Source organism: Ambystoma mexicanum, chromosome 1p (genome assembly GCF_040938575.1).
Source record: "Ambystoma mexicanum isolate Mex_15411 chromosome 1p, UKY_AmexF1_1, whole genome shotgun sequence".
Classification (NCBI taxonomy): domain Eukaryota; kingdom Metazoa; phylum Chordata; class Amphibia; order Caudata; family Ambystomatidae; genus Ambystoma; species Ambystoma mexicanum.
In genome coordinates, this window is record NC_090921.1 from 206,495,598 (window position 1) to 206,639,776 (window position 144,179).

General features: G+C 44.3%; 1 protein-coding gene and 2 long non-coding RNA genes across 3 annotated transcripts; 2 read left to right on the top strand and 1 right to left on the bottom strand.

The window, feature by feature from the left end:
* Positions 1-1,714: 1,714 nt before the first annotated feature.
* LOC138567831 (vomeronasal type-2 receptor 26-like) lies at positions 1,715-110,911 on the bottom strand. The gene is made up of 4 exons (XM_069646329.1): positions 110,852-110,911; positions 108,928-109,155; positions 75,383-75,506; positions 1,715-3,236 (listed from the first exon to the last, which is right to left on the bottom strand). Exons 1-4 carry the CDS (start codon positions 110,876-110,878, stop codon positions 2,323-2,325), a joined length of 1,293 nt encoding a protein of 430 aa, XP_069502430.1. The 5' UTR covers positions 110,879-110,911; the 3' UTR covers positions 1,715-2,322.
* An 18,864-nt stretch (positions 110,912-129,775) lies between these two features.
* LOC138567836 (uncharacterized) lies at positions 129,776-130,776 on the top strand. The gene is made up of 3 exons (XR_011302280.1): positions 129,776-129,881; positions 129,975-130,085; positions 130,566-130,776. It is a non-coding gene; the product is annotated as an uncharacterized lncRNA (long non-coding RNA).
* A 3,696-nt stretch (positions 130,777-134,472) lies between these two features.
* Positions 134,473-135,840, top strand: LOC138567834 (uncharacterized). Its single transcript, XR_011302279.1, has 3 exons — positions 134,473-134,945; positions 135,039-135,149; positions 135,630-135,840. It is a non-coding gene; the product is annotated as an uncharacterized lncRNA (long non-coding RNA).
* Positions 135,841-144,179: the final 8,339 nt, after the last annotated feature.

Consider the following 144,179-nt stretch of genomic DNA (forward strand, 5'->3'; position numbering starts at 1 on the left):
TACCGCCCCATTCCAAGGTGAGTGGGGCGGTAATTCCCCATTCACCATTTGCCCTTCCCCATTCCCATTTTTGCCCCCATAGGGCATAATGGGAATGGGGAAGGCGCTAATTACGGCACCGTAAATTACGGTGCCGTAATTACCTCCAAAGTCCCTTTGTGGGTTAAACACCAACCCGCAAAGGGACACTTGTAATCAGGCGTTAAGGGTTAACGGCGCCGACGGCGCAGTTAAACCCTTAACGCCTGAGTTGTAATGAGGGCCAAAATATCCCTCCGTATTCTATTCAATCATCACTCAGACATACACTTCCCATGCTCACATAGATTCTAACAATGGGGTCAAATAATGTTTCCAATTCAGAATATAACCAAGTAAATGTCACTTTAACACTCTACTAATAAACAATGCGACCCTCCTTACATCTCCAGGGGTTGGAAAAATATCATAGACACATGTTTCGGTTGCGTTTCCAAACAGGGGTAGGGCCTCCTTGCCCAGTTATTACAATCAACCTTCCTCAGGAAGGCGTGCAAACGTCAAGTGCACGTTGCCTCTTCATAAACAAAAAAGGGGGGGTGTATCAGGAGAGCCTCAGTTCTCCTCTTGACTACCATGGGCCGGTGACTCAGCAGTGTGGAGAAAATCCTAGCTTGTGTTCTGTCAAACATGTGTAATCTACATCAAGTTAGTTCCTCACTCCGATAAAAGGGGGTCCTAGGTGCGGGTCCAGTCAATCCAGCTTGGCATTTTCCTTATTCAGGGCGCCACGTAAGTAGATAGTAGTGGACCCAGTTGTCCAAAGAGTATAAGCCCTTTGGGCGTCTATGCGTGGGACCAATAATGGCAGCTCTTGCAGAGGTTCGGTCTCTTACAGCCCGAGACGTGATTCGCTGATGCGGACTACAGCCACACCATTCAGTTTTGCCAAGCCCCATTGATTCGAGCTCACGAACCACAGCATCACAGAGACCGAACCTTTGCAAGAGCTGCTATTACTGGGCCCACGCACAGACGCCCGAAGGGCTTATACTGTTTGGACAACTAAGTCCACTGCTATCGACTTACCTGGCACCCTGAATAAGGAAAATGCTGAGCTGGATTGACTGATCCCCCACCTAGGACCCCCTTTTATCGGAGTGAGGAACTAACTTGATGTAGATTCCACACGTTTGGCAGAACACACACTAGGATTTTCTCCACACTGCCGAGTCACCGGCCCCTGGTAGTCCGGAGGAGAACTGAGGCTCTCCTGATATACCCTCCAATTTTTGTTTATGAAGAGGCAACGTGCACTTGACGTTTGCACTCTGTCCTGAGGAGGGGTGATTGTTATAACTGAGCAAGGAGACCCTACCCCTGCTTGGAAACCCAACCAAAACATGTGTCGACAATATTTTTCCAACCCCTGGAGATGTACAGAGGGTAACATTGTTTATTGTTAAAGTGTTAAAGTGACATTTACTTGATTATATTTTGAATTGGGAACATTATTTTACCCCATTGTTACCATCTATGTGAGCATGAGAAGTGTATTTATGAGTGATGATTGAATAGAATACGGAGGGATATTTTGTGTACATTGAGCCTAGTGTATTAAATTTTGTGAAACCATTTTCCGTAAATGTAAAATAAATATGTTATTTTACTAAGAATGGGTAAACAGTATTCTGTCATCTTCGGTCTAGCTGGTCCAATCCCATTTTTTCTTACTGCATATTTGCCTGGTGGACCATAGACATAGCACCAGGCGTCCCTTACCTTTATCATATGTTAAAGGGCTACACCTGGTATTTAATCACCCTCAGAACAGGTATGGGCTAGGAATCTTTAAGGGCAGAAGAGTAATCAAATGTATTCAGTACTTTTGAGGGTAATGAAGAATGATCATGCTTGAATGTCTTAGTCATGTGGGGTCACTCTTGTACTCCATCAATGATGCATGTGTGACAGTGAAGGTTTGAGAGTAATAAGGTATTGGGAAAAGAGGCTGATGTAAATAAAGGCAATGCTAGAAGATTTGTTCCCAAGGAAAATGTGGAAGTGGAGGCCTCAAGAGGCTATAAACAGGCAGGTATTCAGAGTTACATGCAGGTAAGAGAAATATTGTATAGTTATGGTTTGCCTGGGTAGTTAATTGGGCTTATCTACAGTTGGTGTCTCAAGCCCCTTTATTCTAGTATTTCATAAATGTAATGCAGCATTCCCAATGAAGAATTTGATAGACATGTTTGTCCTTCTATACTCTGATGATATTACAATAATATTATAGGGTCTATAGTGAATTACTCAGCAGTTCAAAGTTTTCCAATGAAAAGATTTTTATTTGTTTTTTACCAATCTTTTCCCTAACAAATGTTCTCTTTTATTTTTTTCAGGTCTCAGTAAAATGATGTAGCATTTTGGCATAAAAATGCAAGTAAGCAGCCCTGCACTGGAAGAGATTATTGCAAAAACCTCCACAGCAATCATATATTTTCCTTGTGTGCTCAGATATCCTGGGATGAAGGACAGCCACACACTCAGGAACACTAGCATGCTGAAGGTGATCCATTTTGCCTCGTTGAAGCTGTCTGGCAATTTGCGTGCCAAGAAGGCCACCAGAAAGCTGACACAAGCCAATAGTCCCATATATCCCAGCATGCACCAGAGGGCGGCATCTGAACATTCATTGCACTGAAGGATGATGATCCCGGTCTTGGTTTTCGTGTTCCGCTCAGGGAAAGGAGGGCAGAGCAGCAGCCATAAGACACAGATGACAACCTGACCAAGTGTGCCAGCAGATACTGTAATTACTGGAACCTGAGGGCCCAGCCACCTCCTGCTGTTACTACCAGGCTTTGTGGCATTGAAGGCGATGACCACCATGATAGTTTTGGCCAAAACACAAGAAACACATAACACAAATGTGATCCCAAAAGCAGATTGGCGTATTAAGCAAGTGATTTGCAGAGGAACTCCAATAAAGAGAAAGGAACAGAGAAAGCTGAACACAAGGGTACCCAAGAGGAGGTAAGTTAGTTCTCGGTTATTAGCTTTCACTATGGCAGTCTCTCTGAACTTAAGGAAAACAAACAAAATGGCAGCTGTAGACAATGAGGAAAACGAAGCAACGCTGGTGAGGGTAGCCCCCAGTGGCTCTTTGAAAGAAAGGAATTCCATTCTCTTTGGTACACATTGAGTACTGTTCCCATTGGGCCAAAGGTCACTGGGACACACCCAGCAACTGGTAGAATCTGCAAGAGAAAACCATTAAGGCAGATAACATTAAAAAAATTAACAATGTTTTAGTCCTAAAATAGGGTTACATTTTCAATGAAATTATTATGAGCAACCTTGTGTTATCTTTGGAGAGGGCTATTCATGAAACAAGAAAGCTGCTATAAGTATCTCTGACATATTCTTAACTTACTCATAGTATATCAGCCAGGAGTCGAGTTGATTGCAGTAACATCTTTGTGAACTGAATAGTCCCCAGACGCTTTAAGTTGGGAGTTTGTCATAGTTAATCATTGCAACATCTTTCCCCTGTGGGTCATATTGATACCATACACACCATTACATTAATCAACCCAATTGTAAATATTCTGAAGTAGTCAGGAATTGCTGCACCTCCCACAATAGAGGCAAGGGGTTATTTGCAAAGTTCTTTAAGACATACACTACTGACTAAACCTAAATGTGAAGGATGCATGTGATTTTAGAATGGTCAATGCCTCCTAAGTTATGGCATCGCAAGAGAAAAAAGTCAATGAGAGCATACGTGATTGCCTTAAGGGCTACAGGCAGGATCCATTTAGATACATGGCATACCTTATCAGACTATACATCTGGTATGCTTGGCCTGTTGATAAAATAGCTCGCACAAGTGGCACACAACCATGTTTGTGTAAATAAAGCAGACTTCACGGTTTCTCTATCTCGAGTTATAAACCAAGGGGCAGATTCCCCAAACTGAGCTGTGACGAATCTGAGGATCTTGTCCCTTCTCCCCTAGTGGGAGACCTTCCCCATGGGACCATGGTGGTGTGTCCACAGTACAATAGTTCCCCTGTTGGTGGTGCACTGAGGTGGGATCACATGGGGAGGGAATCCCCCTATGGGATTGGGGGCGACCATCAATAGGAAATGCGGTATCACCCCTCGTTAACATATTCAATCCCTTCTCCAACTCTAAATCCTCCTAACCCTTTCCTGGGTAGAGCCAATATATTTTGTTGACAGGTTAAGTAAAAAAATATGACATATGTAGCTTTAATGCTGGTACTGTGATGAAGATGGCCGTGAGTTTAAAGATCACTCTTAAGAAGCAGAATGAGTGGTCTAGTTTGCAAAGGCCAGCGATTGTGCTAAAGCAATAGATCAATCCCATGTGGGAGTTTGCGGGCAGTTACATTTCAAGCCGAAGCACAGGAGAGATGTGAGAGGGGGAGAGAAGTCCCCCGCAAAGGAATATCGGGAGTCATGCAGGGCTAGGCGAGGCGTGGGAGAGACAGAACAACCACACAGAGAAAGGCATCAGACAGCAGAGGTGCGGCAGATGCCACTGAATGACTGAAGGCTACTGTAACCTCCTGAAGGGACACAGCCGCCCGCAAACCGCTGGTGTCTCGGAGAAGGAAACAAACATATGCCGTTGCCTGGGAGCTGTTAGAGGGCCGGGGGAGCACAGGAACTCAAAAGAGAGGCAAATGAGAGACAGTTGTGCATTTGGAAGGAGAGTGAACCAAGCAGATACAGCACAACAGTGCTTGCACCCAAAAGTAAGAGGGTCTGGGATCCTGATGAAAGCGAGGGTCTAGTACCCTGAAGCACATGAGAGACAGTTGTATACTTGACAGGAGAGTGAACCAAGAAGATACAATGCAACAGTGTGAGTTTGGGACCCCATCCAAATGTTGGAGGGTCTGGGACCCTGAAGCAAGGTTAAGACAGTTGTATACATGGCAGGAGAGTGAACTAAGTGGATACAATGCAACAATGCAAGTCTGGGACCCGCACCAAAAAGTAAGAGTGTCTGGGGCCCTGATGAAATAGAGGGTCTATGACCCTGAAGCAAATGAGAGACACTTGTATACTTGGCAGGAGAGTGAACCAAGCGGATATAACACAACAGTGTGAGTCTACGACCCGCACTCGAGTAAGTGGGTCTGGGACCCTGATGAAAGAGAGGGTCTGGGACCCTGAAAAACATGAGAGAGAGAGCTGTATATTTGGGACCAGAGTGAACCAAGTGGATACAATGCAAGTGTGGGTGGCCGCACAAATATGAAAAAACAATGTTGAAAACAAAAAGGGTCTGCTGCTGCCTGAAAACCTGCGTTCACTTTGTTAAAAACGAACGTTTATTTATTCTGCATTCTACAGAAACTGCGAGCCATCCAGGTGCTTTTGCTTGCGTGAGGTCGCTTCCTGGAGGAGGCGGGACCCGGGCAGCACACGTGACTCATCACGTGACCTTACCAGCTACAAAGCACAGAGTCAACCAGCCGAGCGGCGAATGCTGCTGCCTGAAAACCTGCTTTCACTTTGTTAAAAACGAACGTTTATTTATTCTGCATTCTGCAGAAACTGCGAGCCATCCAGGTGCTTTTGCTTGCGTGAGGTCGCTTCCTGGAGGAGGCGGGACCCGGGCAGCACACGTGACTCATCACGTGACCTTACCAGCTACAAAGCACAGAGTCAACCACCCTTGCGGCGTTAAGCCCGGCGGGGTCAAGGGTGCTGGCTGTTGTGCGGCTGTTTCTACCAACTCAACATCGGAACTGAGACGGAACCTGTTTTACCTAGCAACAGAGGAGGTGGTATTGAGGTAAGGACCCACACCATATAACTTTATTAGTATAATACACCCAAGATCCTACGTGAAACTGCGGGATATTACTTCCTTTGATCACGTCAGGATCGCAAAACAGGTTTCGCAACAAACAGACATTTTTGATCTCCGACAAGGTGTAACTGATATATTATCAAGATATAAAAATCCTTGGCAGCAAGCGCCTCTGTTCGCAGAAAGTCTACAATCTAGTTAAGTTTTTTGAAATATTTTTTGACATACTCTCCTTGAACTCTACTTTGATAAACAATATATACATTACAGACTGTCTATCAACTAAACAATAAGTTGAATGAGACTCCGCAGTACAAAAGAAATGGAAGGGGCAGGGGATGGATCTTATTTAAATCAAAACGATGTAGCAAGCACACCAACTATTCAACAGGCTCAGGAGAACGTAAATTTAAACACCCCGTTGCAAATCCAAGTTCTGGTACATGCTGAAGAAATCCATAGCACACCAGTAAAAATTCCAACAGAGAAAAACCTACATGTTGCTATAATGCAAAATTGGAAGCGGGGGTTGGAATATACCATCACAACTAAAAGGATGCAAAGTAAAATAGAAATTATTTTTGGGAAAAAGCGACATAAAAGCCATAGTGACATCGAAGGTGAATCACTCATTCTTTGGGAAGACCCAAGGATTCCACAAACCCCCACTTCCAGCACAGAAATACACGCGATATCAACAAATCTGGAAAAAGAAGGCCCCGTATGCCAGGAGGGGGACAAGGTGCCTTCTCCAATGCCTGAAAACTTACAGCCAACAACAAATGTCACACAGCTTTTTCAGGGCCAAAGGGAAACAGACACAAAAAACGATGAGAAAGCACAAACAAACGTAAATGCAGATACATTGAAAGCCTTGAATTTTGTTCTTAGCTCATTGGTCTCAGTCTTTGAGATGTTAAAAGGAGAGGTTCAATCGCAAAATGGGACATTGCTAGAAATAACAAAAGAAAGAACACTTTGCGATTCCACTTTAGTGGGTTTGGGGAATGCTATTAACACAAAATTGAGCACCCAAATTCAGGCCTTAAAACTCGAGACTGTAAAGCAAGGACTCGATATCTCATCCATCCAGCAATCATTGAAAGAAAAAAATGAAACCGGAAAACAAAACAATAGACTGCTACAAGAGGTTCTATCAACTTTGAAAGGACATTCGTTCCCAACCCAAAAAGAAAAAACTCCACAAAAAATTCAGGAATATTCACTTGATGATTTGCCACTTTCAGACTCCATAATGGAAGAATTTCTAAGACTCGCAACGGTACTAGAGGAAGACGCAGATGTTGGAAAAAACACACAAAAAAAAAAAGAATGTGAAAATCAAAAAAGCATTCAAACGGGACAAACGCAAGAATGGCAAGAACGAGGAGAACAAACATCAAGAGGGAGAAGAAAAAGGAGGAATCGCCTTGCAAAGAGAGAGAGATCCAAATCTATACAACCTAGAGGAAAAAGGAAACATAATAAAGGAATAAATTATAACAAAAACAGAAAAGAGAAAGGAAACGCACAAGAACAAATGCGATCAACTGGGTACAGTGGAGAACAAGAAAGCACTATAGAAGATCCTAAAGCCCCTTACAACGGCACAAAAAAAAAAAAATCCTATACGGAAAAGGTGAATCAGAAATGTAGGACTAAAGTTTCTGCAAAAACCAAAACGATTGAAGAAAAACAATTGGATGACATAGCCTTAATAACAAAAGCAAGTATTGGTTTGCAAACAGAGGAGGAGATAGGGCAAAAGGATAACCTAAAAAAGAAAATCGCAGAGGCTGAAAAGGAATTGAAACAGCAACTAAACCTGGAGAAACTACCAGTAAAAAATAACCTAGATGCACAACACCAAAAAGAGACTACAGCAAAAGCAGTAAAATGGGCTCCTATCTTCATTAAAAAAAACCTCCAGCTTGGAAAAAATAAAGCTGGTGGCAAAACCATTGCCATAGATCAATATGAAAACATGAAAATTGCCCCAATTTTCTTATCAAAGAAGCAAGTGGCCATCAAGGAATTTAGTTCAATTCCTTCTAAGTCATCGACCTTAACAAACACGATGGGAAAAAACATACCCGAAATAAACGATGACAAAACTCAAAATGGAGAAGGAAAATTTGTTAGGCTTGACATTCTTACACATTACGAGGAAAACAAAGTAGGGTCCCAACACTCCTCAGTAACATGTGATCAACCAATCCAAAATACATCGTTGGAAAATAAAATCCAAAGGGTTTGGTTGAGACTACGATCAAACCATGGACGCCACAAAGCCTTGAATCGGGGAGTGATTTTAGACATAATACAAAAAACTGCAAATCTTCACTCCTTCAAATCTAAAGACATCGAGAGCGTGAAATTCCCACTGTCAACTGACCCATTTTTGGTTGAACTTCTCCTGTCCTCTAAGAATGCAAAAAATGACATTCTACAAAACTCAGTTGAATTAGAATCCTACGGGCTAGAGGTCTCATGCAATGACAGGGAAAGCGACGTTATGAGTAAACAACACAACCCTGTACACTCAATCAAAGGAAAAATACCTCAAAATGAGGCGATTCTCATAAAGAAAGGAAATTCAGAAAAAGATTTCAAAGAAAAAGACAACACTCTTTTGTTCCTCCCAGAAATACTGACAGAAGTATTACAGAAACTGGGCCTGGGCACACAACGACTTTAGAAGGAACAATGTAAATATCTTTAGCTGGAATACAAGGGGCTCTAGTGTCATTAGACGCAAAGAAACACGATCATATCTATTCAGCCAGGGAGATGTAGTTCTATTACAAGAAACCTGGCTGGTAAACCCACTAAATATTGAAGGATACACAGTTTACTGTCTATCAGCTGCGCAAAAACCACTAGGACGTCCCTCGGGAGGCCTATTGATAGCACTAAAAAAATCAAGTTTTTAAAAATGTTACAGAAATATGGAAAAATCCCCAGGGTATCCAAGCATGTAGAGCCGAAGTAAAATTACAAGAAACTATTACAACTTGGGTCTTTGTAAATATTTACTGGAACCCTGCAACATCGAAACTAAACTGCTTCTTAGAAAACCTAGCATCACTATTCGAACTACTAAAAACAACCTTAGCCGCTTGTAAAATCGTGATGGCAGGAGACTTTAATTCGAACTGCCTATATCCTCAAAAAGGAGGCTTAGATCGAATGTCTCATGGGAAAATCAGTCAGGGGAAAAAGTGGCAGGAATTTATGGATGAATGGGATCTTCACATGGTAATGTGTACACTAGAGGGTGACCAAGAACCATACACAACCTGGAGAAGAGGGAATACATCCTCCGCCATAGACTATATTTTTGTTTAAAAAACCCTACATGCTTTGCCCTCTACTCTAAAAATAAAACAGGAGCTAGGCAGTGATCACAGTAGATTGGAGCTGTCATTTGAAAATATTATAATAACAGAGGCTGAAAGAGAACTTCAGCTGCTAGAAGGTAAAAAAGGAAAACTTAGAGTTGTAAAATACAAAGATGGGGGAATCAAACTAAATGGAAAACTTAAAGGGCTCCCGGAACACTTTTGGAAAACACAATGGCCCTCATTACGACCCTGGCGGATTTTTTCCGCCATCGACGGACTTTTCCGCCATGGCGTAAAGTCCGTTTAGGCCATGGCGGATGGCGCACTTACCGCCCCATTCCGAGGTTGGCGGGGCGGTAAGTCCCCATTGACCCATTTACCCTTCCCCATTCCCATTTCGGCCCCATAGGGCTCAATGGGAGTGGGGAAGGCGTTAATTACGCCACCGTACATTACGGTGGCGTAATTAACACCAAGGTCCCATAGCGCCATGGATTTTTACGCCCGCAAAAAGCGGGCGGAAAAGTGACCATGGCGCTTTGGGAACTCGTAGTTGGCGGTAAGGGGTCGGCGCAGCTAACGCTGGCGTAAAGCCCTTACCGCCAGGGTCGTAATGAGGGCCAATGTGACCCAGAACGATTTACCAATTTTCTATGGGCAACTCTAATGCCCAAATATTTAGCGGGAGAAACCAAACAGAAACATCTTCATGCCTTCGATGAACTCACACAAAGAAAAAAAAGAGAGCATAGAAAAGCCCTAAGAGATATAAAAAGAGCAGGATACTCATTTGGAAAAATGAAAACTGAGATAAGAAACCAAAAAGCAAATTATAAATCATGGTCAATCTCGCATAAAGCCCTTCGGATGCAAACAGATGGCGAGCATATACTTAGCACCCTTAGAGAAAGAAACAGTAAGAACTTCTGGGGAATATTGAACAAATTCGAAGGGGACCAGACACAATCATTATGTAATCTAGTGTCAGAAGATAGTTGGGTGAGATATCTGACAGAAACATTCAAGAGCAAAATCAACTGCGAATTCAGAAACAAAACAGATATCCACTGGCAACTTAACTTTAAGGAGGAGGATATACTTGAAATCATAGCCAACTCCACGACATCTAAAGCTTCGGGACTAAATGGCCTGATTTACCAGGCATTGAGAAATGAACCAGTGCTGTGGTCAAAGCTTTTATCCACTCTTTTTAAGGAAATATTAAAACAACGAACATTTCCAGCATCCTGGAAAACGGCTCTCATAGTACCCTTTTTTAAAACTGGGGATCGGAGAGTAGCAAGTAACTACAGACCAATAGCATTGTTGGACATTGAAAGTAAAATCTTCATGAAACTCCTACTAAATCACATCATGAAATGGGTTGAAGAGTCCAATATTTTGTCACGCTATCAAACAGGATTCCGCAAAGGCCATTCAACATCCATTAATGGCCTGATCCTAAACATCCTAAACGAACAAAAAAGAGGGGGAAAAAAACAAACAATGTACGGAGCCTGGATAGACCTGTCCAAAGCATTTGATCAGGTAGAACGAGTGCTACTTTGGGAGAAACTCCGAAAATGGGGAATGCCAGAACCACTATTATCAATTCTAGTGGAACTATATAAAGATACTAATTTGAGAATACGGCTTGATGCAATGGGACATCTCTCAAGACTGGTTGAAGTGAATAGAGGGGTAAAACAAGGCTGCCTGGGAGCGCCCCTGTTCTTCAACCTGTTCTTGGCAGATATGGGCCCTTTTTTACAATCATCTGCTTTGTTAAGCCCAATGTTAAATGGGAGGAAGATCTGTTGGCTTGCGTATGCGGACGATATAATTCTCCTCGACAGAACAACGATCGGTTTACAGCATCTACTTGATAGAATGAATGAGTATGTGGAACTAAATAAATTGACAGCTAACCCAGCCAAATCAAACATTTTGATCTTCAAACATCCACTATCAAAAACAAAATGTAGAAACTGGAACATGGGAGGAGAACGGATAAGAACCGTTGAAACTATAAAATACCTGGGCTATAACATCCATGCCCATCCAGCAATATACAAAGCAGAAAACGAAATCATGGCGAAAGTTAAACAATTTACATCACAAATGATTAAGCTAAACTATACAGTTCTCCATCCTCCCATTGGTGAAGTTTTATCTAGCCAAAGTGGTCCCAGTCATCCTATATGGCTTAGAAGCAAAGCCGGATCTCCGGTTCACAAACTGGGACAATTTTGAGGGCCATCTATGGAAAAAAGCTCTGGGCCTCCCAAATTGTGCCTCCTTAAAAAGTCTGAGATTTGAACTAGGTCTAAAATCATTGAACTGTATGGCAGACTGGAAGCTCATCTCATTATATCGAGAAATAATAACAAGTAAAGACTCGACAATGTATGGAGATCTTAGACATGAAGCACTACTAAAGAGATCAACCATCCTCGCCTCATTAGAAGAGAAAACGATGGAAAGACTGGATGCAGTAGATCTAAATGAAGAGATCTTGGTCCTAAATCCACTTAATGTAAAAAGAAGACTCGAACAATGGGACTGGATTAAAACGGTAGAAAAAGTAAGAGAGGACCCAATGCAAAACACTTTCCTGAAAGGAGAAAAGAAACTCGGGTGTCTCTCCCGATATCTCCTGAAGTCCCCTAATAGGGAACTGCGTTCAGACTTCCTCAGAATGAGACTGAACCTTGTCCATTGTGGTGCTGTTCTGGTAAAACGCAACCAAGGGGACATGGCAAAAAAACTATGCGCAGTCTGTGGAAACCCTGCCAAACAAACGTTAAGACATGTTCTAATGGATTGTGAAGGCACATGGCCACTACGATTTAGACTTTTTAGAGATCTCGTGCGAAGGGAGGAAGACATAGTTACAGACTTCCTCTGGGATAGAATCATCTCGGGCACTAACGCTGCATTGATGTTTGCATCAACCCAGGTCATAACAGAAAGTGGTTTGACAATTTAATATAATAAAATAAAGTAGAAGTATTTGTAAACTTTGATCCAGCAAAAATTAGGAACAATTGGCAGGGTTGGTGGATAATAATGAAATGCATATGCAAATGTATTATTTTGTAAAGGCTTGTGCCAAAACAAATAAAAAAAAAAAAAAAAAGGGTCTGGGTCCTTGTGAGTGGAGATGAGACAGCCTATGGGAGAACACTTGCTTGGCAGGGAGAGTGAACCAAGCTGTGTGAAGTATTTTGAGTCTGAGACCTGCACCCACATTAGAGGTTGAGGTGGCTGGTAGAGGAGCGTGCCAAGCTGGTAGGATACAACAACTGCAAAGCTACAAAACAGATCCTCATGAGTTATCTAGTGATTAAAGATAAGAAGAAGTCTAGGGGAAAGGAGCACATACCTATCATTGGTATCTTCTACTTTGCAACATTATTTTGCATCACTTTTATTACCAGCAAAACTGGGAACTAGTATATTGGTAAAAACACAACGAACACTGTTTACTTTAAGAAGAGGCCATCCTTGGCCGGTTATATTCGATTTTTAGTGTTAGGTACAGTAGGAGGTTCTGGGACATGACAAACATTGTAGTTCTGGACTTCCTGACATGTTCACTAGTTTCCTTTGACATAGGGAACTCCTCTTAGCTTTAGGGATAGAGAGGCATTTTTTCAACCCTCTCTTTATCAATAATAGTCTATATCCAAAAAACATACCAGCTTTGAGTCTGAGCCTTTGCTTCTCTAGCCTTAGAAAGAATCACAGAGGAGACCCTTTTTCCATTAGCACTCATTGAAGAAAAGCACAGATCACAGGTGACTTGTTTATTTCACAGGGTTGAACAGTTAGGTGGCCCCCTTAAATACATTAGCCGTAAGGTTTATATTTTGTGTTATTAAACTCCAAGTAAATTTCTTCCAAGTAACAAAAAAATACATCAAGGCTACTTTCTAATCAGATCTTGGTTACATCAGATGATCCCCTTAGGCCATATAATTGGAGTGATGGTTACGTGTTGAATTATATTTTTTTAATAGCTATTATACCGCATTGACACCCGATGTATACAAGTTAAATAAATAGGGTTTGAGAACATTTCTCATTGTGTTTTTATGTGGCCTGTAAAAGAGCCAGACTAACTTAATCTAACCATAACTGAAGTCTCTTCATGCAACCACATTATTACTTTAAAGAACACTAACAAGATATTTGTATCCATGGTTTATTCCTAGCCACAGGATTGCATGCTGCACCATAATGCTCAAAACATGTGTAAAGCAGATTGTCTGAACGTAATACTCATTTGGCCACAGACTAAGGAATGTTCTGTTGTGTATGGATGACATTTATGGCCTAAAACATTTTGGAAAATACTGTAGCATATTTTACTCTGATGCCCATGTTCACACCAGGTACTGCCCTGATTCCAGAGGACTCAGTTTACCAGAAGGCATTGACAAAGTTCCTAGCTGCTCCTGAGTACTCACTTTACCAGAATATGGTATCTTTGTTTCTTGTTGTCTCTGGAACGGAACAGCAAGTGTGCCTTAGGACAATGTGCTCTGAGTGTGAACCTGCAGAGTTGCCAACAACAGGAGAAGAACATTTGCACCTACCTAAAGTTGCATTTGTTAGAAGTGGTCCGACCACTTACGGGCAATTACACATGCCATTAACCATTGCCATAAGGGCAACATATTAATGGAATTGACAAGCAGGTCATTGAACTACCCGTGACACTGTTTTGCTTTAGGAAATCCTCATGTGTTCTAGAAACAAAAACGTTTCTACAGGTGTTTGATCCAAATTGGCCTTGATTTATTTTCAATAAAACAACACTTGTGTCAAGTGTGTCAGTGCTCAGCCTCACACAGTACAACTAACAATTCTTTCCATGAGGCAGTGTGACTGAGCTATGCTTGGTTTGTGTAATAGGCCATTAAACACAAAGCCCCATTAGTCTTTATTTTCCAGAACAACCACATTTTCAAGGCCATGTGGGCCATGCACATAGGAAAGCTTTAAATACATTTTAATCTGTTGAGTTTGTTTGTTTGTTTGTTTGTTTGTTTATTTGATAATGCGCTCCGAGCTCTTGGGCAGCTGGGCGCAACAATACAAGAAGACTCGAAACTTAGTTACAGTGCCTGACACAGGCTATTACAAAACAGAGGTAACTTACAACAAATGATACAAGTCATACAGTACATATAGGATCAAGATGGTTAAGCGTAGAAGAATACTGTCTTAACATATGTATAGCATGATCAGCTAGATAAGGGTGAATATCGTTACATATCATTGTTGTGCAGCCATTTGAGAGCGTTACATTTAAATCTAGTGTAGGGTAATGGGCGCCTGAGGTCAGGTGGGAGTATGTTCCATGATTGTGCAGCTCTAACAGGGAAGCTAGATCCACCCGCTGTGGTAAATTTGAATCTCGGGATTTCAAGTAAGAAGGTGTTGGCAGATCTTGTCAGTCGGTTTGAGGGTCTCCAGTTGATTCTTTCAGCTAGGTAGTGGGGTGCTTGATTGTTGAGGCATTTGGATGTGAGAGAAATAGTGTTAAGGAGGATTCTGTCCTTTATCTTTAGCCAGTGGACCTCAGTCCGGTGTTTGGAGATATGCTCTCTACGTGGGATATTCAAAGCTGCTCTTAGGGCATTATTTTTTAATCTCTGGAGTTTGTCAATGACCGACTTATTTGCACCTGACTATATGGCGTTGCAATAGTCCAGTCTGGACATGACAAGGGCATTGGCCAAGGTGAGGCAGCTGGGTCTGGACAGGAATGCTCTAGCAGCATGGATGAGTTTACACGTGTAAGTGGTTGTAGAGGCAAGGGAGTTCACTTGCTTTTTAAGGGTGAGAGCTGAGTCGAGGTAAAAACCTAGAGTTTTAACCTCTCGCATAAGCTTAATAGTATTATTGTCGATGTTAAATGAGGCATAGTCCGGGGTGAGTTTAGTTAGGTTAAGGTCTGATCCGAGGAGCAGGATTTCAGTTTTATGGGTGGCCATCCATGCCTGAATGAGGATGTATATTTTATTCACCATAGCCAGGTCCACTTCATAGTTGCCCGAAAGGGGTATGAGGATCTGGGTGTCATCTGCATAATTTGTGTAGGTGACACCCAGTCTGTCCAACTTGTCGAACAATGGCCTGGTGAAAATGCTGTACATAGTGGGTGAGACACAGGAGCCCTGTGGGACTCCACATGTAATTTGGATGGGATCGGCACAGGTAGAGGTGGAAAAGACTCTCATGGTCCGGTTGGCTAGAAAGGATTGGACCCATGCTATAGCTTCCCCTGTGAAATTGGCATCGACCTTGAGGTGGTTGCATAAAACTGCATGATCCACCAAATCAAAAGCTGCTGACAAGTCCAGTAGGAGTAGCAGCGCTGTTTTCCCACTATCCTTGAATTCCTCAATTTTTGTTTTAAGATCTATCAAGGCTGTTTCAGTGCCATGGAGAGGGCGGAAGCCCGATTACCGCGAGTCTAGTAGATGGTTAGCTTATAAGTAATCTTGAATTTGGAGATAGGCTACTCTATCGATGATTTTCAGTATCCTCTTAAGTAAAATGAGAGACCAACATGGGAAGTGTCTCATGGTGCAAGGCTTTAGCTAAGTTAGGTGAGGCAGCATACATTTTACCAATGTATTTACATCAATGATTTACTCCAATTCCGTTAATCTGGTTTATCACTGATCACATGCTTGTTTGATGTATTAATGACTAAAATACTTTTGTACATTTGCTCCCAATAATTTGTAATTTATGTCTTCAATGTTTATTGAGTTCCCACATTTCATAGGCTTGTTGCCAATGTTATGTCCCTGTGATTAGATTTCCTTTTCCTCTCCGAGTTTAACTCAATATCACCAACAAAGGAGCAATACAGCCCCCCAATATATCTCCCTAGCCCCAATATATTTACAACTTCTTCATTGTAAGGTTTTCCTGGTAGATTGTACTTAAAAGGAACCAGTTTACCTTCATTAATCCCCCAAAACTAAGCCATGGCTTATTATGTTTGGGAACAAACTCTGGTTCATATTTTTCTTCAGATTATCCTCATCTTCTAGTATATTAGAAAAATACATGACCACATTTCTATTGGTTCTTTACACATTCATATTAGACCAAGTAAACCTGTACCTTGGCAGCTTTTTCTTGACACCACCTAATACTTTTGTGATGTTTACATGTACCCAAGTTTTAGTAGTGGTAGTAGTTTGTCATCTATATAGTGCCTTTATCCCATTGGTATGGCCTCAACGTGCTTGAGGGATATTTAGGGGAAGCAGTATAGCATAATGATCAGTAGCATTATTTTTTTGTAATCACCTGATGTTGTGCAAGATCCAAATGGAAGGGATTTTATAAAGACATAATTAGGTGTGGAACTGGTCAGCTACTGCCTCAACTCGGGTATACGTGCCTGGTATATCCAAATTAACTCCTTTCTTCAAAAGGTCCACCAAAATCTGACCAGCTTTATTTTTTTCACTTTGGTCTAAGATTAGATCCCCATTAATATGACTGTTTTCAGCACAGTCTTCCCACGTCCAACATGTTTACTTTGGCATTTAGCACGCAGATCTCTCTTTAATATAGCAATTCCTGAACCTTTATTGGGAATCCATAGCAATATTTAAGTCACCCATGTTACTGAGTGCCTTTTTTTCAATATATATGCAAGGTGATATATTATTAATAATTACATCTCCAACTCTGTTTCTGGCCCGAGTACCATTACACCAGCTGCAAGAAATTGACTTAATTGAGGCGTCACGTTTCCTCATCTGAATATACAATTGTAACAACAACATGGCACCAACAATACTGGGACATTCTGTCAACCATACATCTTTTAAAAATATTGTTTCATGTTTTAAAACAAAATGTATTGCATTCCCCATATGCAAAAGTTTGTATTTCCCATGTTCCATGATAAAACATATGTGGAACTCCTTGCTTTGTTCGGGACATTGCAAACTCTGGCTGCAGGGTACCTTCAAGCAAGTCCTAATACTTGCAATCATTTTGCTTGTGTTTGCAATCAACAGTTACTCCACACTTTACACACTACAAGAGCTACTCTCCTATTTCAGACATCATATTATAGGCAAATACACATCCATTTAGACATATAATCTATCTCACTCAGCAATGTAAAGTGCATTTTCACAATACGTAGGTTTTCCTCACACAAAAACTCAATAATAATAATAATAATAATAATAATTTGGCATTTATATAGCGCTACGAACCCTCAGGTATCTGAGCGCTGCTTATTATTACCCACGGTGTGTGGTGCTCATTTATCGACCTCGGAAGGATGAAACGCTGAGTTTGGCGCTGCCGGGATTGGAACCTGCGTTCGCAGGCTCTGCACTAATGTCAAAGCGAGCGCTCTACTCGCTGTGCCACTTGACCGGCTATATTCTGACTTGTGTAACTTGACTCCTGTTTAAAGGGAAAAAATCTGCATCTGAAAACGTGTCTTGCATTACTAGCTCTGTTTATAACACGTTAAACCCTTATCTATTTTCACAATACCTACCCTCTTTATTTCTTTAGCTATCCCTCTAAATTCAGTAAATGTCAGGGGGGAATTTTGAATATTTGCATTTGTTTCTGTCTGAGTATCCTAAAGTGAGGCCATTACCTCTAAACTGACCAACCTCACAATTCTGGGTCCAAATCTTGATCGGTTTCCAACACATATTCTTCATGTGTGGTGCTCAATGTATGGAATGCATCTTTAATTCCATGTTCTGCCTCATTGTCTCTGCGTTTTACAGTTTTGACTTCTCTTCTCTTTCTTTTTCTCATTTACTCTTGTTTTCTTTGGAGCACAAAACTTCAGGGTACGCCCTATATTTCAAGTATAGGTATACCTCTGTAACATCTGTATATCATGTCATTGAATATAATTTGTCTCATCAACCTTAACCAACTTGTTTTCATCTAACTCTATGTTTGATCACTTTCACCTCCTCATACATTTGTATTGAGATTGTGTCCCTCTACATCCAATGAGTCTGAGTGCACTAGAAATAAGTCAGGAATGTTCTGTTTTTGTAGTTAGTTATTTCAAAACCAAATATTAAGCCCTCAAGAAGGTCTGTGCAAGAGTGGAGAACTTGGTAAAAAGTCCTTTCCTGCACGCCCCCTCCCCATATCTCTCTGAAATTAAAGAAAATACATCTGCGTTCATTTGACAGTTGTAAAGACCCTGTTATGTCAGGAAAATCACTTCTGTTCCCAATATTATAATGCGCGGCCAATACATGGTGCAAATTAAAGGAACATGTGCTTCATCATTTTACCTTGCGGTGTTCCTCAATTATCTTAAACACGTCATCCAAGCTTCATCAAATTCTAATAAAAGAGTTGTCTAAAATAGATCTTGTCTCACATGTTGTGCTGTATCTGAAGCATTTTTTCCTGGTTGTGTTGGACAGGTATTCTTAAATTCATTTGAGTGGCGTGACAGGGAAATATCATTCTGTTCTTTGCTTTCCACCGTGAGAAAACTCCAATTGTTTCCCATATTTCCCATATCTTGTGTTTCCTTATCTATTACACAGCCTGGGGTAGCGGCTGTGTAGTTATGGTTAAGTTGCTCAACTCAGAGGAAGAGCACTTATTGGGTGGCTTATAACTCCCCTCCCCCTCAACGAATCCATACCAATCTGTGCAAAAAAAGTATATGGGCTGCTCTGAATTCTTTTGGTAAGTCTTGTGAGGTTTCGTTAAGGGAGCAAAGTTACAGGGGGGTCCCAAAATGTATGCAATGGAAAAATGTTTTTGCTCACGCCTACAGCCTAAAACGCTGGATGGATTTTCACCAGAGTTGTGATAGGAGCGGCGGCTTTGTCCCAAAAGCGTGCTTTTGTATATTTGTTGTAAATCCGTCCAGTAGTTTTCTTTAAAACGGGCTAAAAGCAGGTAAAAACAAAATTGTGATATCTGGGTTCGGTCTGCGGACCCACCTCCCTGTTCATTCTGCGAACTGGCATCTGATTGGCCTAGAGGGCAGCATGATGTCCGCAGGCATCGGACATGCACACTGATTTGATGCTAAAAAGCACAAAAAAAGTGCGTCCGATGTTTGTAAACGCCCGCCATATTGGATTCGCGGACAGCGGCCGGTGTCCACGGACATCGTAGTAAAAACATATTAAAACACACAACATTGCACTTGTCAAACTGATCAAACAATCTCTTGGGAGGTGAGGGGTGATGAGGATGGTGTGGGATATGGTGTAAGAAGCCAAAAACTGGTGTTTTTCACCCCTGAGGTCTGTGCAAAGCATCCGCATGTTCTGGGGCAGTCCTGTCATGTTCGTAAACACTTCACATGTTCAGGGGCATCTATATCTATTTCTGCAATAAAGGGTTGGTGAAATGCAGTTTTTGGATGGCATACAACTTTGGCGACACTCAATGAAACTGCATGGAATTTTGGAATTCTATCTTAGACCTGATTCTGAATGGTTTTGTAAAGTTTGGTGGGATTCTGTACAGAGGGTGCAAAATTAGAGAGAGGTCCCAAAATATTGTAAAGGCTTATAAATGTGGTGCCATTTTAAGAATCTAGACAAAAGTTTGACAAAACATTTGAGATCTTGATATACATTTATTTTTTTAAGTTTGGTGGGATTTTGTCAAGAGGGGGCTAAATTAGAATGGGGTGTAAAACATTTTAAATGGCTTATAACGTTGTTGCCGTTGGACGAATGTGGACAAAAGTTTCCAGAAAGATTATAGACCCAACCTTGAATGTGTGTGTATGGGTTATGTCAACTGGGGGCTAAGTTATATGACTATTGTATGTACATATATGTTGAGACTTTTGAAAAAATAAAACATGGGTGGATTTCCAGCAAACTCATGTAAGGAGCATTGACAAGGACCTTAAAGCTGTGGGATGATTTACCCATGCAGCCAAGCCCCACCATAAAACTGTGCAGTACTGGCATTGAAAACATCATGATGGCCAGAACTCCCCATAGAGTGCACAGGGAAAACATGAAGAATAGGCTGCCACCCATTTTTGCAAATGTTGTGAGCACAGCAGGGCACTGCCTAAAACCACCATTGGGCTACACACACAGTAGCCTGTAACCATTGGGAATGGCAATGCTGATTGCCAAAAGCAGCCCAGAACTGTGGGGAATTAATTTTCTTAATGTCAAAAATGGATGCAGTACCGGTGCTCACCACTATCAGAAAGCCGGCGTTTTAAAACCACCAGACTTTTGTGTAAAACTGAACAAATGAACCGAAACCAGGCCAAGGAAAGACTTGCTAAGAGGTGGGTACAATGTAAAACTATATTCTGAAATGAGTTGAAGGAAGTAATTATTTAATGTATATATAAAAAATAGCTGCATGTAAGTTGGATTTGAATGTAGAAAACTGGGAACTAAAGTGACATTTAGCTGAATTCTGCCTGACAACTACCCCCGACAGGAGAAACCTGCTCAGCCCCTCTTCCCAGGCCTGGCTGCATCCTGATGCCCCCACCAAAAGGAGATCACACCTCTCTGATTGAATTAAGGGATGTTGAACAAAGCCTTGTCCTGGACTCAGGCAAATGTTATATTGGGAGGCCGTAAAGTGGCTTCCTCTTGGGAGAAACTGGGAGGGGCAGTGCCTCTGCTAGCAAACTGAGCTTGGGGGAAGTGGATAAATCAGTTATTCCACCATGTGATGTGGGAAGCCACACCCCTTTTTGACCAGGGCATAATTTTAAAAAGATAGATAACTCATAGTGCGGACTGGTCAAAATTATATAAGTAATATCATTATTCTTCGGATTTTTCCGTGCACATTTTAAGATGTGTTAGGACCCTGTGGGATGTTCGTGGGGATAGTAGCGGAGAAAAGGTTGTTACTCAAAATGTATGCATGTTAAAAATCTGACACTTTATCATCTGTAACCCATATCCCTGGTGCACATTTGTGTAAAATCTTTAAAGGTTTAGAGGTCGTTATCTGGATGAAAAGTGGAGAATTCTGTCATCAGTGGACACGACATCGTACAAAGACAGGGATCGGATGGTTTGGTGTTACAGAAAATATGTGAACTGGACCTATAATATGAGAAAAATGGTACATAGATAAATATGTACTTGGATCAGAAATAGATTTGTGGGCAAATTGACAAGGGGAGGTTCCTCTGACCATAAAACCTACAGCATCACTCTGACACTCCATTTCTTCCCCCCAATCATGAGAGAGGGGAGAATTGGGCCAATGACAAGTAGAGAGGGGCAGGCTTAGCTAGGCCCAGGCACACACCCATTTTCAAAACACATAAAAAGGGCCACTGAAACCCAGGTAGGAGATTCACTTTGCACTTTCTTGCGGGACGCTTTGCCTGGAGACTCCAGACTTCAAATCCATCAACCTCCAGAGATCCAGAGACCAGAGATCCAGAGAGACCAGAGATCCAGAGAGACCAGAGATCCAGAGAGACCAGAACTGTGCAGTGCTGAGAGCAGAACCAGAGACCAGACCGCTGTTCAGAACCACCCGCCGGAAGTCCTGTCCAACCTGACCAGACCTTGACGGCTTATTTCAAAAATATAGTGTGAGTACTCACTGTGCAAAACCAATCTCTTAGTTTAAAATAATCTAATCGAAACTATTTTAGCCTATTAGAACTGCCTCCTAGAATCGTGTCATTCTGTCATCTTTAAAACTGAAAACTGTCATCTGTCATTCTGAGCATTAAAATTTCAAATCTGAAAAAATCACAAAATCGTCCGTATCTCCGGAACCGTTAGGAATGAGATTTAACTTTCATCTTAAAGCTAAGATTCTAGGCTTCCAACGAACCTAGAACCGACTAGAACCGAGTGCCTCCGTAATTACGCTCGACGCGTGAGAGTAAATTTGCCGCGATTTGACATTTTGCATAATTTCAGCCACGTGTAAAAATCAGCAGCTTCTTGCTTTCCTTTGCTAAAATTCGTTTTAACCTGCTGGTTACACAGAGAGCATTGCTAAAGTGAGCCTGAACTAATATAAACTAGATATCACCCACCCTGAACCTCTAGAGGGAATTAAAAGCATTTTTAGCACATTTCTCACTTCATTGTCATCACATTCAAAGCATTTTGGGCCTGTGTTTCAAACCTCTACCTGTTTTCCTCTAAGCTTGCTGGGGGGGAACTGCATTTTGCATTGCATTTTGTTGGGATTCTTGAAGACTGTGTGCTCTCCTTCCATTTCTTACATTGCATAGGGGGGAGTGAATTGTCAAGGAAAAGTGATAAAATTGTCTTTTGTTGAAGCCATATCAAGTTATTTTCTGTACTGCATTTCATTCATCATTGCGTTCCCTTGAACCATATAAAGCATTCTTTCCCAGTTTATTCTTCTGTTCCTATTCATAAGTTACCTCTTGCTGATTACTGCTCATATTCACAAGTGTAATATCCATTATCAATTTATTTATAGAAGTGTGATATATATATATATATATATTGTTTAAATTTTCAAATAAACCTTTTAATTTGCAAAACAAACCTACTTCTTGGCTCAGTGGGATCCGGGGGATTCTAAGAGGGGGGTGTTATACAAGGTTTGTCATCCAGAGTACTAAACTGGGCATAAAAATACATCAATAAGGGTTTTCCTCAGCATCCCAGACTAGGCATTGACTTAGCTGTAGTGTTGATTGAATATCGCTTACAAAGCATGGTTTTGCAAATGTGCATGTGTTTTATTTTTCGACAAGTGTAGGTACAAAAAATAGTGATATACATTTGGTGACTGAAAGTATAGCCTATGGCCATGGGCAGAGGACCGATTGTCCGGGTCATGGCATAAGGTCATGATCCGGACAATCTGGCTACTGGCCATGACCACGAGGGACAACAAATGGGGTTAAAATGGCCATGTCCACCTAGGACTAGCTATGTGGTAAAGTTATTCAAAAGTGGGATAGGTTTGAAAGGGAAAAAAAATGTGCTTGTGGTAATATGGTCCTAGGGTTCTCTTTTCGCATTCTGCAGGATGCAATGGAAAAGGAAGAGGGGTTTCTTCTTCCCTTTCATGGTGTCCATCTTGAAAAATGTTTTTCCTTCCTACAGCGGGACTCCGCAGGCATCCCGTTGTAGAAAGAAAACTCTTTTATTTCTTTTTTTACTCCGGGTTACCGCTTCGGGAACACGGGGTGCTAATGTTCTTCATCCCCCATCGCAGGGGTTGTAACGGGGGTTAGCGGTCCGGAGCCCTCATCATCCAGCCTTGCTTCGCTTGGGCTGATAACTTGGGCTACCGGGCAGTTATCCCCCGTGCCGGTCCTTGGAATGGGGGATGAACGCCACATTATTCTCATTAGCATAACACAAAATGCTAAAGGAAATGTTGGAAAATCTTATTGAGTCTATATACTTTACTGAGAAATGTAAAGTAGATAGAGTTTATAAGATTTTTTTTTTAGTTCTATTTTTTAACTGTGAAAGGTGGTTCCTAAAGGAACCTTCCTTTTGTTCTTGTCTGATGTATTTTTTTGCAGGAGAGGTTAAGAACGTAAATTGGGGTGGGGGGAATGAGGGAAGAGGCACCAAGTACTAATATGGAGGGGCAGGTGGACTTGGGAAAACTTTGCATGTTTGTACTTCTATGGTAGGGGCAGTGTTTCTCATGCTCCTTGATTACAGCTTCCAAAGCACTTCGAAATTGCTTCCCCCTGCAGAGTGGTGTGTTGCAGTATATATAGAGGACTGTTGTTTTCAAAACATATTAATCAACAGCCTCTTTTATTGCTTGCAAGGTAGCTGCTGGGATGTCGTGTCCCACAGAAGTAGGCTGTGTGGTTACAGTATTGGTTGAGGAAGATGAGGTGGAGAAAGATAGCCTACTACTTGCTAAGAAAGGAACAACCTTTCTGACAGCATTGCAGTGGTTGGATTTGGTGTGGCGGTGCATGGAGGTGGTTCCCTAGGAGTACTGTCCATGTAGCCTGCAACTGAGTACAAAGTTGCACTCAGTGCATTTCACTATGGTAGCTTTAGCCTTTGGTACATTCCTAACAGTGGTAAAGAACTGCCACACCCATAATTCTCTCTGGGTGCTAGAGGTAGGCACTTCCTCTACCTCATGTTCTTGGTCATCTTCATTGTCTTTGGAAGTGCTGTGCTTTTTTTGTGTGGGTCCTCCAGCTGGTGGTGGTGGTGGCTCTTGGGGAGGAAGGATGGCAATAGCTGATGCCATTTTTAAGATAAATAACAGATTTGCTAATATTCTTCCAAGTATGTGCTTTTTACTAGATTGCTAATGGATAACAAGTACGTTTAAGTGAAGGAGCTATGCAAGGGTACATTTCGAGCTTGAAATGTCTAGATCTGTGCAAAATACAGTTCTGAACCGTCCTTAAAGCATGGACCCGATAGCGAAGTACAGTAATGTTTGCGGACACGTCCTCATGCCGTGCACAAGTGCATGGTCACATGGCACTGTCCGGAAGGTCGCAATGATGTCAGACGTTTGCGGACTTCAACTGATGCAAAAACAGTGGAAAAAATTGCAAAAAGTGTATAGAAGTGTTAACAATTACGCTAGAAGGTGGGCAATGGCAGTTTTAAGGTGAAACTTTGTAAATCGGACATAAGTGTTGTGATATCGGGGTAAGTATGATATTAGTGAGTTGTTGGAAAATAGCATGCACTGGTAAAAACCCATGAAATTCACTGAAAAATCTTTGTTTAAGGGACTTTATGGTTAAGTTGCAGTAATACAAAACTATGAAATTCACTGACAAAACTTTGTTAAAGGGACATTATGGCTAAATTGCACTATTAAAAACCTATGAAATTCAATGAAAAAAACATTTTTAAAGGGACGTTATGGTTACAAGGAAAACCGAAAAACCTCAGAAATTCACCAGTTATGGTAGGCTAAGCAACCATAACTCGCAACACCACCGTGCACTGCAAAGACTAACTCCCACGACATCAAAGATGACATCACAAAGGTATGAATGACATGACAGCACATGTGAAATTAATTTCGACGAAAAGTCTCTAGAAGGGGTTGTGTTTATTCGGTTGGTAACAAGATGTCAAGGGTGATTGGGAGACATATTGTGGGATGTCTCAACCCACTTTTGCTCTGCCATGCGTCATCACTGTGTTCTGATGGTGCCAGAAAACATCAAAATGGCCACAAAACCCTTGTGCGTGCCAAAACCTCTGAAAATCGCGCTTTGCAAAGCACAAAAAGATGGCTGCCCAATCTGCCATGCATGTTGTCAGTGGTGGAACAGAGATCTCACTCCTGAAACATGTCACTGGGCTCCACAACATGTGAAGATGGAGTACAGAAGGAAAGGCAGTGCTTTGCTAGATGAAACCCAAAATCTTAGTTTAAATCACTTTTTATTTGTTGCTGAAACTGCAGAATGTCGGTACAAAACACCCTCAAACATCCAACATTCTTGCTGGGTGCTACAATTCACTTAGTACAAGAAACCATGGTGAGCTTACAATGTCCTGAAAAGCTGAAAGCATCAAGGGATGTCCACAGCAAAAGTGGCCTGTCTGTGGATCTGTCAGAATCTGGGTGCAGTACCCTTGATCGCCTGAATGACAGCTGTCAGGGGCTGCAGGATTAAAACTTTAAACATGTATAAACTAAAATCAAATGTTTGCAAGCTAAGGGGCCTGTTATTGGGAGTAACCCATCTTGTAATTGTTTTGATTCCATGGTTTAAAATCTTGAAGAGGTATTTAGCTGTGATTTGATCCCACAAGTTTGTTGTATGCTAGGGGAAAATTCAACAGAATTAACAGTTAAAATAAGTGGGCTAAAGCTACCAAACTGGAATAACAGATTTCCTCACAGAGGCAAGGCCACTCACTCCAGCTCCCTCCACCAGGAAATCACACCTAAGTGATAATTATAGGGTGTGGGAAGAACCTGGTCTGCAGTGGGGAAGGAAACAATGAACAGCTGCAAAGCAGGAAAGGCTAGGTGTGAGGACCGTTGTAAAATGGCCTCTGAAAAGAGAACAGGGAGGAGACTGCTCCTGAACTGAAGAGAGACAAAAAGAGGCAGAGTCAAATAACCATCTGTGGCTAAACATTCACAAAGAACATTTTGTTTAAATACATATAACTTGCCACTTTAAATTGGCAAAAATACAAAAGTAACAGAATTGTAAATATAAATTTTGGCTGCACATTTCAAGAGGCGGCAAACTCGTGTGACATAATTTGGAAGGAAACGGCAGAAAATGTAATTTTACATCAAATGTATTTCTGCTAGAAGTATGACATTTTATACAATTATGCCCATATTATACACGCACCCTTGTAGAAATTTGCAGATAAATGGGACATTGTGTTCATGATGAAAAGGGTGAAATTCTGGGAAAAGTAGACACAAGATCCGACAGCTCCGGGGTTTGGAAGAGTAGCTGCTGTACGAATTATGTAATCTGTATATGTGGTTGTTATAGAGGTTGCACATGTTTAAATATGTATTTTGTCAAAAGTAGATTTTGTGTTCAAGAGGTTAGAGGTGGACTTTAATCCTTATAAACCCACACCATAAAGGAGACACACTGTTTTTCTCCTCCTATCAAAGCAGAGAGGAGATTCTGACCAATCCCTATCAAAGGGACGAGCTTAGGCTAAGCCAGCACCCCCCGTATTGTAGCATAAATAGAGACAGCAGAGGGCAGAAAAGGACAGACAGATTCACCCACTATCCGAATACTGGCGGAGCACCCTGTTGCAGAACTTTCCATCGTCCTTGCTCCATACTCCAGAAACTTGGCAAAGCAGAACCCATTGCATAGCTGAACCACTTTCAGCTAGGCCTCAATTTCCAGAACCAACCCCACCAACCTAAGGGGAACTAAAATGCAGCCGGGCTGCACTGTACTGTTTGCCTGCTGAAATAATTATCATCAGAACCAAAAAGGGCAGATCCAATCCGGTCCTGTGCCGTGCTGTGAACAGAGTGCATTGCAGATCAGATCCAGTCCGGTGACGTGCGGTGTCTAGAGCGCCTTGACGCTGCCCAATCCGATGTGCCGAGCAGTCTGTCCAGACCAGAATCCCTGACCAGAATCCCTGACCAGAATCCCTGACGGTTCCATTCGAAACATATCTAGTGAGTATCTATAGATAGAACTGTGTCACTAGCATATGTACCTTGCTTAGTCCAATCCCTATCTTAAATCCATTCTATCTTGTCTTCAGAACCTGCATTGTTAGGAGTACTTTTGAATTGTCTGAACTCTCTATCCTATCCGTCCTGTCTTCCTCCTGTGCTGATCTTTTCTCATCTGAAGAAGGCGATTCCCGGGCAGGCAGTCGTCCTGATCAAGTGGCTGTGTTCTTTTGGGGATTTGTTTTATTCATGTCATCCTCTTGTGTTAGAAATCCCATTTGTCATTTTAAAAGCGCATTCCCGTTTTCCCATTCTTACACTTATCTCGAAAAAAACAACCTCCACTAAAACGTTCATAACTTCCTCAGTTTGTGGTAGAAACAAAATTTCAACTTCTGCTGGTAGCTAACATCCACAGCTTTAAATCGCATGTAAAACCGCATCCTAAATCCATACAGTTATCGTGTTATCGCAATCATCATGCAGTGAATAGTTTGCCGCAAATTTCGTTTTGGGGAAATTCTTACACGTGTAAAAAAAGCTACCAACTTGAATTTTAGGATTTCATATTGTTTCTTGGTATTAAATCATTGCTAGTGTTTGTGTGCAACTATCCAAAGTGGCTCCCATAAGAATTATAACAATTTCAGCAATTTAAACCATATTTAGTGTTTTTGCCCAATCCATTCTCTGGATAACTTTAAAAGCCATTCTGACAGCTTGGCAGTCAATTCCGTTATTCTCTTGTGTTTGCTGGTGGAAAGTGAGATTGATATTTTGTGTGAATTCTGCCATTCCTGAATACCTGCTCTCTCCTCCTATCTCTTTACATTGCCTATTGGGGGGTTGAGGGGTGTGCAGGTGGAACCTTTAACTACAGTGCTATCTGATCTGCACACACACACAAAAGTATTATTTCTGTGCTGAATTGTTTTGCTCATTATTACTCCTTGTGTATTAAAGAGATTATGCTCTTTTACAACTCATAGTGTGATTAAATTGTAAATACATAAATAAATATTTTAACTTTGCAAACCAGCCTGATTCCTGGTTCCGTGTGACCGGGGGGTGGGTGGGTTTCAGGAGAGGGGCAGGATATGAGTGGTACATCGTTCAGAATAAATAACTTTTAGACAAAAATAAATAAGGATTTCAGTCGTGCATTACATGCTAGGCGTTGACTTGGGTGTGTGCTAGATTGAAATAACTTACAGCTTGGGAGCTCGTCTGGGATCCTGAATTAGACATACCACTTGTGACAGTCTAACACAGTGTGCCAACTGACGGGGTACATACACCTTGTTGGGCTACCATACTTTGCTACACTGTAAAAACACCCTTCAATAGAAATATTCAAAGGAGTTGGGCCTGTTTTGCAAAAGTAAAAGTAACCCTGAGATAAGTCAGAAGGAAATTAATATATCCAGAATGACGACCCCAGTGGAAATTAATATGGCAAAAGAACACCTACTGCACAAATTGTATCAGGGGTGAATGGATTAAGCAGGATGAGAATGTTTGGCTGCAGGAAATCAAACAACAAGCCACTGCCACAGAATTAGATATATGGCAGGACCAGGGTCCATTCCACCAGGCACTTAGTGAACTGTATATGGCCCCAAGGGTAAAAGAATAGCAATGTAAAATTGACAAAATAGCGGCGTACCTGTACCACCACATTGGAGTAATACAGGAAAAATATGCCGAACCCTAGACCTGGCAAAAAGGAAAGTACAATCCCTAGAGAAGACCCAGACTGATCAGGACTCTGCAGAGCAAAGGCTACAAAAGAGCCAAGAATCAGAGCGTGAAACCAGACAGTACCTAACAAAACTAAAAGAAGATCTGCATCTCCTGCAGCAAGAGAGGGTAGAGCAAGACACCAAATTACTAATACTGAAAAAAGAGTGCCAAGAAAGGTTGGATTCTCTACTACAGAGCCATCAAAAGCTGGAACAACAATTAAATTATAATAGGGCCTGCGCAGGGCAGATAATCACATTGGAAAATCAGATTGATGAGATAAAGGAGGAAAATAATAAATTAATTGTGAAGGAGTTCCACGCTCAAACAGATTTTGATGAGGAGCGCCAGAAATTATGTGCCATTAGGAAACAAAGGGACTACCTGACTGCACAGAGGGGTACTCTAATTCAGGAAAGGGATGCATTAGGCCAGGAAGTCAGCCATTTAAAAACCAAGGTGGAAGAAAATCACCTGGCCCTTCAGGGACTGGGTGAACTCAAAATGGACTAAGCTGTTAGAGCACATCAGGAGGGTGAAAGATGCTCTGGCAAAGAATGATCAGGCTAGTAAGGATCAGACTCAGGAGGTGAGCTTCCTGCAGTACAAATTGGCCAAATACTCCCAAATCAGACAGGAAGCACAGAGAGACATTGGGGGTCATTTCGAGTTAGGAGTTAAGGGGAAAACAATGCCGGAAAAGGATTACCGTCATCGTTTCCCGTTACGGACTATTCTGCCCTACCAGACCGTTATTTACGGCGCCGTAAAGTACGAGGTCGTAAATAGCGGTCTAGTGTCACGCGCCGTAAGGGCATCCTGCACTATGCAGTGCAATAGCACCATGTCGCATGCCGAAATTAGCAGCATGGCGTAAACCGGAGCTGATCCCAAGTAATGCGGACATGCAAAAAACGGCCTCAACAAGGCCACAAAGTACCTTACCGGCATGGAGTAAATAACGACATCGCCGAGAAGGTGTTAAGAACCATGAGCAGTGTTTCCAAGAGGCACAGGTGCACTCAATCAGCACAGGTGGAGGCAATGGAGTCTGGCACAGCACAAGAAGAGCACACCCACACACCCACACACCACACCCCCTCCCACACCAAGATGATACCAATTGTAGCAGCATTCCTGGAGCTGGAGGCCCTGCTTGCAAGGCAGCAACTACAACAACAGCAACAGCAACAACAACAACCACAGCCACAGCCCCCACCACAGAGGATACACAGGAGGAGAAGGAGGGTGAGACAGGCCCAGCATGCCCTACCGGTGCAGCCACCATTACCACGCCGCCAGCCTCCAATCCCCCACAGAGCCACCCCCTTCAACCTCACACCAGAGCAGATCCACACCCTGTACCGGCTTGACTGGGACACCATTACCACCATAGTGGACCTGATACATGACGATATAGTGAGCCTCAGAGAAATCAGCACTGCCATCCCCCCTTTACTGAAGGTAGTGTCTGTGCTCCACTTCCTTGCCACAGGCACCTACCAGCATACAGTCGGACACATGCATGGCATTTCACAGCCCATATTTTCCCGGATACTCAACCAAGTGCTGGATGCCCTCCTCAACCACACAAGGGACTACATATCCCTACCCCGGACTCCCCAGGAGATATATGATACAAAAGTTGCCTTCCATGCACTGGCAGGCATGCCAAATTGCATAGTTGCTCTCGACTGCACCCACATTGAATTGGTGGTCCCCCAAATACCACAACACATGCCCCACTCATCGACGGCCTTCACACACCGTAAGGGCATCCTGCACTATGCAGTGCAATAGCACCATGTCGCAGACTCCTGCATCTCACCACACAGGACAGTCATCCCCGGGAGTGCATAGAAGTGAGTCCAATAGGGATCCCACAGCGTGTGACTGGTCCTGCACACCCATAGGATTGCTGCAAGTCACCATGGGACAGATCAGTGCAGTATGATGAGTATGCTACTAACTACAGGCAACCCCCCGTCACCAAACCTCGCACAACACATCAATGAATGCAGTCCAACACTGCTGCATGCATATACGATGCACATGCAACAAGACGTGAGTGCACACCATAACCCATCATGAAGAAGCTACCCCCTCCATCATTCCATTGCACAGGACACATAGCCGGGCCAGTAATGGGGTGAATGCATTCTGGGTCATGTGTGTTTGGCCAGTAATCACCTGCTGCCATGTAAGACTAGTACAGTTCTCCACCATGAATTTACAAACACTTACCTTCATTCCACCCTTATGCAGGTAATGCTGGCTACCCTTTGGAGCCACGGCTTCAAACCCACAGAACAGGCATGAGGAGGACTACAATAGATTCCATACCCGTACACGGGTGGTGATAGAGCAGACCTTCGGCCTGTTGAAGGCACGATTTCGCTGCCTCAGGCGGTCGGGTGGGGCACTCATCTACAGCCACGAGAAGGTGTCCAAGATCACCATGTCATGTGTAATGCTGCACAACATGTGCATCCGTCGGAACGTGCCACTGCCCCCTGACGTGGAACTGCTACCACCAGATGATGATGAGGGGGAGGATGAAGGAATGGCAGGACAGCATCACGGTGCCGATGCACAGGAGGGACGTGCCGCGCGGCAATCATTGATTGGACAATATTTCTGACTCACTAGTCAGCTGAGGGTGTGAGGATGACAGGACATCAGGCACTGGGTGTGGGGATACATGTACACCATGCAATGTGGAACATTAAAAGACACATGCACAATGATTAATGTCCACTCTTTTTTTTTTGGATGATCAACCGGTGTATTGAATGATAAAGTTCTAACGTGTACAACAAAACCTACACCTGAAGGTCATTGGGCCACTCCACCCTTGATTCGCGATTGTCCCTGATGAACTCCTCAATGAGGCCTGTGAGATGCTGGGAGCGCACTACATCCATGGCCGATGTGGCTGACGTGCTTGGCAGGCTTGATATTGGGCCTGCAGGCCTTTGCAGAGATTCTGCAGGGGAAGTAGATACAGGACAGGCAGGTTGTACTCCTTGTCCTGTGAGCCCTGGGGTTTCACTCTCCCCGGAGTCGCTGTGTGCCACCTGGCTGTATGATGGTGTGTCAGGGGTATGGCCAATGTCAATGGTGTCCTCCACGTTGGCCTGGCCCCAGTGCTTTCCTGGTCCTCGCTGTCGTGCTCACCGCCTGTGGGGGGGAAGAGAGAGACGGCATGAGCAATAATTTGGGGCTCAGCATTTCTACATGCCTATGGTATCACAATGGGATTGCAGCGGTTTGTTGACATTTGGGTCGTGAGTGGGACAGTGATATGGGCTTGCATGGTCAATGCATGCAGATGTCTGGGTCACTCATGTTGGCGGAGTACTGTGATGACTCACATTCACAATGTTTACAATCACTGCCCCGTGTGCCTCACAGATTCGGCCTCTTTGTGTGGTATGGCCCATATGGGTTACAGCCTTGCACCTGACATCGGCCTGGGTCCCACTTGTTACAGCATGATTTCATTGGGGGGGGTTGCCCAACCATGACGTGACACCTTGCCCAGCCCTTGGCAGTGACTTACGTTAGGAATGCATGTTCTGTCTTGACTCATGACACTCACCTCCATCAGCGGATGACGCTGCACCGCAATCCATTTCTCCAACACCTTCTATGGCTTCTGTGCCCATCATGGGCGCACACGTTTCCTCCCACGGCATCATTTTGATGGGGGAACCTGGCCCTCCTCCTGTCTCCAGAGCCTGACTTCGGTTTGCCGAGAGGATGGCCCGCACCCTGAGACGGAGGTCATCCCAACATTTCCTGCAGTCCTTGGTGGTGCGGTGGGTGTTTCCCACAGCACTCACCCTCTGTGCCACCAAGGCCCAGATCTCTTTCTTCCTGACAACGGTGGGCCTCCGCATATCACTGCTGAATACAGTGTCTGCATGTTCGTGCACAGTGTCGACCAGTACCTGGAGCTCATCCTGGGTAAAGCGCTCATTTCTTATGCGTGCAGCACCCTTTTTTAATGGTTTGGGCATGATGCTGGTCTCCAAAGCCTATTTCTCTGATCACTGTATGGGTAGGGGTCCTGTATGGAGAGGATGGCAATGGATTGTGATTTTAAAGATGGCCGCCGTGCTCCTTCCCGTTCCTGTGCGATGAAGTTTTTTCCGGTTCCGTATTTTAACGGTGACCGCTATTTACGGTTACTGCTAAATTCTCTATGTCGGTAGTGTTATGTACGGTGCGCTTGTTGCCCGTAAGGGCGTTTGGGGCCCTTTTACGGCATGGCGCTGAGGTGCGAGTCGGAATAGGCTGATTTTTACGGTCTTGTGCCAGCACAGACACGCTCTTTACGCCATGCCGGTAATCGCCTATACTTACCGCCCTACTCGGAATGAGGGCCAATTACGCTCTCTGTGAGAAAAATGACAGGCTTCATAGACAAATAGCCATGCAGGAACAACTAGTAGAGACTATAAGGTCTTAATAGAAGAACAAAAGGGTTAGATTCTTGCATGCCATCTGGGAGTAGGGGCTGAGAGAGATGAGGTCAGATGGGAGAGGGAAACCACAGAGCATAACCTCAGAAACCCTAGCACCAGAGACTTTAATCTATTCCATTCCATGGACTCTGACACCCCCATGTCCAATGGCTCACATGCACCAAGGGCCACGGGGATGGTAGACTTCAACCCAATGGGGAATATGGGGCTAATAGGTCAGCGCCTCCCAGAAATGGATTGGCGGGCATCTATGTACAGGTTCCCAAGTGCTAGGGCCATCTTCTCTGAACAGGGAGACTCCAGTGAGGGGAGAATCAGAGAAATGGATGCTCAGAAATATAACTCATGAAGAGATCAGGCAGTGAAATTTGGTGGGGAATTCTATGAGATTAGGCCCACTAAGAGCATACTAAAAACCTTTTCCCAGCTAGGACAGTGGAGTGGGGGGGGGTACTCAACCATTCCAGGGAGGAAGGAAGAGTCAGAAGACTCTTCTGAGGGCCACGGGACTCAAGCAACTAGGCCCCCACATTCTGCCAGCCATTCCCAAGTCTACAGAATCTAGGAGAGTCTAGAAGACCAGACAGCCACCTCTGGTAGCATTGCCTCTGAGTCAGAGGATGAGTGGACCATAGTGACAAGAACTAAAAAGGCTAACAAAGTTAAGAGGGCTTTACTCAAGGATCCCCTGAAACAAATAAAAGCTATTAGGAATGTCATCACACCCTACTACAAAAATGCCAAATATTCGGTTTGGGAGCATCTTGAATTATTTGAGCAGATGATGGAAACTTTCTATCTGAAGGACAGTCAAAGCTGTATTTAGTATGTAAAGTGCACATTTTCTCCTGAGTACTCCAGCTTCTTTGCAGGGCTGGAGGATCAGAACAATTCTAGATGGTCCACCTATAGGGCGGCCATCCTGAAACATTTTTCCATTCGTAGGAACCCTCAAGAGGCTCGCAGGGCAGCCTACAACTTACAATGTGGGGAAGATCAAGCCCCACAAGAATTTGTTCAGGAATTGAAACGCGCTTTTGTGCAGACCACTAGAAGGGTGCGCACTGACAGTAAGGAATTTGAGAACACCTTCTTACATGCTCTCCCCAAATACATTATCACCCAGCTAGTGAGGGACTTTCATGAGAAAAGATCACTAGACTGGGTCATTGAAGAAGCCACGCGCATCTATGAAGTACAGAAGCCGTTGGAAAATAAAAATATGAGCAAGAGCCCCAAACCAACCAACACCCCTGCTGCTGCTAAGGTGGCGGAGGTGAAGGTTGCCCCCATTTTAGATCTGGAGATGGGCGGGCCTAAAAACCTTCCCGCACAGAATCCAACCAACCCCAAACCCAGAAGGCCCTCGGGCCAATCCCAAACAGGGAGCCAGGGAGGTAACCCCACAAATTGGACCCCTAACTTCCCTGACTACATCAGCCCATGCTACAAGGGAAATAGAACCATCCTGGGCTATGTGTGGACTCCTCCAGCCCAAGGGGTGGGGGGGATCCAACCAGACAGCAAGAAAATTCCCTCCTCACTTTCCCCAGGAGGGCAGTAATTCCCCAAATGCCGGACCAAATTTCTTTCCCCGGTACCCGCCAAACTTCAACCCCCAAAACAACCCTTCTTTCTTTCCCCACTTTCCTGAGCCCAGACAGCCCAATCTGGGAGAGGGGAAGTCAAGGGTGGAGGGGTACCCAAACTTTCCTAACCATGGGTATTTTGCGAGAAGATATAGTTACCCTTCCTGGGATCAACCCAGTGTAGATCTGAGGACCCCTTACCAGCCAGAGCGGGTGTCCCAATTAGAGCGCCAGGTCCAGAACATGGCACAGGATCTGGGTCGCATGCTGAGGGCTCAACAGAAACCTCAGATGAGCATGGCGACTCAGAATTCCTCAAATCCAGGGTCTGGTGCTCCAGAAAAATGACGGGGGAAGAACCCTGACAAACCACCGGTTCCCAGGGAGGAGGCACAAGGGTAACGAGGGGTGTAAAGCCTTAGAGGAAGCTTCCTTCCCCACTTGTGAAAAGCCCCTGGAAACCCAGGAACCGGATCCAAAATCACCTGTCCCCGAAATTCTGCTACCCAAGAAACAGAGGGGCTGTAGGAGAAATAAAGAGCCTAAAAAGGCCCATTTTGTGGAGGAGGTGAAAATCTTCCAGTTTGAAGGAGAGGGATCCTCAGAGGATTCTGGGAAAAGGACCTTCTCCTTCAGGGATGGGGGAACTCCTCCCAAAGAAAAATGGGTCCCAAAGGATCCAAATCCAGACTGGGTAGATGTGGGGACCGAGTTAAAACCGCCCATCGTCAGTACCCAGAATGACCAGCACGAAAATCCCTGGTTCAAACCCATCATGGTGACTGCCTCCAAAAAGGGGGGAGGGGCGGCCCAGAATCAGAACCAGGGAGCTCAAAACTAGCTGTCACATTCTTCTTACAGGTTCCCAAGATCCCAAACAAAATCCTGCCCAAAATCACCTCTCCGTCAGTATCTAAAGCAAGTAAATTAACCCACCAGTTGGCCAAAAATGTGCATTATCTGTGCCCCCTTGAGGGAAAGGAGGGAAGATTGTATGCCCCGGTCCAAATACAGGGGCAATTTATAATTTTGGCACTGGTGGACACTGGATCCCAAGCTAACCTTCTGTTAAAAAGGGCCTTTGATCAACTGAATTCGGGAAGGGGGGAGAAATATCAAATTCCTCTCACCCCTCTTCCTGGACAACTTCAGAACTTCGAATGGAAGGAAATTCCTGTCGAGGGGATTGAGGATTTGGACATTAAAATTGGGCGACACAAGGTGAAGCATCCGGTCATAATTGTGACTCCGGAGGGCACAACTTGTTGACTAGGGAATGACATCCTGCGTAGATTGTCTCCCCTCATAGATTGTGTAAACAAGGTCCTCTGGATCCAGACTAGCCGACCAATAAAATTGAAACATATTGGCACCCATGTTGGTTTAAATGGCATATGCCACATGGTTGCACAAAAACCTGACCAAATAGAATTTCAATTCCAGAAAAATCAAATCCCAGATGTGACTGTAATTGCAGATGGACAACAAACGGGTGACGGGGAGACCACTCTATTTCTGAAAATCAACCTTCCTTCCAGTCTAAGGTGGCATTCCACAGTGGAAGGAAACACTCTGAAATTCTATACAAATTCACAATCAGAAAATCCCATTTATATAGTCCAAAAAGATGAGAAATCAGCTCAAAGCTTGGCTGATATTCTGAAAATTGGAGAGCAGTTGTTCATCCCTATTCTGTTAAATGAGGGAAGGACTCTGTTCTCGCCCGAGTGTGTGTGAACAACGGTAAGAGCTTCATCAGGGAGGCCATGTTCTGCACACTCCCAAAAGGTCCATCCATTCCCACATTTAAAGTGTTAGACAAATGGGAAATGGACCTGGAAACACCCAATTCCAAAGATCTCCTGCCTAGTAGGTGTATGCTCTATATTTCCATAGGCAACAGGAGCATAGTCCATAATTGTTGGGTCGTGAGAGATGTCCCTGCTGCATTTTACTTAGGCAGCGACATTCTCAATCGCTTTGCCATTAGTTTGGACCTAATAAACTTCAAAGCTTGGTCCCGATTAGCGGGTAATCCCATGGACTTTGATGACCCAGAGAAAGCAATTCGGTCAGCACAACTGCTGCCATATGCAGTTGAAATTCAGATTGGTGAGGAAGTCACCATCCCAGAATGGACCTGACAATTCTCACTGGAAGTAAAAATTAAAAGAGGACAGAAACTGAAAACCCCTGATGCCTATGTCCATCTCAATGCTCATTTCCAACAGCAAATGTTGGGGGTAAACCCAACACCACTAGTCAACATAGAATACAACACCATTCCAATAGAGGTGGATAACAGCGACCTAAAGAGTATCACTCTGGGCACAGGCACCATTATTGGAATGGCGGTTGATGACCAACATTTTTCCATAGATTTAGGTAACGAACTGTTGGGACCAATCCTCAAGGACTGTTTTGACAGTGATAGTGACGATGACACAACACCAGACAGGATCTTCACCCGGCATGGGGGGAATTTCCTGGTGTACTCTTCCTGCCCTTATGTCAAGGAAGATGTGACCTGTGACTTCAGGAGGGATGAGGTGATCTTTCAAGTCCACAAGGACTGCCTTCCCCACCTGAAGCCATCAGTTCAAATAAGCACTTTGACCAGGGACTTCTCCATCCAGCTGGAGGAGGCCGCTTAGATAGCCAAACCAGTAGTCTTTCTAGGCTTCAGGCAGATGGTTGAAGAGAGAGTCAACCTAACTGATGCCTGTGAGACTCTGGAGCAAAACCAAAAATTTAAACAAGTTTTCTTAGATTTTCAAGATCTCTTTGTGGTGGACTCATATGACTGGGGTCGCACAGACATCCACACAACAACAATTCCCACGGACCCTGGCATGACTCCAGTGTTTGTGAGGCAATATTGCTTGCCTCTCGCATCAATGGAGTCCCTTACTGAAATAATTAAGAACCTTGAGTCCCGTGGGATAATTCGTCCAGTCCACAGCACCTTCAATAATCCAGTGCTGGGGATTTTTAAACGAAACAGCCAGTGGAGACTCTGTGCTGACCTAAGGGAGCTCAACAAACGGGTCCATACTTCCCGATGGCCTCTTCCCTACATTGACCAAGGGCTGGCCCAGATCCAGGGGTCGAAGATATTCACCGCCATTGACCTGACCAATTGGTACTGGACTGTACATGTCAGTAGTGAAACGCTCACCTGACTCCCATGGAGGCGCTAGTCTAGTCTGGGTTGCTGTGGCCTCTTCGAGCGTGATGCGCAGAACTCGGAACACCGACTGAACAGGACCCTTTAATCTTGCATGTTTGGCCCGTAGGAATATCCTTCTGCAGATGAGAAAGGGGATTAACAGTCTGCAGAATAGTGTGCTTGCTCACCCCTTTCCCCCTTCGTTCTTCTCTAACTTCCTCCGAAATCCCCGGTTGAAGCTCACCTTATGGTTTGAAAGGATGAACTCTCCATCCTGCTTCTGGTGCAGGGGCGCGTGTTTGTCCAGTTACTTCACTGGTTTTCAGAATGGCGCTGGCAAAATCCACTTGACTTTTCCGAGCGGAATGCTGCAAGTATGAAGATTACAAAAGTTCAAGTGTTGAGCCTCCTTTTCTGTTTCCTTCCTAACCTGTGATCTGTCCTTTATTTCAGGTGCAGAATGAAGGCGATGCGTTGAGGGATTGACTTGCCGATGGTAAACTCAGGTGAGTTAGCGATGGGGGCGATCCCTCTTAATGTCTTTATATTCCTCCAGTAATGTCTTTTGTCCTTTCCCCATAGGGGCCGGGGTGCGGTACCTGCCAACGTAGCGGCGCCGACCCGAAATGAGGAATGATCCACCAACAGAAGACCGGTAAGTGTTATGGTGGAAAATTAGGCTTTCCTCATATGTTCCTTCTGCTCACCTTTTGTCTCTTCTTCTCTCCCCTAGGCGCAGAGGTGTGGCGACCGGTGCAGACAGTCGCGGTGGAGCCAGAAGATCTCCCGAGGACAGGTGAGTGAAGCGCAGCGCTGCAGCGAGCAACGCAGTGCTTTTAAATGAAAGTCTTTTCTCAGGAACGCTGGCGTGAAGGTTCCGGATGCAGGTAAGAAGTTTGATAAAATTCTTGGTTTTCACCTTTCTCTTCTCTTCTTTCCTTACAGGTTTTCCAGGATCGAGGCGGGCGTGGCTGGAGACCAGATGCAGGAGCAGACACAGGGAGCGTTCAGCTGCTTGGATGCAGAACAACGCGAAGCGTGAGCTACTATCTGGGCGTGGCTTAAATAGTCCCCAAAGTAGTTCCAGGTAAGTATCCTTACCTGGCCACGCCCGAGTGGCAAAATAGTCCCAATGAAAAAATAGTCCCTTTCAGGCCTCAGGGAGGCCTGAATCTTGCAGCATGGTCTGCATCAGGTAAGTGCACAAAACACCTTCCTTTATGAGCCTGGCGCCTATAGCGCCAGGACTGATGTCCAACATGAGCCTGGCGCCAAAGGCGCCAGGACAGAGTCCAAAGAGCCCCTATAAGGGGCCGCTGGGCTTTTACCCGGGGGCATGATGCCTGCTCCCGGGGGTGCTGGGCCTGGCCTGGTGCTCCGGGGGTAGGCATCATGACAGCACTCCCCCCCAAGTACCCTCCCAAGGTTGTTCCCTCTGGAGGTTTCAGTTTGTTTGGGAAATTCCGATGGAACCTTTTTACCAGCCGAGGTGCATATACGTGGTCGCTCGGTTCCCAAGACCTTTCCTGAGGCCCGTACCCTTTCCAATTAATTAGATAGAAAAGTTTTGATTTTGAGATCTTAGAATCCAAAATGTTCTTCACCTCGAATTCAGGCTCCCCATCTATCTGGATTGGTTCTGGTGGCTTTATTAATCTGGTTCCTGGTTGCACTGGTTTCAAAAGTGACACATGAAAAACGGGGTGAATCTGCATGTTAGCTGGTAGTTCGAGCTTGACTGCCACTGGGTTAATTATAGCTTTGATCGAGTAAGGGCCCAAATAGCTTGGATTAAAAGTTCGAGGTCCCTTGAGCAATAAGAGTTTGGTAGCCAACCATACTTGATCCCCTATTTGGTATGGAGGCGCCTCACTCCGATGCAGATCCGCATTTTTTTTATATTTGCCTTTTGCTTGTTGCAAATGTGCAGTTGCATCCTTGAAGGCTTGAGTTATCGTGGAATGCAAATGGTCCACTGCGGGCATTTCAAGGCTCAGAGGTGAGTCCAGGTCTGAAGTACGAGGGTGATGTCCATCTAGGGTATAAAAGGGGCTTTGTCCAGTTCCAGAGTGTACCGAGTTATTGTATGCATATTCGGTCACCCATAAAATATCCGTCCAATTACCCTCCGATTGGTGCAACATACATCGTAGGTATTGTTCAAGGGTCTGGTACGTTCTCTCCGTCTGACCATCGGTCTGTGAGTGGTGGCTGGTTGAGAGTCTTACGTCGATTTGTGCCAGTTGACAAAACTTCCTCCAAAAATGAGAAATAAACTGGCATCCCCGGTCGGAGACTAGTATGTATGGGAATCCATGCAAACGGATGATATTTTCGAGGAATTCCTTGGCTAGGACAGAAGCTGAAGGTAATCCTTTCAACGGAATAAAATGGGCCATCTTGGAAAATAAATCCGCCACAACCAGAATAGTATTGTATCCACTGCAAGGGGGCAGGTCCGTGATAAAATTTAGTGACAAGGTGTGCCAAGGTGCTGATGGAATGTCTAAAGGCTGAAGAAGACCGGCGGGTTTTGTCTTTTGGCCTTTGTTTTGGGTGCAAACTCCACAGGACATCACGAAAGATTTGATATCCTTTCGCCAGGAAGGCCACCAGAATTGTCGTTTAATTTTTTCCTCAGTTTTGGCAATGCCAGGATGTCCTTCCATCAGGGTATCATGATGACGGGAAATAACCAGTTCTTGCAATTCCTTTTCTGGCAGAAATAAGCGTCCTTGGAAGTAAGGTAGGCCATCGTTGACCGAAAAGTAAGACCCCCTTTGGATCCAATCCTGCAAGGCTGTAGAGTCCAGGAGTTGTTTTACCTGTGCTTGAATGTCTTCAAGGGTTTGTAAAGAGGTTATCCCCAAAATTCTTTGTTCGGGAATTATCGGCACAGGTTCTGTGTTTGTGTCTATTTCTCCCAATCCTATTCGAGATAGCGCGTCCGCTTTGCCATTCTTACAGCCGGGGCGGTAAGTGATTACAAAATCGAACTCAGCAAAGAGCAAAGCCCATCGGAGCTGACGTGACGATTGAGCCTTGTGAAAAAGGGTGGATCAGTAGAAGCACTCCCTAATATTATATATTTAGAAATTAGTTTAATCAATGGTGTAAAATAATATCAATACTTTTTTTGAGGTGCGGGGGAGGAAACGTGAACCTGGCACAGGATCACTGCAACAGTATATGTAGAGGAAAAACGAGGATCCAAAAGTAGGAACCCTCCCGTCCCCTGCACTCTATCATAAATCCATCAAAGGATGGTTCAACAAACTTTCAAAAGCATTAGTAATAGTTAAACAATAGTTTTCAAATTAGATAGAAAATAAAAATAAACATTCAATGATTTCATAAAGACACCAAAATGTGGTTTTAATTATAGTCACAATTAGTTAACCATAAAGCCTTAGTGTACAAAAAGCCAAAATGACTGTCTAAAAAATACCATGAAAACAATAAGCAATGATAGTCCATGTATACAATTTATGGCTGACGCGTTTCGGGATACATATCCCTTCTTCTTGAGCCTAGTTGATTTGGACTGCGGAACCTAAATAAACATAAAGAGCTGTTTCAATACACAACATGTTCATATATTAGACATTAAACAAAGTAATTATTATTGATCTCACATAGACATTACATGTATTGGTCTATCCAATTGGGTGTAGTTCAAAGACATCTATAAAGGATGTTAATCCGAGTCATCCCAGTTAGAGGGGTCCCACCCGGGATCAGTGCGCCAGAGAGTGTACATTAATTACTACAGAAGTAATCAAGAAGAGTTGCTAGCGGTTGCCTATCAGTGTCAACGGCCTCCATTACATATATCAAAGCCATTCAAATAATGCAAATAATGGCATTTCCATCAGTTACATCAGCCTCCATTAATTATATTCAAGGAATTCGAATAGTGGCGTACCTTAAGTTTAAATCAAGGTCAAGTGTAAATTTCCACTCAAAGGATGGTAAAACCGTTTGTGCCAATTCTTTCCGCCGGTCAGTGAAGGAGAACTGCTCTTTTCAAAAGTGCATAGTGCCTACGGGTCAAACAAGAACAAAGCGATTCTAAGGATAAAATATTAACTTCCCACATAAGAGGTCAACACACTAGTATGGTTTTTATATAGTTAGCCCTAAAAAGCAGGGCCAATTATAAAGTCACGGCTTACCTCTAAAGTCGCAATAGTGGATCAACGCTTCCCGAATGCGTGGTAAACATGCACACGCTTAGTCCTAGATGGGCTACTGTCTGTGTCAAGGGTTGTCAGGGTTACCAGTAGACCCACCTCAGCCAGCACGGGGGACGCATCCTCCTGCTCGGAGGCGCTCGCATTCGGGAAGCGTTCATCCGCTATTGCGGCTGTTTTTCTACACGTGTCCAAGTATTTACACTTGACCCAGATTGTCAACTCAATGCAGACACAGACCCCGCAGTTCCGCCTTGTGGAACTGATTGAGCTCTCTTATCTCTCTATTTCTCCATACAGAACAATCTGTCCTGTTTGCGAAATAACCTGGGACACTTTAAGATCACCGTGCTAGCGGAGTACACACTTGTTTTCTCCCGTCAGATTTTACGACTTTAGAGGTAAGCCGTGACTTTATAATTGGCCCTGCTTTTTAGCGCTAACTATATAAAAACCATACTAGTGTGTTGACCTCTTATGTGGGAAGTTAATATTTTATCCTTAGAATCGCTTTGTTCTTGTTTGACCCGTAGGCACTATGCACTTTTGAAAAGAGCAGTTCTCCTTCACTGACCGGCGGAAAGAATTGGCACAAACGGTTTTACCATGCTTTGAGTGGAAATTTACACTTGACCTTGATTTAAACTTAAGGTACGCCACTATTCGAATTCCTTGAATATAATTAATGGAGGCTGATGTAACTGATGGACATGCCATTATTTGCATTATTTGAATGGCTTTGATATATGTAATGGAGGCCGTTGACACTGATAGGCAACCGCTAGCAACTCTTCTTGATTACTTCTGTAGTAATTAATGTACACTCTCTGGCGCACTGATCCCGGGTGGGACCCCTCTAACTGGGATGACTCGGATCAACATCCTTTATAGATGTCTTTGAACTACACCCAATTGGATAGACCAATACATGTAATGTCTATGTGAGATCAATAATAATTACTTTGTTTAATGTCTAATATATGAACATGTTGTGTATTGAAACAGCTCTTTATGTTTATTTAGGTTCCGCAGTCCAATTCAACTAGGCTCAAGAAGAAGGGATATGTATCCCGAAACGCATCAGCCATAAATTGTATACATGGACTATCATTGCTTATTGTTTTCATGGTATTTTTTAGACAGTCACTGTGACGATTGAGCCTTGGCAGTTTTTAAATATTGTAAGTTTCCGTGATCAGTGATCACGGTGATGGTATGCCTGGCACCAAGAAGATAATGCCGCCAAGCCTTAATGGCTAATAATTCCTTGTCGGTGATTGCATAATTTACCTCAGGCGGCGAGAACTTTCTGGACCAAAATGCTACGGGGTGCAGTTGGTTGGTTTCAGGGTCTCTCTGACACAGGACAGCTCCCATGGCTAAGCTGGACGCGTCGGTTTCGACTATATATGGGAGATCGGGACGCGGGTGCTTCAAAATAGGTGCAGACGTGAATTTAGCTTTCAATTCCTGAAAGGCCTGTTCGGCTTCCACGGTCCATTCGAAGCGTTTATTTTTCCGTAAGAGTGCAGTGATGGGTTGTACCACACGTGAAAATTCCGGGATAAATCTGCGATAAAAATTGGCAAAACCAAGCATGCTTTGGACACCTTTCACCGAACTAGGTGACGGCCATTTGAGGATGGCATCCACTTTTCGTGAGTCCATTCGGACCCCTTTAGGTGTCAGGATGAATCCAAGAAACTCAACCTCGGTGGTATGGAAAACGCACTTTTCCAGCTTTGCAAACAGTTTCTGCTGGCGCAATTTCTCAAAGACGGCCCTGACATGCTTTCTGTGATCAGATTCCGAAGAGGAGTACACATGAATGTCATCGATATATACGACAACACAAACATCGATGAGTTCCCGAAGGACATTGTTCATGAAGAATCGGAAGGCAGCAGGCGCGTTGCACAACCCGAAAGGCATCACCTGGTATTCGAATAATCCATATTTTGTACGGAAGGCCGTTTTCCATTTGTCGCCTTCTTTTACTCGCACCAGATGATAAGCCCCCCGGAGATCTAACTTGGTGTATACGCAAGCATCCTTCACTTGGTCAAGGAGTTCAGGGATCAGAGGCAGAGGGTAACGGTTTTTAACAGTTATCTGGTTCAATGCGCGGTAGTCGATACAAGTTCTAAGGTCGCCTTCTTTTTTTGGGCACGAAGAACAAAGCCGAGGATGCCGGAGACTTTGACGGGCGAATGAAACCATTGGCTAGGTATTGATCTAAATATTGTCTCAAATGCAGATTCTCAGGTTCAGTAAGGGCATAAATCCTGCTACAAGGGGGTTGTGCATCGGGCACCAGATCGATTTGGCAATCGTACGATCTGTGGGGAGGTAACCTGTTGGCCTGTTCCTTTTGGAAGACGTCCTGAAAGTCTTGGTATTCCGGAGGTAGTTGCATGAAGACAGAGGTTACAGACGCTAGACTAATCTTCAGATTTTCTGGGTAGCAGGTTTGTGCACAATCCGGGAAGGTTATTCTCTTCGCTCGCCAATCAATTTGAGGATTATGTGTCTCTAACCAAGGGATTCCGAGAATAACCTGAAACTATGGAGCCTTGAATACATCAAACACAACTGCCTCCCGATGGCCGTCCGGATCTATAAGTGTCACCTCAGCAGTGGAATGTGTTACCGGTCCTGAGGCAATTTCGGTTCCATCGACTGTGGTGATGACATCTTTGCTGGTTTTAGGACGCAGAGGGAGGTTATTCTTAGAGACCAATTCACGATCCACATAATTTCCTATAGCCCCACTATCGATGTATGCCGTTATTGCATGCAACCGCTTAGGCTGTTCCGGATCTACCAGGACCATTGGCACAATGAAATGCGAGGTCTGAGAGTTAGTTTTCAAGCTCGGCAAGCGGACTCCTACGCTTGTCGGGCATGGTCGTTTCCCGAAACAGAGTCTTCATGGTTTTTATCAGCAGCTCCTACCACCTTCTTGGGCGGTTTTGCCGGGCAAAATCGTAGAAAGTGTCCAGAGGACCCACAATAAAGACATAATTGCATCTGCCATCTTCTTTCACGTTCTTTTCGAGTTAAAGGTCCTTTAACCCCTCTGATTTGCATAGGCTCAGAGACATCAGCACCCTTGGGGTTAGCGTGGGTCTTGACCAACACCCGGGTCTCAAACCTGGACCGATCTGCTTTTCTATTTTGAAGTCTGTGATCCAATTGGACCACTAAGTCTATATATTCTGTGCATTCTTGGGGCGGATTTACAACTTGGGCCAGGACATCTTTAAGTTCTCTGCGTAGACCTCGATAATATAACGTGATTCTTTTATCCTCTGGCCACCCAGTTTCCACAATTAGTCTATTAAAGGTTGCAATGTAGGATAGGAGGTCCTGATTGCCCTGTCGCAGGGATAGGAGTTCGTCATCCAGAGCCTGCCCCTGAGAGTGTCGAGCAAATAACCTTTCCATGCTTGCTTGAAATCCTTGAAAATCACGGAGAATCGGGTCATCTTGAGTAACCAGTGGAACTGACCAATCGGCAGCACAGCCGCTGAGATATGGCAATACAAAGGCTACCTTGGTCTGGTCATTAGCGAAGGCCCCAGGTCTGCATAGGAAGTGCAAACGACACTGATTCATGAATACAGCGAATCGTTTGGGGTCCCCAGCAAAGCATTCGGGTGGGGCCAGTGGCAAGTTTCCAGGTAGATTAATCTGCACAGGGTTACTGGGAACCACAGGAGCGGGGTTCCCCCGGAACCGGGTAGAGGAGTGTGTCTAGCTTGACCTTGCAAAAACTGTCTAGCCAGGTCATCAGTTCTTTCCTTTGATACAATCACTTCCCTCCTGAGAGCATTAGTCTCTTGACGAGCGGCTTGTACTTCGGACCGTAATTCCCCCAGTAGTTGGGCCAACTGAGCAGTCTCAGAAGTTTCCATAGCGCCTGGATGGGAATTTGTAGGAAGGCTTCACGTTCTGTAACGCTCACCTGACTCCCACGGAGGCGCTGGTCTAGTCTGGGTTGCTGTGGCCTCTTCGAGCGTGATGCGCAGAACTCGGAACACCGACTGAACAGGACCCTTAAATCTTGCTTGTCTGGCCCGTAGGAATATCCTTCTGCAGATGAGAAAGGGGATTAACAGTCTGCAGAATAGTGTGCTTGCTCCACCCTTCCCCCCTTCGTTCTTCTCTAACTTCCTCCGAAATCCCCGGTTGAAGCTCACCTTATGGTTTGAAAGGATGAACTCTCCATCCTGCTTCTGGTGCAGGGGCGCGTGTTTGTCCAGTTACTTCACTGGTTTTCAGAATGGCGCTGGCAAAATCCACTTGACTTTTCCGAGCGGAATGCTGTAAGTATGAAGATTACAAAAGTTCAAGTGTTGAGCCTCCTTTTCTGTTGCCTTCCTAACCTGTGATCTGTCCTTTATTTCAGGTGCAGAATGAAAGCGATGCGTTGAGGGATTGACTTGCCGATGGTAAACTCAGGTGAGTTAGCGATGGGGGCGATCCCTCTTAATGTCTTTATATTCCTTCAGTAATGTCTTTTGTCCTTTCCCCATAGGGGCCGGGGTGCGGTACCTGCCAACGTAGCGGCGCCGACCCGAAATGAGGAATGATCCACCAACAGAAGACCGGTTAGTGTTATGGCGGAAAATTAGGCTTTCCTCATATGTTCCTTCTGCTCACCTTTTGTCCCTTCTTCTCTCCCCTAGGCGCAGAGATGTGGCGACCGGTGCAGACAGTCGCGGTGGAGCCAGAAGAACTCCAGAGGACAGGTGAGTGAAGCGCGGCGCTGCAGCGAGCAACGCAGTGCTTTTAAATGAAATTCTTTTCTCAGGAAGGCTGGCGTTAAGGTTCCGGATGCAGGTAAGAAGTTTGATAAAATTCTTGGTTTTCACCTTTCTCTTCTCTTCTTTCCTTACAGGTTTTCCAGGATCGAGGCGGGCGTGGCTGGTGACCAGATGCAGGAGCAGACACGTTGAGCGTTCAGCTGCTTGGATGCAGAACAACACGAAGCGTGAGCTAATGTCTGGGCATGGCTTAAATAGCCCCCAAAGTAGTTCCAGGTAAGTATCCTTCCCTGGCCACGCTCGAGTGGTAAAATAGTCCCAATGAAAAAATAGTCCCTTTCAGGTCACAGGAAGGTCTGAATCTTGCAGCATGGTCTGCATCAGGTAAGTGCACAAAACACCTTCCTTTATGAGCCTGGCACCTATGGCGCCAGGACTGATGTCCAACATGAGCCTGGCACCAAAGGCGCCAGGACAGAGTCCAAAGAGCCCCTATAAGGGGCCGCTGGGCTTTTACCCGGGGGCATGATGCCTGCTCCCGGGGGTGCTGGGCCTGGCCTGGTGCTCCAGGGGTAGGCAACATGACAAGTAGGGAGGACCAATACAAGCTGGCCTTTACCTTTGTGGGGCAGCAGTACACATGGACCCAGATTCCCTTCGGATACATCAACTCCGGAAATTAATTTAACATCTTTCTACATAAGGCCATGCCTGGCCTGGGTCAAAGGGGTAACCTGGCCTATGTAGACGATGTTCTAGTCAAAAGCTCAACTGTGGAGGAACACATAGCGGAGATCTGTCATGTCCTGACACAGTTGAGGGCTGCCCAGCAAAACTCTCTTTTCACAAGGCACAGTGGAGCAGGACCCGTGTCAATTTCTTGGGGCATGAGATATCTCCTCAGGGTCCCTGTCCCCAGGAAAAGAAAGTAGAAGCACTCCAGAAAATAAAAGACCCCACAACTCTGCGGGAACTAAGGAGCCTCCTTGGACTAACTAATTATAGCAGAAAGTTCATTGAGGATTACACAGAGATCACAAGACCCCTGATCCATCTTTTGAAAGGGGGGTCATGTGGGAGTGGGGTTCAGAACAAGCCGAAGCAGTAAGACAACTTAAAAGAAGCCTCTCACAAGCACCTTGCCTAGCTTTCCCTGTCAAAAACAAGGAGTTCTTCTTGGTGACAGGGTTCTCAAATACATGCTTGACTGCAGTATTATATCAAAAGCATGACAAGGTCAATAAAGTAATCTCCTATGCGAGTAAAACTTTATCCTCTGTGGAGGAAAAATTCAACGATTGTGAGAAGGCACTCCTGGAAAGGGTGTGGGCATTGAAGACTTACTGCCCGTTTATCCAGGGGGAACACATCATAGTGGAGACTCCACACCAACCTTTGCAATATCTTCAAAGTGACAGATACGGGCTGGAAATGTGAGTAATTCCCCAATTACTTCCTGGATTCTGTCAATGCACGGCTTTCCTGTGGAGGTCAGATATGGCCAAAAGAAGATGAGTCCCCTCGCGCAAGGTCTGGCTGACTTGCATGATTGTGCCAGAGAAAACTGTCTCAAGGACGAAATTCTTAAAATCAATGACAACATGGAGGCATACCTCAATTCCTCACACAAAGTCTATGATGAAGACCAGTGTGAGGGAGTGCACACTGTCTATGTGGATGGGTGCTCCTACCATGTTGACAACAACGGGGAAAAAGAACTTGTGGCCGACGTAGGGAATGCATGGGTGAACGTTGCCCAGAACCCTCGGCTGGGTACAAAATCGTTCCCCAAAGTAGTCACGTGGCAGAGCTGATGGCTGTGTATCAAGCCATCTTCACTGCTGTCCAACACCAACTCCACAAACTGGTCATAATCACAGACTCAGATTATGTACGGAACAGGTTTGTGGAGCACCTGGTTAACTGGAAAACCAGAGGCATGCTAGGTACTAATAATAAACCATTGAAGCATGGGAAATTAATACAAAATATGGATGATCTGGTCACCTCGACTGGGATGACCATCCACTGGAAAAAGATCAAGGGTCATTCTAAAGTAGAGTGACCAGACATAACTGGAAATGACCTAGCTGATCAGCTGGCCAAAACCGAAGCCACCCAAGGGGATCTATTTGAGATCGAGTCCCTGTTGGGGGAAATCCAGGTCATTGCTATCACTAGGTCCCAGACAAATGCTCACAATGAATTCTCAACTGCACAATCGAGTAAGGAGACCCCAGATGCTGACATGATTACGGCTCAAAAAGGGGATCCAATAATTGGTAAGTTTCATCAACACATTGAGGATCCAGAGAACTTTCCCCTGACGGATACCGATTGCATAGGGAAAGAGGACCTCAGAGTGTTGATGAAATGTCCAAAAATGTTCCAAATCCAAGACGGTTTGTTGGTGAGGAGATCCATAGCTGGCCATGACCAGTGGGTGGACTCTACCTCATTCCGAAGCCTGATGCTAAGTCACGCCCATGATTAAGCCACAGCCGGTCATCGGGGGTTTCACACGACATTAGAAATCTTGCAAGAGGTTGCATACTGGCCACACATGGGGCAGGACCTCGACCAATACTTGAAGGGGTGTCTTGTGGGTGCGCAATTTCAGCCAACATCACTCACACACCGTGCTCCCCTCCAAAAGAGGGGGATGAAACTGCCTTGGTCATATTTACAAGTCGATTTCATTGGGCTCGTGATTCGCTCCTCTAGGGGGAACAAGTACACATTGACCGTAACATGCTTGTTCACTAACTGGGTGAAATGTCTCCCGGCCCCAAATTACAAGGCAGAAACAGCAGCTGCACTGAAGATCAATCACATCTTCTCGCGTTTTGGATTACCCTAAAGGATTGAGTCCGACTGAGGTAGCCACTTCACTAGCAAAGTGATGACAAAGATGTGGGAGATACTTGGGGTCAAAAGGAAACTACACATTGCATACCGGCAAGCCTCTAGTGGTGGAGTTTGGCGATGCAACAAGACTATTGTGAGCATATTAAAAAAGTTTGTGGCAGAGTCTGGGCCAAGGTGGGACATTCGATTGCCACTTGTCCTGATGGCCATCAGATCTACCCCTTGTTCTGCAACAAAAATGTCCCCGTTTGAGCTGATGACTATACGAAGGATGGTGCTACCCCAGCATCTGCTCTACAGAACCCAAGAGCAGACCTTGATAAATGCCTCCACAACTCATGAGTATGTTGAGAATCTGAGAAAACACCTTCAACATGCTTTTGCCTATGCACAGCGGAATCTAGAAAGATCTGCAGACAGTATGAAGACCCACTATGACCTTAAGACAACTAAAAAAGAATACCAAGTAGGAGACCGAGTCTACTTGTACAATTTCCAAAGGAACCAAGCCAAACAGCGCAAAATTCCTTCCAAGTTGGCGGGGTCCTTTTGAAATTGTAGACAGAATCTCACCAGTCGCCTACAAAATCTGCATCCCCAAGGGCAGTTTGGGAGAAGGGGAAGACAAGTGGGTCCACATCAACCAGCTGAAGAGTTGCCATCTCAGGCATACTTTGCGGCAAATAGAGGAGCCAACCGGAAACCCAGAGGGGTGAAGCAGACGACTTTCTCCACCTGGACCAAAGAAAGAACATCCCAATCTCCCGACTTCCCCTTGACGGGCAGTCAAACTCAAGTCATGAGGGGGGGCTCTGTGGGATGTCTTAACCCACTTTTACTCTGCCATGGGGCATCACTGTGTTGTGATGGTGCCAGAAAACATCAAAATGAAAATGGCCGCAAAACCCTTGTGCTTGCCAAAAACTGTGAAAATCGCGCTTTGCAAAGCACAAAAAGATGGCTGCCCAATCTGCCATGCATGGTGTCAGTCGTGGAACAGAGATCGCACTCCTGAAACATGTCACTGGGCTCCACAACATGTGAAGATGGAGTACGGAAGGAAAGGCAGTTCTTTGCTATATGAAACCCAAAATCTTGCTTTAAATCACTTTTTTTCTGTTGCTGAAACTGCAGAATGTCGGTACAAAACACCCTCAAACATTCAAAATTACTTGCTGGGTGCTACAATTCACTTAGTACAAGAAACTATGGTGAACTTACAATGTCCTGAAAAGCTGAAAGCATCAAGGGATTTCCACACCAAAAGTGGCCTGTCTGTGGATCTTTCAGAATCTGGGTGCAGTACCCTCGGTCGCCTAAATGACAGCCATAAACTAAAATCAAATGTTTGCAAGCTAAGAGGCCTGTAATTGAGAGTAACCCATCTTGTAATTGTTTTGATTCCATGGTTTAAAATCTTGTAGAAGTATTTAGCTGTGATTTGAACCCACAAGTTTATTGTAAGCTAGGGGAAAATTCAACAGAATTAACAGTTGAAATAAGTGGGCTAAAGCTACCAAACTGGAATAACAGCTTTCCTGACAGAGGCAAAGCCTCTCACTCCAGCTCCCTCTACCAGGAAATCACACATAAGTGATAATTATAGGGTGTGGGAAGACCTGGTCTGCAGTGGGGAAGGAAACAATGAACAGCTGCAAAACAGGAAAGGCTAGGTGTGAGGACCATCGTAAAATGGCCTCTGCCAATAGAACAGGGAGGACACTGCTACTGAACTGAAAGGAGACAAAAAGAGGCGGAGACAAACATCTATCTGTGGCTAAACATTCACAAAGAACATTTTGTTTAAATACATATAACTTGCCACTTTAAATTGTCAAAAACACAAAAGTAACAGAATTGTAAATCTAAATTTTGGCTGCACATTTTAAGAGGCGGCAAAATCGTGTGACATAATTTGGAAGGAAACGGCAGAAAATTTGATTTTACATCAAATGTATTTCTGCTAGAAGTATGAAACTTTATACACGTATGCCCATGTTATACGCGCACACGTCTAGAAATTTGCGGATAAATGGGACATTGTGTTCATAATGAAAAGGGTGAAATTCTGGGAAAAGCAGACACAAGATCCCACAGCTACAGGGTTTGGAGGAGTAGCTGCTGTACGAAATATGTAATCTCTATATGTGGTTGTTATAGAGGTTGCACATGTGTAAATATGTATTGTGTCAAAAGTAGATTTTGTGTTCAAGATGCTAGGAGTGGACTCTAAGCCTCATAAACCCACACCATAAAGTGACACCCTGCTTTCCTCCTCCTATCAAGGCAGAGAGGAGATTCTGACCAATCCCTGTGAAAGGGGCGAGCTTAAGCTAAACCAGCACACACACACCCCCTGTATCATAGCATAAATAGAGACAGCAGAGAGCAGAAAAGGACAGACAGATTCACCCACTATCCGAATGCTGGCGGAGCACCCTGTTGCAGAACATTCCATCTTCCTTGCTCCAGACTCCAGAAACTTGGCAAAGCAGAACCCATTGCATAGCTGAACCACTTTCAGCTAGGCCTCAATTTTCAGAACCAGAACCAACCCCACTAACCTAACGGGAACTAAAATACAGCCGGGCTGCGCTGTACAGCTTGCCTGTTGAAATAATTATCATCAACACCAAAAAGGGCAGATCCAATCCAGTCCTGTGCCGTGCTGTGACCAGAGTGCATTGCAGATCAGATCCAGTCCGGTGCCGTGCTAGTATTGCTAACACTATTTTTGCGCTGATCTTTTCTCATCTGAAGAAGGCGAGTCCAGGGCAGGCAGATGCCCTGATCAAGTGGCTGTGTTCTTGTGGGGATTTGTTTTATTCATAAGTCACCCTCTCGTGTTAGAAATCCCATTTGTCATTTTAAAAGCGCATTCCCGTTGTCCCATTCTTGCACCTATCTAAAAAAAAACGACCTCCACTAAAATGTCCATAACTTCCTCAGTTTTTGTGTTAGAAGCAAAATTTCAGCTTGTGTGTAGCTAACATCCACAGCTTTAAATCGCATCTAAAACCGCATCCCAAATCCATACAGTTATCTCGTTATCGTGATTATCACGCAGTGAAAGGTTTGCCGCAAATTTCGTTTTAGGGAAATTCTTACACTTGTAAAATAGCTTATGATTGCTCCCGACTTGAATTTTAGGATGTCATATTGTTTGTTTCTTGGTATTACATAATTGTTAGTGTTTGTCTGCAACTATCCAAAGTGGCTCCCATAAGAATTATAACAGTTTCAGCAATTTAAACCATATTCAGTGTTTTTGCCCAAACCATTCTCAAGATAACTTTAAAAGCCATTCTGACAGCTTGACAGTCAATTCCGTTTTTCTGTTGTGTTTTCTGGGGGAAAGTGGGATTGATATTTTGTGTGAATTCTGCCATTCCTGAATACCTGCTCTCTCCTCCTATCTCTTTACATTGCCTATTGGGGGGGTTGAGGGGTTTGCAGGCGGAACCTTTAACTACATCGCTATCTAAAATGCAGACACACACAAAAGTATTATTTCTGTGCTGAATTGGTTTGCTCATTATTAAAGAGATTATTCTTTGTTACATCACCCCATTGGTGATTATTGTATACCCATTAAAACATAGTGTGATTAAATTGTAAATACATAAATAGATAATTTAACTTTTCAAACCAGCCTGATTACTGGTTCAGTGTGACCGGGGGGGAGGGTTCCAGGAGAGGGGCGTGATATGAGTGGTACATCGTTCAGAATAAAGAATTTTTAGACAGAAATAAATAAGGATTTCAGTCGTGCATTACACGCTAGGCGTTGACTTGGGTGTGTGCCGGATTGAAATCACTTACAATTTCATGAACTACACAATCTATTAAATAAAATATTGATCTAAACAACATTGTATTGGAGTGTTGTTGTTAATACAGGAACTTAATCATATGTAAACATAGTCCATGGCTGCAGCATGCACCATAGAAGTACAACATTTATAATCTTGCAATTTTGGATAGTACAATAATGAATGCTACCTTATGTAATAACATGTAATAACTAGCTAACAATTCAAGAATTACTACACACCTTTGATAGTACAAACAATACATATGAAGACCCACAGTGCATACAAATCCGAGGCACATACAGGGAAACTAAAGTAAGGAAGAAAGAAAAAGCATCTTCAGAAAATGTTAATTCCATTAAAGTTCATCTTCATGTATACAAATTAATCTGTGTTTGATGCCTGCTTATTGCCCCAGGTATGTGCACCATTAGCTGAGACCAAACCCTAAGCAAAGTACTTTAAGAAACTTTATTAAAGGAAAAAGAACAAGTTACTTTCTTACCTGGTAACTTTCTTTCGATGGGATGGTCTTCGAGGGGATTGGGTCCTCCGACGTATTCCATATCTATGACAGACTCCCAAAGCAGTACCAAAGCAAGAAGGAGGGAAAGAATTTAGAATCAAAATGTAGAATAGCCAATCAAATAGCAGAGCAAAGGACCGCCTTGCCAAAGGCCAGATCCTGTGCTCGGATGGAATCAAGGGAATAGTGACGTACAAATGTATGTACTGAAGCCCAGGTGGCTGCATCACAGATGTTGCGAATAGGAACACCCCTCTGCAGGGCAGTAGACGCAGCCATACCCCTGGTAGAATGGGCCCGCAAGCCAGCCGGTGGGTCCTTACCCGCCAAACGGTAGCACTCCGAGATGGCCAAAATAATCCAGCGAGACAAAGTCTGTTTCGTCACAGCTTGCCGCAAACGCTTACCAGCGTAACCAATAAAGAGTTGATCATCCACTCTGACCCGGGACATGCGTGAAACATAAAAGCTTAAAGCTCTCCTAGGATCAAGCCTATGGAGCCTCTCCTCTTCCTTACCAGGATGCGGAGGAGGATAGAAAGCCGGAAGAACAACCTTCTGGGCCAAATGAAATTCCGTCACTACCTTCGGAAGAAAAGAAGGACGAACTCTAAGGACAACCCTGTCCTTGTGAAATACAGTGAAGGGAGGCTGAACTGAAAGTGCCTGTAACTCACTCACTCTGCGAGCGGAAGTAACCGCAACTAAAAACACAGTTTTCAGAGTTAACAGCCTCAAAGGGCAAGAATGTAAAGGCTCAAACGGAGCACCCATAAGAAATTTAAGAACCAGGTTTAAATCCCAACCGGGCACCAGGAAAGGTGACGGAGGGAACACATTAGTGAGCCCTTTCAGGAACTGTGAAATCAAAGGGATTTTAAAGTAAGAACACTCTTCAGACGAGCGCTTAAAGATGGACAGCGCCGCCAGGTAACCCTTAACGGTACCCACTTGCAAGCCCCTGTGGGCCAAAGAAAGTAAAAAGGACAGAACCATGGGGATGTCACATGCAAAAGGATCCACATTCTGAACTCTGCACCAGTCGCAGAACTTACGCCAACGGCAACGGTACAGAGACTTTGTTGCCGGCCTTCGGGCCGAAAGCAACACCTCCATCATGTCCTCAGGGAGGTCCCAATCCTTATACCTCAACCTTTCAGAAGCCAAGCGTGAAGGTTGAGGGATCTGACCTCTGGATGGAGAACCTGACCCCCCTCCCGTGAGAGCAGATCGTCTCGGTAGGGAAGACGACGTGGAGGGCAGATGGATAAGTCGAGAAGGTCCGGGTACCACGTCCTCCGAGCCCACGCCGGGGCAATGAGGATCATCCGGGAACCGAACTTCCGTAACCTCCGCAGCACTTGCGGGATGACGGGGACTGGAGGAAACGCGTACAGCGGCGGGAATGACCACTCCACCACGAACGCGTCTCCTAAGGCTCCTTCTGGAGGAAATTCCCGCGAGCAAAACCTTTCGCACTTCCGGTTGACACTGGAGGCGAAGACATCCACTTGAGGGGTCCCCCAAAGGGCGAAGATCTCCAGGAGAATCTCCTGAGCCAACTCCCACTCGTGAGAGATCGCGCTCTGCCTGCTCAGAGCGTCCGCCATCACGTTTTCGGCTCTGGCCAGATGAACTGCCGAGATCGAAACTTCCTGCTGGATGGCCCAGAACTCGAGCTGCATCGCCTCTCTGCACAGAGGAAGTGACCCTGCCCCCCCTTTTTGTTGAGGTAGTGCATGGCCACTGTGTTGTCCGTCAGGATCAGGACATTCTTCCCTCGCACAGACGGCAGAAAAGCCTTCAGGGCTAGCCTGATGGCCCTCAGCTCCAACAGATTGATATGGAGTCTGGACTCCGACGGAGACCAACGACCGCTGACTGTCAGCCCGTTGGCATGAGCTCCCCATCCCGTGAGGGATGCATCCGTCACGATCGTCACCTCCGGCCAGGGAAGCCAAAATGGAGCCCCCTTCATCAAGTTGCCTTCGACGGCCCACCACAGAAGGTCCCGGGCGACCGAGGACGGCACCTGAATCGAGTCCGACATCCTGCCGGAGGACTGCGACCATTGCGTCTTGAGTGCCCACTGCAAAGATCTCATCCGCAGGCGAGCCTCTGGCACCAGAAGAATGCAGGATGCCATGAGGCCGAGCAACCTCAAGAACTCGAACGCTGGGAGCGTCTGGGCATGCTGAAACTTGTGCACCATCTGCTGAATGTGAAGAGCCCTCTCCTGGGGAGGAAAACACTGCCCCAGGGAAGTGTCGAGCACTGCTCCGATGTACTGGAGCCGCTGTGTTGGCGTCAAATGGGACTTCTTTAAATTGAGGGAGAAGCCCAGCCTGTGAAGGGAGCGACAGGTGATCGATAGATGATCCAGGACTTGCTCGGGAGAGCTCCCCCTGATCAACCAATCGTCCAGGTAGGGGTAGACGTGAATCCCCCCTTGCCTGAGATGCGCTGCCACCACCACCATGAGCTTGGTGAAAACCCTCGGGGCGGAGGTCAATCCGAACGGCAGGACCCGAAACTGAAAGTGCGAGTCGCCAACCGCGAACCTCAGGTACTTCTTGTGCTTGGGATGGATCGGCACATGGAAGTAAGCATCCTTGAGGTCGAGTGACACCAACCAGTCCTGAAGCTGAAGGGCCTGGAGGACTTGAGAGAGAGTAACCATCTTGAACTTGTCCTTCCTGAGGAGTTTGTTCAAACCGCGCAAGTCCATGATGGGTCTCAATCCCCCGTCTTTCTTCGAAACCAAAAAATAAGGGGAATAGCATCCCTTGTTCCTCTCCGCTACAGGCACCAGTTCTATGGCGCCTTTCTCCAGCAGGGCTTGAATTTCCTGCGCAAGGAGCGGATCCGGACTCTGCAAAGAGAGGTTCCCCGGTGGATTGTCGCGAGGCCTGTGCCGAAAAGGAAGACAGTAGCCGTGGGTTATGATCTCCAGAACCCACACATCAGAAGTAATGGCTTGCCACTCTACAAGATGCTGCGCCAGCCTTCCCCCAACCGGCGAACCATGGGACATGGCCTCACGACTGAGTGGGAGCGGCTGCGGCGTTACCTGAGGGCAAAGAGGCAACTGCCCGAGCGGCCTTGGCACCACGGGTACCCTGTCGTCCACCTCTGGTACCCCTGCGTTGGCCTCTTTGACTACCAGCTCCTCTCGCTTTACTGAAGGATGAGTAATAGCGAAAGGAATCACCCCTCCACTGCTGTCCCCTAGGACGAAAAGGCGGAGGTTGGCAAACTGCAGCACCCAACGACTTCGCTGCAGCTTTTGAGGTCTGCAACCTCTCAAGGCTCTCGTCAACCTTGCTGCCAAAAAGGTGTTCACCATCAAAGGGCATGTTGAGGAGCCGGGACTGCACATCAGGAGCAAACCCCGACTTCCGCAACCACGCAAACCTGCGTATCACGGTGCTCGCCGCCATGGACCTACTGACGCATTTAGCTAAGTCCAAACCCAACTGAACGGACTCACATGGCATCCTTACCATCCTGGACCATAGCAAGGAAACCATCCCGTTCATCCCCTTCGGGAATATGTTCAGCCGCTAACGCAACACAGTTCCACAGAGTGTGCGTGAAACGTGACAAGGCACAAATGGAGTTGGCCGCCTGAAGCGCCATACCACCAGAAGAAAACACTTTCTTCGCCCAGCCATCAAAACGTTTGTCGTCCCTATCAGGAGGGATGGTAGGGTACGACGCCTGCTTTGCCGGGGCCGTGGCCGCCTGCACCACCAAACTTTCCGGAGTGGGGTGCCTGGTCAAGTAGCAGGGGTTGCTACTGGCTGGACGGTATTTACGCGACAAGGATCTACCCACCGCCGGGAGACTCTCCGGAGCAGTCCAAGCCGCTGCCACCCTTCTCTGTAAAGCCATATGGAACGGCAGTACCGGGTCAGTTGGGGGACCAACATCAAGGATGTCCGTCAGATCATCCTGCACAAACTCCCCTGGGGGAGCAGACCATCCCAGATACTCAGACACCCTAGCCATAAGGCGCCGGTACGAGGAATCGGCATGGGAGCCAGGCTCAGGCCTACAAAATTCCACCTCCGGAGAGGTGTCCAGTCCGCTGGCATCATGCAGTGACTGCCTCAAATCGTCAAACTGACTATGGCCCGAGACAATTTCATCTGGCACCTGACTAGGAACCAGGCCATCAGAATCCTCATCCGCCTGCGAAATATATTCCAGGTGGCGAAAAGGCACCCGAGAGTGCTTGCTCTTAACCAGAGCCTTCCTAGGGGGTACACCCGTGACACGGGGCACCTCCGACACGAAAGGCGTCGATGGCGTCGAGCGAATCGGCGCCGACGCCGAGAAAACCGGCAACGGCGCCGAGAGGATCGGCGTCGACGTCGAGGAAATCGGCGTCGACGTCAGATGCAGCGCCTCCAATATCGGCGGCGTCGACACAGCCCTCGAAGCCGGAGCCCCGAGCGTGTCCCTCGACGACCTGATCGTCGACGGCCTCGACGACGTCCTCGAAGCCGGAGCCTCGAGAAAGCCTGTCGGCGCCCTCGACGCCTCAGACGTCGATGTCTTCCTCGAAGACTTCACAGGAGCACACGGTCTCGAACGCGTCGAGGACCGGGACCTGGAACGGGTACGGCGAGAACGAGCCTCCTTGTCCGAACGGGACCGCTCCTGTGACTCGTGCCGACCACTCTTGCGAGCGGCGTCTCTCGACCTCACACGGCCGACCCCACTCGGGGGCGCGGACGGCTGAGTACCCTGCGACTCAAGAATCGCCAACATTTTCTTCCCGAAGGAAGCCCATTCCTCCGGCGTCGCACGGCTGGTGGGGTAACCGACGTGCCGTGCAGAATCCTCGGAAGAGGACCTGGAAGGCGACCGGTGACGGCGCTTCCGAGAATGCCTCGAAGAGGCTGAGGAGTGGCGAGACCCACTCCTAGAAGAAGACCGACGAGACTTCCGACGATGACGCGGAGAGTCACCCCTCGAATCATCCGTCGAAAGCCCCGCCGACTTCGACTTCCGGGGCTTGGACACCCGACCTACCGACAACTTCTTCTTACGTTCGCGTAAGGCTTTGGACGTGAGCGACTGGCAGTCGATACAGTCATCCGTGTCGTGGGCCTCCCCGAGGCACCAGAGGCAGGCGTCGTGCGAGTCAGTCACCGACATCTTGGACCCACACTCCCCGCACTTCTTAAAGCCCGGACGCGGGGTTGAAGACGAAGTGGAAGACATCGCCGAAGGAAATTCACAAACGAACAGGTTCGAAGAACCAGAAAGAACAGAACTCCAAAGAGTCGAGGCTTAGAACCGAGAAACACGAAGCAACACGTTCGCGGAAAAAACGGAACTGAGGCTATGGGCGTCGTGCGTCCTACTTATCACATCGGATGACGTCGGACGTCGGAGGAGGTCCTCGATGACCGCGCATCGACGTCATCGACGCAGGACGCAGACGCCGAAAAAGTTTCCGAAGCAGCACAGCTGTGGTGATTACATGTCATAGATATGGAATACGTCAGAGGACCCAATCCCCTCGAAATACATTTACTAAATGCTTGTGTTTTCGTCAATCCATCCTTTTCCTTGAGATATTTATATTTCCATTCATAGCTAAGCAATCATCATTCATATACCCTTTCATTTGGTATAATACCTTGTTTAAAATCAAGGGTAAATTAATTTTCTGGAAGCTGTGGCTCTCTAAGGGCATCACATTTTGTAATCAATTACTTAAATCTGGTTTTCCCATTATGTTTGTGTCATGGCCATGGGGCAAGGGCCAAGGCCTTCATTACCCCCAAGGGCCACTTGGACCCAGTCATGGCTCCTTTGGCGCCAGGCTCATAGAAATGTGTGCTTAGAACACTCTGTGCCTAGGGTACGTGCATCAGGGCCGGGTGTGGCCATAGAACAGCATTGGGAGGCATGTGCTGGAATCCTTGGGCGAGGCAGGTGGAGCCACAAGGCGTGGTAAAGGGAGGCTCCATAGTCAGCCTATATAAGGCCAGCCCAACCTCATGCCCTTGCTTTACATTACTCTGCTTTGCAGCGCGACGCTTACCGCCATATCTCACCTTGATTCCGGTACTCAGACTCGCCCAACAAGAATGGTTACGCAAGGGGGACCAGTACTGCATTAAGGACAACTTACCCTATTTCCAGGGGAGGCTATACATCAAGGACAAAGAAATGCAAAACAAGATCATTGCCAATTACCACTAATCATTTGTGGAGGGACACCCGAGAATTACTAAAACCCGAGCCAAAATCAGGAAAAGTTATTGGTGGCCAACCTGGAGAAAAGACATGGCCCAATTTATTATTACCTGCAGAGTTTGTGCACAACAAAAATCCCAAAAGTCACATCCTGCAGGATTATTGCATCCACTAGCTATACCACCGGTCCCTTGGCACATATTATCCATGGACTTTATTACAGAGTTACCTCCCTGGGACGGCTTTAACACAATATTAGTGGTTGTAGATGTGTTCTTCAAGATGGCACACTTTATTCCCTTTAAAGGACTTCCGACCACTGGAGCTCTGGCAACTGTATTCCTAGAACAGATAGTCAAGCTACATGGTATTCTTTCGGTATCGGTGTCTGACCGAGGAACGCAATTTGTCTCAGCATTTTGGAGGAGATGTTGCAAGATAGGGCAAATTGACCTTCGCCTCTCCACCAGTCACCATCCCCAGACCGATGGTCAAACAGAAAGAACTAACCAGACGCTGGAACAATACCTGAGATGCATGCTGCAGCAAACCAAAAAAGCCTTGGAAGGACATTCTCTGGTTAACTGAATTTGCGTACAATAACTCCATCCACACCAGTACTGGACAAACCCCATTCTATATTATCAATGGACGGCATCCCCGAACGCCCTCCTTTGACCCGCTTGATGAGGTAGAAATGCCAGCAATGACCTCCCTACACAAAACAATTACTCAAACTCTGAAAGAAGCAACCAGGAATTTGATCAAGGCCAAGGAACAACAAAAGAAGTTTGCTGACAGACATATAAGGGAAGCCCCACATTACCATATTGGGGATAGAGTATGGTTGGCTGCCAGGAATGCACCACTAAAAGGCAGTACGTACCTACCTGTTTCCAGCTGCTCCAACGCTGAAGGTGCGCTTCCCTGACTCCAGCCGATCCATCGCTGAAGGCGTACCTACCTGACTCCAGCCGCTCCATAGCTGAAGGTACGCTCACCTGACTCCAGCCACTCAACCACTGACGGTCGCTTACCTGACTCCAGCCATTCCATCGCTGAGGCGCACCTACCTGACTCCAATCACTCCATCGTTGAAGGTGCGCTTACCCGATCTCAGCCACTCCACCGCTGAGTGCACATCCTACCTGCATTCCGTGCCTCTTCTCTCCCAATTCGGACTTCCAGCAATGCGGGAGCCTTTTGCTTCTTCTCCGCTTCTCCACGGAATCTTCCTCCAGAGCCATCGAACTGTCTTCAAGTCTCCGGACTCTGCTCCATGCCGTCAGACCGCTCCTACAAGGGAAAAGAACACAACAGGTTAGAACTCTCATAATCACAAACTCTGGGCTGCATCATACCTGAGTCTTGACTTCCATCATACCGGCCAGTTTACCTGTTGTCCTTGAGAGTCCATATTCCTCAGGGGATTCCCAGCATTTGCTCCACGCCTCCGATCTCGATCTTCACACCTAGAGGGAAGAGTAGAGACATTGCAAGATATCATTATTGCTTATCACCAAGTCAAGACTCATCGCTAAAGACATATTTAAAAACCAAAGACTTACCCTTCAAGTGGATTGGTCACAGCCGGTCTGGATCGCTATTTCGCGGGCCAGTGAAGCAACTAGGCCCATTCTACGCGCCCCTGCTGAAGGAGCAGGATGGAGAGGCCATCATTACAAAGGACAGGTGAGCTTGCATGGTGCGACTCTTGCGCACACTGTTCTGGCATGAAAGGGACGAGGGGATTTGTGACACCTCTGTGCCATCCTCATTTCCTCTCCTCCCAGGGGCAACACCAGCATCCAGAACTCCATTCTCCGTGGCAGCTGGGGAAAACAGCCGACACAGGGGAGCCAAGTCGAGGGAGCGCTCCAACCTTGCCCCAACGCCCCCGCAGAGACCAGGTGAGCGTAACAGTTTGATGAATTTATTGCCAAATTTCATATGCCTGGTTCTTCCTTTTTGCAATTTCTTTCAATTATTGCTGCAATTGTAGAAAATGTTGACACACTGATTTACAGTCTGAAAAATCCTGATATTCAAATTCGATTGCCTCTATTTACTATAACATCCTATTAAGTACTTCATCTACCCCGAGGACTTAGTGTCTTCACAACGATTGTAGAAGAGATTGCACACGGTTGGATCATCAGTTTTGCTGGCCTCTTCAATGACAATGTATTTCTAAAATTACCACATCTGCAAGTCTTATTCAAACCTTATTCTTTTTTCATCACAGAGCCTTTATCAGCCCTATATCCCTTTTCAAATGCGCTTTATCACCTAATGATAATTGCTGGAGTTGCCTGCAAGTTCAACGTTCTTTCAAGCATATTTTCATAGAGTGCCAATACGTTAACCCATTCTGGAACTATGTGTGGAATACCATCAAATGTATTTTTGGTCTTTCTATGGACTTCTGCTCTGATTTTCTTATTTTAGGCAACTCCATGTCAAATAACAACGTTGTCAACAAATATGCAACATACCTGTTTGATTTATGTTTTTTTTTTAATATTTTTTTATTGACAACATACACGACAGGGTGGGCCTATTGGCATATTCCACCCGCAATAAATGCAAGAAAAAATCACATTGTCAGAAACATTTTCTGGTTAACTCCCAACCCCCCTTCCGCCCTCCCAGTCCCTCCCCCCAAACAATTGTTACGCCAACTTTAGGGAAAATGCAACTATATTTAGCATAGGGAAGAACACTTGCATAGCGCTTTGATAGAGAAAAGTGATCCTTGAGACAGTGGGGTAAAACCATGTGGTGATTAGGTCAGGGCAAGATCAACCCTCTGAGGGGCGTGGGGACCAGCGCTTTGCATCCATTAGTTTAAACATTTGTTCAATCGCCCCTCTACAATCGCATAGTGATACAATCATCATGCAGCAGTACTGCCGTCCACTCCTGGACAAAATCAGACATAGTATTATTTGCTATTGCCGAGAGTTTTTCGTAGCTGAATATCACTCTGAGCTTGCAGAGCCATTCCTCTTTGGAGGGGGCCAGGACACTTTTCCATTTTTGCGCTAGCGCCAGTCTCCCTGCCCGCAACATGGCGCATATAACCTTGGGGAAGGCATTCACCTCCGACTCTGGCACAGGGGAGCCCAGTAGGATTTCCAGCGGGTGCAAAGATGGACCATAACCCTCGATATCTTTGATCCAACTGAGGAGCTCCGTCCAGTATACCTGTATGGACGGGCAACTCCACCACATATGAAACCAGGTTCCCCGTTGATGGCATCCCCTGGGGCAGAGGGGGGAAACATCCCGGTACATTTTAGACAATAGCGCCGGGGGGCGATGCCATGAATGGAGGATTTTAAAGTTATGTTCCATAGCTGCTGTGTAAAGGGAGCCTGTGAAAATGCACTTGAAAACCGCCCTCCAGGTGTGGTCCTCTATTGGCATCCCCATCCTCTCTTCCCATATGCGCTTGAAGGGTTGTCTGCCTTCTAGGTCGGCTAAAATCAGCACACTATAAAACTTAGATAGCGAACCTTTGCGAGATTTACTTTTAGCCAGGATTAGTTCGAATGGGGTGAAGGGGCGACTAAGCTGAGCGGACCACCGCGATTGGGTAAGTATCCCTTTCAGCCGCAGGAATTCAAAAACCGTGGGGGGCTTGTCCACCAGAGCATCTGTCAAGTTATCGTATTCAATGAAGCCCTCCTCTCGTGTAAGCTGGGAGACTCTTTCCAGTCCCATGTCAGACCAGGCCTGGGTGTCCCGAAAGCCCCTCATGTCCAGATCGATGGGCGGGCCCCAGAGGGATGACAGAGGAGAAGGCCATGTAGATATCAAATTATTAGTTTTGCTGGGTTTCCACAGTGACCAGAGGACTGCTAAGGTAGGATGTGTTTTGAGTTGTGGGGGGAGTGACCTGGGAGGGGCCCAGAGATAGTCCCTGACCTTCCTCGGATGTGCGTGGGTGTCTTCGATATACGTCCAGAATGTACGCATGTCGTCCCGCATGTGCTCCAACATCACCCTGAGCTGAGCTGCTTTATAATAGAGCCTGAAATCGGGGAGTCCGAAGCCACCATGGGACTTTGGGAGGGTCAGAGTGGAAGTTTTAACCCTGGGCCTTTTGCCGTTCCATATGAAGTGGAGGACGCGGGACTGGAGCACCTCGAAAAAGGCTTCAGGTATCACGACAGGGAGAGCTGAAAAGAGATAGAGAAGGCGAGGTAGAATGTTCATCTTAACCGAGACCATGCGACCAAGCCAGGAGAGCGTGAGGGGGGCCCATCTTTTGAGATCGCTACTGACCTGGGCGAGGATTCCAGGGAAATTCCACTGGTATAGGAGTGACAGATCTCTGGGGATGGTGACGCCCAGGTACCTTGTGGATGCTCGCTCGATTCTAACCCCTTGAATGTCAGTTTTGTTCTCAATATCTTGTTCCCCTGGGCCCATTGGCATAATGCTTGATTTGGATGCGTTTATTCTCAGCCCCGAAAAGGAGCCGAAAAAGTGTATGAGATCAAACAGCCTCGGTAGGGATTTGTGAATGCTGGTCAGATAGCCCAATATGTCGTCTGCGAACAGGGAGAGCTTAAACTCGCACTCACCTCATCGTATACCCCTAATCTCCGGGTCGTTCCTAACCGCTATAGCCAGGGGCTCCATGGCCAAGGCATATAGGAGAGGTGACAGGGGACAGCCTTGCCGGGTGCCTCGGGAAAGGGAAAAGGGTTCGGATGTACCCCCGTTAACCGATACTCTCGCCGAGGGTGAGTTATATAGAGCTGCGACCCACCTACAGAAATTATCTCCCAATCCCATTTTCCTAAGAACCTTGATCATGTAGGGCCATTCGACCCGGTCGAAGGCTTTCTCAGAGTCGAGTGAAAGGAGGTATCCCTCCACTCCCTGCTCGGTAGCCTCATGCATGAGGTCGAGGGTTTTTCTGATGTTATCTGACCCCTGGCGCCCCGGGATGAAGCCCACTTGATCTCCGTGTACCAGGGTGGGGAGGAAATTAACCAATCTGTTCGCCAGAAGTTTCGCCAGTATTTTGACGTCAGTGTTTAGGAGTGATATGGGGCGATATGACTGGCATAGGGCTGGATCTTTGCCGTCTTTCGGTAGGACCACTATCAATGCTGACATCATTGTGGGCGGGAGGGACCCTTGGTTTAGCGCACAGTTAAACAGCTTGGCCATGAAGGGGGCGAGAGTGGATCTATAGGTCTTATAAAATTTGACTGAGAAGCCGTCGTCCCCCGGGGCCGTGCCACTTTTTAGGGAGGAGATAGTGTCAGTTACCTCTTCCGGGGAAATAGGGATTTCCAGAGTGCCGGCCTTGTCTGGGAGCAGGCCCGGGACAGGGAGGGAGTCCAGGAACCTATCAACTTCTATCCCATCCCCCTTATATTCTGAGCTGTATAATTTTTCATAATATAGCCTGAATTGTTCCGCTATTTTGGAGTCCCTTGCGGTCGAGTTACCGTCCACAGAGCGGATTGAGTTCACTCTCCTGCTGTTCCTAAGTTCGCGGAGTCTCCAGGCTAGTATCTTGTCGGCCTTTTCCCCTTTTTCCATATATTTTTGTTTCAGAAATGAGAGCTTCCTTTCCGTTTGCCCTACCTGGAGGTGAGCCAATTTAGAGCGCAGCTTCTGCAATTCCTCCCACTGCCCAGGGAACATCTGTGTTTTCAGTTTACCACCCGGTTGTATGGCCTCTATCTTGGTTTTCAGGTCTTTCTCTTCCCGGTCCCTCTCCCTCTTTTTCCCCGCCCCAATGCCAATTAGGGTGCCTCTGATGGTTGCCTTAAATGCTTCCCATACTCCCATAGTGCCCACCTCCCCGTTGTCGTTCAGGGAGAAATAATCTTCTATGGCTGTAAGAAGGGTTTGGCGCGTCTCCTTGTCATGTAGAAGGAGGTCGTTACAACTCCATCGGGAGCTGGCTACAGGAGTAGGGGGGAGGCCAATCCTAATCTTCACCATGTCATGGTCCGTCCAGGGGACGGTTTCCACCCCGGCGCTGGAGATCTCACCCTGCATAGTTGAGTCAACCAGAATGTAGTCTATACGCGAGAAGGCATCGTGAGGCTTAGAGTAAAAAGTGTAGTCGGGGTTCAGTCCTTTCTTGGGTGTACTCGTGTCACACAGCCCCAATTCCCCATTCACTGCCTGGAAGGTTGAAGCCAATTTTTTGTGGAGGCGGATGTTGGGACAAGGGTTCACAGACTTTCTGTCCCTTTCGGGGCAGAGCACCATATTAAAGTCCCCTCCCACCAGGAGGGTCCCCTCCGCAAATGACATTATTGTCCCCTTCATGCTCTCCCAGAAAACGTCCTGCAACTCATTTGGGGCGTATATGCAAACCAAGGTGAACAGGCGTCCCCGCACATCCCCTTTTACCATGAGATACCGGCCTTCGGGGTCGGCCTGTGCCACCTTAAACCCAAAGTGCGCCCCGGGGGACACTAGTAGAGCTACTCCCCTCTTCTTGGACTGGGTAGAGGCTGAGAATACCTGATCTATATTTTTGGCTTTGAGCTTGGGCTCTTTCCCCCGAACCCAGTGGGTCTCTTGCACAAAGAGAAACTGTAGTTTCGTCCTCGTAAATTCCCGCATGAGCAGTGACCTCTTGGTGGGTGAGTTGAGACCCCGAACGTTCAGAGACCCCACTGACAAGGATTGGAGCGAATCATCCATTAGGACGCATTGTGGAGCACCTAGCTCCAATTTCAAAGTTGCAAGTGTTGTTACTCCCTCTATGTTTCAGCACCACACTGAGGGTTAGGAACAGCCCCCGGGGTGTGGTCAAGTCCCCAAACGTTGGCGTACTATAACAGATTCCCCAACATCCCAACATCCCCTCTTCTCTCCCATCGTCCCAAAGTCACACAACCGGCCAACCATGTCTCCCCCCTCCGGGCACGTTACCTCATTATAAGCACCCATTCGAGCCCCCCCCGCCCCTTCGGGCTAGTAGCAAAAGTTTGAAATGCAACAACATCCCCCCTTTGCATCGTCGAGCGGATAAAGTTTTCATCAGATTCTAGCATTTTATTTCAGTTATTCTGAGGGTCCGGCGACGCTGGTGCCACTCTCCTGAATTTCCTTTGGCCTCGTACTCTGCGCCTCTCCTTTGGAGCGTTGATCTTTTTTGGGCCCTTCGGGGTGCGCTCAGGATCGCGGTCTCCCGGTTCAAAATCCGAGTTATCTAGGAGTTCGCCAGACACTCTTTGGATATCGTCTTCGGTGATCAGGGTATACTTATATCCCTCGTTCTCGAAAGAAAGTGAAAAAGGATACCCCCATCTGTATCGGACTCCCTTGGCTTGGAGCATTTTCGTCAGAGGGGAACAAAGGCGGCGTCTCGCCAGAGTGAAGGCCGACAAATCTTGGTATACGGAGATTTGGGCCCCCTCATATTCTACCGGGCCCTTCTTGCGAGCTAGTTCGAGGATCCTGCTTTTCTCAGAGAAATAGTGGAAGCGAACTAAGACGGATCTGGGGCCCCTGGAGGCTGCCCCTGCTCTGTGGGCCCTGTCAATGGTGGGTTCGTTAGTGTTAGTTCCGTCAAAAAGCACTCTTACCACCGCGTTGACTGCCTTGATAATGTCTGCCTGGGTTTCCCCGTCCTGTTCCGGGAAGCCCAGAAATCGCAGGTTGCAGCGCCTTTCCCTGTTTTCCAAATCGTCCATTTTCAATGAGCATTTTTCTTCTCTCCTCTCAAGCTCAGACAGGCGCATGTCAAATTGCGTTTTGAAAATGTCACTCGAAGGTGTGTTGTTCTCCAGTGACTGCACCCTGTCTTCTATGTTGTCAACCTTTTTGTCTAGGGTGTCCAGCCTAAGAGTGATGTCAGCGCGGAATCCTCTAATTTCATCCAACAGGGCCGCCATTCCCCTGGAGACCGAGGTTGCATCTGTTGCTTCTTGCTGCGTTTGGGCGGCCATTTCAGGGGTTATATGGGGCTCAAGGGATGGGCGCCGAAACCTCTGCAGCGTTTCCCTCCAGGTCATAGGCCTTCACTGGGCGCTCTTGCTCCCCGGTGTCCGCCCCCAAATGATTGAGGCCGCCGGGGCCTGCCCGCCTTCTTTACGTCCTGGGGGGAGCGGGGGCCCCTGGTATATCTGCGGCCAGGGGTGGGAAGGAAGTTGTGGGGGGGCTGGAGCCCCTGGCAGTTCACTTGTCGTAGGCGGGGGGTTCCCTTTCTCAGGTTCACCCCGTTTATTATTTTTCCTTTTATTTTTTGCTTTGTATTTTTTTTTTTTTTTTTGTCCCCCGTTGCGTTGGGGGCCGTGAGTTTTATTGCCCCCGGTGGGTGCCCAGCCCCGGGGTGGGTCTCCTTACCTCGGGGGGGCCTCGCCCACGCCACTCGTGTTCGCCCCGCGCGGGCTTCGCCAGAATCTGCGCACTCCTGGGGGGGTTCCTCGTCCTGTCTCCTTCTCCCGCTCCTTGGTCCACCTCCTGGGCCGTTCCGCTTCCGCAAACAGCCGTCGGGTCTCGGCCTCGGACGCCTGGGCCTTTACGAGTCCTCTCTGGGCCCGGGCTCGCAGTTGCTTTCCGCGGAGCCGCAGGGCCGCAGGAGGGAGGGGCTTCGCGCCCTCGAAGTTCGTTGGCTCGGAACTCCGGTTCCGCTCCACTCCCGGGTCTCAGGTTTGGGCCGGGGGTGCCCGGCACCTTCGTACTGGGGGGGGGGTGTTGGTGTCTCGCTCCGGGGGTGTCGGGGGGGGCTCGGGTCCCTCGATCAGCGCCCTTGCGGGGAGACGAGCGGAGATGCTTCAACACATCTCAGCGCCCCCTGGTGGATCCCCGTTTGATTTATGTTTAATGGTGGTAATCCAAAATATTACAAGCAATTGGAAAAACTTAAATCAAATTGATTATACATTCTGGTGGAACTCTATTTGCAACATTCAGAGACTAGAAGGCTGTAATGCACCCACTCCTCAGTTGAAATGGCAATCCTTCAATGATTATTTATCTGCTTAAATTCTCATTAGTATTCTGCAAAGCACTATCCTGTAATAAAACTGGATCTTTTAATACCCTACTCCTCATCCCTCTCCCTCCTTCCCTCCTCTTGTGTATGTTTTGTCCAGTTGGTGCTGTGTCTTATTGTTTGTAATGTCTTTCCACCTCAAATTTAAACATGTTTACTACTGTTTGAAATTATATGCTATATATAATATACTTGGCTGACCTTAGAAATAATCTTTACTATATCTTGTTTGCCTGGTTTTACATATGCCGCTATTCTTGATATATGATGTTTGTATTATTGGCCTTGCATACCTAACTTCATCCAATAAAATCTTTAAACACACAAAAAAAAAATCCCCGCTCGCTATACTTGATTATCTTTACAGAGCTGTTGTTTTGTGGGTGGAGTAGTGATGTCCTAGTTCTTGGGGTAAATAAAGAAGGACATGAGTGCCCCTGTAGCCCGCTGCCCAGTGTCTAATACTGCCACTTTTGTGTTACTGAGTTTCAAAATTTGATCACAATCACTGCATGAAAGAAATGAAAATCACTCCTGCCTTCTTTCCCCATCTTTCTTGGTCTTATGTTTATCAGCAAAACTTGTTTTTGTTTCATATTCCTTTATTGCAAAAGAAAAGACATACAGTCCTAAACATATAACATGTGAACATGTCAATAAACAGCGCCAATAGTTCACCCCATCCACGGTGCACTGCAATGACCATTTCCCAGAAGTAATACTTCTGCCCTCTTCAAATGTGGGGTCCTGTATTCTTTAAATCTCAGGTTATTGCCACTTCCTGCTGGGCATATCACTTCCAATACTTACATTCTATCTTTCTTATCTTTCTCTCCACCTCCGTCTTCCGCCTTTAGACTTAAATCATGGAGGCAGCAGGCCCAGTAATTTCATCCCACCCCAAGTACATACCCTCATGTAACATTAACTGAGCCTGATTCAGTCTAATATCCCTTTTTGCCCTTGCCCGCTAAATGCTGTCTTTGGCCCAACTGCCTAGCAACAAGTCTGATGACTGCCTTCACTTCATTACAATCTGCCTCTTGGCGAATGTACACATTTCATTAACAAACCACAGATTATTTTACTGGGGATGAAGCCCAACAGACACATTCTGACTGTTGCTGATAGTGACCAGTCTTGACTTGCACTTGATGATGCTCCCAGCACCCATGTATATGTGGGGGCCTTGGACAGTCACATTTAGGGCAGTGAACAGTAGACTGTACATCCTCTGTGGAGCACTTTGCGCTATGTATGCTCGTTTCAAGCATTTAAAGTGTATCAGTCAAGGCGGCTTTGGTATTTCTACAGACTCTTATCCATTCTATGTCTTCTAATATGTCCTGTATCCGTGCCACATCTCTCCTCTCACATCTTATAGGTGTTTTTGGAGAATATTTGGAACAGCACTGTGTCCTCCGGCTACTTGCCACAATTTTATCGTACATCAAGAAACCAGCTCTCCCCATATCCCAAGGTAAAGGGGCCCTTTCAAACTCATAGACCTGTCCTCCTCATAAAGCTGTCCCCATTGTTCTGTTACCATTATATTGGACTTGCACATGCCAGGCATGGGACAGATCCCCCCCTCCTGTTGGCACAAGCAACATATACTTGTGCTTGTGGCCTTCGATTCTGCCGATTTTAATCCAGACTTTAGGAATTGCTTGTATCTGCCCTTACAGTTGATCAGTTGAGGTATTCAATAGTTTCGGAGGCATGAGTATGGCCCCGGTAAGCGGCGTTACCAGATCCATAGCACAACCTATTACAGGAGTGCAGGCAAATAGAAAAGTCTACAACCAGGAGGCACCTGTGCCCTGCTGCATCATTAGCCTGATCCACAGCATCTGCTCTGCTCTGCAGGTTCAAAAGTCACAAGATGCCCACTTGATGACCAAAAAGTCACTGCAGCATAGTTGCAACATTTAAGATGTGCCCCCCTGTACCCAAACTACGATGATCATGAGCACCCTTTGCTGATAGTAGGGTAATCTCTAAGAATAAACTATACTTGAGTTTAGACCTAGTGCATGGCGATAATTATGATCATGGCTGTCACTTTCCAATTGATTTTTCACATGTGCCAGCTCTGAAGTCGAAGGGGATGTGTAGGGATAGGTCCACTAAAGCAGGTCATCTTTAGAACAATCATGTGAGGACTTGTGCCTTTAAAAGAAGAAGTCCCCCAGTTCCTCAAGGATCCTGTAAAGCTGAAGAGACATTCTGCGACCTCCTTTGGGTCAATTACACTATCCAAAGCCCTCTGCTGAGGTGAAGAAAGATCCATTGAAGACAGAAGGAATATATGTCCCCTAACTGTTCTGATGGGACATTGGGAGTGACCAGTGCTGCGGACCAGGACCAACCATTCTGCAACTGGAATATCCTGTCCTCTATCCCTTTGGGAAGGCCACAGAGTCACATCAGCCAAAGATCCCTTTTCTCCCACACCGAACCAGTCGATCAGAGTTCCCTGAATCGTGAACAATAGGGAAGGTGATGATGTCTGTGTTCCTCAACTAGCCAAACTATTGAACTGTATCTAAACTAATTCAGCATCATGTCCTAGCAAAGCATGTTGCTTGTTACGCAAGAAGCAACTGCTCAATGCCAGAAACCAAACCGAATCTCTGGAGGATTGCTCACTGAATCTAACCAGGACTTACAACTATGGCTCGGACTAGGTAGCCTGAGCACCGCAGCTTCATTGATCGCACATCGGTGCACCCTCATCAACACTTCAACGACCATCGCCTGTGGACTCAAACCGCTAGAGTGTGTGAGAAACCTGAAGGTGTCTCACCCGCTAGTCCCCCAAGATCTTTCGGCCAGGTGGCCAGGACTTGGCCATCGCTATTGGATCCATTTCCAGGGCGTGGACCAGTGGGGGAGGATCACCTGGATGAGGGGTCTTCAGGGAGTGAAAGTGGGACACCGAAGGGTGAGACGCAGTACCCCCTTCCTGATAACACCTTATCCCCTTCCTACTCCGTAGGATATTCAGAACCTCTACCCCCCCCCTTTTCCGGCACACACACTTTATTTAACCGTGAAAGACAACGGACTAACAACAGAGCCATTTACCTGAAATGTCCCAACAAAAGGGTCAGGCAGAGTCAGGCAATTGACAATAACTACACACACCTGACGTCCATTTCCGTTCCCCACAGGGACAAAAGGTGGAGCACGAAAGCAAACTTTGAGCAAAGCCAACCGCACGAAGAAACAGCTATTCTGGACCCGCAGTTCAAACTGAGGAGAAATGCAGTGAGACCTGAATGGACGACAAGGAGGGAAATGCCCTTGCCCTTTCCAAACCAGACCCACAAAGCCTCCATGAAAGGAATCATCAGACCGGGAACTACAGCTGGCGTGCGTTGTAGCCAATGTCAACGGTGCACTTACACACTGATAGACAAGGCAGGGAGATGCGCTTGCTACCGTGGTACGGTCCTTCACTCCAGAGACAAGAAACGCCAACGGGTTCAGCACACCCGGTGAGTCGGAGAGAGATAATAGCAAACCAGACTTTATTGAGCCCAAGTTGCAAACGGCAAAGAACTTGTCTGTGTTTTAGCTTGAAAGAAAGTCCAGTGAAAGACCAGCTACAGATTGGTCAGGCGCCACGTGGGTGCTTATATGAAGGAGTCTGGCTGGTCCCCTTTGTTGAAACTACTAATACCAGGAGTTGCTGGAGTGAGGAGTCAGAGTAGTCATACACAGGTCGAGTCAAACCCCCTTTATAATCGAAAGTCTCTGACGCATTGACCAGAGGAAAGCTAAGGGGGGTGAATCCTCAAGTGCGATAAAGCAAAGTGAACTGTGTATTTGGAAAATGTGAACCCGGCTGAGGGATGCCTGCCAATCAGGGTGAATCATAATACAGCAGTGAACATTGTGTCTACAAGAGTGAACCCGACCGAGGTATGTCCACAGTGAATGATTGTTTAAAAAGACATGGAGACTTTTGGATTTTACAGATGGTGATGTTTTGAAAGAAAGGCCGTAGGGAACCCGCAGGAGGCTATTGGTGAAAGATGGATCAGAGCCCGGCTCAGTGAGGATCCAAGGATCAAAGGGTAATCGCCCAATGTAAAAGATTACTGAAGGAACTTTTGTTTGTTTGTTGTTTATGGGCCATCAGGCTCTATAAGGCAAGAGACTTTGCATAAAAGAGACCTGGCCCGAGAAGGTCCTAATATCGTTGAGAGGAACTGTGACCTCATGCTGGAGAGGCCCAGGAGTGTGATCAGCTCAGGAGTCCTGCCTTATCCCATATGAAAAACGTGGGGAAGAGAGATCCCAGCTATACCATCCGGACATCATTTTGTGAACACTTCTTTCTTTTCTTGTGAACATTATCCCACACTATTTTTGTAGCATAGCGGTAATTATTGGCAATCGTTTATTTTTTTAGTACAGGTCCTTTTGATTTGACTAGATTCCCCTTGGGCAGTGTTATTATTATTTGATGGTCGTAGCTAGCTCCCATCTTAGATTTAGATTTAGATTAGGTTTTTTTCTCACCCATTCTACAGTTTAATAAACACCCTTGAACTGTGATCACTTGTGTCTGTCTTTACTGTTGCCACCATGAGTTCCTTACAAGTGTCACTCGCAGACTGCCCCCAGCAGCTAAAGTTTGAGTTGGCCTTGGCTGGATAGGTCAAGCTCGCTCTTGCTTTCAACCCAATATCCTTTTTATGGTAGTACGTTACTTACCACAACTGGCACTACACTCAGAGTGCTACTTTCTTCAGTCTGTCACATTTTGTCTGTTCTTTCCTTTGGGCGGGTTTTTGTATAGTGATATCTTTTACTTTCGACTTGCAGAAGGTGTGTTTCATGAAAATGTTTATATTTTTATAGAACCTTGAATGGACATTCCCTTTATTTTGGACTGTGTTACTGTGTTGTTTAGGTCACTGCTGGTTTACCTTCAATCCCCTCCTAAGAGTATAGCCTTCTCTCGGTCCGCATTACCATGAAATGTGAAGAGAGTATATCTTTTCATTGTCCCTGTTTTACCTTTATTATTGGATTGTGTTTTTGTTTGTAAAAGTGTGAGGGCTGAGTGTGTCATATTACCACTACTCATCCTTGTACTCATGCGAGGCAGAATCCAATTTGTCACAGTTAGTGGTTAGGGCCCTCCATTTACCCTCCCCTTTCCTGTTATGCAATCAGGCCAGGGACAGCGTCAGTAATGAAACTTCACCATGAACTGAGACAGACAGGAAGATGGAGGGGTGAAGAGGCATTGGGAACACCACAAGTGTTGCGTATGTTTAGATTCTTTGCGAATGTTAAGACTCCTTCTGCATTATGGAATGAGTAAAACAAAATATTGGCACATAATGACAATGTTCTTTTGGGTGAAGCTACCTCAATTCCTGTTGGCACCCATTGAGTCCCAACTATAGATGGGACAACCCCTTATTGACAAGCTTCCACTGCTCACACCTGTCAATTAAGTGCAAAGACAACATGGGCTACTGAATGACATTGTTTCTTTATTTATTGGACTGGCTTGCTGAAAAAGGAACTGACTCTAATTTAGACTCAGCAAATAATGGACTGCAACCTCTTTCATGGTGTGTCCTTATGGGCAACCATTCCGTATGTGACTCTATCTGCCAAATTATCAAATTGTCAACATCTGCTGTTGGATTTGGAGAAAGGAGGATCACCCTGCAAACATCTCACCTGTCTTATTTGAAATTTGTCCTTCAGCACAAGGGTTGCAGTTGAAGCAGCAGGGGGGCATTCCTTTCTGAGCAGTTTTCCAAAAGCCAGGAGGACAACTTTCACTGCAAACGGAGCGAGGAACCTAGGAGAGAATGGAGATGAGTAATCCTTATGGTAGAGCTTGACAATTTATGGTTGGTTCTTTTGGACACATTGACTGATGTGTTTAGAAGTGTCCTTCTTGTCCCTTGACTGCCTTTCATTGATCAGGCATTTACTCCCATTGAACACAATCATTGTACACCACGGCCCTGTACAATCTGTATCCCAAGGTCACACATTCCATTGTTCAGCAACAGAAGCCATAGGTTGACACCCGCAGACACACACGTGATTTGTCACGACAAAAATATGCATTGCATATTTTCTATAATGCATCTTTTGTCGGAAAATTTATTCATGTGAATACCTTGTATACTTATACACTACGGTCAATTTGCATTTTCTTTAATATCGCAATAAAATGTTGTGAACAAAGAGGGCAAATTCACTGTCATAAGACAATCTATGCTGCTGTGGACTCCGAGGATTATAATAAGGGCTGGCTAATGGGGTGATCGCGCAGTGCATCCAAACAAGGCACCAAGGGTACCAGGGGACACTGCATCACCCCTTGAGCTGGCCCTGCAAGGTTTCTGAAGTTGGAGTGCCTGCGCTAGATATACATTTTCTGACTTCTTTCTGAAGTCAGAGTAGATTTGCTCAGACTTCAGAAAGTAAAGTTCTAGTTGCAGTGCACACTTTCTGTCTGACCCCACTGCACGTTGCGGGAAACGAGGAAGCTCCTTGCTTCCTGGTTTCCTGTCTGTGTATTGGAGGCGGGAGTTGGCTGAGCGCAGGGGTCGGCTGCAGTGGAGGCCTTACTCGCGAAGACGTAGCAGATAAGAAAGCAAATCTTTTATGTGTGTGTATCTATGTATGCGTGCTGTATTTATGATGTATGTGTAGTTAGTGAATGTTGTGTGACAGGGTGTGGGCGTGGGTTTGTGCTGGGGTAGCAGAGGAGTAGTTGATTTTGGCGGGTGGAGGGTGCCACTGACATTTTTTGATGAGCATCCATCCATGTGTAATTACTTGGAAAGTCCGGCATTTTGGAGCAGCCAGTATACCCATTTCTTAGTGTGGCATGACTTTTTGCTGGGCATCTCTGAAAAACCAACCATGATAGCTCTGTTATGTGTCCTATTTTTGCATACCTCTGTAAAGCGCTCTGTTGCTTCTCGAAACTAGGTCCGCTCTCAATAAATACAATAATAATAATAATAATAATAATAATAATAATAATAATAATAATAATAATAATAATAATAATCAGTCAATCCTTCCAAGCGACTCCATAAATGGTCCTGTAGATACTTATTAGAGGTCTGAGCCATTTTTTTGTTGTTGTAAAGATGAAATACTCAACAGTATCAGTGAATTAAATAAACTCATTCATTAATACATAAAAGACGCTTTTCATCCCTACAGTCTTTATCTCACAACCCCTTGCCCTGCCAGTCTCAGTGAGCAAATCCATCGATTTTTGAATTAAGAGGTTGTAGAACCGCTACTGCGTCTCAGCCATGCAGGGTTGGCAGTGTTTATGAAATCCTCTTGGCCATACCACACACTGACAAACAACAGTTTTTGCCATCCTTCAACGTTCATTAGCAGAGAAGAGAAATTGGATTATAAATTTGTTCCACCCAGTTTCTATTCAAGCAATACAATACCCATTGAGTTCATTTTTGTGTTTTTTTCTACCTCAAAATGGGCAGGGAAGGACGTGTTTCATCTTCATGCATTTTGACAAGGATGTGGCTGTAATTTAGCCAGTATATAAATTAGTCAGTTTTTGGAATCCAAACCCCCCGGTACTGGAGTGCATGTTTCTGCATCCCAAATGCTCCTGTTAAAGAGGTATGTTATGGTACCACCAGGGGAGGGCGGACCATCTTAGACGTTGTCAGATTGAGTTTAAGATGTGATATAGAGCTGCACTCTTCTGAGATCTTGCTCCAGCAGCTGGACATACCGAATGTGCCCTGGAGATGGTTAGGGGTGTAGCTTGCATCTGTATTAGATTACCTGTATTCTACTCACAACTTGTGGACAGGACGTTGGAAAGGACTGCTCTCCCACAGGGTCCAAAGATGAGTGAAAGCAGGAGTGAGAGACCCCTTATTTCAAAAGCAATTTCCTTACGAAATCGGAGAGTGCAGTTTTACTGCATCTCTCACTCTACTAGTTAGAACTACAATTCCCTAGCGGTATTGTAGTTCCAAGCATTATAATTTACACACCAGGTGTGACAGCGTTAAGCAAGTATGTGGGGTCAGTGGCATACGGTAGTACGCCCTGTATTCTGACTGCTTGGATTCATTGGTGAGTCTATTCCTTCCTGTTTCTATTAATGTCCCTGGTGTATTTACACTAGCATTGTGACTGCACCTGATTATGGCTGGATTATTGCTACAATGAGGAAAGCTATCCCAGAGATACATCGTTGTCCTGTAAGGACTTATATCAATGTAATATCTCTCTTCATACATTGAATAAGATCAGGTCTGCACATGTATCGCCTGTTTCTATTGGGGCAAACCTTTCTCCTACTACCGTGCCCACGCTTAAGATGGCGCTGATTAATGCCAGATCAGCCACCAAAAAGGCGGTAGTCATTTATGATTATATTCGTCCATGATTAAGACCTCTTTTGTATAACAGAATACTGGTTCACAGACTACTTACTGTGTGTCATCTTTTACTTCCTTAGTTCCTGAAAACTACACGATACAATGGCTCAATAGAGAACAATACAAAGGAGGGGGGATCAATTTTCTTTATAAAAAAGCCTCATTCTGCAAAATGTTCCCCCATTAAAATGTGATGATGATTCCCAGGTGTGGGTCTGTACCTATCAAATCACTCCTAATGACTCATGTAAACTGCTCCTATGCTATGGACCTCCAGGATTGAGCAGGTCTGTTCTTGAAGCCATGGATTTATATTTACGTGCAGAAGCACTGTGCTATCAAAGTTACTCATCCTGGGAGACCTAAACATCTGGTGTAATGACCACTCTAATTTTGATTGCACACACCTAGAAGGTATTTTGGGTACCCACAGACTTGACATTCTTTCCAGACTGCCAACCCATAAAAAGGGACATTGCTTGGACCTTATTCTATTCAGAGGTCATATATTTCATCATTTAAAAAATTAACCGTTCAGTTGGACGGATTACTATATGGTGACCCTCACTATAGTCATTAATGCTATCTCCAGCAAGAACCTGATATCTCCAAGCTCAGAATTGCATCGGCGAAAGAAAGAGCTGGTCTGAATAGCAGATACTAAGCTGTTATATAATTTACTGTTGGAAGTATGCAGTGTACAGTGAAAAGTACACAGAAAAAGAACCATCAATGGTACAGTGAAAAATTAAGATTTTTAGAGTGTCAATATTGGAAAAAGGAATAAATATGACTTAAGTCAAGGATGGAAGAGGATCATGCCTGAACAAAACTTGCTTTAAAGAATTATAAGGATGACATCCTACTGGCAAAGTCCTAATGTCTTCAGAAACAGATAGATCAAGCAGATAACATATTGAAAGCCCTGTTTTCAGTCATACAGAATGTCTCTAATCCCGGCAGTGTAAATGTCAGCCTACCAACCTCTCAAAATATGTAAATGACTTGAATATGTCTCTCTGCAATTGGCCGTCATGTTCACTAGAATTCTCTTTCTCACCAGTAACTGAAGAAATGTTTGAGAAACTGATTGGAAATCTTATGCCAAATCACTCTTATGACCCCATTCTGGCATGTTTGGCCAAACAACACACATATGCTCTTGGTAAGCCTTTACAATGTTTTTTTAATGCCTTGTTAACTCAAGGGAATGTTCCATCAGCCTTGAATAAATTATACCCTACTGTAGAAGCCTTCTTTGGATCATAACATTTTTGAAAATGATTGTCCTATTGCTGGCCTTCTTTGCCCTTCAAAGATACTGGAGAAGGTTGTCACTTCTCAGCTGCAGACTTCTTTGCAAGACGACAACATCTTGGATACCTCTCAATCTGGCTTTAGGCCAGGTCACGGTACCAAGACAGCCCTAGTTACAGTCTGGGACGACCTGCTTGAAGCTGCGGATAAGGTTGAGTTTAGCATGTCTAAGGGAGGAAGGGTCTCTCAGGTGCCCCTTCATTCCTAACAACGTACATGATATGTTCATTCTGCAGTTGGCAGCGCACCTCTGGCCAAGGTGTGGGCCACCATTGAATGACCCATAACTGTGCATGGCCTATGAGCCACGAGACTCCATTTTGTTAGCCACCAACTCCATTTTCTAGTGGGCCACATGTAAATGCTGAAAGCAGGCCTACACCTCTCCCATTCATTCTATGCGCACAGCCAGCATGCCTACCCCCCACCTCCTCCCCTCTGCCGTCTCTGCAGCTGCCGTGTTCTCACGGAAGCATTGGGCGCAAACTGTAACAAGCTAAACACAGTATCTCTCTTCTTCCTTTTACATCACTTCCCTGTGTGTGACAGGGCCAGAGCCTGGTCCTACAAAAAACCATCCATCTCCACAAATCTGCCTCTGCACTAACAGACCCTCTCTAAAGAGATATAGACCACAAGCCCCCTAACCCAACGCCTCTTTTTGATGTAACAGTTGCATGCCCCTCGCCCGTTTACCTCTACAGTTAACTCCATATCACTAATCCCATGAGGCTACATATTCTTCTTGTACTAACAAAAGTAAAAGGCCTGCATAAATGTTCAAAGAGATGTTTGATTACTGGATGTTTTGAAATACTGTGTCAGATAAGGCACCTGGGCCAATGTACCCTCACTCTGGATTGTTCAGGTCAACTGTTTAACTGATATATACGATATGCCTTAAATGTATGTAACTAAAATGTGTGTGGCCGCAAGGGCAAATGTTTGATAGCATGAATCACAGCAACCTGGACATCGCCTGACCCTGCACCCCTCCCAGATGAGCCCAGCTGACCCGCAAGCTCCACGAAGTTACCAGTTCAGCGCCGACCAATCCGGGAGCACCAACCCTACAGCATAGATACTGTCCTCTCCCCTTTGTCCAATAACCACGACTTAATGTATGCCTATAGTACACATCATAGATGACGTATTTTAGTAATACATCTTGTATTTTTTGTTGTTTGGGCAGAGTGCTCTCGGAGTAGCAGGGTCCTCTGTGTGCCCCATTTAACTTTATATGAAGTCTTTTCTTTTACCTCACTTGCACTTGGTCCTGGTATCATTCCCTATTGGGGTGTGTCCATTAGTGTCTCTTATGTGGTTATTTCACTGTAATTGTGGGGAATGCCAGCTTTCATTTGGTGACCCCGACGCAATAGCGTTCTTTTGTTCATTTTGTCACAAGACGTTCCCGGGCCACATCGGCAAGATCCAGGGTGTGCCCCCATCAAGGCTGCCCACGTACAGCAACTGGTACCCTTGGAAGTGCGCACAATTAGGACAGAAGGGTCCACAGGTCCCGGCTTTGCAAATACCCAGCCGTACCGCTCGCAGGAGCGGGGTGGGGCCGTTGAATATGGGGCGGCACCTTGACAGACCGCGTCCGGAGGCTCTCGCACCAAGACGGACATGTGAGTATCAAGTGCGAGAGACCCTAAAAGAAGTTGGGGAGGAAAACAGGAAGGGAGTCAGATAGAGGTATGTTGAGAAAATATGGTGGGGTAGAAACAAGGGGAGTTTTTCCTCAACAGCGAGGGACATTTCGTTACTGCCTTTTTTCTTTCGCATATGGCCATTAGGAGTGTATAAAGAGGTTAAGAGGTGAACAGAGGTACAGGAACATAGCTCACGAGGGGGTAGAAGGCGGCGCTGCGTAGTGCTATCTCAATTAGTACAGTGATATTAAAGGTTTGTTGGATTGCGCATGGGCGATCAGGCCAATAGGGTGTGGGCGAAGACGGGGTTCCCCGGGGTAAAATTGGATTCTGACCACCATGATGTAGAGGCAAGAATGGCAGCAAATTGGGCAGCAAACAGTAAAGAACAATGGGCAGGCAGAGAATAGTACGTAGGGCCACAATGGCAAGGAAGGGGCGGAAGAGGAGGAAGAGGTGGGTACAGAAGGTTAAAAGGGGGGTTTGGAGGTCAGGGGCCCAGAGGAGGGGGGCAAGGAGTGTGTTGGAACTGTGGTAGATGGGGACATTTTTCAAGAGAGTGTTGCAGCGTACCCATGGTGCCTTACTGAAATGAACAACAGTATGGCCACCCCCATCCAGATAGCCCCCATGGCTTGCCCATGGGAGGATATAGACGTAATGAACAAGTGGACCCCCGGTATGTATACGAACACAGAGCACCTCTGCAAGGCACACAGCATCAACCACCATCACAAAGTCACATGACAACTAGACGCAGCAATCCATTCGCCACAACAGCAAATGGTGCACCGTCACCATTCAGAGGGACAGCTGTGGTGGGAGACAATGTTTTCCGCAATCATGAAACAATGAGACACCCAGCATAGGACAGCCGACAGAAAGCATTTGTGTGTCCATTACTATCAACGACCCTTCGCGCAGACGAGGAACCACTGGTGGGGGCGGAGATAGGAAACAAACAGTTCATCTTTATGGTGAATTCAGGAGCGGAAAAATCATGTCTAAAAGAAGGCCAGTTTCCGCTTTCAAATAAAAAAATGGAGATGCAGGGATTTTCTGGGGCGGTGGTCGAGGTTCAATACACTGAAGATTTGGATGTAACAGTAGGGGGAAAAACAGTTTGGGCGCCCCTGTTGTATTATGAAGATTTGCCCAACAATTTGCTTGGGAGGGACCTCCTCAGAAAGCTCAATATGACCATCTCTTTTACAGAAAGAGGGATGGTGTGTTCAACACCAGCGATATGTGCCATGAGAGCCATGTTGCTAATACACACACAAGCCAATAAACTAACAGTTTGTGGGATACCCATTGACCCAGACAAGTTTGTGCAGGGGATACTGGTGCAGGCAAGAGTAGAGCCAGAAATAACACGTCAAGAATGGAGAGTACTATCAGAATTTGTATTTCGCCCCGTAGCAGCACAAGAGGTGGTGCCCGGGTCGGTAGTGTCCATAGAACTGCATGCAGTGCAAGTATCAGCTCAACAAATTGCGGTAATTGGAATGGACATGCATGGGTGTGAATGGGGAACAGTGCTGTGCATAGACACCAATGTACCACTACATGACTTATCAGATGAGGAGCTGTTCACTGACAATGACACTGACTGAGAAATAATAATGAAGATTTCCATCCCATGTGATATAATGATCCAACACAGACAAGTGACGACACCCTTTATGGCCATTGTCAGTGCGCCGCTGGCATTTTTCAACGAAGACATGCAGCAGATGCCATCCATACTGTGGACCACCGGCCCCCATGGTGTAGGGCTCCTGAAAGAAGTTACCCTAGTAAAAATTAAGCTCAAACCTGAAGCAATACTACCCCGTGTAAAGCAGTACCCACTATCAAGAGAGGCAGAGGAGGGGATAAGAGTGACAATACATGCCCTAAGACCTTGGGAACATTGACACAAAAAGCACGATTATTCAGCATGTGGATGACCTGCTAATTTGCAGAGAGCATGAGAAAGAGTGCATACATGACTCAATAATCTTGCTCACCCTGCTAGCCCACACGGGGTACAAAGTAGACAAGCAAAAATTGCAGTACTGCCTAACTGAAGTATTATATTTGGGACAACTTATATCAAAAGATGGCAAGTGAATAATTACAGACAGGGCAGCAGCAGTGCGTGCCGTCAGCAAACCGAACACAGTAAAGGAAATGCAAACATGTCTGGGCATGTGCAATTACTGCTGCACCTGAATATTAGACTACGCAGCATACCCAAGACCCCTATTGCAAGCAGTAAAAGAGGCACAGAGAGAAAACACAACCTTGATATGGACCCCCGAAATGAGCACAGCTTTTGACACACTTAAAGAATTGATTTCAACCGTACCCATTCTAGCGACCCTGATTATGACCGTGAGTTCTACCTGTTCTCACACTGTGATGGAATGTTGATAACAGCAGTACTGACACAAAAAACATTACTAGGGCACAAGCCTCTAGCATACTACAGTGGAACACTTGACGCTGTAATGCAAGGACACTTTGATTGTGAACAGACTCTCGCAGCTGCAGCGTTCGCAATTGAGAAAAGCGCCACCATTGAAATGGGATGTTCAGTAACGTTGTTTGTTGAACATTCATTGTTTGCCATCCTTGAAAGATCGAAGTCCACGCTGCCAACACAGAGATCTACAGAATATGAGATTATTTTGTCCAGCCCAAACATACACATAGTGCGATGCAAATCAATAAACCCAGCTACCTTCCTTACTGAGGCCTCCACCATAGAAGATATGCAAAACCACGACTGTGCCACATACAGGGGGGAGGATGATGACATGCCCAAAGCAAATGAGAATGCCCTGGAGGAAGGAGAAGTATATTTTGTAGATGGGTCCGCGTCAATACACCCAGAAACAGGAGAAAAACAAGTAGGGGCAGCAGTAGTGAGAATGGAATAATAGTACAAAACGGTTGCTAGCACACTTTTCAGCACAATCAGCAGAATTGGTAGCACTAATTGAAACCTTGCACACAGCGAAAGGGTGTGCAGTAACAACCTACACAGACTCAGCTTACATGACCATAACAGTACATGGAGGATTGTCACGATGGGGGAGGAGAGGGTTCCGGAGAGCAGACGGGATCCCGGTACAACATGCCAAGCTTCTAAATTAGCTGATAGAAGCATTAACAGAACCAACGATGGTGGCACTGGTTAAATGCCAGGCCCACAGAGACAATAATGACATCATCTCCTTGGGAAACGTGGCAGCGGATGCTGCCGCCAAAGAAGCATCATACTTAGAAAGAGAGGTACAAGGGGAATTCATAATAAAGTGAAGTGTGGAAGAAGAGAAAGATGATGGTTACAACTCAATGCCAATTTCACAAATAATCTATTTACAAAAAAGGGCCTCACATGAGGAGCAGGAACTCTAGACTAAAAGAGGGCGTACCCAGTTGCCCACTGACCACCTCTGGTGCCAAACTGTTCAGGAAAAGTAGTAATGCCTGTGGAATTGTTAAAGATAGCATTCCAGCAACTACACTTCCCCGCACACACTGCGAAAAAATACATAGCAGCCGACATACAGGAAAATTGGTTTGTGCCAGGGCTGCAGGAACACATGGCAAAATTGGCAATAGAAGGTACATTGTGTCAGACGTACAACTCAGGAGTGACACAGAGAACATTGAGAGGAACACTGCCTCGCCCCATTGGGTCATTCCGTGAATTGCAAATTGATTATGCAGACATGGGAGAAAGTTGTAATGGGGCACGATATCTAATTGTGGTGGACTGCCACTTCTCGCATTGGGTGGAAGCGGGACCCTGCGTCCACCCAGATGCATAATTTGCAGCAAAATTCCTCAACAGGGAAGTGTTTCCCCGATGGGGGAAATGTGACGTCATGTGATCCGACAATGACTTATTGAAAGTAGCGATTACGCTGCTGGGGATAAAACACAAACTATGTTTGATTCATCACCTGCAAGATAACGGAATTGTGGAAAAAAATCAACGGCTTCCTTAAGAGCAGATTGTCAAAAATTGTGGCACACCGTAAAGAAAAATTGGGTGTACTGTTTGCCGTTGGCACTGTTTGAATTAAGAAACCAGCCAAGCAAAGACCACCACCTGTCACCCCACGAGATAGTGACAGTGAGCGCATGCCCATGCCAATATCACCCCTAAGAAGGATGTCAGATGCACACAGAACAGTCACATCAGAACAACCACAGTACTGGGTTAGGAGTTCCAAGCATACCTAAGGAAATTGACCAGAGCAGATAGGATAATAGCAAAGCAAATAGCCCCACCCTTCACACGAGAAAGTGAAAGTGACACAGCAGAATATAGCCCAAATGTAAAATTAATGCATGGGGAGACGGTATATGTGCGCAGCTTTGTGCGGTGATGGAAACTCCAAGACTTCACGGCCCATATGAGGTGGTTTACTGTACACCCACTGTGGTGAAAGTAAAGGGCCTGAAATACTGGATCCATTTATCAGACGTACGAAAAGCATATGACAGCATTGTAGTAGAGAGAGAAAGAAATGTTGAGGAAGGAACAACTCAAACATAACTTAATAATGATGCTGAAAAATAACACAAAGCAAGATTAAAAAGAGAAATAAAATGAGGAGTGCAGTACAATCAGTAGAAAGAAAAGGTGTACATAGATCAATTTAATAAATGTATATGAAAGTGAATGGTACTCACAAATGGAAAAAACATATGTCTGAAATTGCATACATTCTCTCTCTCTCTCTCTCTCTCTCTCTCTCTATCTCTCTCTCTCTTTCTCTCTCTCTTTCTCTCTCTCTCTCTCTCTCTCTGTCTCTTTCTCTCCATGCCTTCGGCTTCTCCTACGGTCTGTCTTTTTCTTTCTCGGTTTGTTTCTTCCTTTTTGGTTTTGCTCCCTCTGGTTATATGTTAAGTTGTAAATGATTACTTGACAAATGCTTCTATAAACATATATTTATTATTTATTTGCTTATTCATTTATTTATTTATTACATTTATATAGCCCACAAACAGCCCAAGGGCAGTGAGGCGCTGTTACTTACAGGGAACTTAGTTACAGGTAAGGTACAGTTTGGAGACACATTTGCAGGTTACTACATAGATACCTTGGTGTGTAACGTGGATGTTGATGGTTACACATTATGCAAAGAGAACAGCTTTCATGGCCTTGCGGAAGGCGGTGAGGGAGTATAAAGATAAATGAAAAGTGGGCGCTCAATGCCAGCGAGACTACAGTAGATAGTGATAGGAGAAATGTTAGCAGTACTAGGATGTATTCCTTTGAATGCGGGTTGTGCTTCTCTGCAATTCTTTTTTTTTACTCTATTGTTTGGCTTAGCATTATACTAGGCAATATCTTTCATATATATTGATATTGGCACGATCGGGAGGAGCAGGAGCCCCTCCAAACACTGCTGGAGCAGTGCAATGCACGGGGGAGAAGCAGGAGCTTCCCCCACTACTCCTGAGGTAGACCCGCTGGCCCCCAAGCATTTTTTTGAAAAGTCTTCTAAAATCGAAAAAGCGCTTATTTAAATGCGCTCGCCTGCATGACTGCAGGGAAATCCACTCATTACCACCTGAGCGGATGCCACACCGCGTGGCACCATTGAGCCCATCCTTTTGAAGCTGCATCTACATCACTCCAGCATGCCCGCCCATCTGTGCTAATTCGCCAACCCTCCTCACTCCAGACCTGCTGCCATGAGCTCGCCTCATTGGCTGGATCAACAGCCAATACCACAGCCGGCAGGTGTAGCCGGCCATTGCACGAAGGCCTGCACTAAGACCATTTGCCTGTCCCTGCCTGTATCCAGATCATCGGCATGATCGGGAGGAGCAGGAGCCCCTCCGAACACTGCTGGAGCAGTGCAAAGCGTGGGGGAGAAGCAGGAGCTTCTCCCACTACTCCCGAAGTAGGCCCGCTGGCCCCCAAGCATTTTTTTGAAAAATCTTCTAAAATCGAAAAAGCGCTTATTTAAATGCGCTCGCCTGCATGACTGCAGGGAAAACCCCTCCTCACCACCTGAGCGGATGCCACACCACGTGGCACCATTTAGCCCATCCATTTCGAGCTGCATCTACATCACTCCATCATGGCCTCCCATCTGGTCTAATTCGCCAGCCCTCCTCACTCCAGACCTGCTGCCGTGAGCTCGCCTCATTGGCTACATCAACAGCCAATACCACAGCCGACAGGCATAGCTGGCCATTGCTCGAGGACTGTACTAAGGCTACTCCCCTGTCCCTGCCTGTCCCAGCCTTTCCAGCCGTGAGTCGGACTCCCAGCACAACGGATTCCCTCCTAATAATGTTCCATCTAAGGTACTTTTTTCTCACTGAGGTCGACACACTACCTTCCCACCTCATTCACAGTGTTTACTCCCTAAGCCACGTACCTAAGGCTTACCCACTGCACCGATCACCAGTGACTACCCCCACTTCAGCCCCTATACTCTGATATGCACAATCGCCTGTTTATTATATGTGGTAACTATTCCACTTGCTGCTACTAACTCTACTGTGCCTCTATGGCCAAGCCTGATACTGCATTTGTGCATTGTTGCTCATGTCTAACTATACCTTTGCCTATTACTGCCTAGTATTTTGAGCCCCCAGCTTGGAAATCGAATCTAGGTACTGCTGTGTTTGTTTAACTGCACCTATGCCTATTACTGCCTAGGTACTGCTGTGTTTGCTTAACTGCACCTATGCCTAATACTGCCTAGGCACTGCTGTGTTTGTTTAACTATACCTATGCCTATTACTGCCTAGTATTTTGCGCCACCAGCTTGAAAATTGAATCTAGGTACTGCTGTGTTTGCTTAACTGCACCTATGCCTATTACTGCCTAGGTCCTGCTGTGTCTGCTTAACTGCACCAATGCCTACTGCTGCCTAGGTACTGCTGTGTCTGCTTAGCTGCACCTATGCCTATTACTGCCTAGCATTGTGCACCCTGTGGGATGTTTTTACCCATGCATCCAAGCCCTACCTCAAAAACTGTGCAGTACTGGCATTGAAAACATCATGTTGGCCAGAGCTTCCCAGAAAATACCCAGGGAAGTGCATGAAGAATAGGCTGCCACCCATTTTGCCGATGTTATGGGCACAGAAGGGCACTGCCTAAAACCACCATTGGACTACCCACACAGTAGTCTGAAACCATTGGGAATGGCAATGCTGACTGCCAAAAGCAACCTAGAATTGTGGGGAATTCATTTTCTTAAATCCCAAAAAGGGGTGCAGTACCAGTACTCACCACTATCAGAAAGCCGGCGTTTTAAAACCACCAGATTTTGTTTAAAACTGAATAAATGAACCCAAGGCAAGCCAAAGAAAGACTTACTGAGAGGTGGATACAATCTAAAGTTATATTCTGAAGTGACTTGAAGGTTTATAACAAGACTGGCTGAGCTGTGGATTTCAGCAGTTTAAGTAAATTTGGACTGAAAGACACTAAAAACCTAAATGTTTAAAAGAAATGAGTGACCTACTTTTGAGTGTCACATAGGTTGCAATTGTTTAAATGTCATAGTCTTAAACTTAGAATCAGCATCCTAGCTGCATATGTAAAAAATTGTCTTGACTTAAACTGGGGAACAAAAGTGACATTAGCTGGGGCCTGGCTTAAGGAACTGAATTCTGCCCACCAGCTACCCCCGACAGGAGTTGAGACTTGCACAACAGCTGTGTTCCCAGGCCTATCTGCCTTTTGCTGCTCCCACCAAAAGGGATATGACACTTCCCTGATTGAATTACCTGGGCTCTGCAGGAAATTGAACAAAGCCATGTCCTGACTCAGGCAAATGTTTTATTATGGGGGCCGTAAAAAGTGGCTTCCTCCTGGAAGTAAAGGGGAGGAGCTCTGCCTGTGAGAGCAAGCTGGCTTGGCAGAACTGGAAAAACCAGAAATTCAACCTTGTGCTGGGGGGAAACCACACCCCTGTAGCCAGAATATGGTTTTAGAAAAACTCATAGTACGGACTTGTCATAATTATTTAAATGATACCATAATTCATGTGATTTTTCTGCCCACATTTTAAGAGGTTTTTAGAACCGGTGGCATGATCTGGGGGCAAGCCAGCAGTTAAGAGGGTATTACTTAAAATGTATGCATGTTAAAAATCTGACACTTCATCAATTAATGTCCATACTCCTTGCGCACATGTGTGTAAATTTGGGTTAATGTCCGATATTGCGAAACCAGTTAAAAAATGCAAATGTCCCCATTTCTGAATGCAAGCTCCCAGGAAGAGCAGATTTGGACAGGGTATACCTCCTGTGATATGCGATGGGTGCATGTAATTTTAAACAAATGTGTACCTGTGCAAATATGTCTTTTGGGTCAAAATATAGATTGTGTGTAATTTGACAGGGGTGGGTTCTCTGTATCATAAACAGACCTCATCATGATGACACTTCATTTCATTCCCCCAATCAAGTGGAAGAGGATGAAGTGGCCAATGACAAGTGGAGAGGGGTAGAGCCTAGTGATGCTGCACACACACACCTTTTCAAAACACATAAAAGCAGACAGACAGGACAGATAGGGACCTTCAAATCCATTTGCTGCGGGACGCTCTGCCGGGAAAATCCGTACTTTACCTCCATCAACCTTCAGAGAGCCAACATAGAGACTTCAATCTATCCACCTTCAGAGACCAAGACTTTACTTCAGAATTTGTAGCCGAGAGGTCAACTACAAGCTAAATCCCTCCTTAGCAGGCCTAAAATCATTGCCACTATCACCGCCAGGCAAGCTGTTTGAATTCTTTGCAAGAACCCTTGCCATTTGCCAGAGAGCAGTGTTGTATCCAGAGAGAGACCAGCTCAACCGGAGACCGCTGTATCCGGACCCACAGACCTGATCAGAACCAGAGACCCAGACCAGACCAGCAGAGTAGAGCTGACCCAGACGCTGTGCGCAGAAACCGTCCGTGGCGAGTGAAGAAAACCTGACCAGATCCGTGGCGAGGCCCATTTATTTCAAAAATATATTGTGAGTACCCAGCAAACTGTGCAGAACCAATCTCTTAGTTAAAATAATATAATTCAATCTATTTAATCTAAGTAGAACTGCCTCCTAACTGTCACCTGTCATTTGCAAAGCGGTCACCTGTCATTTTCTAGTTGCTAGCTGTCACTTGTCTTTTTGAACTTTAACATTTCAAATCTGAAAAATGACCTTTACCATATCGCTCATATCTCCGTGACCGTTTGTCTTAGAGACTTGCAGTAACTTTCCTCTGAAAGCTGGGAATCGTGGCTTTTCTACGAACCTAGAACCGCATTCCTACCCCCGATACTTTTGCCGTAATCGCGAAAAACGCACTCGCGAATTTGCCGCGATTTGCAAATTTCTCAACGTGTGAAAACAGCAGTTTTCTTGCTTTCAGTTGCCAAAAATTCGTTTAACCTGCTAGTTACTCCTAAAGTGAGCCTGGACTAATATTAACTTGATACCACTCACCCTGAACCTCTAGAGGGAATTAAGAGCATTTTAGCATATTTTTCACTTCATTGCCAGCACATATAAAAGCATTTTGGGCCTGTGTTTCCAACTTCTGTAGTCTAAGCTGCTGGGGTGAACTGAATTACATTTGATTGCATTTCTGAGAACTGTGTGCTTCCCTTCCATTTCCTTGCATTGCATAAAGGGGGGAGGGGATTGCCAGAGAAAAGTGATTACATTGTTTTGTTGAACGCATATTGAGTATTTTCTGTACTGCATTTTCATTCCACCTTGCATCCATTTGAAACCATAAAGTATTGTTGCTATCTTATCCATCCTATAACCACTCATCATTGATTATAAAGAAGTGTGCTAGTGCCAGACTATCCATTATTGATTACTGCTCAGATTCAGTGTGATATTCAATTATTAATTTATTATAAAGCGTGATATATATATATATATTGTTTAATTTATCAAATAAACCTTTTAACGTGCAAAACAGAACTACTTCTTGGCTCAGTGGGGTCAGGGGGGGTCCAAGAGAGGGGTGTTATATAGGGGTAGTCATCCAGAACGCATGAACTGGACATAAAGATATATTAATAAGGGTTTCCATTCAGTATCCCAGACTAGGCATTGACTTAGCTGTAGTGTTGAATTGAATCCTCTTACAACCCCCAGCTTGAAAATTGACTCTAGGTTTTGATGCTCCATCCATCTGACTGTTATACTACTTAACGCTAGTATTCCTGAGATGGTATAGTATGAGAGTGTTTGAGGCCCATATTATTGAAACTATTTGGTGCACTTTGATTTCTGTACGGAGTATTACCCTAGCACAGCACGAATAGCCATTCTGCTCACGTACTTGGTTGCTTACCTACGGCACACTCCAACCATGCAGTTCTAGCCTATAGTGAATAGAGTGTCTCTCTCAATCCGAGAGGGGGCCATACTGCCCTTCAGCCCTGTGTGTGTGTTCCCCAATCTAATCTAAGTGTTTCGATTTGTATACATCATACTGTTCAGCTGCACCCATTAACAATGTACTCTTTGCTTGCTTGCCTAGCTTAGCCGCACCTTTATGGCACCTATTGTTCATGCTGACCTACTGTGGTTCAGCAAGCTGCATTGTGTTGCGCTATGCCACTCCTAGTCAAGCCTGCTCAAAATCTCGACTTAACTCAACGCACCAGTGTGCTTGCCTGCCCACTTTACAACCTCCGTATGTCGGTGTGGCCCATATTGAATCCCAAGTGCCTCACACTTCCATCATGCTTTTTAGGTCTCTCCTTATCCCCTGCTACTTTATGGCCTTACATGTTGCCAATATTGCTCAGCTACTCTTTGCAATAACACCCACACCTCTCCCGTGGGTGCTCTCTCCAACCTACCACCTTCTTACCCCCCACAGCATCCTCGGCCATCAGATAGTGCTACCCATCCTAGACCTCACAACCAGCCATTGTCCAGATCGGACCCCATAATGAGCTGCCCTGTGACTACTACCACTGAACAGTACTTTAGCAGCAATAGCACTAACCAATATCTGAATGACCCTGCTCTCTGGTTGGAACACTTCGCAAGGAAACCCACCCCAAATCAACCTTGCTCCCTCCTGCTTAGAAATACGAGACTCAGCTCAAGATTCCGCCTACTTCACACTCGCAGCAATAGCTCCAAACACCCCATACATACAATACCTCACTCACCTTCACCTACGTCTACGGTGAAATCCACTATCACAGCAGCTAAACTGCCACAGTTCAAGGGCGCTCTTATAAACGCCAGATCTCTTCCAGCTCACGCATTAGACATTGCTGACCTCATCACAAACTTAGAACTGGACTTTATTGCCATATCTGAAACATGGCTACATGCCACATCTGGCCCTTCACTGTGCTTGGCCTTACCGCCAGACTACGGTATCACATGATGCGACCGCACCACCTCCCAATTTAGAGGCGGTGGAGTGGCCTTCATTCATAAAACCTCTCTCGGGCTAAGAGTGACGACCAACTCCAAACTTGAGTCAGCCGAACTTCTTTCAGTGAAATTACCACTAACGCCCAACCAAACCGCCACCCTCCACCTTATCTACAGACCCTCAAGTCCTGCACCATCCTTTGTTGGAGAAATCTCCACCCTTCTCCTTGACAAAACTAAAACTAACTCGCAAATGATCATTTTAGGTGACCTCAATCTGGGTCTTGGCGACCCCAAATATTCTACTGCATCTGACCTGGAGAATATACTAGTTAATCTCAGTTATACCATGCACATTCAAGAACCGACCCGTACCAAAGGTAGGACCCTTCACTGGCTAGCTGGCTCCAACTGTATTATTAACGTCATCTCTAATACCCTCTGTCTATGGTCCGACCACCACATCATCACTTTCAATATAGAAGCAGCCCTGCATGCCCCGACTGTGCTAGCCCCAGCCCTCCCCACTAGATATAAAAGGGACATAACCAAGGAAAAACTTTTCTCATTGTTAATTCCTTCTCTCAACGCCGCCTCATACTCATGCATGGACCCTACAGCCCTAGCCGACACCTACAATCGCAACATGATTACCGCCATAAATTCTATCGCCCCTATCAAACTCAGGAAGTCTAAACCACATGCAGACCTCACAGCTGAGATTGCTCCGCAAAGCTAAACGGTGCGCTGAAAATCATTGGAAAAGTCACCCCTCTAATGAGCATAAAGACGGTTTCTTCCTTGCCTCCCTCACCTATAAAGATGACATTATAACGGCCAAAAAGGAGTCCTTTAATAACCGTATTGTACAAGCAGACTCGAACCCAAAACAACTGTTTCAAATTCTAAAAAAACTCGAATCCCCAGCCTCCCCCCTGACACCTGCACTAAAGACAGTAAATGGTGCGCTAACATCCAGATCGCTTTACTGAACAAAATCTCTACCCTATAAACCTTTTGCCTTCACCCCACTCTCTACCGCCGAGGTAGAAGACATCATCAAGCAAATCAAACCCTCAAATTGCCAAGGCGACCCGTGCAATGCTCCTATCATTAAGGAATCTGCCCACGACTTGGCCCCATTCATCACGGCCTTCATTAACTCCTCTTTTAAAACAGGCATTGTCCGGGATAATCTCAAGGACGCCTGGGTGATCCCTTTGCTTAAAAAGCCATCCCTTGACCCAAGCATATCTACTAATTTCAGACCCATAACTACCGTCCCATTCCTGCTGAAGATCTAAGACCATGTGGCGTAATTACAGATTCAAGACTACTTGGAGTCTAATGATCTCCTTGGTCTACAACAATCTGGATTCCGCCTCAGACATGAGACCGAAACGGCTCTAATAAATTTAAAATCCCAAATTGAGGTCCTGAAAGACAATGGGAAACTAGCAATGTTACTTCTCCTAGACCTTTCCACGGCTTTCGATCTGGTCAACCAGCAAATCTTATGCCGACATCTTCATTCTGCTGCCCACCTCTCAGACTCAGCCGCGGAATGGATCAAATCATTTCTGAGAAACAGATCCATGAGGGTCTTCTCTCCCTCCGCAGCTGAATGACCCCGCTCCAATTCACTGCGGAGTGCCTCAAGGTTCCTGTGCATCACCCACACTTTATAACGTTTTCACTAAACCGCTCTTTGATGTACTTGATTATCTGGGTGTCTCCTATACCAATTATGCCGACGACACCCAGATACTCATCCCCATCACTGGCGATTATCTACTTGACACTAAGGCTTTGAACAACGTTTATCCGGTCATCCAGGCCTGGATGGCCCAACACGAACTATGCCTCAATGACGACAAGACGGAGCTCCTCATCTTGGGCTCCTCGCAATTTCTTAGCAAACTAGATCCGTCATACCAGTCATTTACCATTGATGGAAATACCATCAAAGTCTCTAAAGACACAAAAACTTTAGGTTTCTACCTTGATGCCACTCTATCCTTGTCTCGGCAAACAAATGCAGTCTGATCAGCTTCTGCTTACACATGTAAACTTATTGCAGAGCTAGACCGTTTTTGACTACTCTGAACAGCGTCAGCCTCACCAGAACTCTCATTATGTCCAAAATTGACTACTGCAGTGCCCTCTACCTAGGGACTAGCCAAGTCAATCTGAATAAACGACAAATCACCCAGAGCAATGCCATTAGGGCAGCCCTAAACATCCCAAGAAACCACCACATTTCCGAATCCAGTACTAACCTACACTGACTTTCGGTCAAGCAGAGAATCTCACTGAAAACACTGGCCCTCACGCACAAATGCCTTGCCACCAAGGCCCTCCCCTATCTCTGCAACCGGCTCTGCCTCCATTCCTCCACTCGACCGCAAAGAACGTGCCAGTCCCACAGCCTATCCATTCCTAGGTTCAAACTCGAAAAAGTGGGGGGCACGAGCCTCCCTGTCCTAGCCTCCAAACTATGGAACACCCTCCCGGCTACCATCAGATCTGAAGGCTCCTTCAATACCTTCAAGTTGAACACAAAATCCTGGCTCTTCGAGCAGAACTGAATTGTTTTCACCTCTCAGCTATCCTTGAGATCCACTCCTTATACAGTTACGGTTTCTTAAACCTCACCTGTGATCGCCTTCTGTATTTCATATGTATATCTATGTCTGCATACTATTCATGTATATAACTTTGCACTCTAGTCATGTATAAAACTGTGCCTGTATATAAGTTGTTATAAAATGAATATTTGCACAAGTTGCACCCAGATGCCCTTGGGCTGGATGGTACGCGTTATAAATAAACAAAATACAAAAACAAAGAGGGGGGAGGAGGAGTAAAACTAATTCAATAGGGATCCCACTTAGTATTGGACGGTTTTAAGCTAATATGGTCCCACAATGTTCCGACAAACCTCACTACCCTTCATAAGAATAAAACTGTCAGAGCCCCACTGATGAACTATTCCATAGCTGACTACTGTGAGCATGAATTTAACATGTACGAGATGAATGGCCCCAACCCTTATGCATATACGTTGCCATATGATGACCTCTATAGAACCACACAAACTACCTCAAGCAACGACTATGCAAATGATGAAAACCAGACACCCGCCCTGGCTCATGGTAAACTGGGTGAGCAGCAGAGTGATAGAAGGGGGGCAGAGGTAATAGCTGGAATATTCCTAATCCTATACCAGGAATTAGTAGAAATACAAAATGGTCCAGGGGGGAGCTGGAGGCGCAAAAGGGGGGGACAGGGCAGAAAAGGTATGATGAATATAATGGTCTAGGTTTAGATACAGTATAAAATCCATGACACCCATATCAGTCTAACAAATGGTACACAGACATGAGCGCAATGGCAAAGCAGGCTACCAATGAAAGCTGCAATGTGTGCTCTTTGATTCCCCATGCCTCGGGGACCCCTAAAGTGTTTTTACCACAGGAGGCAGCTATTGCAGAAGCCCAGTGTCTACTTCATCTTGGACTGTGTAGAATTAAAAGCACCTATCAAGCACACACTGTTACCTTACAAATGATGCAAAACAAGAAAACCTGCTATAACAAGGCACCTTTCTTTGTGATCCAAGGAACAATGTTTTCTGACAACAAATGGCATAAAGAGCAAGTAACGAGTAAGGCAGAGGCGGTGCGAGGACTGTCAGAGAAGCTACAATGGATTAAAAGCACATGCGCTCCAATCTGGTCTCAGCACATCGCCAAACTAACGTGGCAAACAGCTCTCGAGAAACCAATGAAGGAGTAGCGTGAAATATCTTATGAACTGTGCTTTTACAGAGAAGGGAAAGTGCCCTTAAGTACGAACAAGAACTGTAGCAAAACTCTCATTCCAGATATGAAAAAAGGAACAGCAGCGTTAATGGACACTTACTGGGTATGTGGCAAACAGGCGTACCTGCACCTTCCGCAGTCATGGAGGGGGACCTGCACTCTGTCAATGCTGCATTCAGCCCTAATGGTGATACCAGAAAGCCACATCCGAGGGGAGAGGGTGCCAGCAAAGATGTCCCAGGCACCCCCGTCAACAACCGAAGAACCCCCGGCATATGATGTTTTATCCGAAGAGCAGCTACAAAGCACAGTATCCCGAAAGCAGAGATCATCAATCTATATCTCAGCAGAATCCTCCGAAATTCTTGTCATGCTTGACTTGTCCTCAGCATTTAATGCAGTCAATTTTAATATCCAGACTGTTGTCATTGGCCTACGTTTCAAAGGAAGAGATGAATTGGTTTGAGTCATTTTTAACCAATCGTCGACAACAAGTTAAGGTCGGCCCGTATTTGTCTGATGAACTACCGGACAAATAATGTGTGAAGTGCCACAGGACTCATCCCTGTCACCTCTACTTTTTAACATTTATGTTCGTTCTCTGCTCAATGTTTTTGGACAGTTTAAATTACAGTATCATTCACATGAAGATTATACTAAAACGTATGTTCTCTTAAGCCATCCAGCAAAGGCAGTGTAATGGTTGCTGAAGTGTGCTGAAATGATTCAATGCTGAATGTTGGAAAATAAACTCCAGCTGAATACCTTTAAGACAGAGGTTATTATCCTCAACCCAACAAATAAGTTCTCTAAAGTTACTTATGTGATCCCTTTTTCCGCTTTGTTTGGGATGTCTACTAAATATACTCAGTCTGTATATGGGAGGCCAGCCTGAGCTGTCATTTACAGGTGAATCAAATCATAAAGTCCATGTATTTTCAACTCATGCTTTTAAAACCTCTACTTCCACTCATTTCTGGGAAAGATCGTCCCACTGAGGGAGGCACCCTACCCTAACAAATTCAAAGCTGGATTATTGCAATGCCATAATAGCCGGCATTCCCAAATATCAAATTCCATATCTACAGGTGACTCAGAATTTGACTGTATGCATGATCTTTTTTCTATCCTGGAAAGTCGCTATTTCAGAGTTCCGTAGAAGCCTACATTGGCTGCAGGTACAACGGCGGATTGAATTCAAGAAGCTGTGTCTTGTTTTTAAATGTGTTCATGGATTGGGCGCTCTGTATTTGAAATCTAAGATCTTATCCTATCGTCTGACTCATACTTTATTATCAAACGGACAGGGAATATTGATAATTCCCACCTCCCAAACCTCTACGTGGGGAGACAGATGATTTTCTGTTTTTGGCCCTCGTATTTGGAACTCTCTCCTGCAATCCTTGCATGAGATTAAATTTTATCCAGCTTTCGAAAAACCTCTGAAAACATATTTGTTTGAATGAGAGCACCTGGTTCTATTCAAGATAGTTGTTTTTTATCCTGTTAAATTAAAAGAACAATACATTTTTCATTTGCACCCAGATGCAGTTTTGCTAGGTTCATATGGGGTATGTGCTTTATAAATGTACAAATCAAATCAATAGTCTACAAGTCATTGGAAAAGAACATGCCGAGCTAGACTGAACTATTGCTCTCTACACTAACCATGTCCTCTTTCCTTGCCAATAGCATCAGAGTCCCTTGCAGCACTCTGGTGGGAGGCTAGTCCTTTTGTTAAGGGTGTGCTCTTTGATTCCTGTTTCCAGGACAACATCCTGTGGAGTGGCAGTATCACTGGTGAGTGTGTTACCTGTCCTCACAAATAATCAAAGAGTGGCAAACCCCAGGGTAATAGTCATGTTGGGAGCAGCAGAGACAGCCTGGCTGGGGGAAGACACATAATCATGCAACAGCTGGGCTGGGCTCACAGGGCTGACACATGTATGATATCTGTAGCTGTCAAGAGGGCACCTGTGACCCCTGGACCTGCACTGTGCCACTGAGGAGCGGGTGCTGCAGAACACAGTACTAATCCAGAAGGGCATGGTGTACACTATGCTTCAGGCATGGAGTTTCTGAATGGATGACCTGGTAGCAGATCACGATTTCTGAGATGGAATTACCTGCATAATGTTATTAGTTAATACATTTTCTCTTTAAAAGCCAATGCTTCCACACCCTTGCATGATGGCAATTCCTCACAGTGAGATGCCCATGTTCTGTGCCCAATACCTAACTGATCATGTGAGAGGAAACCCAATGAGTGCAAACACAAGAGGGGAGCCACACTACCCCATTGAGGCCCTAAATAAAGTCTAGATTGCTGGAGTGAAAATGCCCTAAAGAGCGTTAAAACCACATTTTTTCAGTACAATAAACATAAGGTAACCAGTCAAAGCATTGTCAACATTCAGGGCCAGCACTAGCAATGACCCTCAGAATGAGCAGAGCTGGAAGATTCATCTTGGTTCTGTGGTATGCTTTTATTCTGGATGAAATATGTTTCAATCCTAATTGCCGAAAATGTGCACTATTTTGTCATGATGCAATTCTAGACATTTGACCAACATATTTATGTAAGTAATGAGCCATTAAATAGGCCTACGGGAACCAATATACTGCACATCCTTGCCAAACAGTAAGAGTTATAAAATGGCCTCTGTTCCTCCTGCTGTCCCAATGCATAGTTTCTTCATGGCCAGATGTAATCCGTCCTTAGTGATTGGTAGATTGAGGACTGTTGCTAAACTCAGCTATTTAAATCCTCTCCAGTAACTTGTCCTTCTCTCTGTTATTGGAGGAACACAACTCGGCACAAAGTGCCCTGAAGAACTCCATGCAACATGAATTAATTTCCACGTCATTTTAGGCAGATGCATGATCAGATATGTCATGGATGATAGTCACTTGTATTTCAAGGAGAAATCTAGCCATCCTGTTGATCCGTTGCCTTTAACCAAGATGAAGTTCTCACATTTGGTGAAACAGTTATCATCCAGAACCATGGTGGTTTATTGAAGCTGGTCTTTGTTCTTAATCAAAAGCTTGAGGTATTTAAGGGAGGGGCGGATTGATTGAGTTTCTTTTAAGATGTGTCAATTTCCCCTGGCATTACCCATTCACACTCCCTGAAGCGTGTTAGTTTTTCCAACCATAAGCAGCAGGCTTTCTTATTGTCCCAGCAAATGCCAATAGACACCTGTGGTTTGAATTTCACAGACCAACATTATTCTGTATATTTGTATTTACTTGCCCTCTAGCACAACGACATTGAGATGCCAGTCAAGGATATCGAATGTTCAGTGCTTGACCCTCTTCCTCCTGTAATAATCTCGAGTATACACTCTGGCCTAACAGACCTGTGACCTGTCAGTGACTCTGAGTCATCACTGCAACCTCCTGACCTCTTTATAACAAGTGAGGAGGAGAATGAAATGTGCCATTGATGACTCAGAGTTGCCTTGAGGCTACAGGTGGGTTTATTGCAGATGGTAAAACATATGGATAGGGTTAAATAGTACAAGCGTAAGTGATAGGAACACTAGGCAATCCCATACCCTTATGAGCTTAAATGTAACTGCTCCAACCAGCACCCAAATGGCGTGGATACAAAACTTTAATTATCACTCATTTATTCCATGTATTCAACATTCACTCATACAGAGACACACAGGAAATCACAGTCTCTATGTTCTCACAGGGGTTAGGGAACATGTGTGACTCACACACTGTCAATAACTTTCACACATGGTAGATTGCAGGTATGAGAGTCAGCAGTCTTCAGGTGTACTTACACTCATTTCGCAAGCTCTTTGTAGTGAGTGTAGGGTAAAACAGGAAGGATTTCTTTAGTGAGGTTATTAGTATCAGTGAGGCTGGACATATAGGACAAAAGGAGGAAAGGTAGTGAGAGCACAGGGATGATTTCCTCCCATACAATGTTGTATCGTTCCTTGGTTGCAGGAGTTGTAGTCTGGTTTGAATATTGTGCATAGGGAATACACTATCAGAAAAGGTACACTGGTTGTGGTTCATCGCTCGGCTGTGCAGTAGACCAACTACTTTCTCAGCTTTGGATAGATGGTTATAGCAGTTAGCTCAAGAAACATGTTTGCCATTTCCTGAATGTCTGGTGGTCATCTTCCCTTAAAAGATTCTTGAGCTTGAGAAGTGAGTTCTAGACTTTGGCAATTAATATTGAGAATGAGGAACCTCCCTGCCTTTGCAAGCTGATGCTGGGCCTTTTCCATTGGAAGTGAGGTGGGAGATTGAGGGGGTTCTGAAGTGTATTCTGTTCTTGACAAAGCGGCAATTCATGGTGTTCAGTGGTGGGGAAATGTGTTTGAACCTTTGATGTTAAGGAGCAGACTTACAGCTGCATTTTAGATTTAGCATCTCACTGCTGCAGATTTTCAATAAGGTATTCAATATGGCTGAGATGGTGGCTAGGTTCTAGTCTTGACCAAATTAGTGATATCGTGGCCAAGGTCTTGAGTGCTGTGAGAAACTTGAGGGTTTTCTCCCAAGTAGACCTCAGGAATCCCTTATTCAGGTGGCCAGGGGAGGGCTGGAGCTCTCAGATTCCAACCTTGGGGGTGGACGAGCGAGGGATGATCACCTGGGTTGGAGAGGCCGGGGAAAAGCCCCAGCTAAGACGCGGTATTATGCCGAGGAAGAAGGAGAGGAAAATAAGATCTTTGAAACCTTTGTAGGTTGTACAACATCTATCTCCCTACCTACCAATTAAGTTCCCCTATTAAAATCCCACCACCCAAAAACATCTGGTAACCCAACTAAAAACCCAAACCCTGTCACAGTATGAAACAACCTCTTTCAGAATCCTTGTTTTCAGGTTGCCCACCAGAATGCTCGTGTTCATTCTTCTCCATATCCTTCTGATAATTCATACCGAACATCCAATCTATCTTTACAAAACACTACTGTTCCCACAATCCCCTGTATTCAGGTCATGATCCCAGCTATCCCTGTTTGCTTCCTACATCTCAACAAACCCCGTCCCTCTGATTCTCATTTTCCGAACTCCCAGTCGGCTTTGACAACACACTACCATTTCCACAATTCCGCCTATTGCATCACAATAAGAACGCCAGTCGTTCTCGTTTGTTTCACAAACCCCACCATTCTCACCCTTCCAAAAATACCTTTTCTCCATCCTACCCTGTAGGATACTCAAAAATCATACCAGCCCCCTTATCCCACGCAAGCACTTGCTTGCACAGTAACCGAAAAGGGCCTAATGTTAAAATGGTTTACCTGACATGTCCCGATACAAGGGTCAGGCAGAGTGAGGAAATTGACACAAATCACACATACCTGATGGCCCTTTGCCTTACCCACAGGGATAAAAGGTGGAGCACGAGAGCACAGGATGAGCAAGGCAGACTGCACAACATCAGAGCTAACTCAGCACGGCAGTTCAAGAGGAGAAGGATGATGCATACAGCAAAGGTGACAAGGAGAGAAGCAAACTTGCCCTTTCCAACCAAGGCCTGTGAAACAGAAGGAATTATAAGACTGCGAACAATAGCCAGCGTGTGTTGCAGCAGATGTCTATGGTACGTGAGACCCTCCTCCGCTAATAACCAAGCTGGGGAAGGACGCTGGTCTCGTTGGTACCAACCTTGACTCCAAGGATAAAGAAAGGCAAGCGATTCATCACAGCTGGTGAGTCAAGGAGAGAATCGACTAGAAACCGAACTGTGTTGAACGAAAAGTAGCCAACTTTGAAAAGCTTAAAGATACAATTGAGGAAAGAGGGGAAAACCAGCAACAGAGGAGGCTGGTACCACGCGGGTGCTTAAGCAGGAAACTCTGGCCGATTACCCGATGGTAGAAACTACGGTAACCAAAAACAGGTCAAAGTGGTCATACAGCGGTCTTGTAAAATAGTCTGTACTGTCAAAAGTCTTTGACCGACAGATGATTGAGAAGCTAAGGGAAATGAATCCTGCTTGGTGAGATGAGTGTAAGAACAGGGTATTGAAGTTGGCAAGAGTGAACCCGGCAGAGGGATGCTAACGGAAAGGGGCAGGGTCTGAAGTCCCTATAAACACTGTGTTAACTAATGTGAACCCGACCACGGGGTGTCAACAGTGAACTGTCTGCAAAAGTTGATGAGAGTGAACCCGGTAGAGGGAAGCTGAAAAAAGGGGCAAAGCCCAAAGAACTGTGTAAAAAGACATTAAGGTTTGTGAAAGTAAGAAAAGCCAGAGTGAATCCGAGGGAGGGAGGACAACGCCTGAAAGTGGCCCGAGTCCGAAAGAGGGAGATCTGGGGGGAAAGTTATCACCAAAAGATTCACTGAAAAAGGAACTGTTTTGGCGAATTGTTGAATACAATATTGTAAACGATCTGCGCCCGGAAGAGGGGGATCCAGGGGTGAAGGCTTCACCAAAAGTATACGTGAAGCAGAATGTTGTGTTTGTTTGTTGGATACATCAGGCCTCGAAGGAAAGAATCTTTTTTATCGAAAAGAAACTTTACCATCGAAGAACCTGATAGCTGGAATGTAATTGTCAGACCGTGCTGAGAAAGTTTGAGCGTGTGCTGTGGCAGTTGGAAAGGAACTGTTGGCTAGTGCTAAGAAAGCCCGAGCGTGGCCTCTGCTCCAAGGTCCCACCTTGTCCTGTGTAGAAAACATGGGGAAGAGAGACCCCTGGCAATCACATCCTGACTTATGATTTGAGAACACTTCTTTCTTTATTGATACCCTATCCCACACTCTTTCTGTAATTAGTAGTAAGGAATTGACAATAGGATTTTTTCTTAGTATAGCCCCTTTTACTTTGACACAATGCTACTAGGTCTGCCTTATTTTTCATTTGATGGTCGACGTTGGCTCCAATCTTAGATTTAGGTTAAGGTTAGGCGTTTTTCCATCCTGCATTTATAGTTCAATAAACACCCTTGAACTGTGATCACTTGTGCCTGTCTTTACTCTTGCCATTATGAGTTCCTTACAGCATTAAGTGTAGATAGTACATGATACGTTGTAGAGTATGAAGTTGGAACAAGCAACATCTGACAATGCCTCACCAGTGAGTCAAATGTTAAGTCTTTCCCATTATGATCCTGATTTTCTTTACTGAAGATGATGTTTGTTTGTTGTCATCCAAGCATCCTCCTGTGCGGATCAAGTGTTTATGCATAGTTGCTCTGATGAAATGTTGTTTTGAGTATGTAGATTATCTGTGTTGCATCCTGGGTGTACTCAACATGTTAGTAGACATGGCTGGGATTTCAAGAGAGCCATGATGGTAGTTTTGACTCTCACTGTGGGAAAGGAGGTGATCAGTGACGCACAGCTCCTTTCACTGCAATGTCTCCTTTTATAATCATTTTGTTCATGAAGGTGGCAAGTTTTCCAGTAGGATGAGAACACTCTTGGTGCTCTCATCTTAGTTTTTCTTTAGCATCACCCAGTTTGAGTAGAGGAACGATTCTGTACCCATCATTTCCCTAAAGCAATGTTTGGGCCTTGTGAATTAGCTTTTTTATTTCTACATAGTAATGGAGCATGTGTATATATTAATCTGAGTAGACAGTAGGTCTTGTACAGAAAAGAAGTGAAGAAAAGGGGTGCTTGGTGCAGTCGATGTTGGCTCCGTGGTCGGGTGGAGTTGTGGTGTTCCTTCACTGTCAATTGTGATCTTACGTTTGTGAGCTCTTTACTCTCAGAGAAACTGGCTCACAGAGTTCTTGAGTCGGTGTTGGATTTGTGTTTCAATCTCCTGTGGTTTAGATTTCTTGGATGATCTTAAAGATTTCCTTTGACTGTGTTGCACTACTTCTATTTGTATGAAATAATGTGCTTACTTGGTTTTGATGATGTTACTGCAGTAGTCGGCAAGCAATTATTATTAAAGCAATAGAACCCGATTTGAGGGGCTTCGCTCGGGCTTTTAACTATCACCTGGGGGGAATTACCAGACAGGTAATGCCCCCTCCAAGGGTTCTATCGCTGTTAGTACCCCGGCACATCGTACCAGGGTACTGATAGACATTTTTTCTCAAGCTGTGAAACAGCATTGAAACTGTTTCTTGACATTTTGAAAAAAATAAATAAAACAAAATGGCCACCAGGGATCTGGCATAAGGGCCTACACATAGTCCCTTCTCCCTTCTCTATTTTCATGGCAGTCATTGAAATGAATGAAAAGAAATAAACTAACAAAATGGCCTCCATGTGAAGAGAGAAGGGACTATCTATAGTCCCTTCTCCCTTTCCATGGTGACTAATTACGTGCCAGAGATGTGCCAGGCACTGTCGTGTTCACCGTGCCAGCGAGGGACAGAGGAGTGCAGCTAAGTACGGTTTGAGTAGGAAGGGGTTTGGATATGTGGAAAAGGGGTTGGGGTTGGGAGAAGAGGCAGGGGACGCAGGAAGTGCACTTACCTTTGGTCCCAGCGAGGGAAGATGGCAGACTCCTGCTCCGAGGAGGCTTCGAGAGGGCTCTTTCCCAGTGTGTTAAGGACCACATTCCAAGCCTTCTCATTGGCTGGGAGACTGCCACACCCCCTTATCGAGTACTAATGTGGTTTATTTTTACTTTGGATTTGTTTCAATTTCTCAGTTTCTTTTTCATGTTGTTTGATTTTGAAGTGAAACATTTAGTTCTGAAGGTTGTGGAGATGCACTTCTAGTCTTGTAATGTGTGCACCAACTATATTGTTGGTTATGTTTTCTTAAACCCCTCATTTGAATGTTTGGTTGTATATTTGCCCAGGATCTCATTTGGGATGCAAGTCCTTTGGGTGGATCTGCACGTGGAAATTACTTTGTTAAAATAAATTGTAAGAGGGAGAGATAGGTGATTGTTATGGTTTCTGTTATTTATTAATGATCGTAATGCGGCTAGCCAATGTAAGTCATTTCAGGTCTTTATTCTGATAACAACTGAACTGCAACTCCCCGTACATTCCAACATAGCCCCCAACATTCTAGAACTCTAGATCCCATTAGCAACCTATAACACCCCCCATACTTATCATTCAACTACTTATCGACTGTATCAATTATCATTCAACTACTTATCAACTGTATCAACTATCACATTGGCTCAATTAACCTCATGGGCTTAAGAATCACCCTTTTACATCTGCTCCTTTCAGGTCCATCACAGGATCCATTACCCATTTCCATATCCATGTACATTCCAACATAGCCCCCAACATTCTAGAACTCTAGATCCCATTAGCAACCTATAACAGTGATAACCACAAGGAATGTGAATTGGGGAGCAGATAGAGATGATGATATGCTTAACCATTTGTTTAAGATGTAAAGAAACAATGCTTGCAGTAACTTACCTAGTTGGAGGATTGCCCTCGTGTTCAAGACAATTGTTGAAATCTCTGAGTAATGTGTGGTTTTTGTGGACTACAGAAAGGTTTGAGACGCATCAGCAAGTTTGTCAGTGAAGGTCCACCGGTAGAATGGTAGTCTGTAGATGAGAAGGATGCTAAGTGATAGGGTCTTGGAGATTGAGCAGATGAGGGCTAGTGACTGATTCAAATTCTAGGATGCTAGACGATGACACTTGAAACACATTTCTGTGGACTAGTGCTATACCTCTTCCTATCCTACTGGCACAATTTATGAATTTTGTTTAATCACCTAACTTTTCTGAACATATGGTGATTGATCAACAGACCGATTCATTTTATTGATGAAGAGTAGGTCTATTTTCTGCTCCCATAGGAAGTCGAAAATATCAGAGGCATGTATGTCACTCACCAAGAGTTGATGGAAAGGCATCTGGTGGCACTATTACCTTGTGCATTTTGGTGGTCACTAGAGAGTACATTGTTGTGTTCAGTAGATCACAAGGGCTTTTGATTCAAACCTTTGTTTTCAAAAAGAATAACTATTTCTTCTTGGAGTCAGTTTCCTCTTCCTCGTGTCCTTTGCATTCAGGGCCTTGTTTCCAATAAGTTGGGTGAATATTTGTGTTTGGGCTTGTTGGAATAAGGTATCTTTGTAAAAACGGGTAAAATACAGTTAAATAAAGTAAATTAAAACATACATTATAAGGTAGCTTTGCCTTGGAGCGGCTCTTAGCTACTTTCCTCCCATGTTGCCTATGGTCCTGTGAGCTTAGGCTATAACTATACCATTAGGGATTCTGGAAGTGATTTCAGCTCTCAAGACCAGTGCAGAAAGGGAAAAAAGCCCTATTTCTCCAGCCAGCAACAACATGCTGGTACCTGTTCACTTTCATGCAGTGTGTGCTGACCTCATGCAGGATACATTACATTCTGTTTTCAGATTCTGTGGCATTCATCTACATAATCTGAGTGAGTATGTGATTTGGTGTCAGTATACTATATATAGGCTTTATTAGATTAGGTTTTAGCACCGGTCTGGTGACTCACGCACTCCAACAAGTCTAAGTGACTCGAGTACCAAACTCAATCAGAACAAATATCATTTTTTTGTTGGTTGCTCAGGTTCTCTTTTTGTGTAATATTTTATTACTCATATTTCTCAGACTAGACAGTTAAAGTGTAGGATTAAAGGGTTGGGTTCAGTTCACATGTTGAGGCTTTCTATTTTGACTGTCAGTTTATTTTGGCATGCCTCTCTGGTCCACATAGGTACCCTTAGAGAGGATATGGGTCCTTTTGTCTATTTACATGCACAGCTTCAACAGATCTATGCCATTAATGACCACCAGTTCTTCATTCTGGCAGTCCACAGTCTGACAGCCCACAAAGATCTGGAAACTATCCCCTAACCTTACGCTGTTATGTATCTAGGATTGTTAGAAACTTTATGATTTGATAAAGCCTAGTTTTACTTTAACTTGCTTGATAATGTTTTCCTTCAAGTACCCTTTGTGGGTATTGATGAAAGTTCACAGTGTTTGTGTGGATTATTTGTACACTCCATTTTTTGGGTGCTGACAGCCAGCATGCAGAAGTACTTGGCAGTTAACACATACAAGGTAATGTTTGCTGGTCAGTCGAGACCATATGCAACACTGCTTCCAAAGATTGAAGATGGTGCTGCCTCATCAATGTCGGTATGTTCATGAGTAAAAACTGCCCATGAGTACTCAAATCTTAAACGTGTGTCTTTAGAATTTGCTGTAATTGTCTGTTTTTCTGCAGTGAATTATTGTAAGTAGCATGATGATCACTACGCTGGCTGTACAATCTCTGAGTTAGAGTTTTATATCTAGAATTGGATCACCGTTCACACGAGGAAATTTTACTTTAGACAATTCTGTGATCATTGGTCTTTGTAGTGAGTGAAAAGTGATTTCTGTAGAAAGGCTGACTTGAAAAATAAACAAGTATGATGGGGTTATCTTGTGTTCTCTATTCCATCATGATTAATCTCTGTTTCTTTGCTCCTGATTTTGTTCGGTGCGTTTGTGATGTACCCACATGGAATGTATTCCGAGTAAAGTATTCCTCATTTCATTAGTTAGTGGAAACCTACAATCATCTTTTAAGAACTCACTCTTATATGAATCTGAGATCTCACATTTGTACAGTGTTTCATGGGTAGTCAATCATCTATTTAATCAAATCAAACACATCTCAGTATTTGATTTTTAACAGATTGTACTATCTGCCTTTACCACTTTGTCCTCACACTGGAAGCCAACATCTACTGCAATGTCCTAGGACTGGAAGCCACACTGGCTTCAGTGATCGCACCCTGTGGGCTGTATTTTCAGCACAGGAGCAGTATGAATAGGCGCTGCCACGTACCACTTACTCATTAAACTCGAGTCACAAATAGTCAAGTTGACCGTTTCTTGGGACAATGAATGCCCAAGAGCAGCCTCAAGCTCCTCCAACAGTAGAAGCACCAAACATGAGACCAAATAGGGGCCTACTGGTGGGTCAAAGGATTAGGGCAACACACTCTCAATTCACCTGTGAAGGCAACAATACAGCAGTGAATGGTGTAGGATGAGATGTGTAGGGAGAGACAGTTTAGATGTAGTGATACTGTATATGAAAGGCAGTAGGTGGGACATGCCATTACTTTCAGTGGAGGCAGTAAACTGAATGCAAAATACAGACAGCAAATGGAAATGCACATTAAACAGGTTTTAAAATGATTCACTTCAGGGTGAATAGGTCATCTGTCCAGCTTGCACTGTATACACATATTAACCCAATTTACCACCAACTAACAAAATTAATAATGTACCCTTAACAAAGCAGTGAAAATGTGTTAGATGAAATGTCAAAGTAATGTGCTGGTTTAACGTGCAATTTGCTGGCTGTGATTCAGTGCACAAACTATGAAAGGAAGTATGTGCTCGTCACTACATCTCCACTATCTCTCTCTACACATCTCATACTGCAATGACATCGGTTTCATGCTCTATATTTTATTTGTTGATGTATTTGTTTGTTTGGTGGTTTGTAAGGCACCATCTACAAACAAAGCAGCTTCATGGCACACATTTGAACACCTTTTCTTCTCACTGTTTTAGACATGTCTGCTGCTTTGTTTCAAATCGCTATCACTCCTTACCTTTCACACAGCCCATAACATTTTGTGGCACTGCATGATGCTATTGTGGTTTCTATTCTTTGTATTGTGCAGTCATGTCTGTGTCTATTAGACTTAAACTCCTATGCTGGGAATATATTGGTACCTTTGTGCCCGGCTGATTCCACTGGATGGCAGATATGTTGATGGAGAACTCTTGTCCTTCGGGCAACCTGGCATCAAAATCTCCCACCTTCACATAGTGTATGGTGCCATCCAGCTTACGTTGCCAGTTCAGGATCCCATAGACGGAAGGGGAATTTCCATATCTGTCAAAGAAGATTTCCTCCCCAATCGTGTTCCTGAAGCGGACACTCTTCATGTAATGCAGGAGCTGGAAACACCATCAATAAGAAAAAGATAAGAAGTTACTAAAGTTTGGCTTAATAGACCAGTGATTCCTCCTACCTTCCTTCCTTTCCCACCAACATCTCAAGTCACATGATTTACCTGATGGCTGTTCTACAAGCGTAGGCGCTTCTTATTCTAATCAAACACAAGCGCTAAAATCAAAAATAATCTTAACCTACAAATTCAGGATTGCATAAAATTGTGAAAGATTGCTTTGTAGTCTATTGCTTCCCAGTGTGTGAAGCTCTAGTGAATAAAGAGAGAAAAGGAAGGCAAATTCTGTATTTAATTGGAATCGCCAATCTGCAATAGATGTCATATAAAGTGAACATGCCTGCGAATGATCACGCACAATATCGTCGAAGCACACTCTCCAGCTTATAGCACTGGTCCAAGGGATAGGATAAATGTATCTCACATGCCAATAATATATAAGTGTGAAAACAAAGACTCTTTCCAAATCTAAAATGTGATTTAGTTCCTTTGGTTCATGATCATTGTAATCAAAATATGTAGGCTTACTAGCTATCTCATTCATAAGTTTCTCCCCTTAATGTGTTTATGTGTGTCTGGGCATTCTTCAGGGTTAATGCATTGGCTACCCATCAAGGAACGTATCCTTTTAAAGTCCCTGGCACTAACCCACAAATGGCTCCATGGCACAGCACCTCTCTACCTCTCTCAAAGATTCTCAGCGCCTCCCTCGTACAGACCCACCAGATCAAACTACACTAACCTTTTAGCCATCCCCAAAAGCCTTAGGGTCCGGGCAGGGGGCTCAAGCATCCCGGTCACAGCAGCCACCAAATGGAACTTGCTCCCTCCCACAGTCAGAAACATTGAGTCCCACGCAGCCTTCAGAAAAGCAATCAAAACAATGTTGTTTGTGTAAATTCTAGCGTGCCATGCTACCAGCACTTCATCTTCACCTTATGTCTAAGGTATCACTGTAATGCACAATATCTCAAGTATCTTCTTTATGTTTTCCTATGCTTGCACATCCACCACGTAAGGCACATGCCACTTGTAACCCATGCATTGCCTCTTACATCATGTAACTAAGACAACTTCTTGAAACAGCGCCTCAATGCCTTTGGGCTACTAGGCGCTTTACAAATACAAAAAAAAGTATATGTGTACCTATAGCAGCAATCACAGGTGCTTCTGTAACTAGCAGCATAAAACATGACTTTGCATTGCCAAGTGAGAGGAAAAAAATCCTGTTTTAAAATGAATTAGTCTTTTCCAGATGTGGCAAATGCATTTCCTATTACTCAACACCTTTTTATTTTTATTTAGCTCGAGAGCTTCTTTGGCCAGGTCTTGAGCATTACGGTAATAGGGCACATGTTGCTGAAATGCTGTTTGTCTCTCATTCCTGGTATTAGGATGGGGAAAAAAGCTATGATAATGGAAGAGAAGCGAGACCCCTTACAATACAAAACAGCGCAAATTGGGTAAGGTCTGGTGTTTGGGCATTAACTATTCCTCGGAAGTGCCTCAGAAGTGAAGTTGGGCTGGGAGGAGTGCGAGTGATTTGGCACCCTTTGGACCCCCTCTTTGGACCAACTGGAATATTGACTGGAAGTTTGCCATCGTCATCTGCAAGGGGAAGCTTGCCTGCCGCTGTAACACGGCGTGCATCTAACAAGTAAATACCTGTTATTGCTGGACTTTACCTCGGCTCGGAGGCTTCGCTGCAGCATGCAGGTATATTCCTGCTAGTGTTTCATTCTTTCTAATTTCATTTGTGCTTGTTTTATTCTTCCGCAGCTCTACCTCTCAAGCACGCCCATCTCCCCGCCCCTTTTCCCACGTCAGCCACTACATCAGTGATCGCGCGCGTGCAATGGAAGTGCCTCAGAACTGCAGTTGGGCTGTTAGGTGAGGGGCGAGAGGTGAGCGTTGAGGGCATTTGATATTCATTTGTCACACATGTGTTTATTTGTTGTGCGTACTTGAGCATATATGATTATCTTACAGATGCTCTGATATAGGTTACATAGTGTTCAGGTGCTTATTTGCTGGCAAACAAGTATACATACTTTGTAAACACTCTGATAGTTACGGCACCACCGTAGATTTAATAATTGAAATTACATTAAGGAACGGGAAGCGCATTCGCGACCCTCCAAAAAAAGTATTTGGTAATAAACTGCCTGCTTCTCAGGACGATTCCAGCACTCTCTTCTTAATGGCCAAAGATCGCTACTGTCAGTGTCTGTACAGGAGGAGGTGTCTGTACCACCTAAGATCACTTCTCCTGACATCTCTACAGGAGCTGAAACTCAAGTACCTGAAGTGTTTGTAGAGGCCAAACAAGTTCAATTGAATCTCCCTTTTTCCTTAAAGGCAGCTAATGACTCTGCAATAACATTTAAAGCGACTGCAACATGGGTAGTAAACACGACTGAGAATTTGGATGAGGGTTGAAATGATGATACATTTGCGCCTATCTCCGACACCTCTATGTTAGCACCAGGCATAATGGCAGCTATAGAACGATGCATAAGCCTCTCACTTGGGCCATCGACCCCTGTTTCATCTTAAAGTGCATTCCGTGAACAGGTGCACTTTCACCCTGCGTCCTAACCCATGCCTCCTTCTCCAGTTTCACATGCTAATAGTACTAAGCCTATTTCATCATTTCTTCCTTCATGCAAGTCCATAGGTTTGACTCTAAGGGAACTGTCTGCACAACAGAAGACACATTAATTGGACAATCCAGGGCTTGAATCACCTTCAAAACATATTAATTGCGACACCTTATCTGATCACAACTTTTGCCATTCACCTGTTTCCTTTGAACCGCAACAGGGGGATTCATCGAACGCACTGGAACAGGAACTTCACAATTTTCCAGTGTTTACCAGAATCCTCAATCTTTTGGACAAAGGACATGAATATATACACCACATGCTCAAGGAACTGAGAGAGATCAGTACATTTAACACAAAAAAGCTCTCCAAATTAGGGGGCTTTATTCTAGCGCAGGAAGCATGTCATAATTTTCATTTAACATGTCCAGAAAGAGCAGCTGCTATTGTAAGCCAAACTTGCCTCCAATACTCCCTCAAATCAAAAGCAATAGAGTCCACACTGCAGTTAAATTGATTGTAAGTATTTATAAATAGTGATTTCAATTTTGAGTGTATCTTGACGATATCACTTAAACAACAAATTGATGGCTGTAGCAGACTCTGAAAGCAAACAAGATGATTTCATGATAAAAAACAAAATGTATTGCCATAGATATTATGTTTCAACAAAAAACATAATGATGACTAGGAAAAACAGTCTTGCAATTAAACAAGTCTGAAGTTTAAGCAATACAATGATAAACCAAAAACCAATAAGTTTAAACAGTCATTTGCAAGTAATAGCAAAGTGAAAAACAGAAAGAAACAGTCTGTATCTACCTTGGATACAGTGACAAACAACATACATTGTAAAGAAATGCCTACTCCAGGTGTTAACTTGTATTCAGCCAAAACTCTGATTACTAAGTTGATAATTGTATTCAGAAAAAAAGGCTTGTTAGATTTAAATTAAATTAGCAAATTTTTGAACAGGTCTGCTATTGAAATCACTATTTATAAATACAATCAATTTAACTGCAGTGTGGACTCTATTGTGTTTGATTAGCTGTAGTCCCATTCCACCACTGCATTAGGGACACTCCCCCCCCTCTTTTTGTCTCCAATACTCCCTCACGCAGCAATGCATGCCAAAGGCACTCAAACGAGTGATGACCTTCAATTGGCAAATGGGATTCCCACCTCTTTTGCCAATATAATATCTCAAACTAACTGTTCGGGAGGAATATCATCATCATTGTCTCCCGTAGACTTATTAGAAGTTGCTAGACTGGAACGTGAGAGACTATTGCAAGTGGAACAAATTTTGTTCAATGCAAAGTTAGTCCCTCCTGTTTTTCCGTCAATTTACCTGTTGGTTCCTACAGCTAATCAAGATGTTGATTCACCAGATAGTCCATCTGCTATTACAGGCATCTTAGATCAAGATGTTGCAGTCCCTGTATCTAATCCTGAGTTGCAAGAAATTGATAACTCGACTGCAAATGTTTATTACACATCTCGTAGAACCAAGAAAGCTCACCATAAAAGCTCTAAAAAGAAGACACTGAACAAAACATAACAGCATAGTGTCTAATAAATAACTAAATGTTTGCTCTTCCATCAATTGCTCAAAAAATGTACACACCTCGAAAGCATGTTCTGATAAAGATGGTCCATCGACAACTGAGGACCACCATCTAAATCTCAGTCAACTTAATGAAGAAAGCAAAAAGGCTTTACATATTAAATGTCAGCAAGAGGTGCAGACTGGTGCTTCTGCTAATAAGTCCATCTCCTCACATTTGACAACTTCTCCTGCTGTCGTCCAGGCTGAGCCGGAAAAGACCTTTGCTACTCCTAACTTAGTTCATGTGGCACCCACTAACTTGGTCCAGGCAAATATGAGTACTTACTTTCCCATTATAGAAAAACAGATAGTTGTTGCTGACGACAACTCCAGCCATTGTAGCCAACTTAGAGCCCACAAAACCTGTCCCTATGTCTGTGCAGGCTGATATGCAATTGGCTTCATTTCCAATTGCTATTGAACATGCTGGCTCTCAACCTCCTACTAACTCCAGCTCTTCTTTAGTAGGCCCTCAATGTAATCTGAATGCCAACGTCAATATAGTCAATCGTGATCCCCCAAAAGGACCTCATTCAATGTCTGCACAAGTCTGTGATATAGCCAAAGATGAGAATCTTGCTCTAACAACATCATCTTACTTTCCTCTGGTCATGCATAACGACACACTGTTATCGTTTCAAGAAATTCCGCGTGAAATGCAAACCACCACTGGATGGATTAGCAATTCTCAACTTAATGGCGCGGCACATATAAATCCGCCCTAGCGCAACTTTATTTCCCATGATGTGGAGTGGATTAGGCTCGCAAACATCAATAACAATCGCATGCTAGGCAAAGTACAATCCCCAATCATAGCAAAACTACTTTGGGAGTTCAAATCAGATTTGGCTCTACTCAGGCTTGAACTTCAGGCATTTTCTTCTCTTGAAACGGCTGGGTCTTTCTTGGAATTTCAACCTCCAATTGCACATACCTGTCCCATTGAAACTGAATCACGTTCTTCTAATTTGAATGACAACTCCCAGATCCTGGCACAATTGGGATCCTTAACAACTGCACTTAATGGCTTAACAGGGATAATGCCCCTTACAAAAACAGTATCTGCAAATACATCAGCCACAATTAACTCATAATAGAATGAACTATATATTCAGTCTTGGAATTGTTGTGGCCTAAAAAATCTTAAAACATGGTTCTCTTCCATTGATGCTCAGACTGCTCCTGGTGGTGTCCGGTCAAAGGATCAAATCAAAAGGATCAAATGCCCTTTTGTTTGAATCCAAAAGGACCGGAAAAAAAAGGATTGAATGTTTTTTATTTATTTATATATTTTTTAGGTTTAGTGTGCATAAAAAGTTTTTTATTAAAAGAAAACGGGTGGTTGGGAGGGAATCCCCCATAAAAATAATTTACCCTTTTTTCGGTCCTTTTGGTGTCGAAAAAAAGGCATTCGAGCCTTTTGTTTTCGATCCTTTGAACTACAACCCTCCTGGCTGTACTAATGATATTCAGTTTGATGGTTTCACTTATTTTTACAATCCAGCCATACTCGCAATTCTTCTCAATAATAACTTGTGTTTTACTATAAATCATACCTCCTGTTTTTCCTGGTTCCTTTTGGTTGAATTGAGTCTTTTGACTCCCTTTCCTAAAAACCTTATACTCATCTCACTTTACTGGAATCCTACTTCTTTGTCTATCGATGCTGCGATTAACACACTTAATAATACATTTCTTGAACTTCTGATAAATAATCCACAAGCGGAAATTTTGATAGGAGGCGACTTTAATGCCCTTCTTTATTCATTCCCATGTACAGAGCCTTCTCTTCCAGTGTTGATGCACAACAAGCGTTCTTTCTCTAATGGCATGATATGGTCATGTTTTCTCAAAGATGGGGATCTCCATGTAATCCCTCCTAAATCGATTGTGTCATTCCATACATGGAAGAGAGGATCTATATCATATACTATTGACTTTATGGTAGCCTCAAGAAATCTATTGGGCATACTATCGCCCATTGTCACTCTCTCTTTCATGTATAGTGATCACCTTCCGATTCGTACAACTACGTTATTAGCTGTTCAGAAATGTTCTTCATTATCAAATCTCACCCTAGTCCAAATTGATCGTGCAACGCTTTTAATCCACTGGAATGCCTCAACATGCAGATGTTTAACCTCCCTTGTCAATCGCGATTTGTGGTCTGAATCGGCTGAGGACAGTAGTCTATCTGAAATAATTCTTACATGGAATCTCAATATGATCCAGACTCATCTTATTTCTTTAGCTTCACGACCGAAACCTTTGGTGTGCCTCTGTTTCCCGCATACCTTTTTCGGTTACGATTGCAAAATTAAAAATGACGAAAAACCTTGAAATAATACAATTTTAAAAAAGGTTTTCTTAATTTAATAATGAGGGATACCATGTTGCTAAGAAATCGCTGTTACAAAAATATAATAACGAAGTATAAGGATTATGTTTTCTTGCATTTCTCGAGGTTTTTCAAAAAATGGTTTGAAACATATGTAACCATAATACAATCATCTGTTTTGAGAACAAGATCATTAGTGAGATGAAAAAACTTGTCCAAACTAAGAATACACATAAAGATAATTTATCTAAAGAAGAGAGAGCAGCCATGAAAGATCTAGCGAAGAATACTCTTTTTGTTATTAAACCCGCAGACAAGGGTGGAGGAGTTGTCCTATGGGGTATGGACAAGTATCGAACCGAAGTCAAGAAACAACTGGATAGAGTCACTTTTTACAAACCTTTGCCCTGTGACCCAACACCTAGAATTCGAGAAGAAATTGAAAGTCTCATGAACCATGCAGAAAGTGAAGGGTGGATTGATACTGATGAAAAATCATTTCTGATACAACATCATCCAGTTACACCTGCCTTTTACTGTTTACCTAAGATTCATAAAAACAATGAGGTGCCACCTGGACGGCCTATTGTGGCAGCCATTGGCTCCATTCTAGAGCCTTTATCAGTCTACACCGATTTTTTCCTAAGGCCTTTCGTGAAAATGATGTGCTCTTTCATTCAAGACACGACACAGATGATCAGAGTGTTAGACACGATAGATGTGGGAACTGAGGATATTCTAGTCACTTTAGATGTTGAATCGTTGTACACCAGTATCCCCCAGATGAAATGTGTTAACATAATGGGCAAGTATCTTGAAAAGAGGGAAGATCAGACGGTTCCATCAGCATTCATTTTGGAATGCATTAGACTCGCCTTAACTAACAATTTCTTCATTGAACAAAATACGTTCTACTTGCAACAACATGGAACAAGTATGGGCTCAAGTTTCGCACCAGATCTTGCAAATCTTTTCATGGACGATCTTGAGATTAACTCAGTCTATGCGGAACACAACCCATTCAAACACCTGATGAAAGTCTGGGTCCGTTACATCGACGATGTGTTTATGCTGTGGGGAGGTACCTCTGTAGAACTTGACTCGTTTCTTACTTGGGTCAACAACCAAGAACAATGTATTAATTTCACTATGAGTTTTAGTGACAACAAGATCTCATTTTTAGATCTTGAGATCTATAAAGATGCTAATAACAAATTTGGCACGACTTTGTTTAGAAAAGCCACGGATAAAAACACATTACTATTGTTTGAAAGCTTTCATCCACAATCTCTGTGGCAAAATTTGCCGTTTGGACAGTTCCTACGCGTAAGAAGAAATTGTACCCATAAAGAGGATTTTGAGAAGAACAGTAACGATCTATCAACTAGACTTAAGGCTAGAGGTTACCCACCTTTTATCGTACGGAGGTCCATGAAAAGAGCGAAAAACACCCAAAGGCAAGATTGTCTTACACCACAACCAAGAGTTACAGAAGACAAGATTACATGTGTATCCACATTTTCACCGGTTAGTAATGAGCTACGCCGGTGCATCTTGAAAAATTGGAACACTATCAATACCGATGATTTTTCCATCAGTAAACCACGTTTTGCATTTCGGCGTATGCCTATTCTCAGAGACAAACTGGTGCATACTTATACAACCCCCACAGAAGAAAGGTCTATGAACCAACCGACATTGTGGAATTTACCACCGGTAGTGGGTCATTTTACCTGTGGGCATTGCTCGGTTTGCAAGTTAACATCCAATATGAGAGCAGTCGACCTTAAAGGAAGAAAATGGGAATTAAAAAACTTTACGAATTGTAATTCTAAGTGGGTAGTCTATGGCATCAGATGCCCATGTGGTTTACTTTACATTGGGAAAACCAAGAGACCGATTCGTCAGAGGATCTGTGAGCACAGATCCTGTGTGAAGAACCAGGTACCGGAGAAACCACTGGTAGCACACTTTAAGAGCGCCCGACATGGAGTGGATGATATTCACTGGTTCATCATTGAGATGATATCCCCCCAACCTAGAGGGGGTAACAGAGATTTGAAACTAAGACAAGCGGAACAGAAATGGATCTATTCCTTAGATAGTGTAAAAAATGGGCTAAACATTTCGATTGAATGGTCCCTATTCATCCACCATAAAAAATGAAAAACGTAAAAAACATTTGACCACACACTTGGAAAATACACAGGTAGTGGTGCAGATTGATATCTTTTGTTTTCCATGGTTAATCTACATGCATACAAATATGTTTGATGCAAGTACCGAGTTTATGCACCCGCTCCATCATGGCGGATGAGGGAACCTAAGCAAGATGGTGCCGGTCACGTGAGCGAGAAACACAGCCATGACGTACGTCTCACGTGAGATAGATCCGCCGGGTATTTTAAACGACAGCTGGGACGAACTATCCGCTCCAGCGTTCCGAGAGGAGACTAGCGTACGCGAGTTACACGGGAGACCAGCACAGAGATCATTAGGTAAGAAGGATGCGGGTGGTGCGAAGATTTACCGATGCACCACCACAAGAGAAACCTAATAAGTGCCTTTGGTTGTGTTTGGCCATTTAGATTTTGTAACAAGAATACAATGCCGAATGTGGTGGAAAACCACTAATCTTTCTCCAGAGAAGAAGATCGTGGGGCGAAGTAAAATAGGTAAGCAGCACGAGGTAGAGAGGAAACACGTTTCATTCTTCAAAGAGTAAACTTTTTTACTACATGGATCTCTATATTTTTTATAGATCTTTGGTATAGGTATCCAAACAGATTGTTGCGCCGCAGCGACATGCAGTAAAAGTACAGTCCACACCTTTTGAAGGAAGGATAGCAGTGGGAAACTATTGCCCTGCTTCCAATAGGTAAGCCCTCATATAGTGCAGACATGTGGAGGGTCAGTAGGTGTTATCTGGTTGAAAATAACAGAACCTACTTGTATAGACTGTAACATTGAGAAAGTAAATAAATGTATAGATCAGAGAAAATCTTAGAGAGACAGACAGAGGCAATCAAGCCCTACGATAGAATGAACATAAAGTGTGGTAAGAGGCGATAAAAATGGGATGGAGCCTCCTTGAAATAAGTTTGTGGTTTAAAAAAATGTGTAAATATTGAGTAAAGCTGGGAAAGTAATAAGACCAGGAAGAAATGAACCCTGCTGTTTGCATTGATAATGGAGGTGAAGTTGGTATAGATGTGATACACAACGTGTTATGCACAAAAGAAAAGAAACCATGTTTTTAAGATTCAATGTTTGTTTGTTTTGTAGAAATGTTGAAATTATGGCAAACTGACACGTGATGACACGCGTGAAAACCAGAACATCTATAAAGACTGAGTGCCCTGAAGATAGCACCAACAGGATATACAGAGCGGATGTATTTCTATGTATATTCATATGTTTAAGATCTATGTTGGTTCTAGAAACACATTCTTGAAGTGTCGGCACAGCCTTTTTGCCCACAAAAATCAGGGAGGGCATTAGTAATAGTGGTGTTTGAAATATATAAATACCCCATATTTAGGCATAGATAAGGTTTTTGAAGTGTCAGCTTCTATGCCAATAGTGGAAAATGTATGTATAGCTATATGTGGTTCATAATGAGTTGGGACCACAATGATGTGTTTTTAAAATGTATTGTGAATGTGATGTGTTTTTTGATAAACATTAAAATATGAGTATATTTTTGATAAGTACATGGTTTTTCGCCCCTTTTGTTTGGTTAAGAGGTGAGCATGAGCAAGTGTATATGCATCTAGGGTGACTCACTCTGAACAGCAAGGGAAGGAAGCTGTATTGTGGGATCCTTTTGAATTTGTACTTTATTGTCCTCACCCACACAGCCCCTAAAAAGTGGACATTCGTAGCTCATCAGAATTGACCATAATACAAGGGACATATGGAGGATTTTACATACAGCAAATAGCGGGGTCCGTGCCTCTTTAGAGTCCAACATCAATGGCGGCACTTGGTTTACATTTTTTTATAGCAGAAATACTCTTTACCTTCTATGTTTTCCTCATATGAGATTCTTACTATAATTCCTCATATTCCTTCTATATGTCCCTGGTCACAAGATGACATTGATTTTGCTATCAATAAGCTTAAATCATCAAAATGTGCAAGGCCGGTGGGCTCCCACCTTGCGTGATCAAAGATGATCCTTTATTTTGGGCGAACATTTTTCTAAGGCTCTACCAATCAATCTTCAAAAACAAAATCAATTCCAAGATCATGGTTAACTTCTATCATTATGCCTATTCACAAGAGCGGGCATCTGAATGATCCCCTCAATTTTCTCCCTATTGCACTTATTGATGTATCGGCTAAAGTTTTTGCTCTCCTGATTCTTCGTGAGGTAGAGACTTTCATAACTGAGAATTTGTTCCTTAGCAAAGCACAAATTGATTTTCGCAAACATATGGGGACTCAATTAAATGTGACAATGTTGGCCCACTGCACAGCTTCTTCGCATTCTTCTATCTCTGGGCCGATTAACATAGCATCTTTGGACCTCTCCTCCACCTTTGATAGTGTGATCAGAGGAATACTATGGCAAAAAATGTTGGACTATAAATTTCCTCCATATGTGGTTGCACTTATAGCCTTGCTTCATCATAATACTAATTTTAAAGTGCAGATCTCAAGAGAGGGTCTTTTGACTCAAGCTATCCCTACTTCGTTTGGTGTCAAACAGGGGTGTAACCTCATAGTGGACATTGGTCAAATTTGGGATATCAAGAAGTCCTTTGCCGTCCGCATAGGAAACTTACACTTATCTTGGTTAGCATATGCCGATGATGTTCTTCTCTTGGATCGCACTCATGCAGGCCTCCAAAACAAGCTAGAATGTTTCTTTCATTATTGTACTGCACACAATCGGTCTGTGAATTCATTGAAATCCAACATCCTAACTGTGTCTGCGCGTAAGAAACTGCGCAAGTTTTGCTGGCCAATTGACTCAATGGAAATGCAGTTAGTGACCCACTTAACATATCTAGGGTACAATCTTTCAAATAGCTCCTCCTCTTTGTATTGGCAGAAAGCTCTTGCTGTGAAAGTTGTCCCTTTAATTGGAGAAAAGAAAATAATACTTCATAAATATTGCACATTTTCACCTATCCCCTTAATTGAGTTCTACGCCAAAAAAGTGGAGGCAGTTATTCTTTATGGGTTAGACCTTTGTCTCACAGACCTGGACTCATTTCTGAACAAGCTTCAAGGGAAGATCTGGAAGTCAACTCTCGGCCTCTCAAATTATCTCCCTAATGCATTATTGAGACATCAACTAGGGCTTAACTCTCTTTCATCTGGTTTTAACTGGAGAATGTTAAACACGTATACGAAAATGATAATTCCACCTCTGAACTCCTTATACGAGGACTCCAGTATGTTAATTACATCTAAACCAATCTCGATTGACCTTTTTCAGAAACGAGTCCATAAGTTGTTGAAACAGATTAATATCTCTCCGGAAGAACTGCAATGGAAGTTTGGTCTTGCAAAGAAAAGATTTGTTTTGAATGTCTGGGCTGCAACCTCTACTTTAATCTCTACCTATTCCTCTTTTTCTGAATATGCCATTTTTAGGCACAAGCAAACTCCACGTATGCAATATTTAAATTTATGCCCCTGTCCCATTTCTCGTAAATTATATATGAGATACCACCTGGACCTGTTTCACACTAAATCACGAACAAAGTAATGGACTGTAAATACAAAACTAGCTTGAGATTTATCCTGTTGGTTTTGTGGTAACGTAGAGGCAGCAGAAACCTTAAAACATCTTTTCCTCTTTTGCCCATATTTTGAATCAAACAGACTACACATACTGAAAGATTTCCAAAATGCAAACACAGCTTTAGGTCGTAACCTCATATGGGCCAGGTGCATGTGGGGAACAAGCAATGCTATAATAATGGCAACAGTTCGACTTCTATGCATCATCAAATCAGCTCTTACTGAGAAATGGCGGAACAAAATATACACAAATAGTCTGCAGTAATGAAGTGAAACCTTAAAAGAAATCTTATTGCTTTTCTTTGATGTCTTGGGGTAGCAGATGCCACAAAGTATTGACGACTCATTAAGAATTTGGGGAAATGTGTTAAATCTTTTATTTTTGTTCATGAAAAAGATATTATGTGGTGTTATGTTTTAATGTTTCTTACTGTATGTAAATTCTTGTATTTTAAATATTTTGTGTGTATAACAAACACCTGTTTTAAATGTCTTACTTTGTTACATTCTATTTTATCCTTAATCATTGTATTTTGTAAAGGTGCGTATGCACCAAAACAAAAAAAAAACTGTTCCTCAAAGATAGTGAGCTTTGCCTTTTTTGAGTGGTAGAACCAATCCAGTATTTAGACAGTAATCCCTGACAAACTCTTCCAGTTTATACATATATACGCTGCCAAGCTCTTTGCATTTTGCCATAACATGCCTTTGGGATTCTAAGATGTGAGGAAATTTGCATATCCTGCAATGTCTGTATTTAACCAACAAACCCTGTCTTGGCCCAATAATTGACCTACACGGGAGCTGGTAAGTGCAGAGTCTTAATATTAGTTTACTCACTGCCGCATCTGGGGATTCTATAAAATATCTTTGTGGAATGAAGAACTCATACAACATTCGTGGCACTATTTGATAGGATGTTAATTTCTCTAGATGTGAAAAGTTAAGGTTCTAATCCCACAATAGAATCTTCTTGTTACAAGAGTATTTAATCAGGTAGTAATCTGTACTATCCTCAGTGTTACAAGTGGTAGGGGGCCAATTGATGGTTTCAAAAAGCCTTTTATAAAGTCAAGCAAAGTTAATCCCTTTTGCCTTGGGTTCCTTATCATAACACTCTGCCATGATACATAATTGTGGACATTTGGGGGAATTGACAGACTTTAAATACAACTCACCTCTATGTTTCAGAGCCAGGAATCTCAGAGAACTTAAACATAATTCTAATCTTACAATTTCCATGGGCACTACCTGGGCAAGATTAGGCGTATGTTTCCAAAAACAGCCTTCCAAAACATTAAGCCAGTCATATTCAAGGAATGGTAATGCCTCCAATCCATGATGAATTGCTGGGCAGAAGCACTGTATGTAAAGTTTCCTGAGACCAACCAAACTATAGCCTGCAATCTGCTGCACAAACCTGTAGATCAGACCTGTCAGCTGCACCGTCCTCCTGGACTTCATAGAAAGTAATTCATAAAAACACCCTGACAACCCTAGTTCCAGATCCAAATAAGTATAGCTGGTAAGATATTCTATGACATTGAGGTCCAGAAACAGAGCTAACTTACATTGAGGGTGAGAAGAATAGAGCATGGTTTAGGTTTGTCGTAATTATTCTCAAGATGGTTCTCCTGAGCAGTGATGATGTATTTAGAAGGAACATATCCTCAAAATGCCTACTCCTCATGTTTTATTTCCTACTCACGATGGCATGGATATTGATGGCCTTCCTTTGACCTTTCCAGGTGGTGGAGGGTCCTCTTACACCGTGGATCTTCATGGGCTTTCCCCCGGAAAACCTTGGAAGGATGAACAGTTTGATTCAGCTTACAGGAAATGTGGGGTTCTGCTGTAATTCACTAATCCTCATTTCTATGATGCATGAATGTTGCTGGCACTTCCTGGGAGGCTTGCGTCCACTATTTAACAGCCATATCCAATTTTGAATGTTGCAGAGATCCTTATTAGGGGTTTGGGAAAGCTGACCAGACCGATATCTGGACATAAGGGGAGAAACTGGACCCAAAAAACAAGTTGACCACTGGAGATCCATAGAAGAAGATGACCAAGGGATGCTGCAGGACAGTTGCAGGAAACAGCATTGGCTCAGCCAATACCGTATTTCAGATCTTAGTCTTCTACAAACAGGGACGACTTTTGCAAAGTGCCTCCTTTCTTTGAGCTAGTGGGCACAACCCGTCTTCTGCCCTGCTTGACCTGCATCACCATTCCTGGGCAGTGTGAGCTTGCATCTTTGCAATTCACTTGCAAAACCCGGTAAAAGCTTTTCTCTGTTGAAAAGACTTCTATCCTGCATGGGTACTGGAATCTCTGAGTACACACCTTATGCTCTGCTGCACTGCTGGAACCCTGCAGTGCTGACCTTCTTCAGTCTCTGCTATGTTATGAGGCACCCCAGGGGCTTTCCATCAACATTCTCCAGAGGAGCCAGAAGATAATCGCTAATGAATGCCCCCAACGCAACAGCTCTGTATGGCTATAATGATGGTGAGGCAAGTCTTCCCCAGAGATTCTTGATCAACTGAGGCTATCCCTGTGGCAGTTCCAGGCATCACATGCATCTCCTGAACCCCCTGTAGCCCCTAGTGGGGTTTTATTGGGTATAGAGTCCTGCTTATCTTGGGTCTGGTGCATGTCGGTGGTGGCCGAACCTGTACTACTAAACTAATTCCTCTCTGACCATAGGGGCGGTATCTTCTGAAGGCACCAACATTATTTCTTAAGTTAATAAATCACATTAGGAATATAATGTTTGGCTCTAAACTTGCAGAACTCTCTAATAGGGTAACTTCTCTGAGACCCACTGACCTGAAGACAATTTAACAGAAATAAATGGCATTGTAGGACCCTTACTAGATAGGGATTGCACTTCTTAAACTAGCTCATCTGTTTTGTGCTGCCTTATAAAAGTAAAGCCTATTTATCGATATTCACACAGCTTTCCCCTACTTTAGTACGTACAGTGTTTTGTGTGTTATCTGTGTGCAACCCTAAAGTAGTGAATAGCCCATCGTTTGTAGCCACATTTTGTGTAATATACATGTATGAGTAACATTTACTTACCTTTAATTACAATAACGTGTGCCTTAGAGTAGTTGGGTAATACATGAAAGTAAGTTTCTACTTACCATTATGGTGCCTTTGATTTATCAGCTTTGCAAGTCGACCACTCAACTATGCCCACTCCCTCCTTTATTTGTCCTCACTCCTCAGCCTTGCTACCAGAGAGAGTGGGTACATCTACTAGAGAGTGGTTAGGTTTAACTCTACTTGGGATAACACTGTATCCACACGCTGGCTTCATCAAGTCCTATGTCATCTGGAGACTTACAGAAGATATCCTGTTTTTTTTATTTTATGTAAAGCTGCCTGGAACACTCATTGTTATTATTTGCTCATGATTAGTAATATTATAAATATTACTATGATTACTATTCTTGAGATTGTTATGGTGTTCTTTAAGGGCGAACCAAGCTTTGGGAAGCAACAGAGTACATTATTAGTCTTGGGAGAAAGTAATGGTGAGGGCAGCAGCTTGCAAGGGCTGAATAAAGGGGAATGGGGAGATAACAATAGGGGAGTGATAGGGAGGGCAGTTTGGCAGCAAAGGCTCTACAAGCAGCAAGGTGAGGAAAAAGCAGGACCAGAACACCCAATTTCACGTTAGTTGGGGAGTGGAGGCTGTGTGGACCTAGGTATACCGAAGAAGCCATTCCTTACATAAAAGGCTCTTGAGTTTCTTCATGAAAAGAAATGATGACGTGAGTCCGTTTGACAAGAAGGTGGTTACAGAGTCTGGGGGCATAGACAGGGAAGGAATGTCTTATGGTCCTTTCCCTTATGGTCCTTTCCTTCCTCTGAGGCAGAGTTCAAGTCTGCCCACAAGACAACGGGTACAGATTTTGAAATAGTACAACATGAGTGTACCATACTGTCTATCCAGAAATTATAACGTTGAGAAAAAAAATGTATATGGTTATTCTAAGTTTTGCAAATTTGCTTTACTTATATGACACGCAAAACTTTTTTATGACTCTAATAGATATTGCAATCGATCATTATAAATGAACATTATAAAAATGTAACCAGAGTCAGTTTAAAATGATAGTACTATAAAATAATGTCTTTTTGCTCATTGCTTTTTTTGCAGAAAATACACACAATTTTTGTCTCTTAAAATGATCTGTCTATACAATTAGCAAAACATAAAATAGCAAACACAATTGCAGGCCTAGCAGCCTCATCCTATCGTCCTTGCAAAGTCTGTCAGAACCCTCTCCTACATGGCCTATCCATAAACCCATTACCTCCCACTCTAAGGACAATGCATTCTCCGTATGTTCGTCACAATTCTGCTGGGCACAAACAATGATAATGCATATCTTGAACTACCAGTCCAGACCCCATCTCGCGGATGTCTTTTTCACCACTACTTTTAACAATAAAAGCACCACCACCTTCAACATATGTGTGTTTATTCCCTCTGGTTGTGCTGCTGTCAGCAATGGCTGGGTTGGCTCTAATAGATGTGCACAAGACCATGCAACTCTCACCCACCCAGAGAACAAGACAGATTGATAAAGAGAGTGACAGAGTGTGTGTGAGAGTGAAAGAAAAACAGACAGAAAAATACTGCAGAGAGACAAAACAAGAGAGGGAGAGAACATAAGCCAAAGAGTGCTCGATCAGCATATGATAAACTGGGTACAGTTAGCTCTCTATGGCGAAAACAGTGAACAAGATAGTTTGCATTGTTATTGTCACTCCACAAAACATCAACCACATGAACAGTGTCTAAAACATTATTGGATTTTCAAATTACTCATTTATTTTATTTCATTCCTCCTGAATGATTGACTGTGTTACTCTGATTCTTTGCTCTTTATTGACCACCTAGATCATTTTCCTGCGGGAGGCTTCTCTACTTTTTCTGACATGCCCTGCATGTGTGGCTCAGGTGCACTAGGCTTTGCTTGCGTCCATGTGAATGAAACCACATAGGTAAAAGGTTTGGGTTGCAGGGAAGGGGCACTTTGTGTGTAATTGTGAGCCTGGGGAACGTTTGCTGGTGAAAGTTTTTGATGTTGGAGGTGCAGGACGACATTGGGGGTCATCAGTCAACCTGTATTCAAATCGTATATCTCCACTAACAAAGTTAAGATTCATAAAAAAACATTTCGCATAAAAGGCAAGCAATATCAGCCTGAAAACCCAATAAGATTAAAAAACCAGTCCACAACACAATTCATTGCTGTACAAAAACAAATAATTTCTGCGTGAAAAATTGTAATACTGTCAGCCTGCCTCTTTAACAAACTCTTATATATCTATACAAGGACTGTATTTAATCACAATTCATTATAAAACACAATGCATCCTTATGTTATGTTTAAAATCAGAGGGGTTCCAAACTGGTCAACTGAATTATTGGGTTTTTATGCTGGGACAAAGCCAAAGTTAAGCAGAGTGGAGTCACTGATTTACAAGCTCAACTTCTATCGGTGTGAGGAAATGGCTCCTGCGAGAAGGGAGATTTTAACTTGCATAGTGGTGAAAGACGTTGGTTTGCAAGTATGCATCAAACGTGTTAGTTCTTAAAAACTTGTTCTGTTATAAAACTGCCAGCATTGCTAATAGCACATGGTCAGTCAAAATTATTTGTGCATGTGATTAATTAAACAATCTGCTAGCATTATCAAGTGCGCAGTGAAATTCAAAATACAAACCGCTGAATGTGTGAAATTGTTATTGCAAATAGAAAAGTATTGCTTTTTATTTAAATTAAACTTCATATGAATACCAGGCATATGATCTGGTCATGTTTCAAGGTGCTGATTGTTATTAGCACGCTGGCGATGGAGTCAGCCTATCAGGTGGCTAGGAGCATGGGCTTGAACTGCTGGTGAAAGCCTGCATTCCATGTCACTTGATTGCCTGCTCCCCTGCCCCCCTCTTTCCCCCAACCTCCGCACCATTTTTGTATTTGTTTGTCACCAACCCCTACCCTCACTTACAATATTTCTGCCGTGGCGGCAGCACTCCCGCCACCACCACTCCTTCCTCTCTGCTCATCCAGGGCGCCATTGGAAATGGATGGTGCTGCACATGAAACCCAGCTTCCCTTTTCATGGTGGCCATCATAGAAAAGTATTTTCCTTCGTACAACGGAATGCTGGCTGTGCTCCCTTGTACGAAGGAAAATACTTTTTTTTTTTAGCACCCCGGGTTGTCGCTCTGGAAACCAGGGGTGGTAATAGCCTTAATTCCCTGATCCAAGCGCTGGAACGGGGTAACGGCCCGTTGCCAACGTTATCCACCCTCTCTTTTCTTGGGCCAATGACCTGGGCTGCCGTGCTGTTACCACCCGTTCCAGCCCTTGGAACAGGGGATTAATGCCATATTAAAAGTGAACCCCCAAGCAAAAATTATTTTGACTCTATATTTGGTGGGGTTAAAGAGTCTGTGATTTGAATTATCCAAAACCACTGGTGATTTTAATTTGTGAAACTTGAATTGTTAGGAACGAAAAGCTTTTGGGGCACGGATTGAGGTGGCGGCGTGTACTGTGATTTTGTGCAAATATTAATTTTCTGATTCCTTAATGAATATATGTTCTTTCTGTACACCGGTCTGCTTCTTGGTTTATCTGTGCCACAGGGTGGCAACCTACGTAGTATTATATGAGCCACAAACAGGTCTAGATTGAACCTAAAAGGAATATTCATGTGGCACTTTTAATTGGGGAGGGGAAGAATTCCCTGCATCAATAGTGGCTGCATAAATATCCCTAACATATCAATGCGGGCTTGTGGCTGGGATCTAGCTCTCTGTTTTTGATTTGTGAAAGTGCATTGTTGGTAGGCCAGTCATTTTAGTGCAACGTCAGTATGGTGAGGCAGGTTGTTCATGCAAATGTTAAAGTATCACTGCTGACTTGACCCTTGAGTGTCAGGGAGGTGTACAGAGATATAGGGTTGTGCAGTGTAATGCAAAAGTAATCAGATTTGATATTGGATGTTGACATCTAGCAAAATAAAGTGTGAGGTTTTTGTTCCATTGTAGAGAGAGATTATAAGGTTGCTAAAAGCCATTTTTAAAATGACAGCCATTAAAACAGAACAGGCCAGAAAGCATCTCCTATGCAAACTGTTAGTTCCCAGAGACTTGTATGACCAGGAGACTGGCTTCTGGCAAGCTAGAATGACACAGGAAGTTACATTAGTAAGCACTGACATTTGGCTTGAAGGTGGGATGTTATATCAAGCTTTAGAGGAGTTTTACATGACTCAAATTGTGCATGAGGAGCAGACTAAAATGACTGAACTCACAGCTCGGTTATAGTTTCATTTGCAATTAATTGAAGAGAGATTGTAAAGCCTCCTCCATCTCACCCCCACCTGTGGTGTCCCTCAGGGCTCTATCCTTTCACCCAGGCTTTTTAACATCTACCTTGCCCCTCTAGACCGTTTGATCTCTGCCTTTTCTCCTAATGTCCAGTGTTTTGTGGACAACATGCAGCTCTCCTTCAAGCTTCCCACCTCTGCCTCCTCCTCTTCCTGCTACTCAGGTGTAGTGCACTGCTAACAATCTCTGCCTTAACACCAGTAGGTCAGCATGCTCCATCCCTCCTGCACTCTGGCCACCCTACATGGGCCCCCTACCTTTACCCTCTTGTGAGGCAGAAAACATTGGTGTCATCTTCAAATCCTCTCTCTATTTCTCTCCTCACATCACAGACCTTGCCAAGAAGGCCCACTTTCATCTGCACCTCCTCAGAGACATTCCCCCTTTCCTTGACTTCCCCCAGAAACTCATTGTTTCCAGAGCTCTGGTCCTCTCCAGGCTGGACTACTGCTACAGCCTTCTCCTCAACTCCTCCCTTTGCCCCCTTCAACTAATCCAGAATAGGACTGCAAGATGTATCCTTTGCCTCAGGCCCAGGGACTGCATCTCTCCAGCCCTAAAATCTCTCAACTCACTCCCGGTTGCTGCGAGGATCAAGGTCAAGTTCCTCTGCATGACCCACAAGGCTTTCTGGGTCCTGGGACCCCACTACATCCAACTCTCTCTCTTCAAATACCTCCTTGCTAGAGTCCTTCATTCTTCTAGCTCAGACTCTCTCCAGATCAGACGCTTTTCCAAGCAGGGAGTGGGGGGATATCTCTCTCCTCCTCAGTTGCCTCCCTCTAGAATTGCGTCACTGCTCCTCTCAGACTTGAGTGGATTACTTTATTGCTTTTAGGTTCTCAAGACCTTCCTTTTCTCTGTCCCCTTCTACGTCTGACGGCGTGTCCCCAGCACAGCTCGTTCCCTAGGTTACGACCGCGCGGAGCCACTGCCTGCCGGTTTCAGTTTCCACTAACAGTGTTCCCCGCACTGTACAGGTAAGCTACCGCTACTTGGGTCCCTTTGCCCGGTTGGGAGACCCCAGGTTTATTTCTCTCCAGTATAACAGAAATGTATATGTCCCCACTTAGGTGCCAGCAGTACGTGTCTCTTTGCAGATGCCCTGCATCGTATAATTGTTTCGAATACTTGTTGACCACACGGATGCCCCTGTTGCCTTGGCTACTCGTCCCGCAACTCGAGTGAGTGCATTCTTTAAAACCAATTCCGGTTTATTTTAAGTATTATTTATTTTATTCAGTAGCGCTCTTTTGGAGTTATTCTTTCTCCGTCCACAGGAGGGGTATGGTTTTTTCTTAAACACGCTCCCCATATTGACTCAGCTTTTTCACTATTCAAGGGTGGTCCTTGCTATTTAGAACCCACTACCGCTTTTGGCTTATCTCGATCTGTCTGACTCTTCATCACGCCATTTTCTAGATCCCACCATGTAGGTGGATCTCACACAATACATCTCCTTTGTTATGTGTTTAGCTATTAGTATAGAGTGTTTCTCTTTGATCTGTTAGTTCACTCTTTTCACCATACTAGATCTCCAGTATTCTGCTCTTCACCATCTCGCTAGCATCCCGAGTTATGTACAGCTTGTCAGTCAGTCCTTGACTGTTATGGAAATAAAATAAAAGATTTTACTTTTTGTCTCCTTGAAATGTTGTCAACAGTTCAATTGGGCCCTTATGAAGAAGAGGTTACCCTCGAAACGCGTCGGCCACTCCACAATTGGACAGCATCACCTCTCCATCATTTATTGCTTCTTCGCAATTTGTTTTAATATGTTAAACGTCACGAATTACTTTGTACAACAGAATGTGCCTTTTGGCAAATTTTGTTTTCCTCTTTGCCAAATAAATTGTTATATGCTCAACTAACAAACTGCTGTTATATATCTATATCCATATATTTGAAGGCCCTATGTGGCATCAGTAAACAGTGTGCAGGGGACGGGAGGGCCCCACTTTTTGGGTCCTCTTCTATTTTCTCTTTTCTGATTTAGGCTTTGTGCCAAGGCCTTTTTTCCTCCCCCGCACCTTTAAATTCTTAAACCAGCTCTTCTGTACATATAATGATGATTTGAATTTCTATATCAATTGTTACCAGGTGTGCACCACTGTCAGCATTTTTGTTTTCTCCATATGTACTGGTCTTCCAGTGTGGCACGTACCAAGTGGGTAGCACCCTGATATAAACCTTGTTCATTATAAATATGTCATTTTCTCGCATCAACGAGATCACAGATAAACACGCAACTACACTTGCATTTGATGCGGAAGAAGCTAAACGCATATTAGCTCTCATCAAGGATACAGACCAATCTTTACAGAGTAAAGTCAGCCCAGACAAAATAATCTTTCAATTAGAAAAACTCATTAGACGCGAGATATCGCAGAAATTACATGCCAGTACCCTAGTGGAATATTACAAATCACAGAGAATCCCTAGAGGATTGAGGGTATATTTGAGACCTACACTCTGCAGCGAGAGCAAAGCATTTGTTGCTAAATGGGATCAAATTCTGAACAAGTGTTCACTTGACTTGATCTTACTTACGATTGAGGAACTTTCCAAGTCATTGACATCCATCGACAAAGACATAGAAGCACTGACAATACAGCTTTCAGAATTCAAGTCAAAAGAGGATCTGACACAACTTTTGGAAGATATCAATTCCAAATTGAGCAATTACAAAGCAGACATAGAACAAAGGAAACTTCGTAAGTTTAAACGCGATACGTTCGATTATTTGAACGATATCGTGTATACCTGGCAGGAGTTTTACCATCACAGAAACGCCAGCAGAAGTCGAGCTAATAATCTTAACAACTCCAACTCAGGGAGTGATAGTAGTAGTAGCAGTGTGGGAGAACCAATACCGAAAGACCAGTCACAAGAACAAATTCCACAGCAAGTACCAACACCTGGGACCACAATTCCCCACCTTACACCATCTCAATCTGGGACAGTTGCTAGTACCACAGGTGTTTTTTTAGGCCTGAGAGACAGACAAAAAGAAAAAGAAAAACACGACGAGGCAAGAAAAACACAAAAAGGAAGATACAAATAAGTGAAAATCTAGTCATCAACCTATCAAGCAAAAACCTGACGAGTGGCCAACTTGATATCTTAAACCGTCGTCTTTCCTTTGTTCCTACTTGCAACACATCACTATTTGAAGAAAAAATCTGTCTTCACAGATTGTTGAGGAAATTAAGATTGAAGATGTTTTTCGAATCCGATTTGGATACAGAATCACAGGCCCTAGAGGATGACATCCTACAGATGCGCCCCAAGAGTACTTTCGACCCTCAGATTCAAAATTCGATCTTGGATCTCTTCGAGAAGAGTGTCATTAATGACCTCAAAAGAATTAATTACCATAGCACTAAACCAGTTAATATTAAGAATAGCCAACTTGAACATGTTGAACAGCTGGCTAAAGATGAAGATTTAACTATCAAACCTGCGGATAAGGGTGGGGCAATCGTGATCATGGATTCATCCTACTACACACGGAGATGTCTGGAACTACTTAACGACACCGTTACTTACACAAAACTTGATAATGATCCACTACTTAGAATCAAAGCCATCATCCAGAAAGCTATTGACAATGCTTTGGAAAACAACTGGATTGATTCAAAAACAAGTCAGTTCCTTATAAACAAATATCCAATCACGCCTGTGTTCTATGGCTTACCAAAGGTTCATAAAGACAACATTAATCCGCCACTCAGACCAATAGTTGCGGGAACTGATAGCATATTTGACCCATTGGCCATCTATGTGGATCGTTTACTTCAACCTCTAATCCAGGAAATACCAACCTACCTGAAGGACACTACAGACTTCCTCAACTGTCTACAAGAAATCATAGCCCTGGACACTAGCTGCATTCTCTTTAGTATGGATGTATGCAGCCTTTACACCTCTATTCCCCACATCGAAGGGGTTGATGCTGTACTCTGGCTCCTGTTGAATCATGAACATATAAGAGGGAACAAAGAATTTATTGTGGAATTACTGGAAATAATTCTTCACAACAGTTACTTTAGATTTCAGGGCCAATACTATGTACAATCATCAGGTACTTCAATGGGGTCGGCCATGGCTCCGGTTTATGCTAACACCTACATGTATAAATTTGAAAAAGAAAACGTGTTGGATCACCCATTTTGGTCATTTAAAATCTTGACCTGGAAACGTTATATAGATGATATCTTCGGTATCTGGTGTGGTACACGAGATGAATTGGATCTTTTTTTGGAACATCTGAATTCAGTGAACAACACAATCAAATTCACAATGGAAGTAGGGGACCCTTCATTACATTTTTTGGATGTGAGCTTACAGATCAAAGAGGGTCACATCGACACCACGGTGTACCATAAACCAACAGACGTGAATAATCTTTTACATTTCAGCAGTTTCCATCCTAAACCCATGCTCAAAAGCCTACCATTCAGTCAAATGTTAAGATTGAAGAGAATTATCTCAGACCCAGCAGGCCTTGACTCAGAATGTTCATTTCTAGTTGAACGATTTGGATCTAGGGGGTATCCAGATACTATCACAGGAGAAGCCCGCAACAGATCAGAGACCTTCACGAAGGAACAACTACGCATCCCTAAAGTCAAGGATAAGTCCACACCGCTACTCTACATTTCAAAGTACTCACGACAGAGTTTCCAAATCAGCAAAACTCTGCGTAAAAATTGGACCATACTACACAATGATCCCTCTCTCCTGAAATTATTTCCCAAAGCACCAATGATGGCCTTTAAACGTGGACATAATCTCAAAGATAAACTAGTGAGAGCGGAAAGACCTCCTAAAGACAAACAACTTGTACTGAGTACCATAAAGAAGGGTACCTTTCCCTGCTTGAACTGTACGAACTGTAACAATGTTATAAAAGGTGAAACGATATCTCACCCACAAACTGGGAAGAAATTCAAAATCAGAGACTTTTCCACCTGCCTCTCCGCAGGTGTCATCTACTCATTGAAATGTCCCTGTGGTAAATTATACATAGGACAAACCACAAGACCCGTCAAAGAAAGATGGTCAGAACACAAATCCACCATCAGATGTAAGAATCTCAGATCCCCAGTGGCAAGGCACTTCATCGAATTCCAACATACGATTGCACAAATTAAATTTCAAGTCATAGAAATTGTCAAACGTCCACACAGAGGTGGCAATTACCAATCCCTGTTGTCACAGCGAGAGAAGTACTGGATCCACACACTTGACACTTTGCAACCTAAGGGTCTGAATGATGAATTCTCTTTGAGTTGCTTTCTATAGTGAATTGTGAAACTCACATGTTACATCGCCAACTACTATACACAAGTGTCAGTATCCCGGACCTTAAAAAAAATTTTTTTTCTTTGTCATTACAAGTGTTGTGACTTTGATGTTTTCTTCAAGGGAACTGTATTTTCCTATGTTTGACTTGCCTATATTCACTTAAATGTTTGCACCTGTTCACGAATGACCAATTGAACCATCTCTCCATTCGTTCGAACCTTGTATGAGTAATAGGCTACATCGCAATCGTTTATCCCCTTGCCATTGAATTATACTTGTCTCACTATATAATGAGTAGCCTCATGACTCTACATGATTTGTTTTGGACTATTAAGAGTAAACTGCATGTACCATTTGTGTTATCTATCATGACTGTAACGATTATTGTACTATTCACAAATTTCTGTTCCATTAGAACCAAAATTATAAAATGCGTTGCGATGGTGAACACCAGAATTCTTATGTTTCATTATGGAACATATTAACTCTACTTTTCTTATTTATCCTGATCTCTGGTCAGTCCCTATGAGTACGCTTGCACTATGCGCCATTGCATGATGGCCTCCATATTCCTCACTCACCGGCTTCTATGCCCTTTTCTATGTTTATTATTTAGTTTCCTTTCTACGTCTGACGGCGTGTCCCCAGCACAGCTCGTTCCCTAGGTTACGACCGCGCGGAGCCACTGCCTGCCGGTTTCAGTTTCCACTAACAGTGTTCCCCGCACTGTACAGGTAAGCTACCGCTACTTGGGTCCCTTTGCCCGGTTGGGAGACCCCAGGTTTATTTCTCTCCAGTATAACAGAAATGTATATGTCCCCACTTAGGTGCCAGCAGTACGTGTCTCTTTGCAGATGCCCTGCATCGTATAATTGTTTCGAATACTTGTTGACCACACGGATGCCCCTGTTGCCTTGGCTACTCGTCCCGCAACTCGAGTGAGTGCATTCTTTAAAACCAATTCCGGTTTATTTTAAGTATTATTTATTTTATTCAGTAGCGCTCTTTTGGAGTTATTCTTTCTCCGTCCACAGGAGGGGTATGGTTTTTTCTTAAACACGCTCCCCATATTGACTCAGCTTTTTCACTATTCAAGGGTGGTCCTTGCTATTTAGAACCCACTACCGCTTTTGGCTTATCTCGATCTGTCTGACTCTTCATCACGCCATTTTCTAGATCCCACCATGTAGGTGGATCTCACACAATACATCTCCTTTGTTATGTGTTTAGCTATTAGTATAGAGTGTTTCTCTTTGATCTGTTAGTTCACTCTTTTCACCATACTAGATCTCCAGTATTCTGCTCTTCACCATCTCGCTAGCATCCCGAGTTATGTACAGCTTGTCAGTCAGTCCTTGACTGTTATGGAAATAAAATAAAAGATTTTACTTTTTGTCTCCTTGAAATGTTGTCAACAGTTCAATTGGGCCCTTATGAAGAAGAGGTTACCCTCGAAACGCGTCGGCCACTCCACAATTGGACAGCATCACCTCTCCATCATTTATTGCTTCTTCGCAATTTGTTTTAATATGTTAAACGTCACGAATTACTTTGTACAACAGAATGTGCCTTTTGGCAAATTTTGTTTTCCTCTTTGCCAAATAAATTGTTATATGCTCAACTAACAAACTGCTGTTATATATCTATATCCATATATTTGAAGGCCCTATGTGGCATCAGTAAACAGTGTGCAGGGGACGGGAGGGCCCCACTTTTTGGGTCCTCTTCTATTTTCTCTTTCCTTCCCTCCCACTACCCTGCTAATGTCCCCTTCTGCCTCCTTACTTTTTGCCTTGTTCCTTCAGAGTCTTACAGGGCATCAGGCCATCCTCAATTAGTCTACCCCTGCACATGGTCTCCTCCCCCCAACACTAACCTGGCTGGGCCTGCACCCGTTCAGCCCTTCCTGCTCTGTTACTCACACTTAGCACATGGACCTTCTTCTGCACCAGCAATTTCTCCCCGCAATTCTTGTTACCGCACTTGCACGATCCAAATGCCACAACGCCTAGTAGGACCATTTTTGTTTTGTCATCCGTGCCCCCCCCCCAACCCCTTGCCTTGTTGCTCTTTGAAACACATTGTGTATAGGCGCATTATAAATAGCTAATGAATACAAATAAAATAAGTATACTTGATCAGACTGGAGACCTGAAACAGGCTCAGCAATCACTACAGCAATCAGAAGATAAAGGACTGCAAAGTCAGATTTTAAAGCTCAAATGTGAACACCTCATCAAGCAATGCAAACATGAACTAAAAGCGCATCAAAAAGAGAATGTTCAGCGTGAAATGCAGTTCTCCACACTCCAGGGCACACGTAAAGATTGTGGGGTAAACCTGAGCAGACTGTAACACAAGGTGAACGATCAAACCACTTAGAATAGTGCACTGTTGGAGGAGATTGCAGCCTGTAAGCAGTCCATAATTGAACTTAAACATTAAAACAGTCAGTTCATCCTAAAAGAGATGGACTCACAACAGGAGTGTGATAAAATGCATCAGGATTGTAATGCTCTGAAGCAACATAAATGGCAGGTGATCAAAGAGAAAGAGGATTTAAAGTTGAAAATGGAGGTAGACAAGCGTCAGCCTAAGGTTCAGGAACTGTACAGAACCAGGTAAGAAAGTATAGAACTTAGGGAGCATTTGAGGAAAGCAGAAGCTGGCCTGTTATAGGCAGCACTTAGTAGAGGGGCTCAGGAGTGAGAATTTGTCACGTTGAAAGAAAAGTGCCATGAACATGCGCGCATACCACAAGACTCTCAGACAGAAAATGAAATCCTTCAAGATGAAATACAGAAAATAAAGGATCAATTATTGGCTTAGAGTAGTGTGTTCAAAGCCAGCCAGGCTTTAGTGTCAGAGTTAAAAATGCAACTCTCTGAATATAGGCAGGTCATCCTAGCAGAGAGAAGCAACAGTGAGAAATTAGAACCCAAAAAGGTAAACAAGTATTGAGGCACCATGACCAATCAGTGTAGGGGATAGGGCCCCACAATGAAGGAGAGATGCCTCATGCATACCACTGAGCAGGGGCAAATGAGACAGCTGCAATCGGCTATTCCTACCTGACCTGATCAGGAAGGCCAGTCTGTATTGGACATTGATGAATATTCACCTCTACCAAATCGAAACGTCAGTAGCCAGACCACGGTGGCGAACAAAAATAGTCCTGTGAGCACTTCTGACCCTGAAAACCCATATGATGAAAAAATCTGAGTTAGATTTACAGAAAATGAGATTGCAGAAAGACCTCTTAGCCCGCTTTGCTGGAAGAGAAAAGCAAAAGCTTCAGACTAGAAAGGACATTTTAAAAATCTCTACACATCTAGGTGAGTGGGTGGATTCCCCAGACATCTGGAAGGAGGGATACTACCCATTGGCAAAAGTCTGACGAAGAGACTGTGTTCTATCCTGTGCCTAAAAGTGATGACAGGGAAAGTGAACCTGAGAGTTCACTGTGGCACAGGCTAGAGGAGTACAGATCCCTGGATTCTGAGAGGAACTCCCACTCTTATGGAGATAGGGAGCACAGGAGAAAGAGGATCCCGAAACTATGCAAACTGCCAAATGTTTCTTCCCAAGATTCCGAATCTCCAACACGGAAAATCATCCAAGATCAAACAGTGATAGAATTCAATATCAAGAAAATGATCTAGAGTTGGAAAGTTGGCAAATGGCGCACACATTATTTGTATCCTTTAGGAAAAAGATGGTAGTTTTCGTGCCCTGGTTAAGGTACAGGGTCAGTGTTGGCTCTGGTGGATACTGGATCCCACGCTACTCTCCTGTCCGAACATTATTTTGACCAACTAAATGTAGGAAGGCGGAGAGTCTCCAGTTTACCCTCATACCTCTTCCCAGACAACTACAGAAATTTGATGGGAATGTTATTTCTGTGAAAGGGACTGCGGTTCTAGAGATACAAATTGGGCTGGATTGTGTAAAACACCTGCCGATAGTTGTGACTCCAGCAGGCATTCCTTTTTTACTGGGGAAAGATTAATTTTGGAGGTTATCACTTCTGATCGATTGTGTGTACCAGGTCCTATAGTGTAAATACTGGAGGGGGTATCTGTACTTCTGCCCTCTATATGGTAGGGTAAAGGCACAGGTTGTACACACACTATGTTAAATGATAACACAGCTTCTTTATATAAAATAAGGTTTGCTTCCCAAAAATATACAAATTAACAAGGGGGGTCCTGGGAGTCCCTTTGCCAGACATTAGTCCTGGTTACAAGAGACTTACCCAGAGTCTTTAGCTCACTATCTTTCCACAGAGAACAAATATCCCAAACATATCAGTCTTTGTCCTGCCCTGGGGCAGTCCAGCACCGAAATGCTAGGCAATTCTCCTCTGAACAAGAGTACCAACAGAAACCCCAGACACGTGTTTCGGTCTGCTTGGACCTCATCAGTAGGGTGGATCTGTGCCTCTCTAAGAATAGTGAGCAAGGGGTCCACGTCTGGATTCCCCTAGTAACTTAGGGTGAGACCCAAAGTTACTTAAATATGCAAATTAACAAGGGGGTCTTGGGAGTCCCTCTGCCAGACATTAGTCCTGGTTACAAGAGACTTACCCAGAGTCTTTAGCTCACTATCTTTCCACAGAGAAGAAATATCCCAAACATATCAGTCTTTGTCCTGCCCTGGGTCCAGCACTGAAATGCTAGGCAATTCTCCTCTGAACAAGAGTACCAACAGAAACCCTAGACACGTGTTTCGGTCTGGTTGGACCTCATCAGTAGGGTGGATCTGTGCCTCTCTAAGAATAGTGAGCAAGGGGTCCACGTCTGGATTTCCCTAGTAACTTAGGGTGAGACCCAAAGTTACTTAAATATGCAAATTACCAAGGGGGGTCCTGGGAGTCCCTCTGCCAGATATTAGTCCTGGTTACAAGAGACTTACCCAGAGTCTTTAGCTCACTATCTTTCCACAGAGAAGAAATATCCCAAACATATCAGTCTTTGTCCTGCCCTGGGGCAGTCCAGCACCGAAATGCTAGGCAATTCTCCTCTGAACAAGAGTACCAACAGAAACCCCAGACACATGATTCGGTCTGGTTGGACCTCATCAGTAGGGTGGATCTGTGCCTCTCTAAGAATAGTGAGCAAGGGGTCCACGTCTGGATTCCCCTAGTAACTTAGGGTGAGACCCAAAGTTACTTAAATATGCAAATTAACAAGAGGGGGTCCTGGGAGTCCCTCTGCCAGACATTAGTCCTGGTTACAACAGACTTTCCCAGAGTCTTGTTCAGAGGAGAATTGCCTAGTATTTCGGTGCTGGACTGCCCCAGGGCAGGACAAAGACTGATATGTTTGGGATATTTCTTCTCTGTCAAAGATAGTGAGCTAAAGACTCTGGGTAAGGCTCTTGTAACCAGGATGTATGTCTGGCAGAGAGTCTTGCTGTAGGTTCCTTAAAGGCTTGGGAGATGAGAGTAAGACCCCTGGTACCCTTCAATGACTTCTGGGGGAGACATGTGCATAGGGCTGATTTTGGTGACAGGTTTGGGCATATTGCAGTTGGCCAACTTTCGGTTCTTCGGACGCTGCAGCCGCCACACAGAGCTCTGGAAGGCTTCTGGTGACCTGGACTCCATCATGGGCGTGGATCTTGGACCTTCACCAAGTCTGGACCCTCGGGACATCTTTGTTAGCTTCTGTTGGTGGGGAAACCCTCTGTACTCAGCAACTCTGGACTCTCTCTAGTGGAAAACAGTGGTCAGTGATGATGGCAAAAATGTCCCTTGAAATGTTCTTAGGCAGTTTGGAACTTTCCCAGCTCCAGGTGTCAAGCAGCACTATGCCAGGGTAGCCCCGTCTTCTGGGGTGTTGACAGCAGCGGCTTCCAGCGGTCACGAAACTCACCTCCGGACCCTGGGTGACACCAATAGACTTCCTTGACTCCAGATGCCTGGGCACTTCTCTTCAGGACTAATGAAAACTCCTTCTCCAGATGGCAGACACACACGACTGGCTTCTAGGTTACTTCTGATGAAGAGTAGCAATTTTCTTGGGTAGAGCTCTCCTTTGCAGATCCTATCTGGATCACTCCTTCGTAGACATAACAGCTTTCGGATTTCAGTGAAGAAATTGTAGCAGACCTCTACTCCAGCTGGGCTTTAAGGAACAGCTCCTTCTTGCTAAGCTTCAACTTCAGCTTCTGAACAAATTGCTAAGTGAGAGGTCCCCAGATATACACATCTGTTCCTCAATCACTGTGGCTGCACCAGACTCAGTCAGCCAATCACGTAGAAGGGCATTCATGCAGACATGCAGCCGATCAGGCTCCCAGAAATTCAGGCCATTCACCCCACCCGGACACCTATAACAAAGGATGTGGATTGGGGGAAGTACCAAGCCTTTCAGCACACTACATTGCAATAATGTCGGTTTTAGCCAGGGCTGTCTCATTTATTGTGTCAGACACACAGATTCCAGACGCCCACACCAGAGAATGTGAGTTCACTTCAGACTCCATTCATACAAGTCCCACCCCTAGGGTGTACCCACAACACACATTCCCTGGGAAGGTTCCAGTCTGTCTTACAGGAGGCATCCCCAGAGGCATATATGGTGTTTCCACCCCACAGCCACTCAGGAGGAAGGGAACAGAGTCGGGACTTCCCTGGACTTTGGGAAACAAGGTAAAAGGCAATGGAAACAAAGAGGCCACAGGGGCCATCTTGCCTTTGTGTAGGAATCCATTGATTCCTATGGCAGTGCCTGGGTATCGCAACATGGAGGATACTCAGAGCCACTGCCAAGTCAGCATGTAGCTGCCACCAGTTCATATCCTGCTATGTGGACAGCAGACAGGTGCCCAAAAACACACATACGGGGTACAAGGGTGCACCCCACCGATGGGTGCCATAAGCTTATCCCAGGGGTATCACCAAAAGATAAATATGAAGAACTGCACCGCCAGAGATCCGACTGGAACTCAGTGGCAGAAAACATAGAGAAAGCACACACAAAGAAGTGGTAGGACAAGGACTAGTAGGCCCTGTCCCTCCATAAGCATTTCCAGCACCACACCCAGACTAAACAACCATCAAACTAAAGAGAAGTAAAGACTATGTGAGTCACCTGCCATCTTATTGACCGGCATACCGATCAATTGGAATTTCACTTTCAGAACAATCAAGTCCCAAAAATCAACATCATCTATGTAGAACAAACTTGCGATGAGAACTCTTCTCAACTCATGAAAATCAACCTCAAACCCAGTTGCAAGTGGCATTCCACACTGGAAGGGGACACTTTAAAATTGTATACAAGTAAAAGGTCAGAGGAAACAGTGAATTCCTTGAAAGAGGAAGGTGAAAATCCAGCTCAAAGTCTGACTGACATTCAGAAAAAGGGCAAAAACGTGTCTTTCCCCATTCAGATAAATGAGATAAATGAGAATGAGTACTCGCCAGAGTATGCGTGAATAATGGAAAAAGCTTCATCAGCCCAGGATTATTCAGGAGTCTCCTAAAAGATCAGATCATTCACACTTTAAATTGAGTGATAAATGGGAAGTGGGTATACCAGATTCTAAGCATTTCCTGCATAGCAGGTGTATGCTAAAAATGTCCATTGGCAATAAAGTTATAGAACATAATTGTTGGATCATTAGAGACATCCCTTCTGACTTGTATTTGCATAGTGACATTCTAAATCGATTGGCCATTAGTCTAGATTTGATCAACAACAAAGTCTGGTCACGACTGGGGGGTAACTCCATGGGCTTTGACAACTCCGAAAGAGCATTCCGGTCAGATCAATTGCTGCATTATGTGGTTGAAGTTCAATTGGGAGAAGAGGCCACCATCCCAGGAGAGGAGCGACAATTCACCATTGCCCTCAAAATTAAGCAAGGGCATAGCATCAAACATAAGATGATGTTCAAGAGCTCAACTGTGGAAAAACATATTGCAGAAATTCACTATGCTCTGGCCCAGTTGAAGAAACCAGAGAAAAACTGTCCTTTCAGAAGGCAGAGTGATGTAAAACCTGGGTGAGCCTCTTAGGGCACGAAATCACCCGTGAGGGTCTTCACACCCAGACAAAGAAAGTAGAAGCCTTATTGACATTAAAAGAGTCTACTATTATGTAAGAATTGAGAAGCCTTCTTAGACTCATCAATTATAGTCGAAGGTTTATTGAAGACTACACAGAGGTCACCCAGCCCTTGGTCCATTTATTGAAGGCCAGAGTCAAGTGGGAGTGGGGTCCGGAACAATCTGAGGCAGTTAAACAACTGAAACTAAAGAAAACAGAATGCAGCAGCCCAGGACTACAACCATCCATTGCTGGTATCATCAAGATTGCAGAAGAGCTAAATCTGCCCTCGTGCAAGCCTTTGTGCAAGCACTCAAAAATCAAGATTGTAGGACCATAGATAAACTGAGCAAACAGATTTATGAATATAGGATTTTACTGTGCACAAAGAAGGCAAAGAATATGGAGGAATAGTGGTCAGCATTAGTGCACGCTATGCAGACACAGAATACCAAAGAATTCTGACATTTAGTGAGATCAGGCCCGATTCATTTTGAGAGAGAAACTCTAGATGATATTGCACCAGCAGTATGGGCAAATCATTTTCGATCACTGTACTCCCCTAAGCAAAGCACATTTACGATGGAGGCAGAGAACACTAGCCCTTGCAAGAATGTAGAGACAGATTCCCTTGGACATCTCTCACAGTTTGCAGTTTTCACTACCATAGAAGTAGAGAAAACTATTCTTTATCAGCACTATGGTAAAGCACCGGGACCTGACTTCATTCTAGCCAACCTTTTTAAGAGATGTCCAGGTATATGGGCTCCTTTTTTTACTAAATTCTTTAATGAAATGAATAGTTCTTTGGTTCTCTCCCCTAGCTGGAGTGGAGTAACCATAATCCCATTTTTTTTTTTAAAGTGACTTGGAATCGATAACAGATCCATATACCTGATTGACTCATTAGCCAAAATCTATGAAAAAGTGTTATTGTGTGCTTTGGAAAGATGGGCTGAAGAATGTAATATCTTGTCAAATATACAGGCAGGATTCAGGAAGGGGGTGTCGACTATCGAGCAGGCATTCAAGCTGAAGCATATTCTGCAAAAGTCTATTACACTCCAATCCTAGACCATCTGCCTGGCATTTGTCAACCTCCAAACAGCCTTTGACACAGTACCTTGGAACAAACTGTGGAAGGTTTCCTACATCACCTTGCAAACCAATTATAGCTCTATATTCCAGCAATTATGTGTGTGTTAGATGCAACAAAGGGGGTGAACTATCAAATCTATTTCGAGTTAATATAGGCATAGGACAGGGTTGTGTACTGGCCCCTCCCTTGTTCCTATTATATATTAATAGCTTAACTCCATGTAAAATAGAGCCTCCAACTTTTTGCAGATTATGCAGTGCTCCTGTCAAGAGCACTCTGAGTCTGCAACACCAACTGACAACCTTTGGAACACTGTGAGCAGCAAAAAGCCTGACCATGAATATATTAAAAACAAAGGTCATGCCCTCCAAACTGCCAGCCTCAAGCAACGCCTAATTTCTATTTGGATAGGTCCTTGGGGACCATTGTGGAGACCATTGAATACTTGGGAATAACATTCAGCATAAATCGCCAACCATCTGAAATGTGTTAAACAGATTAAAAAGAGCAATTTTACAAGCTCGGGTGGTACCTGGCTTCTCGGGCCACTTTGGAGGTAGATCTATCTCCTCAGCCATGATGGTGTACTGGACTCAAGCTATCCCGGCTATAGATCATGGAGCAGAACTGTGGGGTCACACGCCATCTTTTATTTTTTTATTGTTTTACAGCTTGAGATTGGACAAACTACAAAGCAAGCTTTTCACAAAAATTACAAATACAGCACATTTTATTTCAAACATGTAAACACATCAAGCAACCTATATAAAAAAGAGTGAAAAGAGAACATACATACATTTATACACTTTGAT

Bases quoted from the DNA above. Each gene is read 5' to 3' on its own strand.
- LOC138567831 (XM_069646329.1), bottom strand. From the start codon at position 110,878: ATGCTGCAGCGAAGCCTCCGAGCCGAG. The intron at 109,156-110,851 runs GTAAAGTCCAGC...TGGTGTTTCCAG, and splicing joins AGCGAAGCCTCCGAGCCGAG to CTCCTGCATTACATGAAGAG. The intron at 3,237-75,382 runs GTGAGATGTTTG...TTTCTCTTGCAG, and splicing joins ACAAATTTCAAATAAGACAG to ATTCTACCAGTTGCTGGGTG.